This window comes from Ambystoma mexicanum, chromosome 6q (genome assembly GCF_040938575.1).
Source record: "Ambystoma mexicanum isolate Mex_15411 chromosome 6q, UKY_AmexF1_1, whole genome shotgun sequence".
In the NCBI taxonomy this organism is placed as follows: domain Eukaryota; kingdom Metazoa; phylum Chordata; class Amphibia; order Caudata; family Ambystomatidae; genus Ambystoma; species Ambystoma mexicanum.
In genome coordinates, this window is record NC_090937.1 from 69,558,619 (window position 1) to 69,702,797 (window position 144,179).

Consider the following 144,179-nt stretch of genomic DNA (forward strand, 5'->3'; position numbering starts at 1 on the left):
ACAATTACTATAATGAATTGGAATGACGGTTTGGGTTTGTTGGAAAGGTTGGGATCGTAGCTGTAAAATGACAGTTAAATTTCACTTCTAGGACGTCCGGTTCAAAAGCTACAGAGGTTTTTGTGAAGGTACATTTTCAGAAATAAAGTAAAGATTTCTAAATGACAGATGCGCTTTACAGATTTACCAACAACAGGATCGACACAAGATTCTATAATGCAGTTCTGAACAGGCTAAAATGGATGGAAGAGGATTAGTTTAAACTAAGAGATTGGTTAAGGACAGTTCTAGACTAGATACTCACTCCTAGGCTTTGGAATGGAATGGGCCTCGTCAAAGATCTGGTCAAGGGGTTTGGCTTCACTCTCGCCACCGGACGGTCTCAGGCCCTCTGGGTTCTGCGTTCAGCACTGCACAGTGGTCTGCAGCCTCTTCAACTGGATCTGACGGGTCTTGTATTACAGCACTGCTTTCTGGGTATGGACCTTGGTTCTAGCACAGGGTTCTTGGCTAGAATAAAACAGCTCAGCCCGGCTGTTGAATGTGAGAATCAGATTGATAGATTCTACAGGCCTGCTGGGAAGAGTTCAGCTTTTGGTTTAGGCCTCTCTGCTTCAAGGTTCTAGAGTTTGGGTTCTAGAGTCCTGGGGCCTCATTACGAGTCCAGCGGTAACCACAGCGGTAAAACCGCCTCGTTACCACTGGACTCGTATTACCATTCCGCCTCCGTGATTCCCGGAATTACCGGGGCATTACAACCCCGGTTTTCCGGGAATCACGGAGGCGGAATGGTGTTAATCCCCATTCCCATCGAGTCCTATGGGACTCGATGGGAATGGGGATCATGGAAACACGGCAGCATCTCGTAATGCTGCCGGTGTTTCCTCTGCCGCCTTCAGGCGGGCAGTGTTAAACCCGCCAGGTCAGACCTGGCGGGAACATCACCTCCCTCCTGCAGGAGTCTGGATCAGGCGGTCCGGAAACAACAGTGGCGGCGGGTTTACCGCCACTATTATTTCTGGACCACCTGAGTTATAATGAGGGCCCTAGATATCTGGAGTCTGGAGTCTCTGTCTGGATATTGTCTGGATCTGGTCTGGCAGAGTGCTTCGCAGGAATCGGTGAGTAGTGGAAAAAAGAGTGTTCCTTATCTGTCCTAAACAGTCTCTTTTTATGTGTTTCCAAAGTGGGTGGGTAGGCTAATTCTCTATGCCCAACCCTCTAAGATTTGATAGGTTAGAGGATTCTCTGTCCCCTGACTGGAGAAAGAATCAGCGTGTCACTCGGTGTCATGTTTATGGCTTAACTGAAATCCCTCCCCTTTGCTTTTACAGAGAAAATCAATTTTACCCAAAAACATATTCTCCAGATACACAAGTTGTTCATAATACATATACACTTCACAAATTACTTAAGGTACATTCTTGTGCAACTCTGATCTTCCTAAGAGCTCTAGTTCAGAAATGACAACTTATTTGCGCTTTTGGTGGGTTTCCCAATATTGTTTCTGCACCAAATTTTACACAAACACAAACATACATATCCTCTCTGGGCACATTCCTGTAAATTCTTATGTTCATAGCAAAAACACTGCAGCTGCAATAATAATAATTCCGGGGGTTTGGTCTCTGAACATCACACGGCGTCCAGCTTAGTCTTAAATTGTGGGTGAATTTTTCATTTTAAGAATCCCAAAGTTTCATATTTTTGTCAGCTTGGTCAAATTTGTTATACGCAACTTTATAAAACATATATTTGCTGGGTTACCTGAATCCACAGTGGTTCAGAGCTGGCTGACTCAGAGGGTCACATGTCTTGTTTCTCCCAGAGCAGTTGTTGACCAGTCACACCCAAATCAACATATTCTATTCATCCCAAAGCCCCCATTGTCTTGACTGAGAGCAACATGCCAGGGTGCCTTGGCTAGTTCCTGTTCACACCAGTCTGTCAATCTCTTGGCCAAGAGCAGAAGAAAGCTTCTTTGTCTAGGGATAAGGTGTGAAGGGTTCCCATGAACAGAAGGCCTCTTGAAGTTTTAACTAAATCAGATTACCTTCTAGTCAATTGCAACATAGTTCCTTATAAAAGAAATACATTTATAAACTCACAATAAGCAACATATCTTTAAATCAAGTCTTTTTCAACAATGAAATCACCGTGTGGCACTCTATATGGCATTTTGATGGAATTCTCTTCTTTGGCATAGTTAACTTCTGAAACACAGCTCTCCTGTCAGAATTATAAATTGGCAGTACTTGACAGAGGTGAGTAACGGTACTACACCCATTTTGACAGCTGTCTTTCCATCAGTATCCTTAAAAGGGGATAATAAAAGGGGATGTTGCTCCAATAGCATATGATTCTTTGCTGATATTGTATTGATGTGGATTCTTGCAGTAGAGTAATGTGGAACACCCAACAAGAAGGTTGGATCTTTTTGGTGGTTTTGTGAGCCATGATTTTAGCAATTTTTGACAATCAAGAACACGGATTCCCAAACAGCTCTGTATTTCTGTAGCAATCAGCATTGCTATTTCCAAGTGGTTTCAGGCTGCTTTGTGGGTAGCCCAATGGTGGTTTTGGCCAGTGATCTCCTGTGCTCACTAAGATAGGCAAAAGTGGATGGCAGCCTATTTTTCAGGTTTTCACTGTGCATTTTCTGGTGATTTCTAGCGAGCAGCATGCTTTGCAGTGGCCATTATGATGTTTCTGCTGCCAGCAATGCCTAGTGATGTTGCAGGGCTTGGATGAGTGGGTTGATGCATCCCACAACATTATGTCTTGGGACATTATTACCTGATACCCTTGTCTTCTGGTTCATCCTTTGCGTCAACCATAATCTTCATTCCCACTGCTTTCTTTGCCATTTTCTTACATTGTCCAATTATTATCATTAACATACAGAATCCAAATATTATTATCACCAATATTTCTCCAAGGAACTTGAATAGGTTGACCATCACTTAAGGAATCCAGGAAAACAGCAGTGCAAATCAACTGTCATCTCAAACGGCCTCTGTCTCATCCACCATTTTTATGTGTAGATTTGTCAAGATTGAAATAGCCTTCATCAAGTTCCTGTTCTCCCCATCATGAGATAGTTGAATATGCAACATGATGGCCCGATCTTGGCACAAACACCTCCTTGCATTGCTGTAATCATGTTGAGGACATATCTGTTCTGGTGGGTCATCAATGTTATGGCCCTCAGTTCTTCTTTTATGGCGTTAAATCATTTTATAGTGGCATTGATTGTTTGCAGTAGCTCCCATCTGGTGCTCTGTAGCCATTTGGCATTCACTGCTGTTTGGATTCCAGACATGAACATAGATGTGAGCATCACTGCAGTTCTGCTGAACAGTTTGTGCTTGTCAGGAATGTCTTCATAAGCCATTAGTGATTTTTGTGAGAAATAATTTGATCTCTTCATCTGCAGAAGTTCTAATGACCTCCTTTTTCTCAGGTGATCATCCAATTTTGGGAATTCTTCAATCTTTAGGTCACTTTGGGGAATCAAGAATGCTGGAACATGGATATACACCACAAGGAACACACTCCACCTCAATTCCTGAGCAGTTTCATATATGCTCTAGATCCACAGGCCCAATATCGATCCATTAAAATAGCCATCCCTCTCCTCATTCCTGGAACCTTCATTATGCTTTTGCACCCCTTTTTATATCCAACGTGGGTTTTCCTGTTGTTCCACAGTTGCATTGATCAGTGGGATTAAAGACGACGGGCCTGCTTAATCTTCCAACCATGTCATCAGTTTAGAGTACTTGGCCCAAGACTTCAGACACTCATCATTTACTATCTGTACTCCTTGCACTGCTTCCTTTCTCTGCAGGTGAGCTGTACAGGACATCATTCCATTTCCCATCCTTTCTATTCATTCGTCCATAGATCAGCAGTTGTGAATGCTATCAGCATCCATGCATTCCAGTCTTTTCCGTCATGTCAGAACAGTTAATTCTTTTAATTTCTTCAACAATCACCATGTCTTGTCCTGCAGCAGGAAACACAAGCATCCTGTCTGTCCATCGAGGCTCTTTTCCCATTTGTATTGTCTTGACAAAATCATCCTGGTATGGAAACAACTGTCTTAATCTACATCGCAAGGTTGTCCAGTTCCCTTGAATCTATTCTCTAGTAGTGCATGCTGCTAGATGACCGAGGCACTTTGCAGTGTGTGCTGGCATCTCTTTTGAAATGAAGGTTTTCACTGTATTCATGGCATAGGCGGAACAGAGATCAGACATAGCAATTCTCATCAGATGCACTCTCCCCCACCTTTTTCATGTGCTGGTACCACATATTATTCCCCAGGTGAGTGACATTATTAAGATAGGTATTTATCCCCTGGTTATCTTCTTCTGTATCCCTCTTATGTCACTTGACATTCCAATAGAGTTTAAAGAAATTATCATTGTGTGTTCTAATACTAGAAAAACATCATAGGATTTCTAAATATATATATATATATATATATATATATATATATATATATATATATATATATATATATATATATATATTACATGGCCACATTTAAGTTGCTGTTTCCATAGGAAGAGCACTTTTTGGGCGGCTCATAAGCTTATAAGTTCGCTCCCCCTGGACGAATCCTCACCGAACATTGCATAAAAAAAGTATATAGCCCACTCTGAATTTGTTTGCAAATTTTGGTGAGGATTCGTACGGGGGGGCAAAGTTATAAGGGGGGTCTCAAAACTTTTTTTTTCCCCATAGACTGAATGGGGAACAGCCCAAACCGCCGGACGAATTTTCACCAAATCTGGACCAGGAGTAGCGGCTTGGTCCAGAAAGCGTGCTTTTGCAAATTTGGTGAAAATCCGTCCAGTAGTCTTTTTTAAAATGACCAAAAAGTAGGTTAAAAAAATTAGTGATATCTGTGTTTTGTCCACGGACACACTTCCCTGTTCGCTCCGCGGACAGTGTTCTGATTGGTCAATCGGCTTACATCATGTCCGCGGAAATTGCGGTACCGTACTTATCATAAAGGTCCCTTTGCGGGTCCCTACTTTAACGGCTGGTGTAGACCAGCCGTTAAGGTCGGGTCCCACAAAGGGACCTCGTAATCAGGCGCTAATGGGTTAATGGCGCCGCAGCTTTTTACGGCTCCGTTAACCCATTAGTGCCAGGGTCGTAATGAGGCCCCTAATGTTTTAAAAAATAGGCTCACCTTTTACTGGTGTCAATTGAAGAAGATCTCAGAAAACAATAATGTTTTCCTGCAAAGAGCTCTTTGTAGTTTGTTTTGAGTAATTCTTGTAATCTGAGGTGAATCAAAGCCAACATTAGGTTGGACACCATGCTCACTTCATCTATTAGTAGCATTTTCATTTGTTTTAATACTCTGCGTAATTCCATTCAGCTTCTGTAGAAAGTTTGTAATAGTCTAATTTGTTTTGGTATTCTAATGGCAGGAGTAGTAATCGGTGTAAAGTGACACCACCTATGTTGTAGGCAGCTAAACCTGTGGGGGCAGTGACAACAGCTGACAGTTTGTTGTTTGTCAATTGTTGAAGGAACTTACTGATGATTTTGATTAGGAATGTTTTGCCAGAACCAGCTTCACCACTGACGTACAGTAGTATAGGTTTGTAATTTTGGCAGCTGCATTCTTTGTTTTCATGTTGTACACCATGTGCAATTTCTTTTGTTACTTCTTGAAAAATGCTATGTTGCTCATTGTTTAGTTTTGATTGTAGTATAGTTAAGTCTTCTTTATCTTCATACTGACACGTGGTGTTTTCTACTTCTGTCATAGCTAATTCTGCCTCATTTGTTATTAGTGGTTCTCCCAGTGGTTCTTTGCTTCCTGTTACAGAATGTTGACTACTGTCAGGAGTGTCCTTATCTAGTTGGGCCTGCAGTTCTTCTTCGTGTTGCTGTTCATTGTGCAACATTGTTTTGTACTGTGTAAAATGTACATCAGTTATAGTGCTTTCATTTGCTTTGAAAGCCTCTTCATATGAGTCATAGTTATCTAGTAGTTCTTCTTCTTTTCTCCATGGTTTAAAGAGTTGTAGCAGGGACATGTAATATAGTTCTTTATGTTGAGGATCTTTAATGACAATTTGATATGATTAATTCAATTTGGTTTGGTGAGTTTTTATTAAGCTGCCTTCACAGTTTGTCACTCTGTATTTACCTTTTTTTCATCAGGTTTAATATCATTTTTGTATGTGAAGTTTTGGGCTATGTGGTATAGACACCTGGTTTCCAAGGCATTACTTCTGTTTGGGTAGTATCTGTCCAATACATTGTTTTTTAAAATGTCTTGGCTGTTGGGATCATGTTTGTCTATTGTTTCTATATCTTCGTATGATTTTCGAAATCATTTTCTAGATTTAGCAGGACCAAGACTTAGCCATACTATATTTTCAGATTTACCATACAATGCAGTACCAGTTAAACGATCTGCTGCTTCATAGGATCCACATTCTCTATGGGAGAGCATTTTTATGCCCAAGCTGTATAATTTCTGAGACACTGTTTTACCTGATGACAGGTCATTCCAGAGGTCTTGGAGCTCAGTTTTTTTCTGCTTTGGTTAAGTATACTGTAACATATCGTGCAACTGCAGTGGAATTGTCTGCAATGTACTGCACATCTATGTTTGCATTCCATAAGTGGGCAATGATTGCATTATAATCATTGATATATTTTTCTTCGTCTGTTCTTTTTATGTAATATATATTTTTAGGTGACTTACCTTTAACACTATGTCTAACTGAAGACATGAGGTTGTTCACTTGACCTGTATTTGTAACCGGGCTAGGGAAAACAAAGCGGCATTTGGTGTAGTATTTCCCTTTGTTTTTGTATATGCGACGACAATATTTGCCTTTGAAATTGTAAAATTTGTGCATGAAGATCACTATTTGTGGCTTCTGATGGAATTTCACAAGTGACATATTTTTCAATAAACTGTAAAACAGTGGCATCAATGCCTTGACCAAATTTAGGAGCATCTTTAATCCATAAAAGCATGTGGATATGTGGTGCTCCTCTGGCTTGGTATTCTTTTCTCCAAAAGAAGTGTTGCACTTCTCCAAGGGGAGGAACAGTTTTATTACAAATAAAGTGTAGCATAGCAATGAAGCGATGGTGAAAATATCTTGAAACATTAACAGGATCCAGAGAACAAAGTTCTCCAGGTGTTAGTATATCTATGTTTGTTTTGTTTTTGTTTGATATGCATAGGGAATCATGTAAATCTTCCCATGCATATTCTGCACAACTTAATGTAACAAACCAAGTGGGTGGGCCAAGGTTTCTGATCATACAATGTACATCTCCATGACGTCGAAACCAGTACTCTTTAGTACCACGCATATTTTCTAATAGATTTGTAATATTTGATTGTAAAACCTCATCTTTTACTTGAACTTTTTGTAATAATTGTGTAGCTGACATATTTTGAAAGTGGGATCCTGATTTCAATGTGTGTGCAACTCCGTAAAATAAAGTTGCTAGTTCACTTTCAAAGAGTAGGTGGAATATGTATTACACATTTTGTCTAAATCTGGGATCTTCAGAATACATCCGTAATGAGCGGTATTCTGATGCTGATATTTGAATAGGTCTATCATCGTACCTTCCTCCTTTGCCAGTAGGAAAGAGTAGAGGAAAAGCACATGCTTCTATACTTTTTTCCCATATGCTGATTGGTGATCCTTTTGTTTGACGCATTTGGTATGTTTCTAGTGCATCTTCTATGGTGTCATTAGAGTGCAATGGATGAATTGTATAATGCTCTAAAGTATTTGATATTGCATCAGGATCTAGGAGCTCAAATTGACCAGCTTCTTGTGTCTCTTGAATTATTTCAGTTGTATCCTTCAAGTTTTTTTCAATATTAATGTCTTTGTAGTATTCATTATTTTCTTTAAGATATTGCAAGGGTTGTCTAACTTTATGTAAATCTACCAGCTGTTGTTATATTTTTTTGTCTTTTGTAGGTACTCCATTTACTAAAGATTGCTGCATTGGACGTTGCACTCCTAGAGTGTGCACATTTTCTTTTAGATCTAATGGTAAATACACTACTTTTCCACAAATACTTTTCACTAATTCAGAGGGAGGTACTTTTGCTGTTTTTGGTTGAAGGCGTATTATTGCTTGAAATGGGTTTACTGTTTGAACTATGATGCTCTCATATAAATTAAGTTGTTGTAGGGGTTTTGGCAGTGGATATAATTCCAAATTATTTGTGATAGCACGTGAAGGAGTTTGGTTTTTGTCAAGTTTTGTAGTGCAGTAACTGCAAAGTATTAAGAGGTCAGTTATTTCATATTGTTTTCTGCTATAAGGTAGAGAGCTAATTCAAACCATTTAGAATCTTCATTGTCTTCTATTTTGTATGCTAGGTCTACAGTTTTTGTGTTACTTTTATAAAATGTTCTGCAGCAACACACACACACATGATTTGGTACTTCAGCTGAAGTACTTTTAAATTTTAGTATTTCTTTTTTGTATGTGTGTAGTAAAAGGTTGCCATGCGTAGAATTGTTGCTAATTTGGTTTAAAGCTATTTCATTTTGTAAGTGGCTTACACTTCCAAAATATTTTTTCTGGATACAGTCGATTTCTTCAAGTCGGTCTTTTGCTGTACCATGTAGAAGAATGTTATTTAAATTGGTTAGTGCTAAAGCAGGACTTTTAGCATAGTACAGTTTATAGACTAAATTTCTTATAGTTGAATGATGTGTTGATATACTTTTGATATCATGAAAGGTGGTTTTGCAAATAGGTCCTGTAATGCAGGCCAATTAATGTCCTTGTAGTCCTGTGTACTTGCGCACTCGACAGGTATCCATATTTTGCAGTAGTTTAATTTTGATTTTGTCTTTGCCTTTCACATATTGATTGAGGACTTGGCGTAAAGACTTGAAAACATTTTTGGGAATGGTACACATTGACGTGCATGGCCATTTGAACACTAGACGTTCTGATTCAGTTGAATGGAGAGGTAATTCTAAGTTTTCAGGGCATATTCTTTTAAGCAGTACGTCTTGTTCCATTATGGTATTATTAACTTTTTCATAACCTCGACCACTGCTATGTATGGCAATTGTATTTGTTTGCTTTTGTTTGTATGATTCTTCATTAAAGTATGGTTCTGTGCTTGTAGTGTGACTCCATTCACCTACGCAGAGATTTAAAAAGTTCTTTCTGTTGACATTTCGTTTATTGAGAAGTCTTTTTTGTAATTTAGTCATTAGTTTTGTTAGTGGCTTCATTTTGTTTAACACTAAAATAAATAACTTTCTTTTGAGAAGTATTGCACTGTCTATCAACGCTTCTAAGATTAATTTCCTACGATAGGTTTTAAGGGTTGAACCTGGTTTCTCTCCTGTTTTTATAAGATTTTGAAGGACTCTGTGATGGAACATTTTGGCTAAAATACTTTTCTTGGTATGCTTACTTTGCACTATATCAAGATTTATAGAAGCAGTTTTATCTGTAGTGATAGCTGATTTTTTGTTAATTGTTTTCTGGTTTGTTTTACATTTTGATAGAGGAGGCAAAGTTTCTGTACTTGAAACTTCTTTTGTTTCACTAAATGACTGTATTAGCTGTTTTGTTTCAACTTTTCTTACAAATTCTGCTAGAGATGGATGCTTATGTTGGACACTTCTATTTTCATTTGCTCTGCATCTGCGATGCTTTCTACAGATTTTTGGTAGGCATTCTTCAGGGTCTGTTGAAAAAAATAAAGAAGGTATGGGTTGGGGTGTTCTGCAATGTATGTGTGCTGTGTGCATGAGTGTTTGAGTAAGATGATTAAGATGTATGTAATGGTGTGTGATTGTGCATTGGGCAACTACAACTAGTAGGGATAGGTATTCTTGAATTAATGTGTTACTAAACTGGAGTTCACATGACAGAAAAAAGTAAGCTAGTGGTGTGGAGAAGTACAAATAGTAAATCTAATGCTATACAATTAAAACAGTTGTTTGTTCTATAACATCAAAATTCTAGCGGCTGAGTTGGGTAATTTGTGTGTCGAAAAATAGGAATTTGTGGGCCATTCTGGCTGTAAATCGCTGTTTAAGAAATGGGGATTTTTGGACAGAATGGTGCACAATCTCTATTTTTAGGCACAGAAATAGCATGAATTAACCTTACAGTGTGTTTGAGTAATAATACAAATATTATGCTGGTATTCCACTTACTTTGTTTCTAAAATGAGCAGGTTACTTCTTAGTTGTTCTTTGTACTTCAAATTCGGCTGCTTCTTTTCAGGAGAATGGTCTTCACTGCAATTGTAAAAGAAACAAATTAGTAATTTTGTTTGTATATAGCACTGTTTTTCATTTAGATATTGATTTTTTTAATTGACATCCTCAGCGCCTTCCTCAAAACCATTAAAACTATCTTATTCACATAAGATATGTCGCACCAGTTGAATACATATCATATGTTCTTAATGAATGAACTGTATTGCAATGACTAACTGTAACAAACAAAATATCTTTACTATGCCTTGTGAAATTCATAATGTACCAGTGAATACCACTATTCCTGTAACTAAGCTCTTGCAAGTAAATATAAGCAAGTAAATAAATAAATAAATAAATAAATAAATAAATAAATAAATGTTTATGTTATTGTACATGTATAGTGTTTGAGATTTGAACATAGTGTGTGCATGCAATTTTGTTTGACTATATGCAGTCTATATATTTTATTTAAAAAATGTTACTTCAACATGATTTGAATATGTGTGTGTAAAAAGAAATTAAATAGTATAAAGGTTTATAAGTGACAGTTGATTTTAGGAGATGGAAAAAAGACAGTAAGTTCATTTTACAGATTATACAAGGTAAAAGTCAGTTAATCTGTTTATATGAAACTAGAAGAATTGTTCATGTACTTTACAGAAAATATGCATACCTGTAGTTTGTTTTCATGCATATTGATATGCATGGAGCTGCAAGTAGAAATCTTGGAGACTTGTACAGTATTTCTTGTAGAAGGTGCTTTCCAATGACATGACACTTGTACTCAAGAGAGATTCACAGTACATTTGCAGTGCTGATCTATGATGATGCAGTTAGATGTAGAGGTCTTCTATGTGATTGGTAGATGGTCATGTGACTTCTTAGCTACATCCAATGAGGGAATGGCACAGAGAGTGAAGTGGAAATGGTAGAAGGGCTGTCCATGTTACGATATGTCCGCGGACATGGCGGTAGTTCGCGGACATCGGGTGTTACATCCAGGGATTTTTGGGTTGGCAAGCCATGCGAATTAGAATGAGCATAGAAAGGGATTGGTCAGAAAAGTTTAGTGGGTGTGTTGTGCCAGTAGACAGTTTCTCAGATACTCTTTTTGCTAAGAGAAGAACAGATAGCTATGGCTGTGTGTTTCAAAAAAACAATTGTTTGGATTTTGGGAGATTCGTGGATACATTGGTTGAAGATGCATGCAGAAAGCTGTGGAGTAGCTGTAGATCTTGGATTTCCACATGTGGGAGTACACTGGCATGGAGTACGTGGAATGAAGTGGTTGGACTTGCTACCACTCTGTGCTACTTTGGAGACAGAGCAACATCCAGATATAATTATAATTCATTGTGGAGGGAACAGTTTAGGACATGTGTCTGGAATTTCTTTGCAGTTTGCAATGAAAGAAGGACTTGGGAAGGTCATGGACATGTTTCCAAATTCTCAAGTAATTTTTTCACGGATTGCGCAGAGACAAATTTGGCTTTGTTCTTCTTCATTTGGTCCACAAATGGAGAAAGGAAGGTGAAATGTCAATAAGGCTGTTTGTGCCTTTCTAAGAGATTTTGGCATGTCCTCTTTTCACAATGAAAATATTATGTTTCGTAGTACATACATTTTTCGCAGAGATGGAGTCCATCTAACTTATGCTGGCTATCAGATTTTTCTGAGAAATATACAAAATGCATTGCAACCTTTTTTAGAATTACATCATCCATTTTGTAGTAGGTGTTGAGTATTTATAATTTTTCAAACACAAACACCACCACCACCAAAAGGCTCTTTTAAGAGCCACCACTTCCTCCCAGAGAAAATTGCAATGGTTATGATAGGGTAGCACTCCATAATTTGAGATGTCCGCGGACTGTCCGCGGACATCTAAAAAATACAAAGGGCCCTGCTTCATTTATTTTCACTTCTATTTTTTAACTGTGAAAGGTGGCTCTTAAAAGAGCCTTATTTTTTTTGATTTATGTTGTTTTATATGTTTTTGTTTTTTTATACAAGACACACTAGCAGAGGAGGGGAAAGGAGGGTAAAGGGGGGGGGCACCAACCACGGGGATAAGAAAAGGCGCGCTGAGAGAGGAAGATCTAGAGTGGGTTTTATTTGGGTAGTTAGCAGATCTTCTCGTGCTCTGAGACAATAGTCTCAAAAGCACTGCGAAGTCGCTCCTGCAGAGTACTGCATCACAGTACATACACACAACCGTTACCCTCGAAAGGTAAGGGTCATCAGCATTGTGTATGGCCTGTGAGGCAGCTTGAGGAATACGCTGTCCCACAGGAGTGTTCCTTGTGGTGACAGGATCAGAAACGGAGGATGAAGTAGAGGAAGTGAACCTGCTACGCTCCTCGCAAGGTACAACCCTGCGAATGGCCCCAGTGTGAAATGACCTTAGGTGTCGCTTCATGGTAGTGGTCCCAAATCTGTACGAACCAAGCCTCCCGCGACTGAGTACCATTTTGCACTCGTTGCAGGTGACTTGGTTCGCACAAGCCTTAGGACCATTCCCACAAATGGTAAATAACCGCCACACCCAAGACTCACGCCGAGTGCGGGTAGTAGGGAGTTCAACTACCTCATCCTCATCATCCTCTTCTTCCTCCTCTGTATCCTCACTCCTGTTCCCCTCTTCAGGCCCTTGGGGAGGTGGTGGTGGTGGAGGGGGTGGGGGTGGTGCTGAGGCAGATGCAGCACCAGGTGGCAGCAGTTCAGCCATGGATGCCATCAGGTTCAAAATGGAAATCTGCAGGTGGCAGTAAAATTTGCTGTGCTCTGTAGAATAGCCAGAAACACAATGAAAGCTCTAGGGCGTGGTCTTTTATAGGGGTGCTTGTACGCGGTTCGCGGACATGCGCGCTGTCCGTGGACAGATCAAACACAAAAAAAAGGTTCAAAAAGTTTCAAAAAGTATGTAGAAACTCAGGATTAGTATGTGGGACTTGTGCTATGGTGAGTTTTTATTGAAAAATATTGTGGATTACTTGAAAATGTACTTTTAAATTGTTCGGGGACACGAACAGTGTCCGCATTCAGAACACACGATCAGCGTGGGCGCGGTCACATGATCGCTTCGCGAACATGTCCGCGAAGGGAGCGGCTGTCTGCAGAACACCAAAGGCACCGACATTGGTTTGCGCATGCGCGTTGATGTTCTACGGACACTGTTCGGGTGCTGAAGTAATTAAAAGTGCATCACACGTCAAACAAACAATTACGGACAGGCGTTTGTTCTTAGAACAGTTTCAACTTGCTTGCGAACAATATGGACAGACATAGCGTTCTAAGGACACCTCCATTTTGTTTATTTACGCACATTTGAGGACACCACATGTGTTCTTAGAACAGTTTCAACCTGGTTGCGAACAATACGGACGGGCATAGCGTCCTCAGGACACCCCTATTTTGTTTATTTATGAACATTTCAGGACACCGCGTTTGTTCTTAGAACAGTTTCAACTTGCATGCAAATATTACGGAGAGGTATAGTGTTCTAAGGACACCCCTATGTCGTTTATTTACGAACATTATAGGGCACATGATGTGTTCTTAGAACAGTTTCAACCTGCCTACGAACAAAACGGACAGCCATACCGTTATCAGGACACCCCCATTTATTTTATTGACGAACATTTCAGAACACTGCGAGTGTTCTTAGAACAGTTTCAACTTGCTAGCGAACAGTACAGACAGGTATAGTGTTCTTCAGGACACCTCCATTTTTGTTTCTTCACGGACATTCCGGACACCCGCGCTGTCCGTGGACACCTAAATTGCTTTAAAAAAAAAAAACATTAAATGAATTAGAACACAATATAAAACTTTAACTTTATTTAACATGTATGATTAATTTATGACAGAGAAGGTGAGGCAGAAACTGAAACAAAAATAGGAGAATTAGGGGTTTCAACAGGATTTGTATGAGGTGAAGTAGGGATGGAAGTCTCATCAAAACGTTTTGGTTCATGGAGAGGGTTTGGGGATAATTGACTGGGATATGGTGAGGGGGGACAGGTACATGTGGGACAATGGTATGTGGTCTTTTGTTTAAAATGATCTTCCACAAAGTTTTTTAAATTATTAAAATTAGCCAACAGTAGATCCATTTTTTCTTGTATGCTGTGAAGAGTTTTATCCATAACATCTTTTTCTGTAGTACTTTCTATTTTGGTATGCTCTGTACAAAAAAATATATATATGTTAAATTTATATAACATAATAATAATTAAATGGTATATATGGTATATATTGTAAAGTGTCTACCAATAGATTCACTATCTTCTGACATTTCCTCATGTGGGAAATGCTCCTCTAGCCACTCCAGAGTACTAGACATTTCTGTGAGAAAAAAAACATAATATCATTTTATTTTAATCTAATACAGAAAGTTTATAAATATATGAGTAAAATGCAGTACACTTACTATTTCAGGTAAGGTATGTTGTAAGTGGTCTGTAGATCTGCTGTTGTTCTTGGTTGTGGAGTGTCTGTGAGGTAATTATGTTGGAAGCCTATCTTTGATGTCATCAATGACATTTGTGATGTCATCTTTGATGCCGTGGGTGTAAGTCTTAGCAGTGCACGTTGGTGGCGCGAGTTATGGTTGCTTAGCTTACCATAACTGGAGAATTTCAGGGGTTTTTCGGTTTTACTTGGAACCATAACGTCCCTTTAACAAAGTTTTTTCACTGAATTTCATAGGTTTTTAGTAGCGCAACTTAACCATAACGTCCCTTTAACAAAGTGGTTTCACTGAATATATACATATATATATATCAGGTATAGAAGTGTGGAAAAACATTTGGTGTGCCATTCCAATAATTGTGCTCTCTCTATGATCAAATGATCCTCTTCATGAATAATGTTTAATACATTTTTTCAATTTTGCCTTCCCAGTTGTACAATCTGCACAATAATCAAAATAAGTGTCTTCTTATCACTGAACCATTTCTAGGGTCATGTAGAAAGGTGTGAATATTAGCATCTCTTCTAACAAGAGCAGGGTAGGACTGAAGTATAATCACAAAAATAGCAACTACAAGTGGATGTGTGTCACTGTCGACGGGTATCATATAGTAACATTGAAACAGATATTTTCCTAAAAATGATTCTGGGTATTGATCTTCCAATTTCTAATCAGAAACTGATGTTTAGGCATAGTACTGTTTTTACTCCTTCAAATAATTTCTAGAAAGTACGTTTTTAGGGGGTAATTCATAGAATTCAGCGCACAAGTGGCGCACGCGGCTGGCGCACAGTGTGCGCGTGCGAATCCCTGCGCCAGCCGCGTGCGCCAAAACCCATTTCTGCGCACAGCGTATTCATGGATTCCAGCCACCAAAATCAGCCGTGGCGCACAGTGGCGCAGCGACCTTGCAGCAGCGCCAGTTACGCCCCCAAGAACGCCTTCCGCGCAGGGAAAAGCCATCAAAATCCCCAATCCAGCGCAAAGGGCTGCGCTAACCCTGTACCAGCAAGGCAAGCGGGCTACGTGTATTTCAGGGGTTCGCGTGAAGTTTCTCACGCGATCGGGCCTGGGGGAGCGTGCTACGTGTATTTCAGGGGTTCGCGTGAACTTTTTCACGCGATCGGGCCTGGGGGAGCGTGCTACGTGTATTTCAGGGGTTCGCGTGAAGTTTCTCACGCGATCGGGCCTGGGGGAGCGGGCTACGTGTATTTCAGGGGTTCGCGTGAAGTTTCTCACGCGATCGGGCCTGGGGGAGCGGGCTACGTGTATTTCAGGGGTTCGCATGAAGTTTCTCACGCGATCGGGCCTGGGGGAGCGGGCTACGTGTATTTCAGGGGTGCGTGAGAAGTTCCACACGTGATTGGCCTGGGCGCGTGTATTTCAGGGGTGCGCGGGAAGTTCCACACGCGATTGGCCTGGGCGCGTGTATTTCAGGGGTGCGCGGGAAGTTCCACACGCGATTGGGCTGGGCGCGTGTATTCCAGGGGTGCGCGGGAAGTTCCACACGCGATTGGGCTGCGTGCGGGTATTAGGGGTGCGCGCACATTTTCACACGCGATTGGGCTGCGTGCGGGTATTAAAGGGGTGCGCGCGAAGTTTTACACGCGATTGGGCTGCGTGCGGGTATTACAAGGGTGTGCACGAAGTTTTACACGCGATTTCAGCAGGGTACGTGTATTTCAGGGGTGCCGGGGAGTCCTACATGTGATTTGCCAGTGTGGGTCCTCCCAGGTGTTCCCTGTACACCCTCCACGGCCCCTGCAGGCAGCCCACACCACAGGGGACTACCCTGCATCCCTGGTCATGTCCCGCAGGCAGCCCACCCAACATGGGCATGCCCCCCAGCAAAGGCACATGTCTCCTTGCACCAATGATCACCAACTCATGTCCCCTTGCACCCCCACCCCCAGCATTGCGGGGCACCTGCCAGCAGGCCCCCACCCATGTCTCCCAGCACCCCCACCCCCCCAGTCACCAGGGGCAGCCTCCACCAGGCCCCCACCCATGTCTCCCAGCACCCCCACCCCCCCAGTCACCAGGGGCAGCCTCCACCAGGCCCCCACCCATGTCTCCCACCACCCCCACCCCCCAGCAGTGCAGGGGCACCCACCACCAGGCCCCCACCCATGTCTCCCAGCACCCCCACCCCCCCAGTCACCAGGGGCAGCCTCCACCAGGCCCCCACCCATGTCTCCCACCACCCCCACCCCCCCCAGTCACCAGGGGCAGCCTCCACCAGGCCCCCACCCATGTCTCCCACCACCCCCACCCCCCAGCAGTGCAGGGGCACCCACCACCAGGCCCCCACCCATGTCTCCCACCACCCCCACCCCCCCAGTCACCAGGGGCAGCCTCCACCAGGCCCCCACCCATGTCTCCCACCACCCCCACCCCCCAGCAGTGCAGGGGCACCCACCACCAGGCCCCCACCCATGTCTCCCACCACCCCCACCCCCCAGTCACCAGGGGCAGCCTCCACCAGGCCCCCACCCATGTCTCCCACCACCCCCATCCCCCAGCAGTGCAGGGGCACACACCACCAGGCCCCCACCCATGTCTCCCACCACCCCCACCCCCCCAGTCACCAGGGGCAGCCTCCACCAGGCCCCCACCCATGTCTCCCACCACCCCCACCCCCCAGCAGTGCAGGGGCACCCACCACCAGGCCCCCACCCATGTCTCCCACCACCCCCACCCCCCAGCACTGTGGGGCACCTGCCAGCAGGCCCCCACCCATGTCCAACTCATGTCTCCCACCACCCCCACCCCCCAGCACTGTGGGGCACCTGCCAGCAGGCCCCCACCCATGTCCAACTCATGTTCCCCACCACCCCCACCCCCCAGCACTGTGGGGCACCTGCCAGCAGGCCCCCACTCATGTCCCACTCATGTCCCCTTGCACCCCCACCCCCCAGCACTGTGGGGCACCTGCCAGCAGGCCCCCACCCATTTCCAACTCATGTCTCCCACCACCCCCACCCCCCAGTCACCAGGGGCAGCCTCCACCAGGCCCCCACCCATGTCTCCCACCACCCCCACCCCCCAGCAGTGCAGGGGCACCCACCACCAGGCCCCCACCCATGTCTCCCACCCCCCCACCCCCCAGCACTGTGGGGCACCTGTCAGCAGGCCCCCACCCATGTCCAACTCATGTTCCCCACCACCCCCACCCCCCAGCACTGTGGGGCACCTGCCAGCAGGCCCCCACTCATGTCCCACTCATGTCCCCTTGCACCCCCACCCCCCAGCACTGTGGGGCACCTGCTAGCAGGCCCCCAACCATGTCCCCCTGCCCCCAGGTCCTGACGATACACAATCATGGCAGTAATGGGCAGCATACCCAGCACAAACACCCAGCCAAGGATTGCATCCACCCACATAGCAAATGCAATTACATGATACAACCCCAATGGCAAGTATGTAAATGAACACATGTCCGTCACACACACATACACAATGGGTGCAAGTGAATGTCAAAACCCATATCATGACATGCATGAAACCAATGAGAAAATACCACAAAAGAAAGTTATAAAAACATGTATTCTCGAAGAAAATGAAGTAAACTAATCAAACATACAACAATGGGGATAACAAAATAAATTGTCCATGTCCGATAAGTAATGTAAAAATCCAAAAAACAAAGGAATCCAAAAACTAATGTTGTCCAAAGCAAAATCATGGTGAAAAAAAATAAGGAAAAACCATTGCCTCATGGTGAACACAAATATGAATCAAAAAAATGTATTTTAAAAAATCCAACTATACACAAGAATATTCCAGGGTCCATGAGCCCAACACTATAAATGAAACCTACTACTACCTAATAAAAAAACTATATACAGAAAAGTGGCCATTGTCCGAGCGGTCCAAAAAAATCTCAAAAAATAAAGGAAACCTAACACTAACTAACTAAAGAACTATATACAATGGCAGCGGGCAAGTCCTGCGGCTCACTCTGTGATGTTGCCGGCCAGGGCATCATCGAACTCCATGTCGATGTCCTGGAGGCGGGACTCTGTCCTGGCCCCGAGGTCTCGCAGGGATAACCCCATGTTCACCTCAAACTCCCTGCGAGCTTCCTCTAGGCACTCAGCCCGCCTCAACGCCCGACGCATGGAGAACTCCGCCCTGACCATGGTGAGCCGCTCCTCTTCCGCCCGCTGCCGCTCCGCACCTATCCGCTGGACCAACTGCTCCCACACGGAAGACACTACCATCCCAGGGTTCTCCTGCCCTCCGGCCGATGCCTGCCCCTCTGATCTTGATGGCCCCGAGCCATGATGCCTCCCACGTCGAGCCTGCTGCTGCCTCCGACGCCACTGCCTCTGCCAGCACGACGGCATCCAGGATGATGGAAACCACCGACGCCGTCGTGCACGTGCCCTGCCCGATGATGCCGTCACATCCTCCATCTGCTGGGGTCCAGTTGCTGTGTTGTCCACCCCTGCTGGACCTCTGACTCCCGACTGTGGCAGGGATGGGATCCCCACCGAGCTGGCTGCATTGGTCAGGGCAGGTCCACAGGGGGCCCTGGTGGCATCTGGGCCGGAAGACGGCAAGGAGAACGACTGGCGTATTGTCTCCACAGAGGAGGAGAGGGCCGCCAGATTGGCCGACACATGCAGGAAACCCCCGAACATGGCCGATCCCAATTGGGCCACGTCGGCACGGTGCTCTTCGTGATGACTTGCGTGCTCCTCCTGGGAAGCACGCACGGCATCACGAATCACAGCCGTGCGCATCGCGACCCCAATCAGGACCTTCTCCACACAGCCAGGGGTCCCCTCGTCCGCAGGTGGAGGGGAGTCAGATGACATGGACATCCCCTCTGCCTGCGGACGGGCCTGGGACGGGGCATCCCTGCTGGTGCAAGGTGGTGCACCCACAGGTTCAGGGACAGCGACATGCACAGGCCCCTCCACGGTGACCTGTGCTGCCTCCTGCCCCTGCCCCTGGACTGCACCACTTGCACCAGCAGGGATGCCCCCACCAGGCCCCATGTGCGCCTCAGTGGCGGCCTCCTCCTCCTCTGTGGAAACCACCAACCTGGATGGCTCCTCGCCGTCTACCGCCGTAGCAGGCCCCTGTGGGGACTCACCCACCCCTTCCGCTGCAGCCGTGGGGGCATCCCCGCCGCCTTGCTCCACAGCGCCGTCTCCGCCCTCTCCTTCACTAGCCGCTGCGTAGAGGGAGACATAGAGCACAAGCATCAGGGTACTGTACAATGGTCCCCTAGACAGGAAGCAATAGCAGATGAGTGCCACTGTCAAAGTACACTTCCATCATGTCACACCACAACACATGTGTCAGTCCAGGCAAAACACACACAGTGACAGTCATGGTGCGTGCCATGGACATTTCAATGCATGTCCAATGGACTCTCGAATCATACAATGTAATTGGACTCACATGCATCATGGGTCATGCCTATCACATGCACACACTTCACCTCAGTCACATCCATCTGGCCCCGTACACCCCAATCACAGTGCATACAAGGATGACTAGGCTGCATCAGTGAATCTGTACATTGTCACAGACATGTGTCATGCATCCATGGCACTCACAAGTCACAGACACGCAGGTCAGGCACACAGACATGGATACCACATATGTATCTGGCATCAGCACCCATCCCTCGCCCCCACCCATGTCCAGGAACAGAGACTGCCATGCTCTCATGTGTGCAATCTGCACAGGGCTCCCCATGTCGCATTCAAACACATGCAACAACCGTGCGGTTCACACATTACAGGTCGCACATGCATTCCCATGATGTCCCTGCACACATACATGCGTACATGGCCTATGTCACACATGCAGGCAAGTATTAGACAACCAGCACACTGCAACATGCCCTGTCTCACACAGCAATGCTTGGCCACTTACCGCTCAACTCCAGATGGGTCTCCCTCTCAAGGACCTGGGCGTGGAGCGCTAGGTGTGCGCGTTCCAGGACCCTCAACTGGATGGAACTCATGCGGCCCCGGCCCCCCTCCACGAGGCGCCGGGCCTTCATGAGGGTCCTGGACCTCAAGTCCTCCCAGCGCTTCTTGACCTTCTGGATGGTGCGGGTTGCCACCCCCTCTGCGTTGATGGCAACCACACAGTCGGCCCAGATCCTCTCCCGTCCTTCCCTGTTGGCGCGGGACGATCCGAAGAGGGCATCATACTGCCCCAGGACTTGCTCCACCAGGACACCAACTTCGGTGGAAGTGAAGCTGGTGCCCCTCTGCCCCTCTGGCCGGGGGTTGCCACTGGTGCCAGATGTTGATGTGCCCGACATGGCAACCCCAGGGGCAGGAGTGGGTGGGCAACTGGGTCCTGGGCCTGGGCTGTGGAGCGATGTTATCTGAGTCGGGAGTCTTCTGTTCCAGCAGGGGTGGACACAGCAACTGGACACCTGCAGATGGCTGATGTGCAGGCACCAAATGGCAGGGCACGGTGGCAGCAGGCAGGCAGGCAGGCAGGCAGGCAGCAGCAGATGGCACGTGGGAGGCTGCTCGGGGCACTGGGGGGCAGTAATTCGGCCTTCTGGGCAGGAGCGTGGTCTTCCGTGTGTTTTCGCGTGGCCAGCTTGATACGGAGTGATTTGGCACGTGAAAATCCTGCACGTCAGCGTGAAAATCGAGGAAAGGCCCTTAGCGCGTAAGCGCGTCAGCACGCGCACGCGATTTCATTGGACCAAAGGCTCTTACAGCGTAAGCGCGTCTGTGACGTTTTGCGCACGGGCGTTGCCCTGGCAGGGCTTGGAGATCCCGCGTGCCTTTATGTTCTGTACGTGCTTTTCGTGCGGTGCGTGTGTTTTCCATCCGTTGGGGTTCACACGCTATTACTTCACAGCGGGTGTTGGCTACGCGTTCTTCTACACGCAAGGCAGACGGTGAGTGGTACCCCGCTCCCCCAGGCCCGATCGCGTGAAAAAGTTCATGCGAACCCCTGAAATACATGTAGCACGCTTGCGTGAAAAAGTTCACGCGAACCCCTGAAATACACGTAGCACGCTCCCCCAGGCCTGATCGCGTGAGAAACTTCACGCGAACCCCTGAAATACACGTAGCCCGCTCCCCCAGGCCCGATCGCGTGAGAAACTTCACGCGAACCCCTGAAATACACGTAGCCCGCTCCCCCATGCCCGATCGCGTGAGAAACTTCACGCGAACCCCTGGAATACACGTAGCCCGCTCCCCCAGGCCCGATCGCGTGAAAAAGTTCACGCGAACCCCTGAAATACACGTAGCACGCTCCCCCAGGCCCGATCGCGTGAGAAACTCCACGCGAACCCCTGAAATACACGTAGCCCGCTCCCCCAGGCCCGATCGCGTGAAAAAGTTCACGCGAACCCCTGAAATACACGTAGCCCGCTCGCCCAGGCCCGATCGCGTGAAAAAGTTCACGCGAACCCCTGAAATACACGTAGCCCGCTCCCCCAGGCCCGATCGCGTGAGAAACTTCACGCGAACCCCTGAAATACACGTAGCCCGCTCCCCCAGGCCCGATCGCGTGTGTAACTTCCCGCGCAACCCCAAAATACACGTGCCCCGCTCGCACAGGCACTATTGCTGTATGTTGCCACTTTTGTAATGCGCAGGGACGCTACCGCCTGCCTTCGTGTGGCGGACGTGTTTGGGCTTGTGCGTGTCTTTCGCTGTGCGTGGCTTTGCCCTATTCGATTCCATGAATACGTGTGGTTCGGGTGCGTGTGGGCGTTCCGTCTGCTTCCCTGCAGTACATCCCCAGTTACGCCCTTGTTTTCGCGAGTTGTTCCCCATTCCGCATGTTACGCCCCGTGTTCCGCCCACTTTCTAGTGTATGCGCAGAGGTTGTGCGCTTTCACTGTGCGCGTCGCGCACGTCTTTCGGGATGTTGCAGTGACGTGTGCGCCATGCACGGGTTTGGCGCACATCCCGAGGAAGACACGCGCAGGGACTTCCATGAATCGCTCGCGTGCGCGTGCGCCTCTTTTTTTCCGCTTGCGCCTGCTTGCGCCTACTTGCTCCTGCTTGCGCGTAGATTTTCGGCGCACGTTTGTTCCATGAATCGGCCCCTTAGCCTCTTAAATTCCATACACTTCCTTCTAAAATGGTTAAGGAATGTCCAATTAATTCCAGTCCAAAAGAAATATGTGCTAACTACGCGCTGTTTTATCATCCTTCTTCCTGGTCATTGATTGAGTCTGCACACACTGAAATTCTTCTTCTTGTCTTGCTTCTTGGTCTATGAGTGCTGAAGGGAGGGTCTCGCCTTTTTAGATCTTTACATCTCCTAATTGCAACCAAGTTTTTCTTCCCGATACCTTGATATGATATGATATGATAGGTTATTTTTAACGCGCTTAATACCCAGAGGTTTCTAAGCGCGGACCCAGGGATCGAACCTGTGGTGCTCCGTATCGTCTTGCTTTCAAGGCGAGCACGTTGCCTACTGAGCTATCCTCCCGATATCCTCCCTATCCTGCAGAAGGGGGATACTTCCTCATCACAAAAGGGACCACTGATCCTAGAATTGTTCCATTTACGGGTGAAGTTCTTTATAAGAATCTGGTCGCAAACATACAACTTTGGTGGTGGCAATAGTTCACTTGGATTGGTTACTGGACTGTCCTCTTCCGTGTTCCTTGACCCCTCCATCTGATGCTTGACTTTATCTGCTATGAAAAAAGCACTGGTAGTCATACATGTCAAATAAATGTGCATTTCATTAGATATAGCCTTTGCTACACTGTGGGCATCACTCTTGACTCTAGATGGAGGTATAAGAGGTGTCCTCATGTGACGCCCTGTCAGTAACTTGTGGGGCGTAAGATGGTGATCTGAACCTGGCTGATTTTGAAGGGCATATAAGACTAGGGGTAGGCAATATAGCCATCCCTTTTTCAATGTTAATTTAATCTTGGCTATCCTCTCTTTGAGGAGGCTGTTGAGTCTTGCACATATCCTGTTTGCTTGTGGATGATACGCACAAGAAAACATATACTTCATGCTCAATGGAAGTCCTCCTTGTTCAAATAGCTCGCACACACCCCATCTTGGAAATACTTTGTGCACTAGAAATGTCACTGCACAAGTGGCATCAAAGGACCGGCATTGATCCACCTGGAGAAGAGAAACATCACCACTAATAGATACCTGTATCCATTGCATGTCTGCAGCATAGCATCGTAATTGATATGCAAATGTTGAAATGGACCATTCGGTTGAGGTCATACTCCTCTGATTGTTCTTAGTGTATGCCCAGCAATAAACCTTTGACAAATGATGCAGTTCTCAATGAACTGTGCAAAGTGTTTCAATAGATTGTGAACAAACCAGTTTTCTGCAATTGTGGCAGCAAGATTTTCTCTAGTTATATGAGCGGGGTAATGCAGTTACTGAAGTGCGACCTTCAGCAATGCTGTTGGCATTGCTGGCTTTCCAGTGCTTTCCTATCTCCATATTGATTCTGTGGGGGATAAAGAACACCTATATGTTTCCAAAGCTCTTGCTCTTATTGTGGGGTTCAACCCTAAATCTCTATTAGTTGTATATTTTACAACATTTCAAATCCCTCTCAGTATCAAAACTTGAAATTTCTGAAAAACATGCAACTCTTTTGTCGTCTATGTCTGCGGCTTCATGTCTAAACGAGATAAAATCTGTTTGTTTAGTATCCGCTGTACATTTTATGACTGCTATTGCTACTGGGTGTTGTAGTGCCTTAATAAGCCTGTCCAATAGAAATGCATGTTGCAGTGGAGTGCAGTCTGTGCGGAGATAACCCAGTCTTTTCCAGCGTGACAGCCCTGCATGTACAGTTGAGGTCACATAGGCGGAGTCATTGTAGACCGTCACTTCCTGCCCTTTGTTTTTCTTGAGCTCAACAATAAGTGCTACCAATTCTGCTACTTGAGCTGAAAAGTGAGATGGTAGTCTTGCACTCGCCACTACCTCAAATTCACCCTTTAATCTGTGCCTTACAACTGCAGAGCGTGAATGCCTTTCCCCACTAGTTTGGTCAATTTTTGAAGAACCATCAATGAAGAGAATCTCCCCTCTCACTAGAGCATTTTCTTTCACACGTTTTATGTCATCATAGAATTTTCCATAATTTGAACAATCATGCACATGATCACCTTTTCTAGAGGTTCAGCTACAAACATGGCTTGGTTCACTATTTTACACCTCACTACCTTATTTGCTGGAATAAAAAGCATTACCCCATAAGATGAAGCTCTTTGTGACATCAATGTACCCTATGGTTTCTCTAAAATGGCAAACAAGGTGTGCTCCATGTAGAGAGTCATGGAACAGCCCAGGGTAATACTTGTGGATTTCTCAATATCAAATGCGGCAGCAGCCAAAGATTGTTTGCAATGAAAATGTCCTCTAATAACTAGATCTAGAATCTCACAGTTTTATGCCAAAGGATTATACCCTAATGTTGTCATTTGTGTGAGTACTGCTGTCATTAGTGACCCATTGGTGTGTGAAAACAAATAAAATCCTTCCCTATGATTGGGGATATACAAAACTGGAGCTGTACAAATTGCTCTTTTTAATTCCTCAAATCTTTCCTTCATTTCTTTAGTCCATTAAATGTTTTCCTTACCAACCTGTGCTTTCTTCAGTGCTTGCAAAAGTGTCTTGGTATATGTTCTGTAGTCGAACACCCAGGCCCTGCAATAATTGCATAAGCACAGAAACTGCTGCGTTAGCCTCACATTTTTGGTTTTGGGGTTTCCATGATGATCTCAGCTCTTTCAGGTGTCACTTTCTTATATGAAAGTAACTGGCCTATGTACAACATCTCTTCCTGGCAATACTGTGATTTCTCCTTGTCTACTTTGTATCCCTTGTCTGCCAATCTAGTCATTAACTGAACAGAGTCTTGTCTACATTCATCCTCTGATTCACTGCAGATCAATATGTCATCTACGTACTGAATTACCACACTCTTGAGTTCAATGTTACCAAGATCCATCTGTAGGACCCTGTTAAAGATTGATGTGGACTCACAATACCCTTGAGGTAAACAAGTATGTTTTAGTTTCTTTTGTCTGAACATAAAGGAAGTAAGGTCTTGTGAGTCTTTGTGCAACGGGATCCTGAAAAATAATTTTTCAAATCCATCACCGTGAAATGCTTAGCTTCAACTGGAATGCTACATAATATTGTCACAGCATTAGGAACTAATGGAAACTCAACTGTGCGCAAGTCCTGGATGAATCTCCATACCCCTCCATAGCCCCCCTTTAGTTTTTTTATTGGATACACTGCAGTATTGCATAGGATTCCCTGATTTATCAGTGCTGAAATAGGCTTCATCAGCTTCTAGAGACATAGGGTACAATTTAGCTTGTGTTTTTTTTTAACCTCTCCTATTCCCTTCAATAGGCCTACATCATATGGGCCCGTATTCCAAAGGACACTTGGCAGTTTTTCTAGGTCTTCCTGAAAGAATGCTGGTCATTGTTGCATTATCGCCATACACTGTAGGACATCCCTTTTCTCAATCTTTATCCAGTACTTAATGTTTACAAAAAACACTACCTCGTCATCTATACGTTAATCTCTGAACATATCTTCATCTGTTATGTCACTCAATATGCATCCCTCCTCAAGAACTATCACTGTCCTACATGCTCTGCCTTCGTCATCTACTCCTTCAAGCATTGCTATTCCTCCGCGTACGGTAGCTGCTTCCGTTTCTATAGGGATAAACTGGTCTTCTTCCTCATCCATAGATACATGTGGTCTGAATAAGAACTAATCAAGTATCCTCACAACCTTCCCTACTATTCCAGGTAGCCATGTTAATAAAGTGCTCACCCCATACATGAAGACTTCTGGATCTACCGGGAGTTCTCATTGAGTCACTTGCCATGAAAATGTCAATATAAACTCTCCTAAGTTGAAATAGTGTATTCCAGGAGTGGAGCACACTATTCCTTGATCAGTGAATGTAATCGTCATGTTAGGTTTCGTCATTACATTTCTTTCCAAGTTGTTAACTGGCATCTGTCATGAATATAGCAAGGGGACAGACATGTCACATTCTCCTATAGAAACAGGTAACTTTTCAGTAAATGGAACTAAATTCATAGCTCAAGAGATCCCTTGAGTATTCATGGCAATACCTGACTTTGGATAGTTTCCCTCCCTTATACAAGAGCGGGTCTCTCCAGTGTCTACAAGAAAAGAAAAGGAATTTGCCTTCTATTGTCACATCGACCGTTGGTTCCTCTTGGGGATGTGTTGTTACTAATAGTACGAAACACATCAAGTCATTGTGTGAGCTGGCCTATTAGGGGTACAAATTCATCCATATCCCTGTGAACGGGTTTTCTCTCACCACAGTGACACCCCTTATGCTAGGCATTAGGATTTGTCCTGTGTTCACATTCTGTTGTGTTTGCATAGGTGCTTGTTGTTATTGTCTTTGCGGTGGGTGCATTTACACCAACCCCTGTTGCTGTGCCTGCTGTGCTTGCAGCGCCTCTGTCTGGTTGGATGTGTGTTCCTGGGCAAAACCCTCTCGTGTTTGTGTGCTGCATGATGTGGATACGCTTTCCTCCCTCTTAAAGATTGCCCATTTTGTTGTGTGCTTCCTCGACTTCTACATTTGCATGAAATATGCCCTGTCATCCCACAATTACAACATACTGGGGGTGGCTCTCTGGCAAACCCTCCTTGAGAATTCTGACTTCCATTGTGGCCATTTTGAAATCCACCTTTGGTGTTCAGAAAACTGCCTTCTCTCCCTCTGAAGCCTACAACTCTACCTCATGGCCAAAACCCATACCCACTTTAATCCATTGGGTGTGCATTATTCACCTGTGACATACCCATCACCTTTGCGTTCCTACTCCTTCTCCACTTATGAATAGAGCCCGTGATATAGCAAACTTTGACAATTTCTTCTAAACCAACCTGGCTCTCTCAGACCTTCTGTTCTCATCTTTCATTTTGTTCTTCTCTTATAATAACTGACAATGATGCACAATAGTTAACTGTATCTGAGCCCATGGCTTTGCTTCCTTCCCCACTTGTTTTTTTATTTGTCTCTGTACCGGTTCTGGCAGTCCCTGACACAAAATATGATGAAATAGTGCCACTGTTTTTTCCCATGGTGCATGCGTTTCAAGCTGCCATTTCTCTTGACTATCCTGAATATAAGCAATTGGGTCTTCATCTTCCTTCATTTTACATGTCATAATTGCACCCATATCAGAGGTATCAGGATACTGTACCCATAGAGCCCTCCAAACATCTGCCCTGCAATTATTAAATGGCGCTCCATCATGCGCTGTGTTTTCTGCTGTCACACCCGCATATCCCACTCGTCTCCAAATGTCACCAGCTCTCTCACCAAGAATAGCTGCCATTAGATCTTCTATGTCTTCTATGGTCAGCGTGTTTCCCCCTGTCATTTTCTCTAATTCATATATCCATTTCCCAGCCCCCAAAGTCAAACCAGGGAACTTGCATTTGAAGTTATTCTTATCGATCTGAGGCCATGGGATATATTGTGGTCTTGCTCTGCCTTCTCTAGCAAGGGAACTGTGAGAACCCTATTCCATAGTCGGACCCCACTATTTATTTACTTAATGCAGGGGTAATCGTCTTTGTGCTGGTAACAACCTTAGCCTACTCACATAAGGTGGAGACTCTCTTCTCTCACTACTCGATCATCTTCGGAGAAGCTCAGGATATGCTATAGGATCAGGTGTCCTTTTCTTAGGGTGTTCCAGATCTGACCATCTTACCTCTTTATCCATCTGTTGACTTCCCAGGGTGATGCACATACCCTCCCCCTCTGTCTCACGACCTGACTCTGTCCTCGTCTGACATTGCTTGACTCCAACTAGTGTGACTACCATCCTCCTCTTCTCTCTCTTAATATTATCTGCTCAAAGACAGTAGTTGATGGTCATCACTAAACATGTTTTCCTCCTCATGCTGTGGTTTAGGTATCAGGGATCGGCTACCGCTCCCTCGAGTCCCATACTGACTGTCCTGCCTTATTTGCTGATATATCTTATCAATCCTTTCTCCAATACTTTCTGCATCAATTCTTTCCTCTTCCTCTGCTTCTGTAGGTATGTCTTGACTCTTTTCTCTCATCAGGGAACTTCAATTATCTTGTCCCATTGCCCCTGTATTTCATCACTTGATTTATTTGCTCTTTCAGAATAAGACTGGCATCAAGACCTTGCTGCCTTGTATTCTGTTTTATCTCTTCGTCCACTTCACTTCACTTTCTCGCATCCCTTCTTGCCCTTTCTCCCTCTTGCCCTTTCTTCCTCTTGCCTTCGTTCTTCCATTCTCACTGTCTATCTTCGTTCTTCTTCTTCTCTCCTTCTCTGTAATCTATTTTTTGCTTGACTTTTTGTGCTTCTTCTTCCTCTCTCTTCATATCCTATCTCTTTCTTTTTAGTGATGTACTTCCTTTGTTCCTCTGCCTGTTTTTCTTCTTTTTTTTGTTTTCCTCTATATATCTGTTCATGTCGATCCCTACTTATTCCTTCCTTGCTCATCCTCCCTCAATCTCTTATCTCGTCCTGTGTCCTTCTTTTCTTGGTCGTCTTTGTCTTCTCTTTGCCTAACCTCCTCAATGCTTTTCCCATCCAACTTGAGTTATATATGTCCTCACATCCTTTTGTTCTGTAAGAGCATTACCTCCTCAGCCCTATCCTTTTCTCCTTTCCATCTCTTGATTTCTCGGTCTATGTCTGTCGATATATCCAATCTCTCGCATCTTTCTTCCTAATTTCGTATGAATTTACAGGTATCTTCCTTCCATTTGCTCTCTTCTGGACTGTCAACACTACTGTAAGCGGGGGGGGGGTTCTTATCTTGGGTTACTATAGCCTGCCGCTGCTTTCAATTCCTTTATAAGATAAACTCCTATCGTGTCTTCATATGCGCTTTTAATTTCTGGCAAAGTAAGAGGAGCTGGGGGCTCAATGCCCTCCCCTTCACGCTGATTAAGCATCCACTCCTCAGGTAGCAGGTCTGAGGCCCTCTTTCTCCTCTTGGTACATTTTCCAAAGTTATAAAACTGCCAGTCTTTTCTCTAATTTCTTTGATGTGTACGTAGCATGCACATATCTCATCATGTGTTTTAATACTGTTTTTGACAATGATCCTCCTTGTGGCCATGGCTTGAACATTTTATCAGCTGTGCCCATTACCCATTTGGCACTGTACTGTTTGAGATTTGGCACATGCCTTGGTAGTGTTTTACAAAGGTCTAGGAGAGGAGTGCCCTCCATAATGACAATTCGCAATTGACTGTTGATAATAACCAGATCATTGAAAAAATCTCTGCCTATCCCAAAGCTTATTTCTCATCACTTGTAATCTCAAAACAACAAATATGAGCAAGCACCATCAATCACTGCTCAATCCTCTTTTGTTTCAACAACCTAACCGACTTCTGATTGACGCCTATTGTTTACTATACCTTAACTCAAGACAACGTCAATTTCAACTTTAACAACTTATTACCTCTCAAGACTTCACACAAGAAATAACACTTAGGGCCTCATTACGAGTTTGGAGGTTGCCATGCCTGTAATACAGGCAGGCTACCTCCAAAATTGCAAAAAATCCAGCATCCACGAATGGGCAATTACTGGGGTATTCGGGCCCCACCATACCCGGTAATTGTCCTTTTGCAGGTGCCAGAATCGGGTGTTCCCCATTCCCAGTTGAGCCGGGATGCCTGTAGCACCGGCATCAATTATTACGGTGCCTGTGCTACTGGCATGCTGTGCTCGCGGGTGCCTTTCAATCTGCCAGGACAGACCTGGTGGAATGAAAGGCATCCGCGAGCACAACTGGTACCATTGTATCCAGACCGGCAAACTCGTAATGAGGCCCAATACCTTCAAGAACAGCATTATTTTCTCTGAGTAAGTACATGCAGAGCAAGAATTCTGTTTCAGTCAACACAGCTATGATTTCCTTTTGAAACAGACCAGTGCACTCAAATTACTGCAAAGGAAAGCAATAGCACATATTTTTCTCTTGTCCCATGTCAATTCCAAGGAAATGCTTGGCAGTATATCTCTCTGTCTCCAGAAACTGACCGTATCTGTAAAAGCCCTCCAGAAGGTTAATTAACAAGAAACTGTGTGCGGCAGAAACCGCATTTGTAAATTTGACATAAAAGAAAAATGAACCCATGTGTAAAATAGTGCTTTTAAAATTAGGAGAATGCTCTTTAAAAGTGAAATACAATTACAGCATGTGCTCACACAGAAATGGGATTAAATAGTTGTGGATGGGAGTCTTGCTATAAAATGTGTATGATATTTATTCCCAAAAAGACTTGTTTCTGCTGAAAGAAAGTGAAGAAATAAAATTGAAACCAGCAGAACAGCTTTGGCCCAGGTATTAACTTCAAAGGTGCCCTGCCTCCCATGGGAAAAGAATTACCTTCACAAGTGAACCAGCCCCCATGGGCATATGAAAGGACCAAAGTGTGGAAGTTCACGGCCTCATCAGACTGGCCGGCATCCCTACAGAAAGGAACAAAGGACCCAAGGAGAACTAGCACATTCACCAAGAGGCGCGATTTCTTTTGACACCCCTCCCCAGCCCCAACTGCATGGCTTCAAAGGGTGTCATGGAAACCCTTTGTTCAGACTGGGGAAGACAATTTGGCTGTGGGGGTTTGCCACACCTGTGACTAATCTGGCCCATTGACTTTAAAGAACTTTTTATATTAAGACATTTCTCCCAATGCCCTGAATAAGCAGTAATGTTATATTATGCCAGTATTTCATGGGAGTTTTGTACCAGCATAAAGAGACCGAGTTCATGTTCCTGGTACTTGGTGAACTAGAATGGAAGTTTAAAATGCATTTCAGGGTGAATTATAAATGGCTAGAGACATGAAACTTGGTGAACATATGCCACATACTAGTGGGCAGGTGTGTAGCTATTTGCAGAATTTTAAATAGTATGCTCTTCTAGAAAATTACAAAATTGTGCCAAAGGGCGGGGCAATATCACACAGAGTTGGCGATCAGACTGTCCAGTTCACTGCGGCATATGGAATCTGCATATCTGCTTTTAATGATGGTGACTAGTACAGATTTGAAGTTTTGCTCCATAACTCATTTTGTCAAGAAATAGGCTTTGTGAGAAAAAGGAAGTCATAAATGCGCAAACATTAATGTAATTTCCCCTGAACCAATCAACTCGGGGGGAGGAGGGAGCACCAGTAGCCTGACCTTTCACAGCAGAGGGGTAATTCCAGAGTACTTCCCCCAGATTGTACAATTCTATGATGTCACCTTGGCTATATATGCAGGACACAGAGAAACACAAGGGATATTCAAAGGTATTCAGAAACTAAAAAAATAGATCCAGAGGCAGCCGATTCCACGCATGCAGGACCATCCAGAGCCAGACAGAACAACCCCTCCAGATCAAGCAATACCCAATAATCCAGAGAGAAAGGAGGGAAGGCAGCTGATCCCATCTAGGAGAGCCCAGTGAACAGACCTTACCCAGTTGATCCCACCCAGGAGAGCCCAGATGTCCCAGTGACCAGATATCTTGAACCCGCTGTCCCAGTGGACAGATCCTTGGCCCTGCTGCCCAGAGACCTCGCTGGCTGTCTGAATTCCCAAACTCAAGCTTATCTTGTACGTATCATATCACCCACTACCCAAAAAATTGCATATCTTGCTTTTTTACCCTTGCATCCTATTCAAATCCTATTCAAATCCCATACAAAATCCCAAATTGCCAGTATCATCTATTCACCTTTCCTTAGAACAGGCTTGTCCAACCTTTTTGAATGTGGGGCCGAAGCATTAACTTTTTGTGCCCGGTGGGCCGGCGCGCCAAAAGTGAACACCCTCACCCAAAGCAGTATATTCAAAAGCGATGGTATGTGACCTTTGACACAATAGCATCACAGGCATAGCCATGCAGTCCCAAAGATAGCTTTTGGTGTCGGGGGCAATGATCAAAGGTTAGTTTCTTGTGATTTATTCCAATGTGTATGTGTTGATATTTCTCTGAAATAGTGGGGGCGACCGAGCATAGCGAGGGAGCTATAACGATCTAGGGAGGGTTTGGGTCCCCTCCCCAAGATTTCTTTTCCAAATATAGGGCTGAAATTGTACATTTTAAAGCAGGAAAAGTGACAAAAAAAGCCATAAATTCACAATCAATTCTAAAGGGGAACATGTACATTCTATGTCACCAACAGCAGACAAGAACATTGTAGAACACAGCACATTTTAATGATCAATGTGTCCACAGTGTAAGACAGCACTGTCACTGATGTAACACATTGGCATGCCGGTTGTGCCCAAAATATGCCTCTGTAGCAACATGTCTATGCTGGCTGTTCCCAATTTAGGCCAGCATTGTCCTCTACAAAGCATGATTGATGCTGCCTGAGCATGTGCAGTGTGCCCAATACATATGCCAGCTTATCTCTGTAATACACATTCATTACTTCTGTGGTAATGAAAGAAGCATAATCCAATTCCAGGGGGCACCTGAGGCAGTAAAAGTCCTCCCCCACGGCCCGGTTTATTGGTTGGACCCAACATTGCATAAATAAATAAATTAATCATGTCCACGGACCCGACAAACATTGAACAAATAAATAAATCGGGCAGGAGAGTCGACTTATGAATTTCCCGGGGTGTGCCCAAATATGGGAAGTGACATCACCAGCAGTTATATGACCGCATTTGCACGTAGTCGCCAACTTGGTGCGAGGGTGCGGGGGGTGCAGAACAGTGGAAACATTGGCTAGCATGTACTGCATATACTAAAGTCAAGTAAGAAGGAGGTTTAAGCCTTCCAGTTGCACTCCAGTAGGCCAACACTGCCCCTCCTCCACCCCTCTATAATCATCCAGGTTGTAGTAGCCCTCAAAAGGCAGAGCAACACAACTAGGATGGGAGAACGAAATGCCATCCCATCCTGTGAGTGCGTCAAACCTCAGAGCAAAGACTCTGTGTGTGCCTCCTACATTGGAGCACAATCTCACTAATTTGGTGTAAATCTCGCAAGTGGGTGCATGGGAATCCCATGCGTTTGTGTGGGCTGCAGACCCCGGATCACTTGCTCACTTCTTCAGTGTGAAACTCTGGCCAAGGCAGTACTGTCCCAATGGTGAGAAGTGCCATATGTTCACATTAACTATGCTTATTGCACTTAGGATTATTGAATAGTGCTGCTACATTCTGAGTAATTCCATCCCTTTAAATATATTAGCTCTTGTATAACCACAACAATGTTGATTTATTCTGATGATGATGAAGATGATGTTAGACTTCCTCAATAGTTCTGGTTCTGTATCATTAAATGTACTTCAGATCTTCAGAATCTCGGGAGGATAGCTCAGGGGCAACGTGCTCGCCTTGGAAGCAAGACGACATGGAGCAACAGAGGTTCGATCCCTCTGGGCATATTATGCATATTATAAATAACCAATAAAAATAAATAAATCTGCTGAGAAGTGCTAGGGCCTTGTCAATAAGAGTGTAGCAGCTCAACTGAGAAGTGCTGATGTTGTCCCATCAAAAGTATTGCAGCCCCACTAAGATGAACTAACATTGCCTGAACAAAAGCATAGTATTACAATTATAGAATCCCTGTTTAACAAGCTAACTGAGGAGTACCAGCAGGGCCCCATTTCAAATATGGCAGCTCTAGTAGAAAATAGATTACGCAGCCCTGCTGAGAGTGCTGTTACTGTCTCTTTAAAAATATTGAAGCCCGTTAGCTTTGCACCATTAGGCCCTGCAAGTACTGTCCCATTGAATGCTATTACACTGAACAAGGTCAACAGTATGGCAAGGTCCATACTGGGTTCTATGCGATAATTCTGAATTTTGAAGAACAAATACAAAAAAGACCGATTTATTTCCATTTGTGTGGTCAAAAGGACGAATTATCATATTCTACTGCCCAGCTAAACCCCCCAAGAAGGTGATCCCACCTCACCCCACACTCCTACCCTCTCCCACACTGTTACCTTCCTTAGAATTCAGGGGAGTTACCTCCCTCAACGCCTCCGTTCCCCACCCATAGCATACCAGCCACCCTCACAACGTACACACTGAGAAAACAGTCTCATTTCCCCTCACCCTGCCACCTCCCACCGCAGATGCAATGCAAGAGGGGTGCACAAATTGAGGAACAGACTTGCTTTGCATCTGTGTCTCCATTTCTAAAAATCGTTTTGGGTTGGGTGTACCTCTACATCTGTGCACCCCTCTTCCCAGTTTATTTATTTATTTGTTCAATGTTTTCTGTACAGCCTCACGGGTCACATGAAATGGCTTGGAGGGCCGCATTGTGGCCCGCGGGCCGTATGTTGGACAACCTTGCCTTAGAAGAATCTGTGTTAGTCCACATTTGTTAGCATATTCCTTTTATAATTATTTCAGTTATCTGTGTAAGTCATTAGTACCATTTTGAAATAAATGAAATAATTCCCCTATAAGGAGGTATGTAGTACGAGCTGGTCAAAATTCGAAATTAACCGCTTTGCACGCAATGTCTTTCATATAGTCATTAAAATATAGCCTCAGTAGAACCTGTCATTGTGCAACAAAAAAAATAATTTGCCGATGTATTGTGGTTTTCTCTAAATTCCGATTTGCCTTTTTCTCATAAAAAAACCCAAACATAATCCCATTAAGAATATTCCCTTTCCCTCAGAATCAGTTCTATGTGCCTTTGCTTCATATTCAAAAAACGATTTCCAATTTTGACAGCTAAGCCCCTTTTCTTAGCTGCTTGTCATTTTGAAGCCTGTGTAAAATAAGAGTTGCAATTCTGCCACGTGTATTTTCTTCTGCATTCCTTTCCTCCCGAAATCGATTTTCTTACCAGTGTCACGTTGCCTTGGTGCCCTGCTCAGTAGTCTGGAAGCTTCCTTGTCTCTTAAGTGCAGCCACACAAATTTCTGTCATAGCTATCCTACCGCAATTATAAACTAAGATACAAGTAACAAGTAAAATTCTAGTATGTCAATTTGCTCCTTTTGAAGGTTTTCATTTTCCTTTTTGCCCTCCCTTCTTGGGTTGGTGGGCTGAAGTTTCAATCTGATTTTTCCCTCTTCTGTCTGACTCCTTGCCACTGCTTTCCATCCACAAAGAATTTAGGCAGCTGGTGTTTGGGGGAAGCGTTTCAGGGGGAGTGCTTAACCTGTGTGCTCTCTGTATTTTGAAAAAAAGTGATCTTGTTTCCGCTCTATCATAGGTTATGTATTGTATGTTAGGAGTGTGAAGTAACTGTATTGGGGGATATTTGCATGTATACTGCCACACAGAGATGGCTGCTTCCCAATTTTCGATTTGCTTGATTTTCTGTGAATTCCAAAAATGTATAAATATTTCATTGTTACCCACCGGCCTGGTTCATAGTCCATTGCGACACGGGATATTTGTTAAGGTGGATGTGAGACGGGTTGGGTGCCTACTCAAACCAAGAACCAAAGGTTCAAATAAAAATAAAGTGTTTTTATTGTGCACCGCATTCTTTGTCAGTGGAAAGAGTCCCTGGCTAGAGTGTACCGTGTCATAAATCTGTTACATCAGGTGCTTAGTTCTTTCTCATATTCCTTCAGGGAGTTCCTCCTGTAGGTTTTCATCACTTTGGGTGTACATTTGATAGGGTTGTCTCAATGAGTATCTTCTTCCAAATACTCGCTGCGGTATCGGTATGATAGCTGGTGTCATGCGAGGGATGGTCTCAAGTCTCCAATACAGGGAGCAAGGGGGGTCGGGATCTCCTGCAGATCTATACAGCTGCTCCTCTACATTTCATTTGATTCATCTACCCCTGTCTTGCTTCTAGGCCACCTGGTGAGTTCCTTGTGCACTGTGCAGTCCCTTGTCTGTTCTTACCCTCCTACATCAATGATGCTCTTCATCTCCACTATCTACTCTAACTGCTACTCTTTCACCTATCCTACCACTCTGCCAAAGCCTTTAAGGAAAACGTTCAAGAAAGCACTCCTGGTCACCAACCCAGGCCTGCCCATTGCCGACATTGATGTCAATCTGTCACTGACATCCTCTTTGTCTCCCCCTCTCTGGACCTCAGGACACCCCATATGGTCTCTATCATCTCCCCTTTGACTCTTGCCATACTTCCCATCCTCTACATGTATCAATATTGTCCATCGGAATGGCACTGTCATGGCCCAGGGCTCTCACCCTTACTGCCTCCTTCTTGATAGGCATCTTCTGTCTCTCATCAACTTACTTCCTTCTCCTGCCATTCCTCCTTCTGCCACTCCCTTGCCTCTTTGCCACCACCGATGGGTGTACCACATTCCTGTACCCCTCCCCATAAAAATGTCATAGGGGGCAATCAGCTTCACTTAGCTACACTCAATGCTTGTTCTGCCACAAAACGCTCTTCTGACTTATGTCTCCTTCTTGAAGACTTTGACCTTGACATTCTCACCCTCACTGAGACATGTTTCAATGCCAGCTCTGTCACTGCTCTTGACACTCTTCTTCCTGGAGGCTACAAGATTCAGTCCAAGCCCAAGCCCAACCAGTCTGGAGGCGGAAGGGCCCTGATCTTCCTTGAATGAGTTCCTGCTACCATCATACCCACACAATCCTATTCTTCCTTCGAATGCCTTGTCTGCAGACTTGGTGTTTCTTTCACCCTCTCACTTATTTTTGCCACCATCTACAGGGCCCCTGGTCCAGCCACCCTCTTCCTCTCTGAATGGGCCGACCTCACCTCTTCTCTGTTGACCTCTTCCTCCAAACCTCTCCTCCTCTGTGACTTCAACATTCATCTTGATTATTCTGATACAGCCGCTTTACTTTTCCATTACCTCTTTGACTCTCTTTCCCCCACTATTGTTCCTTCTGGTACGACTCACACAGCAGGACACACCTTGAATGCACTCACCTCGGCAAACATCCCTATCTCTACCCATCTGACCATACCTCTCTCCTGGTCAATGCCCTTCTCTCCTCTCACCTGGAGCTCTTGGGCTCCCTAGCAGAGCTTCTTCCTGCACTGCCTGTCTCCTTCGCCATCATTCCACCAATGAAGCAAGTGTCAGTTGCTGCTTTTGCCTCCATTTTCACACCCCCACCAGCCCCTGCTATTGACTCTCCCAATGACTCAGCCCTCGCTAACATTCACCTCTCCATCTCCAACACTCTTGGCACCCTTACCCCGGTAATGAGGATCCGTATGAAGCCTGCCTCCAAGCACAAAAGCAGGTATGATTCCGACCTAGCCTCTCTGAAACGCAAGTGCTGTGTTGCTGAATGGAAGTAGCAGGCTTCAAGCACATTCACTGACAAATTGGCCAGTTGCCTGCTCCAAAGACAATACCGCCTCACCATTCGCTCCAAGAAGAGGGCTAACATCAAAGCTCGCATCTCTTGGGCCACCAAGAATATGGGTAAATTGTTCAAAATCTGTAAGAAACACGCCAATCCTATAGCAGCTTCCACCTCTTCTCTTCCATCCCAGGTCCCCTACTCAGCTCTAGCCTCCCATGTCACAACCAAAACCCAGGACATCCTGTCCTCACTCACCTCTATCCCCCTCCCCACTCTCTCTCCTGCTCTCAGGACTCCCTTGACCCCTCTCTCCCTCCCCCATACTCTCCTCATTCTCACCCATAGAACCAGATGAGGTTGTTAAAGTTGTCTGCTGTAGGAAATTTTCCTCCAAGCAGGTCCTCCCCTGCTCCTCCAAAACTATTAAGGACAACATCTCCTCACTTGATTTTGCCTTGGCTGAATTCTGTAACCATTCCATTGCCACCGGCTACTTCCCACTATCCCTCAAGCACTCCTGTTTTAATCCTCTCCTAAAGAATCTGTCTGTTGACCACTCCAGCCCGGCTAACAACTGCCTTATCTCCACTAACCCTTTCCTGGGCAAACTCTTGGAGAGGTTGGCCATATATCAACTGCCCCCCACCACACTGAAACTGTTGTGAAGTGGGAGAATGGAAAACCAGGCTCCCGTCCTTCACCTCTCGCGCTTGGCCTAGAGGGTCACGACCCAAACACCCGCCACGAGAAGAGTTTGCCCATTTACCAGACGACCAGGTACCCTGGTACAGGAACATACGGATGTGTCCATCTGCTTGCCCAGCAGCCCGCACTGGCCATGCCGACACCTGCGGCACGAATCAACTAGACTAAAATCTACACGTCGTTAGAGATGCCATGACGACCTAGACAACGGGAAGCACATCTGTACAAATATACACACTGGACATTCCCACACCAACCTACACGAAGAATATACTCAGTGCTATGACGTAGGCGACAGGCATATTCACGGACGTGCATCTTTATTATTTTTATATAGGCTTTCAGAATGCAGAAACGCAAGACGCGTCATGAACTTTTATTAGCTTGCTCACGCTTCTCTTTGAAACCAGGTACAACGATGAGAAATATAATAAAGACAATACCGATTATGGAATTATGTGCTCCTATAACCTAAAGCACCTGTGCACCAAACGAACAACTTATGCACCGGGCCAAAGTAGGCCTCAAACAAGAGCTCCCGTGGACATCAACAAGACAAAAGTCAGTTGCTGATCCTACAGAATGAGCTTGGCAAAGCAACCAGCCAAGGTCGCAATGTTGCAAACCCACGTTCCAAGAGCAAATCATCAAAGGCACGATGTTGCAATCTCGCACTCCGCGCACCAACGTTAAAGTCACACCGACAAATTAAACCAGACGCACAGTAGAAAAACAATATTAATTGTGCAGAATTATGCCTCTTTCACGGTCCCTCCCCACGTGATCAAGCCGAACCTGACGAGATGCCAAACCCTGGAGAACAGAGGCGTCTGGATCCCTCGCTACGAGACACTGGCAGATACACTTGAAAGGCTCAATGGACATCTGCAACAGTGGGAACGGTACCCCGTCTAGCTATGAATAAGTCCTCACATTGTCTGCATGTACCCATAGTGAAACATTGTTGCAACTTACAGGTACACCGAGAGCTGGGAACGACGGTGGTCCCAGGCTGGGAAGCTCACGGGTGCACCAATCAGAACTTGGGGCTCTTATCACTGACGCCAGCACATTTAGCCAATCCTCAGGAGCCTTCATGTAACAATTTTCATGTATCTTATTGTAGGGACAACCCAGATATACCACCTGACTACACCTTATCCACTAATATCTTTCTCTATATGTGTGCTATACTAACCCTACCACTCGAACATCCAATTAAGAGTGGCGATAGGTTTTTTGTTAACTTTCTGAAGTGACGCAAGTAGCGCGTCATAATACAGTAAAAAGGGCCTGCGAGCCCCACAATTGTGTGTGTGTCAGGACGAACGCGTGCGCTCCTTGACCCATCCCTGCCGTTTTGTCTAATAAACAGCAGAGTCACCTTGCTCCTTGTGTGCGTCTCATACTCTATCTCATCTTATCTGGGATACACACGGGAGGAGTTGGGGCCTCCCTGCCTGGAGGTCTGCGGACGGCCCGGCCGACCCCGGCAGAATTTCCCCCCGACAAGTTGGAGGCACTGCTGAGATCTGTTTAAGATCGACTTTTATTTTTACTTTTTCCAGGCACTCCCGTTGCGAGGAGGCCCGGCGGCGCGGCCCCCTCTGCCGTTGCCCCCTTCTGAGGACTACAGGACCATCGCGGAGCTGCGAGAAGACCGGACAGCGCAATCCGGATATTGGCCCTCGGGAGCCGGTTGAGAAGTATCCCGCCCGCGGTTGGCGAGTGTCCAGACGTGGTCCAGACGAGGGGAGGTGGCGAGCCGCTTGGAGGGGTGCACGCAGTCGAGCGGCCCTGCATCGAGAGAACTTGGTGAGCATGGCACACACAACGAGCAATGCGAAATTGTGAGGGAGGGGGGAGGAATTGAATAAGGGAGGAGGGAGGTGTTGCACAGGTGCGCGGCGAAGGGTTGACAATATAGTGTTGGCAATGTAATGAAAGGGAGTGAAAAGAGTGCGAGAGCAGTGACGTGAAAGAGGGGGGCGGAGCACGAAAACATCACGTGTGGTCGCTCGTAGACACTGATTGGCCTAAATCGCGACTAACGTGTAGGGGTGGGCGTGTGTGGTTTCCTACGATTTGGCATTTATTGATCAATGAGTAGATGAGGTTCCCTATTGTTCGAGCAAGAAACTCGATAGGTAGATGAGGTTTCCTATTGATCGAGCAAGAACTCGATAGGTAGATGAGGTTTCCTATTGTTCGAGCAAGAAACTCGATAGGTAGATGACGTTTCCCTGTAGGGGGTAGCTAGTTGCATAGTTGCCAAATACGGAAGATAATTGGCTGGTTAAGCCCTCCTGTTGAGGGGCGTATCACACGCGAGGCGACGCAGCGTGTGCAGTCCAATTATATTATTGATGAGATTACCTTGTTCCAGGAGAGACAGGAAGACAGCTGTAGGGTTAGCGGGGATAAATTGCAAGTGTATTTTGAAACTAATAATGAGACTGTACTAGTAGCGTAGAGACATCGGTGACGTCACCAGTAGGGATTTTATAGGATATCACGAGCACAAGGAACATTGAGTTTTGAAGGCGGTGGGGAAGAGAAAAATGATGAGGGAGCGGATAAGAAGATAAACAATAAACGAGTGGATTGGAAGAGGAGAAGGGGAGAGGGGCGTGGCTGAGCACGGAGAACGCCAGCCACGGCAAATGTAAAAGGGGGAGGAGAACGAGGAATAAGGACGACTGTATAAGATCGTCGTAAGGGGTACGCAGCCACAGGGGGCTGCGTGCGCTTCGGCCGCAGGGGGCTCTAGGGGAAGGAATATACAATACAAAATGATGCATATATATATATATTTGTGTTTTATTATTTCTTGTTTTTTTTTATTATTATTGCATACTTTGTAAAGGATTGTCGTAAGTCCCCACACTTACGGGGCCAGGTAAACAATATAAGGTTGTAAATTGTAAACTGATAACGAAGGGAGGAGTAACAAGTAGGGCACAAATATGTCATCTGGGAAAGGGTCAGGAGGGTGGGGGAACACCCTCACTACCCCACTACAACACATATGCACAACACTGCCACCCCATAGGGAGAAATTAATTAAGTACAGCATAGAGTGGACCCAGGGGACGGATAACAAAATGTTAACACCATGGCCGCCTAATGGTAGTTTCGATCCATATGCCCAACATTCATTGCTAAACCATCTGCATAATACATACAAGGGGAAGAAGTTGGCGAGCCATATGGAGGTGTTTAACTTATGGAGGATGTTCCAGGGATCCCGACCAGGACCAAATGGAATGTTCTCTGTGGGAGAAACACCGGAAGTAAAGGAGATTATAAAGGAGGGAACGGATGGGGGAAAGGGGTGTGAAAGGAAAAAGAATGCGGAAAATGAAGGAGAGGGAAGAGAAAAGATTGACACTTTAAAAGACATAAAAAAGGAACCGAGCAACGAGATACCCATAACACCGGGAGTGAAAACTGAGAGAGAAGGGTTGTACCCTTTAAGAGAACTAGGAGAAATGGAAGGACAGTTAAGGGCGGCTGAAGGATACTCGAACCCGGCTTACAGCCCTCCACCATATGTGGCTCACAGGAAGATAGTGGGGGAGGGGAGGATTGGAGAAGAACAGATTGTAGAGATAGGACATGATGAGTGGGTAGCTGCACAGATATTATTAAAATTACGGGGTTCACTAACGGGAGAAGAAAGGGAGGCTGTAAAGAGAACAGGCGAAGATAGTAGAAGGGAGAGTGAGATGAAGGGGGAGGAGCTACTAACACAAAGAGAAGAGATTTTGGAGGAAAAATTGGCAAAACTAAGGGATGAGCAGAATGAATTACTAACACAGCTTGAGAAGGGGGAAAAAGAGAGAGTGAGGAAAAGGAAAGAGGGTAAAAACGAATTGGACAAATTAAGGGAACAAAATGAGGAGCAAAGGATAGAAGATGGAAGGGTAAGAGCAGCAGCAGAAAGGGTGTCAAGAGTAGTATTGAGAGAAAAAAAGAAGGAAGAAGAGGAAAAGGAAAGGGAATTGGAAATATGGAGGAGGAGGGTAGTATCAGAGGCAGCTAAGAAATATGAAGAAGAGAAAGCAATAGAAAGAGAAAGGGTGAAATGGGAAAGAAAGAAAGAAGATGAAAGAATATTGGAACAGATGAGCAACGAAGTGATGGAGGAATTAAAAAGGAAAAGGGAGGAAAATAGTAGGGAAATGGAGGAGAGGAGTGATGGGGAAAGAGGAGGGAGAAATAAGGAGAGTGAAAAATGGGGGGATGTATATAGAAGTAGAGAAGTAGCGACAACATCAACACCCGGGGGAACAGTTGATAACAAAGGAAGAGGAGAAATGGAGCGAATAGACTTAGAAACAGTAACAGTAAAAGGGAAAAGAACAGAGTGGGGGATAACATCTATGAATGATTTTTGCAGTGAGGAGGAAGAAGGAGTAGAAAGGGTAGGAAGAAAGAGTGAAAGGGAAAGCTTAGATAAGCTGTACCTCACTAGAACCAATATAGACTCGCCATGGATCCGTAAGAGAAGGGAGGAGCTGGAACAAAGTGAGGAGAGGGTGCAACAACTAGTGGAAAAACAAACCCATGAAACCACACCATCGCCATCTCCATCACGCCCTCCCCCATCGCACCCTACATGTTCAACAACCACACGCACGCTGCGCAAAATAAAGCTTGCGCCATTCATGGACGAAGTGACTCCCTATGCGTGCCGGCTTAGAGACCTCCCTAGCCGCAGGCAAGACAGACAGATAAGCATACCCATATTAAGCACAGAGGATGACGAAAAAAGGGGAAGGGAAGGAGAGGTAGGTAGGAGGAGGGGTAGCAAGGAAGAATTTGATGTGGTAAGGGAAATAGGGGAGGAGGAGGGGTGTGAGGACTCAATATTATGGAACATAAAGGGTGATACAGGACACAACTTAATGCCACTGTTGGAGAGAGGAGGGGTTAGACCGCAGTATGTACCATGGAAGCATACGGATAAAGAAAATATAAAATGTAGGCTCCCATCACTAAGTGGAGGTGCGGGTAAGTGGATATATGAAATGGAAAAACACACCGCAGGGCAGAAACTAGCAGTAGGAGATGTGAAAGGCCTGTTAATATCAATATTAGGAGATAGAGCGGACGACATTTGGAAGAGAGCGGGATTCCATGGGATAACAATAACAAACACATCGCATGATGGGGCGCCATTTGCAAACTGCAGACATGCGCTATGGCAGGCACTGAGAGTACAGTACCCAGACACATCAGATATAGGAGCAATCACTTCCCGTAAGATGCGTGAGAATGAAGATCCCGTTGATTATATACAGGATATTCAAGAAAAGTGGCGCATGGAAACGAGAGAACAATGGGATAAAACACCAGCCATATTTTATCATATACTAGTACAAGGGCTCCCAGAAGGAGTACAGAAACAACTAAAGAAAGTAGTGGGAATGGAAGTAAAACCATGGCCTGAAATACAGCTGACAATAGTACATCACTGCAGGATATGGCAAGGAAAAATGAAACAAAAGGAAGAGGACAGGAAAACGGAAGAGGCCAAACTAGTACAGAAAAAATGAACTAAATATACAATGGAGGGGGCACTAATAACTGCGCCCACAACAGTGGCCCAAAGCCCCACGCAAATAGTGGCTGCACAAGACCCAGCTCTAATAGCACCTCGACAAAGTATAATACAGCAAATGCCGCCACTACAATTACACGCACAAAACGTGGGAGGAGGGTACCAGATGCAAGGAGCTGGGTATTATGGGTATAACAGAGGGAGAGGTGGATTTATGAGAGGGAGAGGATACGGATATAATACCCAACAGCAGGTGGGGGGAGTTGGAAGTTCATACCCCACAGGGCAACAGGTATACCAGGACAACACAGGGAGCTTTCCATGGCAAAACAGAGAACCACCCGTGTGTTGGAGTTGTGGACTACTAGGACACATGTCACGCACGTGTAGGGTCAGGCCAGGGACACCAGCATGGAATGAGCAGGCACAACCTAGGCCATCGCAAGAACAGCAGGGCATGCAGCAACAGCAATTAACACAACAGCAGGGCATGCAGCAACAGCAATTAACACAACAACAGCCACTGCAGCAACAGCAATTAACACAACAACAGCCACTGCAACAACAGCAATTAACACAACAACAGCCACTGCCACAACAACAAATAGTGACAACACAACAACCCCAAAATGAACAAACACAATTGGGTAGGGTGACGGTATTGGGACACAACCCTTACACAGGAAATGGCCAATCATTGTACCCCCAATAGGACAGCCCACAGACGGCCTTGGTGTGTCCCATCCTGTCAGTAACACCTAATAGTGCGGAGGAGCCACGCATAGAGGTAACGATAGGTGACAAAAAATTATCTTTCCTTGTTGACACCGGGGCAACCCGGTCTTGCATAAGGGAAGGTAAATTTAAGATGTCAGGCGAAGCCATGAACACCCAAGGATTTTCTGGGGCTAAAGGATTGGTTCCTTTTACTGATAACGTTCCCTTATCTATCGGAGATTACGATCTGTCAGTTCCACTATTGTATTATAGTGCCTCACCAGTAAATATACTGGGGAGGGACATAATGAATAGGTTAAATATGACAATCTCCTTTACAGAGGATGGTATAATTTGCTCTACTCCAGGGATTAACATGCTAGCAGCACGACAGATTATGCAAGCATACTGTGGGCAGACAGCGATTAGGGCGGAACCAATAGATGGCGCGATATTCCAGTATGGGACAGACATGGCAATTGCATGGATGCCAGGGATAGAAGGTAAAATATGGAGGAGGCCAGCAGCTTACCTGTTCCGACCAGAAACACCTGTTAATGAACAGGAAGGAAAAGTGTTTGCAATAGACATTGAAAGCATTATTACAACAGCTGAGTATATTGCTGTGCACGCCCAAGACAAAGAAGGAAGAGCATGGAGGGCAGTGATTGCACTAGCAGAAGGATGTAGGTTGACCCAGGTGTCAGATGAGGAACTGTTTTCAGAAGAAAAAGAGGAGGGGGAAATGGTGTTCATGATGAGTGTAGAAATATGGTTACGAGTGGCTCACAAACATATAGCGCAGAAAATTGCTATGGCACTTGAGGCACCTGCATGCACCCCAGTCCCCTTCTTTAAGGAGGATATGGCAAAGGTGCCCAAATCATTATGGACCATTAGCCCTTATGACGTAGGATGCATTAAAAGCATAGGGGGTGTACGGATAAAATTGAAAAAAGGTGCAATACTACCAAGAGTAAAACAGTACCCATTGTCAAAAGAGGCAGATGAGGGCATATATGAAACTATAACGGCCCTTATAAACAATGGCATATTGGTCCCCTCAGAATCACCATGTAACACGGCTGTGTACCCAGTGCGCAAGGCTAAAGGGGGGTCTTGGCGCTTCATACAGGACCTAAGGCCCTTGAACAACATAGTGGAAGCAGAATATCCAGTAACAGCAAACCCGGCCACAATATTGTGTGGCATTCCAGCAGAGGCATCACGATTTACAGTAATAGATCTTAAAAATGCTTTTTTCTCAATACCACTACACCCCGACTCACAAGATCTAACAAGTTTCACTTACCGAAATACTAAATGGAAACATACCAGGTTACCACAAGGGTATTGTGAATCACCCTCAATTTTCAATAGAGTTATACAGATGGATTTGGGTAACGTTGAGGTGGAAAGCACAGTGTTACAATATGTGGATGACATAATAATTTGCAGTACAAATGAAAGTAAATGCAGAGAGGATTCTTTAAAAATGTTGACTATATTGGCTGAAAAAGGGTATAAAGTAGACATGGAAAAAATACAATACTGTCAGGAACAGGTACTGTACATTGGCCAACTGATATCCCAATATGGAAGAAATATTGCACCACAAAGAGCACAGGCCATATCAAGCACTCCCATGCCACAGACTGTGAGAGAACTGCAGCAATTTTTGGGGCTATGCAATTACTGTAGAGCATGGGTGTTTGATTACAGCTCATACATAGGACCCCTGCTTGAGGGGTTGAAGGAAGCAAATAAAGGGGAGAAAAGGTTGGGGTGGACTATGGAAATGAGGGAGGCATTTGACGAATTAAAGGACGCGATATCAACAGCTCCAGTACTGGCATCCCCAGACTATGAGCGACGATTTTTTATATTTTCACATTGCGACTCAGCAGTAATGAAAGCAGTATTGGCCCAAAAAACAAGCATGGGCTATAAACCAGTAGCATTTTATAGCGGTCACTTAGATCCCGTGATGTTAGGCCACTTCCCTTGCGAACAAGGCCTCGCTGCAGCTGCTTTTGCAGTAGAAAAGGCATCAGCAATAACCATGGGGTGTCCAACTACACTGTTTGTGGAACATGCATTATTTGCAATATTGAATAAACCCAAGTCCACACTAACGACACAAAGGGCATCAGGTTATGAGATCATTTTGTCTAGGGCTGAACTAGCGATTGTTAGATGTAGCACTGTTAACCCTGCAAGATTCCTAGCAGAAATAATTGAGGAGGGAGATTACGCCCACGACTGCACCCAACTAAATGAAATGTATTCATGTACTAGAAAAGTTGAAGAGAATGCACTAGAGGGAGGTGAGCTTTTGTTTATTGATGGGTCATCAACTATTGATCAAGGAGATGGGATAAGGAGAACTGGGGCAGCAGTGGTAAAAATGATGGAGGCTCCGGTGTGTGTGGCTATGAAATGTGTACAGTTACCACAGCATTACTCTGCTCAAGCCGCTGAACTAGTTGCACTAATATTGGCATTGAAAGAAAGTTTTAACAAACGTGTAACAATATATTCCGACAGTGCATATGTTACATCCACTGTCCACTCAGGGCTAACAAAATGGAGGAGAAGAGGGTTTAGGAGAGCTGACGGCACTCCAGTGCAACATGCCCTCTTGTTGGCTGAATTAATTGAAGTAATAAACGACCCCCAAGAGCTAGCCCTAGTAAAATGCACCGCACACACCAATGGTGAAGACCATGTCTCAAAAGGGAATGCAGCAGCAGACGCACATGCGAAATATGCTGCATACTTTGGTGAGATATGGGACCCCACAGACTCACAGAGAGGGAGAGGGAGGGGAATGGCTAGGGAGATGTTAATAAGAGAAGGGTATACCCATCTCCCAGCCACACAGATTATGGAATTACAAGCAGCAGCACCAATGGCCGAAAAGGAAATATGGGTAAAAAGAGGATGTACAATGTCACCAACCGACGCACTATGGCGCCAGAGTGGTACTGGGAAAGTTGTAATACCATTGGCACTTTTAAATACCGCCCTGAGCCAATTACATCACCCAGCCCATACAGGCAAGGAAATAATTGCAGCACGAATTAGAGATGATTGGTTCTGTCCCGAGTTAAATTCTCATGTTTCAAATTTTATCAGCAATTGTCTCACATGCCAACAGTTTACGGCCGGTCACACCCTAAAAGTGATAAGAGGTACCATACCCCGGCCAGAAGGACCCTTTCGGCACCTCCACATTGACTATGTTGATATGATCAACATATGTCAAGGTAATAGATACATGATTGTAGTAGTATGCCCATTTTCTAGGTGGATTGAAGCAGGGCCCTGTTCACACCCAGATGCATTTAGAGCAGCCAAATTCATAGTAAGAGAGGTCTTCCCCAGGTGGGGAGTGTGCGAAGTATTAAGATCAGATAATGGCCCACATTTCGCAAACGAAATGTTCCAACATATCACAGCCCTGCTGAGCATAAAGCACACATTTGCATGTGCATATCACCCACAGGCTAATGGCGTATGTGAACGCCTAAATGGCTTATTGAAGGAGGCAATTGCAAAGATACAACAAACAACAAAGAAAAGTTGGTTGTATTGCCTTCCGTTAGCATTGTTTGAGCTGAGGAACAGGCCAGGGTCCGACCACCACCTCACCCCACATGAGGTGGTTACTGGACGTCAAATGCGCCTTCCTCTAACGCCAACGTCAAGGGCATTCACTGACCACGAAAGTTCAGCGAATATACTAGGTGATGAAATGTATCAATATGTGTCATCTTTGATTACTAGTGTTGTGTTTGTGTCTCAACAGCTCGAGCGCACACGGGGCGGGTCCACCAGAGATAAAGAAGAAGGCGCCAGAACAGAATTAGAAAAAGAGAACTTGTGCAAAATTGCCAAAGGTGACCACGTGCTACTTCGCAATTTCAATAGAAGATGGAACGATAAAAGGTTCACCGGTCCACATCTGGTAGAAGACGTATCAACAAGAGCAGTAAAACTAAAGGATAAGCGTGCTTGGAACCACCTACATGATGTAAAGATATACAAACTGCAGACCTGCCCCAGCGCCAACGACAGGTCCATTGGAACAACAGCAACAACATCCCTGACAGCGGAAGGAAGTTCTACCACAGATAACGACCCAATTGTTCCCTTACCTTCCCACTACCCAGACACCCCAGAGACGATAACTGACGAAGAAAGGGGTGATCACTGCACTGCCCACCCCATGGTCACACGTTCAAAGAATAAAAATAATTACGCCATCCCCCCCCCAGGACAGTTGTAACATAAACTAAAAGAACTTGGTCGCACAAATACACATGTAAACACGTGAATGTTCTCTTTCTCTCTCGCACATACAGGAACTGCGTATTATTGTATTTTTAAGTAGAAAGATAACTAACAAAGTCCACTGTCCAGGCGTAGATGGTACTCCCAGACGATAACTACCCAGAAGAATTGTCACACCAATTTGTATACGAAATAAAAAGGCCAACATACCTAAAAAGAAGAAGGGTACGTGTTTACTACACAGCCTTCCTCCTGGCCATAGAATATTACATGCCCCACCTCCGCCCATACTTGCCGGTCTTAAGAGACCAATCACTTAGAGTAGCGTGGGAGCAGCTCTTCGCCTGGGCACTGAATGACTATTTGATAGGGAGAGCTTAAACAAAACAAAACTAACATTTAAAACGAGCATTTCTGAGAATTTTTAGGCGGGCAACTTTAACGTCGCAAGAATAAGCTGCCAGGACTGCAGCAAGGTAAGAGCAAAATGCCGGTGAGATTAGCAATTGTAATAAAAATAATAGGGATTTTGATAATCACCGGATTTTTGGCTGCTTCTGTATGGCAGTATAGCTGTGCTATCAATTTTGTTGCTGCACCCAAACCTAATGTACCCCCGTTCCTTGCTGCAACAGGTGTTACGTCAGGTGGTAGTAGTAACATTACACCAAAGAAAAATAGAGTTAAACGCAGCACATACTCAGACAATAAAGGTATTGATAATTATGTACAAGATTCAGCACACGTCACAAACAATATATGGTACCAACACATGACCCGCATTGGTAAGCAGACAACTGAGGATAGCTGCTACGTCTGCTCATTAATACCATACGCCATGAGTGCGTCACGAACATTTGTTGCTACAGAAATAAATGAGAAGGTAGCACAGTGCATAATATACTTGGCACTGTTCCAGACGAAAGGAAGATTTCAAGGAACTGTAGTGCACATGACATGGAAAACACGAGACTCATACCCATATGAAAACAACTTCCTCAAGACCTACTTGAGTTATCACAAGACCAGTTTACATGCTGAAGCATTCAAATATATAACAAGTGGCCCTGCAAAAGGAGAAACACAGAAAGTAACACTGAAGTATCTACCATGTGATTGGTACGCCACTGAAATTCCGGGTAAACAAGGATGCTGGGAGAGGCCGCTACTGACGATAACGGGAAAGGTGTATCTGGATAACAGCTGGGAGATAGGAGTGATTGGCAGCAACATGGTAACAAAAGAAACTATCTCAACCATCGAGACACACAATCACCGATGTTGGACGACGTGGATCAAGTATGTACCAATGCTCACATGGGTAGAAGAAGATGAAGACCCAATAACGATACTACCGTTGACTGCGCCCAAGGTATGTTACCAACATAAAGGAGAGGTGGACGTAGGATATAACACCAATTGCGCAAGTGTGACGGAGTTACCTGAGGGGGGAGCAGGAACAGCAGTAATAATGGATCATTATTGGGCCTGTGGAGAAAAGGCATACCATACACTGCCTCCCCTGTGGAATGGTGTGTGCACAATGGTACACGTCAATGTACCATCACTAGTGGTACCTAAGAAGCACGTCGATGTGGCGAAATTTCCCAGAATGAATGAGGGGGATAAGAGAAGAAAGAGATCTGCACCACTCCAGGAGGAGCAAAGGAACAGGACCAACAGCAATGACACTGTCCTAAATAGAAGAAAAAGACAAGGAGAGCCGCTGACAGGAAATTACCTATGGGGAAGGTCGGAAACGGCACTAACATCAATACCGCCAGAACACAGACTATTCAGCAGAGCAGCAATGTTCTTCTCCTCAATAATACACCCGGGATTACAGGCTTACGCAAACGCAAAATGGCTCCAAATAACTAGATGGGAACTAATGATGACCATCAATTCTACAGTAAATGGGTTCAACGCAATAAAAGAAGAGCTGCGAGCTGTAAGGATGGTAGCACTACAGAACAGATATGTATTGGACCTTCTCACAGCAATGGAAGGAGGAGTTTGTGCAAAGATAGGACAATCATGCTGCACGTTCATACCTGCCAATGATGCTGACAATGGTACACTGACAGAAGCAGTTTCACAATTAGCCCAAATGCACTCTAAAATGACGGATGAAAGCAATGGTGTGAACAAGGATGAGAGCTGGTTTTCACTATTATGGTCATGGATGCCATCTTGGCTGTCAGATGGACTGAAAATAATAGTGGGCTGCACCATATTGGCTGGAGCTACCCTGATCATAATTAGATTTTGGAAGGCACGAAAGGCACGCAATACTGACGAATTGCTGGAAATGGTGGGAATGCACCCCTTGATGCCAGCAGATGACGGCCAGCATACAGGTGTAATTATACAGGAAAGGGAGAAGCTGCGCACCCAAATAATTACCAACCATCTAGACCCACCGTCAGTAAAGACCGAGAACCCAAGAAACCCCAGGAGCTACATAGGAAGATGGGTATATTGTACTCCTGGGGGTACCTGTGAATATATGTATTGGTCATTTGAAGATCATGTAAACCACTATGGACATCTCGGAGGAATAACCAAGATATGGCGAGTAAGAGGAGATAACGAGAAGGATATGTTTGTGGTCGACAAGTCGACCAGAGGGGGGACTGAAGTGGGAGAATGGAAAACCAGGCTCCCGTCCTTCACCTCTCGCGCTTGGCCTAGAGGGTCACGACCCAAACACCCGCCACGAGAAGAGTTTGCCCATTTACCAGACGACCAGGTACCCTGGTACAGGAACATACGGATGTGTCCATCTGCTTGCCCAGCAGCCCGCACTGGCCATGCCGACACCTGCGGCACGAATCAACTAGACTAAAATCTACACGTCGTTAGAGATGCCATGACGACCTAGACAACGGGAAGCACATCTGTACAAATATACACACTGGACATTCCCACACCAACCTACACGAAGAATATACTCAGTGCTATGACGTAGGCGACAGGCATATTCACGGACGTGCATCTTTATTATTTTTATATAGGCTTTCAGAATGCAGAAACGCAAGACGCGTCATGAACTTTTATTAGCTTGCTCACGCTTCTCTTTGAAACCAGGTACAATGATGAGAAATATAATAAAGACAATACCGATTATGGAATTATGTGCTCCTATAACCTAAAGCACCTGTGCACCAAACGAACAACTTATGCACCGGGCCAAAGTAGGCCTCAAACAAGAGCTCCCGTGGACATCAACAAGACAAAAGTCAGTTGCTGATCCTACAGAATGAGCTTGGCAAAGCAACCAGCCAAGGTCGCAATGTTGCAAACCCACGTTCCAAGAGCAAATCATCAAAGGCACGATGTTGCAATCTCGCACTCCGCGCACCAACGTTAAAGTCACACCGACAAATTAAACCAGACGCACAGTAGAAAAACAATATTAATTGTGCAGAATTATGCCTCTTTCACGGTCCCTCCCCACGTGATCAAGCCGAACCTGACGAGATGCCAAACCCTGGAGAACAGAGGCGTCTGGATCCCTCGCTACGAGACACTGGCAGATACACTTGAAAGGCTCAATGGACATCTGCAACAGTGGGAACGGTACCCCGTCTAGCTATGAATAAGTCCTCACATTGTCTGCATGTACCCATAGTGAAACATTGTTGCAACTTACAGGTACACCGAGAGCTGGGAACGACGGTGGTCCCAGGGTGGGAAGCTCACGGGTGCACCAATCAGAACTTGGGGCTCTTATCACTGACGCCAGCACATTTAGCCAATCCTCAGGAGCCTTCATGTAACAATTTTCATGTATCTTATTGTAGGGACAACCCAGATATACCACCTGACTACACCTTATCCACTAATATCTTTCTCTATATGTGTGCTATACTAACCCTACCACTCGAACATCCAATTAAGAGTGGCGATAGGTTTTTTGTTAACTTTCTGAAGTGACGCAAGTAGCGCGTCATAATACAGTAAAAAGGGCCTGCGAGCCCCACAATTGTGTGTGTGTCAGGACGAACGCGTGCGCTCCTTGACCCATCCCTGCCGTTTTGTCTAATAAACAGCAGAGTCACCTTGCTCCTTGTGTGCGTCTCATACTCTATCTCATCTTATCTGGGATACACACGGGAGGAGTTGGGGCCTCCCTGCCTGGAGGTCTGCGGACGGCCCGGCCGACCCCGGCAGAATTTCCCCCCGACAGTTGGTTGCCTCCACGACCACCAGTCTGGCTTCAGAACATCTAGAGGCACAGAAACTGTTCTCCTGAACATCCGTGAAGATCTACTCTCAAACCTTGAATCCGACTCTGCTTCTGTTCTCATCCTCCTTGATCTGTCCTCCGCCTTTGACACAGTGAATCATGCCACCCTGTCAAAGCAGCTGCATGCAACCCTTGGTATCACGGACCTGGCACTTGATTGGTTGACCTCCTTCCTTTCTAATCAACATTCCAAGGTGCAACTGGGCCCTTTCCCCTCCTCCAGCATCCCTCAGGCCTCTTACCTATCGCTGTGGATCTTCAACAAAGACCTCGCATTTCTGGCCCACCTGATTTCCTCCTTCTCTTCTCATTTCCAGTGTTATGCTGATGACACTCAGCTCTCCTTAAAGCTTCCATCCACTACCTCTGCTTCCTCCTCTCTCATTCCTGACTGTCTGATTTCTATTCAGGATTGTGCCGGCTAATTATCTCTGTTTTAATGCCAGTACAATTGAGATCAGGACTCCTGCTCTCTGCTTCCCTCCCACTCTCGGCCTGCCTTCTTTGGCGCCCCTCCCATCACCATTTTATGAGGCAAAAACCTTGGCGTCATCTTTGACTTTTCTCGCACATTCTCCCCTCATAACACGGACCTTACCAAGAAGGCCACTTTCAGCTTCATCTCCTCCAGAAACTCAATGTCTCCAGAGCTCTGGCCCTCTGTAGGCTTGACTACTGCAATAGCCTCTTCCTCAATCTTCCGCTTTCCTCTCTAAGCACCCTTCAACTAATGCAGAATAGGACTACAAGACTTATCCTTGGCCTCAAGTCTAGGGATCACACCTTTCCAGCCCTTAAATCTCTTCACTAGCTCCCATTGGCTGCAAGAATCAATTTCAAGACCCATTACATCATCCAAAAGGGATTCTGGGGCCTGGGACTCAGCTACATCCAACTGTCTCTCCCTAAATACATCCCCGCTATAGCTTTTCGGTCCTGTAGCTCCAACTCCATGCAGACCAAATGATTTGCCAAGCAGAGAGTAGGGGGAAAATCTCTCTCTTCGGCAGATGCCTCCCCCTGGAATGGCCCCCCTGCCCCAAACTTGAGCTGAACCTCCTTAAGTTTCGGAAACTTCTAAAGACGCTGCTCTTCCTACCTCCTTCCCTCTCTCCCTCCCTTACTAACGCCCCGCACCTGCTCCTATGACTGGCAGCCTGGTCACCTATGAGACTCACAGAGCACCAGGCCCTCTCTGACCAGTCTTTACCACCACACCCCTAACCGGCACTGCCCTTCCGGGCCTCCTTCTGTGACTCGCCTGGTGGGAACTGCTTCCCTCCTGAGGCTGACTAGCCCCCTGTCCTAACGGTTAGACGGTAGTCCACCTCCAGCATCCCCTGGCACTTGCCCAACCCGGGATCCACCCAGCACTTGCCTGCCCTTGGGCCCTTTCCTCCTTCTCCCCCCATGGCATTTATGCCCCTGCATTTGAAGGCCCCTCCCTCACCGTTCACTACCCCCTTTCCCCTCCATCCACCAATCCGCTCCTCCTCTACACTTCTGGTTACTGCACTTCCATAATCCGAATTTCACCACGCCTAGTAGGACCATTATTGTTTATATCCCCCACCCCCTCCCCTTTTTGCCTTGTTGCGCCTGGAAACACTTTTTGCTGTATAGTGCACATTATAAATATTCAATAAATAAAATAAAATAAACATTGAAGAAGCGGCCTCCATTTCCACTCTCGGGCCTCAGCTCAGGTTAGCTTTATGCCCCACTCACGGGCTACCTTTGTCAGCCCTGTTGCTAACTCCAATCAGGTGTGTAAACCCCTATGTGGAATGACAGTCACAGAAACAATTAGTCTGGCCATCAAATCCAAAGTGAAAGATATAAAGTAAAGGTGTGGTCACCCCTTGCAATCACCCTCGATTTACTGAGTTGCATGGGTTTCACAGCTGACAACTGAATAAATAAAAAAGGAATAAAGTAAGAGGTAGTTGAGGCTGCTGCTGATTAACCTCTGTATGCCAAACAGCAGTAGTGCATTGCAGACAATGAATCCCGTCCACAACGAATAGTAACAGCGCGTCGTTCAGCCCATAACAGGGGTCATCTGGACAGCCAGGAAGTGTCACTGTGGAAATTAGTTGGGTAGTTGAAGCTTTGGGAAACCGGAAGGAGGGGCTACAACTAATGAAGTCATAAAGAGTCTCTGCAACCTTGGTCAGCTGGTCGCTTGTAGTGGAATAAATGTTAAAATAGTGTTTTTACACTGTTGTAAACTTAAAATAAACCTGCAGCCTTTTTTCTCGTTCTTGAGGCCATGTACTAACTACACGTGGCGAAGTGTCAGGTTATGAAAATACACAAACAGGACAGCTGAGCTACTTACACCATCTGTGGTCTGCAACTTCAGAGGAAAACCCGAAATTGTGGTAAATGTCAGGAGTCCCAAAGGAAAGACCAGCCTGCTACCAATGGAATTCACCAATGAAGGCACACGTTTCTAATCCTGAGGAACCTGATATCTTAAATATTCAGAACATTAATCCAAGGATACGTCTCATGCACAATTCACTCACATTATCAATATTGTTATCTAATGAGACTTAGTGGCCGCGATGCTATGCAGGAACCCAGGCAATATAATGTCACACCGACAGAAGCCCTTAAAAGGTTATAACTGTCCACTAAATGATAATATGTTTCTTACTAAAACTACCAATACATTAAGTAATTTAAGTGAATGGTGCATGGACAGAATCCTTGGGTAATGTTCTGAAATGTTGGGTACCCTGGATCGGAACGTTTTATCATCATACTGATTATGTCCCCAAATGTTCACCTGGCCAGGACCTGGAACAAGTGAAGTGAGAAAAACCAAGGCGAGCAGCCCTCTCAGATTAACAAGTTACCCTCTAACCCCAGCAACATCTTCTAGCTGTTGGAGCACATATGAGGCCCCAGACCTTTCTCAACATAGCAGTGAATCGGTCCCTAGCCAGTCGGATGGCATCCCCCCTCTCCACATTTCTCTTCGAACGATGGCCACGATGGGGAGGCAAACAAGTTTGCTAAGGGTTATACTGGTTTAGGTATTTGCCTGACTTGCACTCTTTGCCTCCACAAAACGTACACCATATTCTGTTGCTGGAGGAGAGAGCTGCTTTTCCTGAAAGAACGTTCATTTGTTGAAACATTTTTCTTGGCACTGCGAGCCACGGAGGGCTCTTGCCGAGGCACGCTCGCTTCCGGGATGAGGCGGAGCCAACCGGCGATCACGTGGGCATTCACGTGACTTTGTGCAGCCTCATAGAGCAGCCCAAACCGCCTGAGCGGTGTATTCTGTTGCTGGAGGAGAGAGCTGCTTTTCCTGAAAGAACGTTCATTTGTTGAAACATTTTCCTTGGCACTGCGAGCCACGGAGGGCTCTTGCCGAGGCACGCTTGCTTCCGGGAGGAGGCGGAGCCAACCGGTGATCACGTGGGCAATCACGTGACTTTGTGCAGCCTCATAGAGCAGCCCAAACCGCCTGAGCGGTGTATTCTGTTGCTGGAGGAGAGAGCTGCTTTTCCTGAAAGAACGTTCATTTGTTGAAACATTTTCCTTGGCACTGCGAGCCACGGAGGGCTCTTGCCGAGGCACGCTCGCTTCCGGGAGGAGGCGGAGCCAACCGGCGATCACGTGGGCAATCACGTGACTTTGTGCAGCCTCATAGAGCAGCCCAAACCACCCTTGCGGCGTTAAGCCCGTCTGCGGAGTAAAGGGCGGTGCAGTCCATCTTTAGCTGCACTGTTTTGCTGCTGTTCGGCTCTGGGTGGCGCAGGAAGTCCTGCTGGGTCTTGCTCACTAAGGAGAAACAACAGGGGTCAACTGTTGCTCTTAGCTGGACACTGGGGAGGAGAGACGGACTCTGGCTGCTCCTCAAGCCATCGGGCGTTCCCAAGGTGATGCTATTATACTACATATAAATTCATTTAAAAAAAAAAAAAAAAAAAAAAAAAATAAATATATGTGACAGTGATTTTAAAAACAATTGATTAGCACTATATACTCTTCTAACCGCATATCTTTTGTTCCCAGCTATTATTTTCATTGATTTTGCTAATAGCCATTTCGGAGACATTATCATTAATACCTAGAGGCTGCAAGCTGTTCTCCCCTCTGTAAGTAACATAATATCTGTGCTTTTACTTTTAACATGCCCGCACTTAGAAGTGGGTTTGAAACTGTTGAGAATCAAGCACCTATAATACTAGAGGTTCAACCTGGCTCCGGGATGCAGAGTGAGGCACCTGTGTACACAAATTCTACTGGAAATATGCCTAGCCCTATTTTAGCTGTGGGTAAGACTAAAGAAAATTCCATTTTTAGTGCTGAAGGGGGTCAGAGGGGTTCCTCTTTTACCGACCCCGTAGTGTCCGATGTTGTAGCTCCTTGCAATGGGGATATGGAGTTAGCAGATTCTGAATCTAATGGGGTTCATAGGGATATTCCAAACTTTAGACAGGACCTTACAGATGAAGAATGCCTCCAACAAAGTTTTATTGGTACTAAAAGGGTAGTTCGCTACCACGCTTCCACCCCTCTTCAGAGGAGGATCTTGAATGGTAAAATACAAGCTGGAGAAGGTTTAGAATCGTTAACTTGGAAGGGAATAAACCCATCCGGATTCATGCAATTTTCGCATATTTCGCCAGCTGCATTCAGTTTTGGAAAGGAGAATAAGGATAATGTGCAGTCTTCCCTAGATTCTCCAAGGTTAGAAACCCTTAAGCAAAATGATGGGGGGGGGTTCATTCTAAAGGGACTTCTAGTCGCCCTAAGTACAACCCCAATCAACCTATTGGGGAAAGCGATTTAGATGACTCTTTTTTTACTATGGCAGATGCTACGGGTGTTTTGCTTAAAGAAATTGTGGATTTAGAGATACCAGCATGTAGATCTGTGCGTAATGGAAAGGGGGCAAGGAGTCTATCAGAGGGTGCGCCTTCTAACTTACACCCATGTGATGAAAACAACTGCATAACTGGGAATCAACTAGTGGGTATGCAACAATCTCTGGTTAAACTGATTATAGAAACAGACAACTCGTCTACACATAATAAGATAGCCTCTACTCAAACTGACAAATGGGAGGATTATATAGTGGAAATGGAGGACAAAGTAACGGATCCTCAGCAATTTCTACGAGAAAACCATGTAGTAGAGGAAGATAAACAAGAAACATCTGGTTTAAGTAGGAAGGAGAGAGGTGATTATTTGTTACCACTCCTATCCAACTTACATATTAGTCTAAATTTGGCCTTGAAAACTCTGGGGGAGTCTCAAGAGACTATTGTTGGCTCTATGATAGGGCAACAAGCGGCTTTCAATCAGCTGGTGACTCGTCTGGCATTTTTGGAGGGAATAGTAGAGGGCAAGACCATGAATGAACAGATTATTAAAGAACAGAGTCGATGTGACAAATTTAGAAAGGATCAAGATATAAGGTTAACTACCATGGATGCAAAAATTACCACTTTGTTGGAAGTTATGCTTACAGGAGACCGTCCTACTTCATCTAAGAGAGAGCTAGCGGAACTTGATTCCCAGGGCCAAAGAGATAATGAGGACAACAATAATAATTACGGAAAGAAAATGGTTTCTCCCGATAGTCCTTCTACCCTCTTAGATGTCATAATGATGGCAACTGAAGGGTGCTCCGAAGAACAGGAGTTGGATAACCTCAGTGCACAGACACACGCAAGTGTATCTCTTAATGACGAAGAACCCTTGAACGTCAGTAGTGAAGATACAAGATCTCCTCAACACACTACATCAATAAAAGTGCTAAAATGTAAACATAAGACCAAACATAGAGAGAAAAAATCAGTAAATCAAGATCTGGAATTAGAGGCAAAGAGTAAAAATGATGGAATAGTCCCTGTGAATATTTCCGACCATAATATAAATGAGGTGCTCCAATCCCCAGTTGGTAGACGCAAAAAATCAAAAAAGCAGGGTAGGATTCTTAAAAAAAGTAAAAACATGCCCAACACAAAAATTAAAGGTAGAAATGCCAACCTTAAAGGAATTAGAAACATCCCGCTCCAGGAAGAGCGGGAAGTTAGGGGGGGTCCCAAGGATGCTCATAAGGAAGAGAGTCCAGTCCAGGGCGAGTTGAATAATAAAGGCCTTGTGGCTAGTGGGGAAACTACTATAGACTCAAATAAGGAAAAGAATAACTTGCTGAAATGTGGCCTTGAGCTCACTCAAACCAAACAAACAAAGATGACAGCTTTTGGCACAATAATTAGTACCAAACACGCCAGAACATCCGTAGACACACAACAAGTCAAATTCCCTACGGTTTCCCAAGAAACACTGCCAGCTATAAGTAATACTACCCATCCCGTTAAGGGGCCAATTGAATTGTTTGGGAGGGATAGTGGTTCTACCATCAATATTATGGGAAGAAATCCCCAAAATATACAACCTTCCAAACTACAAGATCCGGAAGGTAATGTTATGATCACTTCTGGAGTAGATCACACAAAGAAGCAATCTACTGTGATTCAGGCCCCTACTAAGCTCTGTACAGGGAAAATCGTGGGTTGGATTAACAATAATATAACAGACTCACAGGTTAGCTTGAACAGAACTCATCTCTTAAATCTGATTAAGAAGATCCCCGTGTTACGAGCTATAACAACAGACGATATAGATGCCATATCTCTTCCTAACTGTAATAATCACAGAATGGTAAATTGTTTTCATTCGGTGATGGTAGCAGATATGGTGCGTGCCCAAGAAAAAAACCTTAATTCTTTGGGCTACGATCTATTCTCATTAGTAGATAATAAAGAGGCCAACAACTTTCTTGAATATAAGGAACCGAATAATATTCAAAATAAACAAACTACTCAATTTGATAATAATAAATTAGAAAATTTGGGTCCAGGATTGGCACTTATTTCAAGCCTCCTGAATAACAATCAGGATTGGTCATGGCTACAACCGGCACTCAAAACCTTGGAAACATTTAGACAGGATAAGGGGTGTTCCTAACTATATAGAGATTGAGGTGATCTCTTGTAATTCTTGTGGGGGAACCCATCTCAACACGTTTCTGAATAAAAGGGAAAATTATGTACGCCCCCGTATCTATTTCTTACAGGAAACTATGATGCTCTCGGATATGCACATAGAAGGCTTCTATACTTTCTCTTCAGTAGCTATTAGGGGTCAGTTGGGCAGACCTAGTGAAGGTCTGATTATTGCCATTGATCGTAACTTGGGGTTCCTAGGTGAGGTGATCTTTAGGAGTAACTGGCTTCTGGCTATTATGCTCTCAATGGAGAATAATGTAGAGCCGATACTCCTCTTGAATCTCTATTAGAATCCGCTAAAAGTAGACATTGAGGAAGTGGAGGACTCTCTAGATATGATCCTGGGAAGTTGGTTTGAGAAAGGGTTTGGAAATCGCATTATCTTGGGAGGGGATTTTAATTCAGCTTTTGCCGACGGTGCGGTGCTCAACGAAAGAGGGGTATTACCTAGACTTCTCAGTACGACTATTAAAAGAGGTATAAGGTGGGATAATTATTTGGACAATTGGGATTTGGGTCTTTTAGACCATGCCTTAGATTGGAATCTTCCTAAAAATACTTGGAAAAGAGGAAGTAATAGCTCTAGAATTGACTTCTTCTATGTATCTAATGACTGGAAGCAAGCTTGTGGAAAACTGTCACTTATGGAGGTCGAGTTCAGTGATCATGTTCCCTTATGTTTTTCTCTCTCCATCCCCGACATGGGTATTCATATCAATCCCATGTTGCAGGGTTTAGAGGTGGGAAACAATGGGAGAAGGGTTACTTGGAATAAGAAAATAATTAAGAAATTTAATACCTTGGTGTTGGAAAATTTGTCCAAGGTGCAGCTTCAAATTATTAGGGGAGATGACATTGAGTTGGGAGGTTCCTACTATAATATTATATTGTCATGTGTCTATAAAATTAGTATGGCCAGAGATCTGGGGGTGCCGAAACCTAGGGTGCGGGCGGCTGATCCCAGAATTCAAAACGCCAAGCGTACTAAATATAGGGAAATCAAAGCCTTGAACAAAGTGTCCATTCCTTTCTCGGAACTTAGGCTGAGAAAGAAAAAAATAATTCAGAAACATAAAAACTTTATCAAGTCTCTGAGAATGGATCATTATCACGAAACACACCAACTGATGATGTATAATCTATGCAAGGGCAGAGATGTCAAATTTTGGTCTACCATTAACTCTATACTCACGCCTGCTAAAGATAAATTAGACTGCCCCATTCAAGCGGATGTGTGGACTCTCTTCTATAAGGAAAAGTTCGCTCTACCCTCTAATCTCTCCAGGGAACAGGATGTGAACTTAGGCCCTCCGGTTGTAGGTGAGTGTCTGTGGGATATAGAGGATATTAAATGGGCCATCAACAAGCTTAAATCTTCTAGAGCACCGGGCCCTGATGGCATTCCCCCTTTCGTTATAAAGTCGGCCCCGGAAATGTGGGCTAAGTTACTCAAACCCATATTCGATGATGTATTTAAATATCATACCATCCCTAAAACCTGGTCGCAGAGCATCATAATCCCTATCTATAAAAAAGGGGACGCCCTTAATCCACAGAATTACAGGCCTATAGCACTGTTAGATGCAGCGAGCAAAGTCTTTGGTATTTTGCTTTTGAGGGACCTTAACAAGGTTATTAGAGGGAAGGCTTGCTATAGTAAATTCCAGGTTGGTTTCAGAGAGGGCTTGGGAACCGACCTGAATGGGATGATTTTGGCTCATTTAAGAGATACAGTTCATCAAACTAAAATGGGAGATGTATATATGGCTTCCCTGGACCTCTCTAATGCCTTTGATGGGGTTATTAGAGCAAGATTGTGGACAAAAATGTTAGCTATGAATGTTCCACGCAAGATTGTCCAAATCTTGGCTCTTTTACATAGGAATACCTCCTTCAGGGTACGTTTATCACAAGAAGGTTCCCTATCCGATGCTGTTGATACTGAGGTCGGGGTCAAGCAGGGCTGCTCCCTTGCACCCACGCTCTTTAACCTGTACGTTAGTGATGTGGAGGACATGTGGCAGGGCCCTTCCATTGCTCCGGTCAGGTTGGGTAGCTTGGCTATCGAGTGGATGGCCTTTGCAGATGACTTTATCCTTTTTGATCGTACCCCGAGAGGCCTTCGCAGAAGGATGGATATTTTTTACCAATATGCACTGGCGAATAATCTTTCCCCCAACGCTTCGAAATCCCGAACGATTCTAGGAAGAGAGTTGTCAAACCATGTATCTGGAAGATGGGAGATAATTCAGTGGAACAGGTTCAGGCCATAACCTATCTAGGTTATAATTTTTCCAACCAATCAAGCCTAAAGATGTGGAAATTGAATCTTGGGGATAAAGCAGCTAAACTAAAGATTCAGATGAAATTTCTGAGGGCAAAAGTATGTAAATTCTCGCTCCTGCCTATTAGACGTTTCTATCTTGCGAAATGTGAACCGGTTCTTTTGTACGGTTTGGACATTTGTACAAAGGACTTGAGTTCCTATCTAAATGTGATCTAGGGGAAACTGTGGAAGGAAGTAATGGGCCTTTCTAGGGCAGTCCCCAATTCCATTATTCGGCACAAGTTATGTCTCATATCACTTAAAGCCAGATACTTGTGGAGGCAACTCTCTTCTTTTAGAAAAATACATGATCCTCCGATAAACACCTTATATGAGCTGGTGAATAAGGTAGTCAAATCGGGGGCTGTACTATCTATCAAGAGTTTTAGCGATAGAATGTTTTCTCTGTTGGAATCACTGGGACTTTGCTTAGATGATCTGATTCAACGACCGGGATTAGTTAAAAAAAATTTATTTAGGTCAGACTGGGTAGACACAGTAAATGATATAGAGTCCCATGTAACCTACAAGGAGTATGCTAAATTTTTGCATGCAAGGGAATCGATTCCTCTATATATTCAAAAATGTCCTTGCCAGAGGGTGAGAACCACATTTATGCGTTTCAGACTTAACCAGATGCCCACCCTAGAAAGAATTTACCATTGGACCCATAAAGAAAAAGGGTCGAATGAAAATTCTAAAAGTCTCTCATGTCGATTTTGTGGAGCGACTGACATGACAGAAACACTTAGGCACCTTCTCCTTACATGCAACCATTTTGGGACTAAACAATCTCTCTACTTTACAGATAGATTTGATGGGGATTGGGAAACGTCGAAGAATCTGTTCTGGAGTCGCTGCATGTGGGGTGTAAATATCTCCCTAATCCTCGCATTGAATTCACTCCTACTTAATATACAGGAGGAACTGGAAGTAAAAAATAAGGAATTCAATGCGTAGAGACTAGAGTGGATCTATGGTATATGAAATGATCTACGGTATATGAAATGTAAACTGTATATAATACGTATGGAATTTGATTTTATGTCTGGGAACGATTTTAAAGGCTGATAAATGCGTTGAAATCTTTGTATATATAGATATTTGTATATTTGTATATCTGTTCATAAAATGAAATGTATTTTTCTTATTTGTTTGTAATGCACTTTATGTTGTATAAGGTTTTATGTAAACTAATCATACAACAATAAAAAAAAAATAAAAAAAATGTACACCATATCCTTTCAGGTATTCTAATGTTCATAATCATATCTTCAATCCCTAACCATAACCACCCATCTCTCTAAATGAAACATGTGTTGGTGACAACCAGACTATCATTTAATTGAGTTGTCACTGCATGCATATTATTAAATTGTGTTCACTGCTACAATCCTATCACTATGTTGTGTTGATCACTATAGTCTTTTTGGTTAGTTTGTCTGGCAGCAGTAGTTCGAATACTTAATTGTGTTGGTTTCTACCGGCCTATTGATGAATTTTATTTGTCACGACTGGCATATTATTTTATTGTCTTGGAAGCTACTAGCCTATTTTTTTTTACCTTTGTTAATCGCGACCTGGCAATTATGTAATTATGTTTTTTGCTACTGCCCTATTATTTAATTGCAATGGTCGCTTCCGTCTCATCATTTAAATGTGGTCCAAATTGGTCTATTACATTAACTGCTGGGCCAACTGATCCCTATTCATGAAATCACTGTCCCAAAACACATTACTCAAATTCTAAACCTGCTCCACACCTCACTCTTCGTCCTCTTTTCGTGGGGATTCCAAACGTTTTCCAATGTTGTTCTGACAGTTCTTATCTGCTACCAGTCCCACCACTATTTTTGTCCTTCAAAGCACTCACAACAGGATCCCAGCAACTTGGGTCACCCTATCATGTCAATCCCTGGCTCCCTTTTGAAGTCTCTGTTCCCTCCTCACTCTTGGGCTCTGCAATGCCAAATCACGCTGCAAAACGTCATCTTTAATCACAAACTACTTTGGGGCTCATCTCCTCAGTGCTCAGTAATGCTATAGCTGGAGTATTTGATTATTCATCATGAAACTGCCTGTCTGGCTGCACATCACACTGAATATGTTTTTTTCCACACACCCCTAAACTAACCAAACAATGTGGATGGAATGGCCCCATTGTCAGCAAGATGTTCCCCTCTCATCCGTCATCCAACTTTCTTGCATCCTGCATTGAACACAGCCGTCAAACGCCTTGCTCCTACCACTTTCAATATTTTCTTTATCTGACCCCCAGTTTCTCAACTTTTTTTTCCCTGAACATGATCTCACCCTAGACTCTTTTCCTCCTGAACTCCTTATTGCACAAATGGAAGACTTCAATGTTCAAAGCATTTCCAATGTCTATCGATTTGATCCAAGCTATAATCTCTTTGACCCCTCTTCATTTGCTCTCCACTAACCATCGACACCACTGAGTCAACTCCCTGACTTCATCTACATTAACTCCACCCTCTCATTCACAGACCTCACAATCAAGCTCCTCCCTATGACCAGTGTGTATAGGAGTAGGTGGATGCATTATCCCTAACTCCGACCACCTCACAGCCGTCATAGTGGAACAGTAGGAGAAGAGCCTTAAATGGGACTCCATGTGTTATGCCTCTACCGCATCGAGTGTACGAAAGACAATATGCAGCCACACACCCATATCTATTGTTTCCTCACACAGAGAGAGTAGAAGGATATTGTGTGGTAGGATGTCAGCACGCACAATTGGACAACATGTAGCGTTGAGTGAAACCTGACGAGTTCAGAGTGATGCAATAAAGAAGATATACTGAAACAATATGAAAATACTTACGAGTGACGATGTAACTGAAGAGAAACATGAATAAAATGATAAAGTAACCATGTATGCAAAAGAAGATAAAGTAACTTGCTGACCAATAAATGTAAATACGCAACAACGCAAGGTACATGAGATATACAGAAGCTTGCTATAGAGGAAAAGTTAGGGTGGCAAGGACAGCCATGATAGCAAAATGAACGGTGGCTTGTGTAAAGTTTCAACTCGGCTATCTCAGAAACAAACCAGGGGTGCAGAGTCAGGAGGCATAATTAGCTTTGTGTGAAAAATGAAGAGGAGTCTATGTTGGCCTGGGATCAAGAATGCTATTTGAGGAATAGCTGCAAAGCACAAAGGGAGGCAGACAGAAACGTCATGGGCGTGAGACACATTTCTTTTAGATTAAAGAAGAAGAAAAATATTTGCAAGAGCCAAGTATTGGACAATTGACAATGGATAAGGGTCCTACAAGTTGAAGTGTGCAAGTCTCTAGAGGCCAAGAGGAGCCATGACACCCAGCATAATTGAATCAAATAGCTGTAAATAAAGGGTGAAATGGACGCATTTGTGGTCTCTTCACATGTGATTCAGAAGTCGAAAACAAGGGCTATTCATTAAGCTGTGGATGAAGATAGTAATGTGCTTACACTCCCTTGAATGTCCCAGAACACAGAGTGAGCTACAAGGTCAACTACAGATCAGAAACCTTGGCTCATGGTCAGACTAATGAGAGATGATGGACAAATTGGGAAAAAGTGGGGAGTAATCTGACGTGACTCAAGCACCTGGGTTTCGTTTTGCTTATGTGCTGCTATCCGAGGCGAAAGTTCAAGGTTGGGTGGGAATGCCAAGCAATCAGTGGGTCTATGGGGCAACCTGATATACTATGTTGCAGAGACCAATCAGATGCCATTTTGTCCGCTATAATAAGTATTATATGTATTTATGGTAGTTTGAGGCGCACCTTACAGATAAGAGACAGCCGATGGTGTACTAATCCATATGTGTTCTATAAGTAGAGATGTTCCCCTAACCAATCCCTCCTGTTGATAGGTTTTACAGTTTGCCACATAGGATGATGTCATAGATGACGTATATTGGGATATTAAACCTTGAGTAATCAAGTGTGTGTGTGAGTGTGCAAGCATCAGTCTGATGTCTCCCAGTTTGCCCTGCTTTATTAAATTGAGAATAAAGTAGTACGTTGCCATATTCTTTGAGTCTGGCTGCTCATTCAGTCTGTGATCTTTATTGGTAATCCCATTTAGCACAAGAGACTCTACAAGGTGCTAGTGGACAAGTCCTTGAGCATCATCATCCATCCTCCACTCTCCTTTTCTGTTTTCTTCTAATCACAAACCACATACTTGTGCCTGACTCTCCTGTGCCATATGTAGCTGAATTCAGGTCTACTTTCTTTGCTTTATCTACACTGCAGCTCCTCTGTTTAGAAATGGCATTCTTCCACTTCAACTCTATCCTGGCTTATCCCTTTCACCACCACTTACCACCTTTTACCTACTCTCACTCGTATTCCCGCCCACAGCCTTCTAAAACCATCATCATCCAACAGCTGATGACAAATGTGTGGTGGCTACATCTCAAATTATGACAAGTCTTGCCCTCCTAATTTCCATATCCCTATCAAGAAGCACCTATGTCCCCTGACTATGCCAAGTCTACTTACCACAGATACTTCTTTAGAGGAGCAGCTGTATGCCTCTGCCGGAAATCCCACCCCCCCTACCTCTTGTATGTTGGAAGCCTGAAATGGTTCCATGCTTCACAAAAGCAGTTGTGACCATACCACAGTGAATGTTCAAAAGAAGATATTCTCTGAGAAAACCCTATCAAACGTATTCCCGAAGTGATAAAAATCTGAGGGAGGAACTCCCTGAAGGAATATGAAAAAGAGTGAAAGAGTAGCTGGTGACGTCAGAAGAAATGATGGGTACACCTCAAGAATACCGGCTGAAGAAAATGCATGGATCTTATACAAACTGATGACGAAGTTAAGAATCGAGTAAACTTTCATATGCAGAAAAGAAGATTGCACGTGTGTTAAGCACTGCAGAAAATGCAAGCCGTTCAATAACTGTACAGATGCTGTAACGCAAGTAGACTAAGTGATCATATAAACTGGCTATATGTCGTGAATAGACTGCAGGCGAAGCCGCCATTGTATAGGAGCTGGACATCGGTGCCATGAATTAGCCCAAACCCATGAAGAGGAAAGGCCGAGAACTGTGTTGCCGCAAGAATTAGCTGAGGCTGTCTGGCCTGATACCAAAGCTGAAGCAAGCCAAGGACGGTTATCTATTCTTGAAGGCGGAAAACATAAGAAGCAGAATCATCCATTGATAAGGTGCAAAGAAAGAACATCAAGCATGCCACGTTTTCTTCATTTGAGAAATTTAAATGCTGCAAAATGGACCAAATCGTGGTCTCCTGTCAATTTGGGCCAAAGATGGAGATCGAGTTGAATTTGGAGTCCTAGAACAACGATAGTGCATGCCCGCACTCCCTTATATTCCAGGAGACAAGAATACTCGGCCAAGTTCAAAGACAATCTTCATGGCAGAAGGCATGGGTGATGAGACACCTTGGGCTAATTGGGTGGGAAGCTAAAGTCAAATCCACCTCCTGGCACCTGGGTCTGAGCTTACTTGCTGCTAAGTGAACCAAATGTTCCAGACATGACACGAGCTTGCCAACCAGTTATAGAGGTCTGTATAATGAAGGGCCTTATGGTTTGAAGACCAATTATATACCATGTACTTAATTGTGTTGAAGATGACATGTTTTAGAGGTAGGCATAATTGTCCACCTGACAGTAGATATCCAATCACAATTCCACCACTTATATAAAGTATACTTAGTATACATGTCCCCTTGAAAGTATCAGAATCCCTCGTAGGTTTTTGTCATTTGCCACATAGTATGACGTCACCTATGATGAATTCTTATTATATAAATTTGTTTTTATTTGAAATGAACTGAGAGCTCGAGTGAACATCTGTTGATATCCGTTGTAACTCCCTGTTTTAGATACTTGATATTAAAACAGCAACCTTTGCCATCGTCCTGAGTTGGTTCGATTATTTGGTGTCAGAGTTATTCTGCATCCCCATCCATTGCATGCACTCTATCCAAAGGGCTCTATGGTCACGTGGTAGTGGTGCAAATGGTTAAAAGACCCAAACTAGTTAGTCCCTAGTCTTTCGGGCGATTGAGTATCCTCTGCCATTAACCGGAAGATTGCAGGGTTTTTTGTGGAGAGCAGCTGATAGAAATAAACTTGCAAGAAGAACCGAAATAGTGGGCAGGTCCTGCTTTGATGAAATCCCTACCCAATTTCCAAGAGCGCTCTGTGGCCAGAAGGCGAAGTGATCAGATTGTAGGAGGAGTTGATACCAAAGCCCTTGAGTTGATTAAGGAATGAATGGTGAGTAGACTAAGGGGAATGGCAAGTGAAGAGGATGGGATTGTGATAAGTTTTGAATAACAGGAAATATTGTGTGAGAAAGAAATGGCGCCTAGAGGCCTGGCTCAAGGGAGTTTCAGAAGGAGACATTTTAAATACCAATGGGGGTAGAACAGAAATATTTAACGCGTAAACAGGTTTAAGTAAGGTGACGTCTCAAACCCAGTATAGGGTATAATAATAAAGGCAAGAGAGAAAAAGGTGATCACAGTGTTTATTAATGTATAAAGTCGACTAGTATATATGTTGTTTGTTGAGGAAAAATAGCAAAAGGCGATAGAAGTTGTGACATAATCAAAAATGTTGAGGAGCTATAGTGACTACCATAGCAAAGAGATTGGTATCAATCAAAAGGTAGAGATTGCTAATTGAGAAATTAGAGGCTTGAGTGGTGATTGATGGTGCACGCTGGTTTTAAAGGGTGTCGAAGGTGGTGATTTAAGCAAAAGTATAAAGGTTTTTTCACAAGTCTGGTAAGTATTGACAGTCAATTGAGACTTGTCACCATGGGAGACACTCCTCCTATGAACTTATGTAAGACACTACCAAAGCACATGCCCAAACTCAAACAATATAGCGCAAAATGGGTGAAAGGCACAGCAGATAAGATGTTCATGCCGTGGCCGCAAGGGGGATCATTGTCAAAAGTGGTATTGCAACACATGAACACATACTTACACGCTGCGTATACGGGGAAGAAATTAGAGAAAAGATTAGCAAAGAGTTTGGGAAAATGTACCAGGAAGAGAGGGAAGATCTGCCACCTGAGGAGCGGCAGCTTAGTCAAAATAAGGAGGAAGGTATTGAACACTCAGCTCCCCTCACCTCGCCTGAAGTAAAAGGCACTAACATGGAAGAAATAGGATTGTACCCTTTAAAGGAGTTGAAAGCAGCAACAGGGTATAGTATGCGAAACTCCTGCTTATAGTAGTTATGATAGTCCAGAGGAGAATAAGATAAAAGAAGAGATGTATAAGGTCATACAAGACAAAGAAGAAAAGAGTAAGCAGTCGAATTTGTGGACAGAATAGACAGGGAGATTAAGAGGTGGAAAGGATAGAAGGATACAGCTGACAAGATAGCGCTCGTGCAGAACGAATGGATGGGAGGACAGATATCACTGAAAATAAATAGGAAAAGCATTGAGAAAGTTAGACAAAGAGAAGATAAGGACGAACAAGAAAGAAGAGACAATGTACAAGAGAAGAGATTGAAAGAAGACAAGTAGAAATGGAAGAGCAGGGAGCAACAAGAACAGATGTATCTGGAGGAAGCGCAAAAATTAACGGATAAAAGAATACAGAGACAAATTGAAGAAGAGGAAAGAAGGGAAGGAGTAAGGAGAGAGGAACTAAGGCAAGAGGAAGAAAGAATCAGAAGAGAGGTGAGAAAGTGAAGAGAACTAGATGAAGAAATAGAACGAACAAGGAGACAGAGGGGTCTTGATACCAGTCTCATTCATAAGGAACCAGTAGGGCCAAACCCAGAAATACAATGGGATAGAACAGAAGAGTTCCTTCTGATAAAGGAAGTAACATCAGGGGACTCTAGAGTTGTGATAGATGAGGAAAAATGTGATGCAGAAATCATCGGAGAGAGGATCGATAAGGCCTATCAACAGTTAAGGTGAAATAGCGAGCATGAAACTCGAGGGAATGATGATCGATCCCTAATACCTTGATCACGAAGAGAGGAGTGAAGTCTATTTATTCACTGATGAACGTCGAGCACTGTCCTTAAGCAGACTGAACCTAGACAAAGGTGAGGGGAAAGATAGTCACATTAGTTGGGGACAAGACATGTCAGATGCGGAAAGAGAATCAACCCTCGAGGTAGGAGGAGGAAGCACATGCGCCCCCGAAGGAAGCCTGCAATTGGACAAAGAAGTCAGAGGGTCGCATCTGGAACAACCTAAGGATAGGACATCAGATCCTATATCATATCCAGAGTGTCCCCGAGGACGATCGTATTGTGAAAAGGAAGAATCACCACCATATGTGAGCAGGTTAAGGTCATTACCTACAAGAAGACAGAGAGGGATGATTGTGCCTGTCATGGATAGACTAACAATGGGAGCTGACTGTGGGTTGGGGTTTACACAGTGTCCCTTATTTAAAAAAGGGGGGGGGGCAAGACCACAGTATATCCCATGGCCGCAGATGGATATGGATAATTTAAGGTGTAAGCTCCCCAGTTTGACTTTGGGTGCTGGGAAATGGATATGTAAATTACAGAAAATGACAAGAGGAAACACGCTGGCCATAGGGGACATAAAAGATCACCTGGAAGCTATTATTGGGGAAAATGCTGATGACATATGGAGGAGAGCAGGATATTCAAGTGTGATAGCACAGAACACAGTGCATGACGGAGTGTTGTTTAATAATTTTAGAACAGACGTGTGTAGGGCTCTCAGAGTGCAGTATCCCAATACATCAGATATGGGTGCAATTAGAACAGGTGATGCATCCCAAGAGATATGTGTTTCAGATCAACAAGCCACACCAAACCACTATGCTCCACTCTTTGAAGTATGATTTATAGACTACATTAAGTCTTCAATGTAGTACTGGTTTGTGTCAATCCAATTTAAATGTTCAATATGTCAATGCAGTTCTGGATCATGTAAATCAATGTTAATTGTTCAACATGGAGCACTGTTATGCTTCTCCCCCAGGCAGAAACAATAGCTCAGGCAGTGGTATAGACCTCTTCAGTACACACACTGTCAGGGAGGCAAAATAGGGATGCTTTGGCATCTTTCAAAGTGGTGCTGGTCAGACAGACAGCCCACTGAACCCTTACTATTCTGAGCTTCTGGATGTCTTATGTATCTCATTTCAGATCCAACCAAATTAATGATTTATGAATGAGAGGGGAGTCTACCCCTCATCCTCTCAATCTGCAAGCCTATATTTAAACGTAGTGTTCATAAAAAATGGGGTAGGTGGCATAGTCAACAAGTGCTATGACAAAGGATATAATGGATCTCATTACAAGGTCAGCGGTAACCCACTGGTGCTATCGGCGGGTTGCGGCCAACCTCGTAACACTGTTTCTGCCATCTGATATCTCAGTTCCACAGGCATATTACAAGTGCAGGTGGCCCGGGATGTCAGGCGGCGGGTACTGCAATTCCCCATTCTCATCAAGTCCCATTGGACTCCACAGGAATAGGGACATGGAAGCACTGACACTGTTGCTAACAGTGCTTGTGCTTCTGTGAAACCCATGTCTGCAAGAGCAGTGCTCCTGGCAATAAGACCTGCCAGGAGCACCAGCACCTGCAGGCATTCTCGTTGTCTGGCAGTGCAGAAAGGGTGCTGGTACGTTGCTACCGGCACCCTTATTTCCGGACTGCCAGACTTGTAATGAAGCCAATGTTCCTGACATTTCTGGTGGTGGTGGTGTGTTGTGCACAGATTGTTGCATTTCTTAATGTCTCTGTTCGTCATACAATTTCAGTTTCACCTGCCGACCTTTGTCTTGGACTGCTTGATTCTCAGAGTTCTCATGCAGATGGAAAGCAGTCACTTTGATCCTAAACCATGTTTCAGTGTTACTTTTCATTGAGGCTATGCCTGGATCCAAAGTCAAGGTTGGGTGAAAATCTCTCAGTGTGCTATATCCACCACACCAACCAAGTCAAGAGCCATTGCCATGCCAGTGAGGTTGAGTTCTAGCAGGTACACCAGTGGCAGGACCTTGCTGAGTAATTCATTGTGCTCACTGAGATGCTCCTTGAAAAATTTGTGTATAGGCACATTATACATGCCATATCATATCATATCATTATCATATTTCAGTGGCCTCCTCAAATATAATAAAACAAAACAGACATCCAGCAGCAGTTGCCACTGTCTTGGCCAAATGAATGTCACTTGTGGTTGTAAATGTTCCACTAATTAGTCTTGCATTTCTTTTTTTACTTTGCCAGTCCAACAAGTATAACGTAGAATTTAAGTGGTTGGCAACGTTGGTCTTCAAGTGGTGCTGTGGCATTTGTAGCACACCCAAAATGTATGCAGCACATTTCAGCTGCGGTGTCAGCTGATCTTCTAGACAACCGCAATCATGTCCTTCACAAGCTTACTGGCGCACGGCCAGCCCACCAACTCCCTACCTCTGCCTAATGTGCACACGCATTCTATTCTTTCTGTCAATTTCCCATACATTGAACTCTGGTTCTCCAAGGGCGTACAACTCCACACAGGTGTTGAGGCCATACTAATGGGATAAAGGCACTATATAAATGACAAACTACTACTGCTACTACAAGCTTGCAATTTCTGATTAAAGCTATCACCACAAGCATGCACAAGGCAAGGAACATGCAATGTTTTACCAATTTGTAGGGCAGCAAGAATATTCAACCCATGCTCAACAGCAACAAAACACAGATGAAGGTGTTGTGGTCTAAGCCACTGCACTACCAACTCATCTATGTCGTCCTTTATGTTAACTCTCCGGGGCTTCTACCCTCATTTCTTTGCATACACAGAGTGACATGGTGCTGGAATGTGTGCACTTGTTTTCCTCAGGGATTGCCTAGGGATATAGAGTCCTCTCTTCTGGCAACGGAAGGGAATGGACTCCAATGTGTGGGGAAAACCATGTAGCCAATGCTCTGGTCCATATGTCCATGGTTAAGTGGAATTTCTGCACACTGCATAAAGTTGTCCATGGTTAAGTGGATTTTTTACGGCACACTGCATAAAGTACTTTGTGATACTGCTCTGTACAGCCTTACTTGAAAGGGTATTTCTGCCTGGGGACCACACACTGGTGAGGATTCTAGTCATGAACTAATGGAACATTGGAAAATGGGGTTTTCAACAAAATAATATGGCATGAGGTCAATAGACAACATTACCACCAAGTCAGTAGTGTACAAGCTCATTCTTTCATCTGCTCAGATGTCCATGCTTAGATACCTTCACCACACTGACCTGAAGCTTTGGCGAAGTGTCACTTTATGTAGAACAGACGGGGCTCTGTGTCAAAAATAGTGTAGGTATCAGCAATGTTTTCTTCAGTGACGCTACATGCTACGGGTGAATGGACATTCATTGACAGTGGGCTGCAGTTGAGATCCTGTGTGGTGATCTCATGCCTGTGCCTGGCGCACCATCATTTGTGATCGAAAAGATGTGGTATGCAAGTTGGGTTTCAAGATTTCTCTGGCAAATGATTTCCTTACGCAGAATGCAGGTTACAAGATTTTGTTGATCTTTGCCCTAGTTGAAAAAATCACACACTTTTTGTGGTGCGATATACCATGTCATACAAAGAACATCTAACTGGGAAGGTGGTTGTGATGGTTGTGTTGGTGGTATTTGTGGCATGGCTACCACAATTTGAGGTTTTACACTGCCAGTTCTTACAGATTATGGGGGTCATTACGAGTTCAGCAGTAATATGGTGGTAATTCCGCCCAGCATAATTACTATTGCTGCCGTGATGTACGGCAGCATTATTGCTGCATTACAACCTGTCGGGAGAATGCACACACCATCAACAGTAACAGTAAGTATGTCTGGTGGGAATTACTGCCGAAACAGGCCTCCCTGATGGTAAATCCACAGGCATTCGGCGGAATCACTGTTACTGCCATGCATTTGGTGCTAATTCCACCAGCGAAATTACCGCCGGTGGAAATAGCATCATCGACGGAATGGGAAGCGTGGCAGCGGCCATCTTTGAAGACTCATTCCATCTAAATCCAACACTTTCTGAAGCCATTGACAGCAACAAGACACAGGAGCCATGCCCCAGGGAAAATCTAAAGGCAATGGGCCTGAACATAAGCTGCAAAAGCCCAAATTCAGTGAGAAAGAGCTCCAGGTCCTCAATGATGAGGTGGTTAGCCATTGTAAAGAACTATATGGCACCCACCAAAGAACAACATCTGCACAGCGCAAGCCATTCATCTGGTCATCCATCAGCCAGAAGGTGCCAGCTGTAGGCATGGTCCCCAAGGATGGGGAGGACTGTCACAAGTGATGGAATGACCTCAGGGTGCACAGCCTCCTCTCACAACGATGACAGGAGGCACTGGCCACAGGAGGCGGTACCACAAAGCTCCTTGCCCTGACCCGGTGGGAGGAGAGGGCGAGCTCCATCCTCAACATGGAGGAGATCAAGGGAGCCAGTGGAGTGAAGGCTGGTGTCAGCAGCCATGAACAAGAAGGTGAGTTTGTTTCCATCCGACCTGCGGCCAATGCACAGGGCAAATGACCAACCAAATAATGTGCCCCTTAGCTGAGATGGGGCCAATGGACAGGGATTGATGCTAGCACATGGCCTTAAGTATACGCCACCCAATTAATGTCCATTCAGAACAAATTGCAGGCATGGGCGATACAGCCAGTTGCTCGGGTGCCATATCAGCTGCACAAACACGCCAATGGGTGCAGAATATCATCATAACATTCCCTTATGTGCTGCCAGGTCAACACTGTGACTGCATGCATGGGTGGTGTGTAAACTGTGCACATAACGATGCACAGCAGTATAAATCCGTAATTGCAGCACCGATTTGTGCTAAAAATGGCCAAGTGCCAAAGTGGGCCTCCAGATCAACTGTATAGGCAGGCTGCCTTGGCAGCACAAGGGGCAAAGAGCACCTGCCCATGGGGTGGACATTCCAGGGTTTCTCTGGCAGCAGGACAGTCTTGTCCATGCTCCAGATCTTCTCACAGATATTGAACTTGGCCCAGCCACCATGTCATCTGCCAAAGGGAGTGCTCATCTCCTACCTTTCTAAGGGTTTGATCAGCTGGCTTCAGTGCCTCAGGCCATATAACCTCACCACTGACAGGGACAACAGAAACAGCCGTGTTTATAAGGTGAGAAAATCATATGTTCAATATCTGACAAAGGATTCATCTATCTGGGTCCCACTTTTGTGTGTTAGTGATGTGAGCAGATTAATGTGAAACCAACAAATTGTAAATGGGATGTCTGTCTGGCCTTGGCCATTAAGACATTCTCATCTGTACTAATCTCTACTTTATGCAGATTAGTGAATGCATCCTTCAGAGACAGTTGTGTACCGAGATGTATTAAAAACTTGTGGATTACCCCTTTACTAAAGAAGCCAGGGCTCTGCCCAAGAGATCCTTTCAACTACCCCCATCTCAAACTCCCCTTTTCTCCTTAAAATCTTAGATCCATTGGCATACTCTCAAGTTCTTATCCATCTTAGAACTCATTATATATTGAACCAGTGGCAATCTGGGTTTAGAGAGAATCACAGAACAGAGACAGCTCTGCTTGATCTCAAGTCTAGGCTACTCTGTCATATGGATCAGGAAGAAACATCTATGCTCATGCTCCTGGACCTTCCGCCACCTTCGACCGGTTTGACCATACATTATTAGCCACCAGGTTGGAGGAGGTGGCTGGTTTTGCACCATAAGCAGCACAGTGGGCTAAATCATTTTTTAGTGAACACGAGTACAGGGTGAGCAGTGCACTAGCGTATGCAAGATCTAACAAACTGACCCTAGGAGTGCCGCAGGGGGCATTCCTGTCTCCAATGTTTTATAACATTTTCACAGTTCCGTTCTTGGACTTTTTGGAAGACAATAATATCGAGTTTACCAATTACGCTGACGACACGAAATGTGTCATTTCCATGACAAGCAATTTTGAAGAAGATGAGTTGAAAATTAACATGATTTACGGCCTAATACAAAGGTGGATGTGCCTTAGTGGCCTCTCGCTTAACACTAGCAAAACGGATCTGATGCTGGTTGGGACTGAAGCCAAGACCCACACAATAGAGATGGAATATGGTCAGATCCGAATTGACGACTGTTTAATTAATATCAAAAATAAAGTGAAGACTCTCAGAGTTTATCTAGATCGAAACTTGAATATGAAAGCCCAAGTGAGTAGCCTGGCTTCTTCAGCTTCTTATTATATCAAGCTATTCACCCACGGATCGCCGTTCATCTCAACAGAAAGTCGGGAAACATTAACAAGGACCTTGATGGGATCAAGAGTCTCCTCACTGCTCTGCCCAAAACTGAGATTAACAGATTACAAATGATTCAGAATAATGCGGTCAGAGTCATAATGGATCGCAAGAAAAAGGACCACATATCCAATGTAATAAGAGGCCTACATTGGCTGCCGATTAAGGAGGGAATTTGTTTTCAGCTCTTGCTGATTATGTACAAATGGCTAAGAATTACAACGCCAGCCTATCTCAAGGATGAATTGGTTGTCAAATCCAACAGGCACAACTTGATTTCTAATAACTCCTCTCAATTGAAAACTCCAGTTTGTAGATTGGCCCAAGTGACGAAAGGAGCATTCTACGCAGCAGCACCTGCAGCCTGGAACAGCCTCCCATTGAGTCTGAGAGAGGAAATGTCAATTACGATCTTCAGGAAGAGATTTAAGACCTTTTTATTTAACTAATGTGACCCTCTATTTCTGAATCTTGGAACAGACCCAGATCTTAATGTTTTCTATCTGTGAGCCATCTGTGTTCAGTGCCCTTAAGCCTCTGGGTCAGCGTATGCGCTATATAAATAAATAAAACTAAAAATAAATAAATACTCAGAGTAACAGGCTAAAATTGTGAGATTACCACTGCCACACAGCAGCACCCAGTGCAAAAGAAATTAACATTGCATAAATTGGCATTCTATAATGCTTCAAAATGTTCTCCTATATCATGCAGTCATCCCTTTAAAAGTTAAAGCTTCTTTGATTTGAATTTCTGACAAAAAACTCAAACAAGGAAACCAAGATACGAAATGAAACATACTGCTTGTGACATTTTTAACTTTTAAAAGGCGACATACAACCAAGTATAAAGTGAATATCATTAACCGCTGTGTTCCACATATCTTTATTCAAGAGCACATCTTTGACAGGTTGCTAATTTGAAGCATTAGAAGGGGTCAATGAGATGCAAATGGCCTACTTGCATATGACCAATCTGTCCATCTTCATCTTGAGGTGAGGGGACACAAAAGGCCTTTTTGTGATTTAGTTAAAAAAATAACCTTTCACAAAGCCTTATTAAAAAAAAGACTCTGATTAAAACAGCAAAGTTTGTTTCTCAAAGGACGCTAAGGCATTTGATTTATTCATTGTGTTTTTCCAGCCTGTCGTCACTTCCCCATGGACAACCAAAAATACACATTTCAAAGGTGTCAGGAGGACCTCACCACATCTCCTTAACTGACAGAGTGGATCCTGCACACTACAGAGCTCTAGACATCACAACAGGATGCATAAGCATGCCCCTGAGAGCATTCAATATGCATTGCTATTACCTTGGCCGTTGAATAGTATCGCTCCATAGGTCTCCATCTAGTTCATCCGGACTATCAGTAGGAAGACCTTGTACACTACAACACGCACTATAAGGAACCCTTCCCCATGGGAACCAGGTATTCAGACAATCTGTCACAATTAATCCTAGTATCTCCAACTCGCGGGAGGTACTGGGTCTTTACCATGAACCACTAACCGCCTCTCCAGGAAGTGTGTGCTAAAATATTGGCAACTGTGCACCAAGTGGATACACAGTAACCCTGGAACACGCGCTTTCTAATTTCCCCATTGGAATGTTTAGACACATCGAGCAGGCTGGATTTCCGGTGCCCTGCACCCATGGTCCTGAAGACTGCACCAGCAGAACTCCTCACATATCTCCCTCTGAGTTTCAAGGGTAAGTTTCTTGCTGAGGCATAGCTATTTTTTATAATAATGGGGGTATCCCAAACAAGTACACACTCACGTTTCCTTATTGGATGTATTGTCTGCTTCCACCTAGAGTCTTCTTCATATAGCCCTGAGGAAGGCTACACAAAACACTGAAACATGTTAAATGAGCTCTACTGATATGCAGGGTCACCTTTGTGAAGCAAGGATGTGTACATACATGTAGGCAGACACACACGTGGATTTTTTCTATGCCCAATAGAGGGCATACAAAATAATATTGGATGTTAGCATGTATTGATGACTGAAACCAACACTTGTTTATATTTCTCTTATTGATATATAGGTTTGGCTTCTGTTTTAGTGATATTAAGATACATTTTCTTTCTCTAGGACATTTGGATTGTTTTCTTGTCGCCTATCCTCAGTTTCAACGATTACACTTTTTAAAATTGTTTTTATGATTTGAAAGCATGGATTGTGTTCTGTTTTCTGTACATGATTTTATTTGTTAGCTCTTGAATTCAAGATTCCGGTTTTGAGAATCTACGTGATGGTGTGCTGTTTGATGTGGGATACCCAAGCGTGATATTACGATGGATGCACGTATTCCATAAAAAGAAATAAAACTCATTAAGGATTCCCTCTATTTGCAGCGTGGACGATATGCATTTTTTTTTCTTCTTGAGTCTCAAAGGAAACAAAACACATCTTTCTGCTAAACTTTTTATTTCAGGGATCAAGCGAGCAGCCTTCTGCAATCATGCTTCCACATTAGTGGTCAAAGTGTACAAAAAGAAGTAGTGGAACTATTTTCCCTGCTGGCCTGCCCCATCTCCCTGCAAACCCCATCACCATGCCCCCTCTCACGCGCAATCCAAACCCCAAACAAACACACCTGCTGCTTAAGAGAATATTCAGTGCAGTGCATTGAACTGCAAGTTTCAACTTCTTCCTAACTCTTTAATTTTAAAATGAAACCATTTCGGAACGGGTTCTTTTTCGGAAAAAAATATAGGAACTGTAAAACATTATTTTTAAAAAGCAGAGGGAAACTGCTCCCAACCGCTCCCACCCACTTCGGCCACTGTTCCGCATATATGTGAAACTTAAACCCAAACCCTCATACCCAGCAGCAGGCTCCTTATTCCATCCTTCAGATTCAAGTTGTACAGACCCAAAGAGACGTTGTCAAGAAGCTGTATTTTAAATCTTCTCCTTTGCAGCCGTCTTTTGCAACAGTGCTTCTCGTCATTGTTACTTCCGCCCACAGTTATTTCTCTAACCTTCTGTTAGCTTGAAGCAAATAAATGTAGGACTCATAAACCACACAAACTCAGGATGGATTTGGAACAGGGACTAGCCCTTTATTTTGTGCCACCTATCGGTCTACTGTGTATCGTGGAACTGCCCCTTTATCACTCACTTCCCTTCCTCTAGTTACCCAGGTGTTCCTTCAATTGTGGTCTGCCTGTGGGGACCACTGTGCTGCATTCAAGGGGAAAGGCTGGTCACCCATGACACCACCCCCTCAGAAATGTCCTTGTGTTGCATCAGCACTACTCCACCAGTCGCTGAGGTCTCCTGATGAACATTTGCAGCCAGCTTCTTGTCTCTGGCTGCGCCGCTTCACCTTGGGATGACTGTTCTTGCCGCTCTAGCTCCCTCGCTCCTTCTTCCTCGGTGGATGATCATTGAGGGGGATCGTCTCTTTCTGTCTTGTTCCCGGAAAGATCTATCTCCTCCATGTCAGGTCAGAGGAGGTCCTTGAAATGTGAGGCATTCATGGTTATTTGTTGGTTTTGACCATTTGTGGTGCCTTGTGGAGTCCTTCACAACATCTATGACCTCAAAAGGCATGGGAGAGTATCAGGACTCGGTTTCCCTCACAGTTCTCTGTCGTGTAAGGACTTCTTCTCCCGGCTTGAACTCTCTCGGTCGGGCAACTTTCTTGTGGTCAGTTTCTTCTCTCAGTTGGTGCTTTCTGGCAGCAGTCTTCTCCTTTACTTCCTCATTCTTGTCTCTTCTGTCTGCTGGTACTGCAACTAGTCGTGTGTTAACTTGGTAGGCCATCATAATTTCTGTTGGTGTTGTTTCTGTGGACTAATGAGGCCTGTTCCGGTAGTCGCTGAGCATCCTACTGAGGGCCTGATGACTTGAAACGCCTTCCACCTGCACTCTTTGAATTATTTACTTCATGGACAACATAAACTTCTCAGCCATCCCATTGGCATGGGGCCATAGTGGGATCATTTTCTGATGGACAAAACCCATGTGTTTAGCATATTTTACAAAATCGTGCCCGTTGAATGGGGTTCTTTTATCAGATTTGATGTGTGTGGAATCCATCATTCACTTAATACTTTATCCATTTTGGCTGCCACCTGTGGGAAAGCTGTCGTCAATGTTCTCTTGATGAAGGGAAATATGGAAAACTCTTGTATCAGCACTAGTAGGTGTTCCCCAGATTCAATTGGTCCATAAAAGTCAGCTGCAATCCTGTGCTAATGTTTCTCAGGAATCTCTGTGTGCTTCAATGGCGAGGGTGGTTCTGCTCTGGCTGTGCAGTGACAAGGTACGCAGTGTTGTATCATGTGGGTTACCAGGGTGTCCATGTCTGGGAACCATACATCATGGCTCATCCTTTTCTTTGTGCCCCTGTGGCCTTCATTCACTGGTTCAATGATTGCCCTTCTGAGTGTTGGTGGTACCACAAGCCTGCAGCTTCTCAGTAGGATTGTTTGGTCCATGATTGCTAATTCAGTGTGTACATTGGCCAGATTGCTTTATTTCAGTCTTTTTTGCCCTTGGGTACCACTGGAATTATCTGTGGTAGTCCTTCCACTTGTTGGTGTTAGTTAGGTGAATGGCCATTTCTATTGATGAGTCTCTTAGTGACTCCTGTGCCACCTCGTCTAGCATGAGGGCCGGTGGCATAGCATCTGCCACAACATATCTGATGTATTCAGTGGCAACACTCTGTGTGGTTGACTATTGGTCATTGTTAGGAAAGATTTCCTTTTATGAGTAAGTTTCCCTCCAGTTGTGTATCCCCCAACGTTTTTGCTGCTGTTTAAACACCATAGACTGACATTGCCAGTGAAGCAAAGCCTTCAGCTGCATTTCACTCGGCCTTTCACTCACATTGTTATGGGGAACCTGACATGCCATTAAAGACAGTCAGTACTGGGAGACTTTGTTTCCCTTAGTCCTTTCCAATGTTGCAACTTTTCTGCAACATGTTACAAGTGCACAATGTCCCTTACAGGACAGTGCGTGTGGGCCTTCCTTTCGTTTCCAAAGGTCCTAGACTACCTCAAAGGATTGTTTAGGAGAAGTCTTGAACAGGGCTAGTGGCAGGTTATCTTTTTGCATATCTTTAACCCTTTCACGCCATGCAAACGGTGCTTACCGCATTTGGCATAGGAAGGTGGCCTGGCTCCAAAATGACCATGCCACAAGGTTCTTTGTCCTGTCCTTTGGCCATCTTGCCCCTTTACCTTCCCCAGGTCGAGCCGACCCGGGTCAGTCCTTATTCTGGCATGCATTCTCCCACGAAACACCAAGCTTTCGCAGGCTTCTGCATGCCTTGTGTGTGTGCTTCCAGGATGTGGGTTGGACTGTCTAGTCCAATACACATCCTGGCTGCCAGAGAGTCTGGTGTGCTGGGAACGACTGGGACCACTGTGGTTCCTGATTGGTCCATGCCTGGTGTGCCTGTATGTGAGCAGATCTCCCATTGGCTCCTCTTCATTTTGGCACGAAGGAGATTCTAGATAAGAGAGGCCCACAAACACCCATGCCAGGTCGATCTCTTGAGTTCTCACTGAACCTAGGATAGTATCCAAGTATCCTGAAACTAAGAAGGTGAGTCAAGGAACCGCTGGTGACCTGCTGGAAGGTTTGGCACCCTGAGCCTGCTGTCGTCCCGCTGGACCCCTCTGCATCTGATCGAAATAAAAGGTCTGAGAAAACGCTTAGTCCCATTAGAATAATGGGACCAACTATTCTTGGCACCTTCATCAAACCCTGCAAGTAATCCAGCTCAGAAGTGTCCCTGGGCCAACTAATGAGATGACCCGATTGTGCAGGACCTTTGCTCTGACACCGCCGCCGTTTGGAGGAGACCCTTGAAATTTGGTACATCACAAGTTATGTGTTCAAGGCACTCGCACATGGTATTTCGTACACTTGACATTCCAGGTCTGGAACAAAGAGAGAGCTCCCGTACCGGAGTACACGCAGTAACTATGCCGCCCAGCTGTGGTGATGAACTTTGGAGGTGCCTTGCGGCTGTGCCCCTCTGTTCCCTGAAGCCTGCTACAGTGAAACTAGCCTGATCCATCCACCAGGAGGAGAAATCGCCACTGTCCCATGTGGGAATCAATGCTGTAACTTTGCCACTGAAAGGCGCAGAGGCGCACAACTGTTGCATTTGAACCTGCAATTGAAGTGGACTTGACTGCCGAAGTTTGGTCGGGAGTGCACCAGGGGTCATTGAGTACTTGAAACCCTTACCGGTGACCCCTAGCTCATCCGTACATTTTTACTCACGAGGGTCCCCTGAGCGCCACTCTCCTTTCCACAGATAGCCTGAGCAGCTCAAACCATTTCCAACTCCTGGAACTTGTTCTGCCCTCTTGGGGAGACCCTCCACGAATAGTGGGAACCTATTCTTCATTGTGTCAACCACCTTCCTGAGCTGCTACAGCCCCTGCAAGAGAGCCTGTTTTTGCTCTTCTGCACTATCGCGTGCACGAGCATTTGAAAGTACATTGAGCGATAGGCTGCTCTCTTCGTAGGGACTAGACTGCTTCTCAGTTAGGGTTAACTTCATGAAGAATTTCCTAAAGACTATTTGCACTGCTTGTTTCCTTCCCTTTTAGGTTGTGGGCCCATTCTGTGCTTATTAACCTTTAGGACACTTGGTATTGTATACATGAGTTGTAGTAGGATTGAATTGGTTTAAAGGTATTACTGTTGATAATTACTGTGTGTTGAAACTCAAAGGCCTGGAATACAAGTACTTATATTTTTAATATATATATACTTGACTGGGAATGATTTGTAAGTGTCCTTTACTCTGTATGCTCATTGAGGTCTTCAGTCACCCTCACCCCTCCTGGGAGCTAGTCTTCACTGCCCCCAATGCTACCTTGATTGGTCTGGCTTGTCCAGAAGTTTACCCTGTTCCAAGAAACTAGGCTGGACTTCTGAACCTCTGCCCAAGAGGTCAGAGTTCAGAAATCCATCTTAATAGTCTGGATATATAGTTTGCAGCATTTCGATCTGCTCGGGCTGTGCACAATCTTATAGTTGTATTTCTGTATGCGGATCCCCCATCTTTTTCGATTCATGGAGGCATCTTGGTATAAGGATTTCTGAACAATGACACTAAGGCTTTATAGTAGGTCACCAGAGTGAACCGTTTCCCAATAATGAAGTCGTGGAAGTGTTCACAGGCCCAGACATCGACAAGGCTTTCTTTCTCCACTTGAGAGTACGTCCGTTCCATGGGTGAGAGGGCCTTGCTGGCATAGGCAACAATGTGGGTAGGCTGTTAGTGTTTGTCCTTGGCCTGCGTGAGTATCACCCTCAACCCCACCGGGCTTGCATCAACTGTGATCTCTGTATGCCAAGAAGGATAAAAGCACGCTAGTCTCCGGGATTCCGACAGCAAGTTATTTACGTTATTGAATGCCCTCTGGCATTCCGGTGTCCATTGGAACATGGAATCTTTTACTATGAGTCATTGGAGGGGCTCTGTCTGCATATCATAGTGCTGAAGATATCTGACACAGTATCATGCCATACCAGGAAATGAACAGACATCAGCCACTTGCGTAGGAGGTGGCAGGTTGAGTATCGTGCACACTTTGTCAGGATCTGGGGCTATGCCAGCACCTGAGAATACGTGCCCAAAGAACATGAACTTCTGTTTTTTGATGTTGCACTTTTCTCGCTTCAGTGTAATCCCTGATGCCTGTAGCGCAGCACAGACTTGCAGCAACATATCATCATGTTCCTCTTTTGATGCCCCATAGACCATAATGTCATCAATGTAGTTGAAAGCAGATTTGACGGGAAGGATTACTTAACCGATGGCCTCCTGGAAAATTTCGGCCACAGATGACATTCTGAAATGTAGGTGTTTTTATCACAGGAGCCTTTTGTGTGTGGAGAAGGTGGTGATAACCCTGAAGTCAGCGTTGTAGCTCCATCTGGTGATACCCTGATTCAGGTCTAGTTTGAAGAAGGTGGTCACCCTATTAAGTTGCACAATAATGGCCTTGTTATTGGGACCTGGATGTCATTCCCTCTGGATGGCAGTATTGGCCACCCTCATATCGATGCAAAGCTGTATGTGGCCGCCTTCTTTAGGGACTATCACCAGTGAGAAAATCTCTGGTTTGGGGCTTTCGGCTCTTTCCTTGATATCATTTGCCAAGAGTTGATGAAGTTCCTGGGAGACTGCTGGGTGCAAGTGCAACCTCACCCTGCAAGGGTACTTGCGGACTGGATGGATGAATTAGTCGATGTGCAGCTTGATGACGACCCCCTTGAGTTTGCCCAGGCTTTGGAACAGTTGAGGGAATCTTGGGTTTTATGGCCTCCTTAGATAGGCACACGCGTACCACATTGCAGATGCTGTCTTTGTGCTTGTGTGGGTAGGTGCTACTCCACACAATGTCAGTGGCACCTTAGTGTAGTTCAATGTTGCCCAGTATATTTGCCGTTTTTTAGCTAAGGAGGCACTGTTCTTTGGGGTGGGTGTGCGCCTCATGTATGGTGACAATGACAAACCGATTGCTGTGTGTCAGTGTTCGTTGAAACTGGCCTACCGCCTCAAGCGGCTCACTTTCACCCAAGTGGAAGATTCTTGCCTTGAACTTGGAGCAGATGTGTTGGTCGGTCATCTGCAGGAATTCTTCCTCACCCACGACGTTCAAGGTGGCACAGGTATCTATGAGGAAGCATTGGTCTTTGTTCCCTATGTTCTTGAGGACTCACAGTGCTTCTTCTGCCACCTGACTCTCATGGATTAAGTAGATATATTCGTCTGGGTATTCCAAGTATTCCTGGTCATATGCATGCAGGTCGCCGTGGTACTGATTCGAGGGTGGAGAAGGCGCGTAAGTGGTGGTTGATCATATTCATCCTTGGATTGCGGGTGAGGGTAGATCTGTTTCTCATCCTACCAATAAGCCTCATCAGGCTTGTCTTCCACAGCTCGTACAAATTGGGGTGGTCTGCCAAAATATCCAGGGGGGCCCGATTTCTGGCTCGCAGAATCGGAGTGACTTGGTGCACTGGCATTATGATACCATGGGGCTTTCCCTTGTTGTTTGGAATGGTTGTACATCCATGCAGACAGTTTGAAAATGCCCCACCTTTCCGCAATTGGAACACCTCTGGGTGAGGGCGGGACATGCACCTGTGTGAGGGTATGCCAAACCACATATGTAGCAGGATATTTGGGATCAGAGTGTTTGTCACCCTGGTGGCAATGGGCGAGTAGGTGGTCAAGGTCCACCTTGTGGCCGGCCTCCTGGTGATTGGGCTTCAAGTGCTGCCACAACATCTTGTTTGTCAATCTTTTTGGCAGGCTGGTTCTCCATGGAACCCGCCTGGACGTCGACCCCTTCATAAATTCTGGCAAGCTCCATAATTTCGTCCATGGGATTCGGCTTCTTGAGGAGCTGCTTGCAGAAAGTTGAGGAGCCTTCGATAATGAGCATTCTGATGGCCTCATCGTCCAAATTTTTGTGAATTGATAATGTACTTGTTTTTTCCAGAGGCGGGTAACAAACTCATCGATGGTCTCCTGTGCCTGCTGCATGCACTGATAAAAAATGTAGCGTTTGTAGTCTCTGACGGGCTGGATTAACTTCCTGTTGAGTCCATCTACCAGCGTGTCATATGTTGTTCTCTCCCCTTTTGGGATCGTTTTGATGATGGCTTTACTTTCTTTCCTGTCCAGATTGGTGAACATGTCGGCTAGTGCCAGGGACTTCTCTTCCCCTACTCACTTGACAAAATCATTGAAGTGACCCTTCCATTCAGCCTACCTGGGTCCCTTATCTTGGTGTGGCACAAGCATAAACGGGAGTGTCTGCCTGAGAAAGGCTGCCCTGGAAGTGGTACATCATCAGGTGCTCCCTGCTCCAGGGTGTGGAGGGGGGAGGCAGAGGAACGGTGTCTGCTCCTTAAGCGGTGCGTCTCACCTGGCCACTGCTTCATGGATCCTGTCTTTGGCAGCCTGGGAGATGCAGGATGGTGTAGATGCTGCCACCAAGACCTGTGGGCCGCTTATGGCGGGCCTTTTTAGCAGAAATATGTATATGGATTCCAGCGCTGTGGTATGCACAGCGAGTCTATATGACTGCCCCTGCAGCTGAAGCATAGTGTGCTCTCATGGACGCTGAGGGCAGTGGATTGCAGGACGGGTTGGTGCAGGACTGGAGCAGGCAGGATGTGTAGTCCATGTCCAAGTTCATGTGGTGCTCAGTGCCAGAACAGCAACGCAAGGGCCTCGTCAGGCCCCTGCGGTGAGCCGTGTTGGATGCTGGGGGACACAGCTATGATTACCAGGTGCAGTATATTTGAATAGTGAGTCGCAGATGTCCTGCCATTTGTCGGGTCTTGTTGAGAGACCAATTCCTGGAGGCTTGACTGTGGATTGCGGGATCGCCTTGGAGCTGGAGCTAGCAGGATCGCTATAGGACCATCATGGAGTTGGAGCTAGCAGGATCGCTATAGGACCATCATGGAGTTGGAGCTAGCAGGATCGCTAGAGGACTGCATGCTGTCATGGACGTGTCACCTCTCAGCGGAGGTGCAGGAGGACCAGCCGGATCACCGGGTTGGTTGTGGGTGATTCGGGAATTCTTCACCAGTTAGCTTGAAACAAATAAATATAGGACTCATAAACCACATGTACTCAGAATGGATTTGGAACAGGGACGTGCCCTTTATTTTTTGCAGCCTACCGGTCTACTGTGTATCCTGGAATTGCCCCTTTCTCTTTCACTTCCTTCAGTCACCCACCTGTTCCTTCAGACGTGGTCTGACTGTAGGAACCACCGTGCTGCATTAAAGGGGAAAGGCTGTCAACCCATAACATCTTCCTCACAAGATGCTAAGTCACTGCCTCACCATATTGATGCTGCACAGGTGCCCTTTAAGGCCCAGACCTCCCTCAACGTTGTGCTGATTGGACCCCCAGTCGATCATGCGGCTGGGACCTAGAACAAGAGAAGGCCTGATAGCCAGAAAGGTTCCACGCAATGTTATGATGGAAACCTCTCGCAACTGAGTGGTCACATTGCCAGTGCTTACTCAAACATTTCTCCTTAATAATATGACCACAATGCATATTCCTTTTAAACCAACTGCAAGTGGCCTACTGTACTGGATAAAGATTCCCGATGACATCATATTGACTAACGCTATTAACCAGACTCAGACACTCCTTTGCAGATATGTGGCTGTGGGGATGGTCCTGCGTGCTGCCCCTTCCCATCCGCAAACTGCCACATATTGTGAATCCAGCCCATTATGACCCAAACATGTCCTGTTGCCAATCCACTGCTTACTTAATATCTTAACATCATATGAACCCTGCTGCATAGTGTTAACAATATTGTGAGTGCATCTTTGCTCAATGCAGCGCTGAACGTTTGTGTTTTAAATTCCTACTGTATCCACGTCTTTGCTTTAATGCCCCGCTCAAGTGTCATTTTTCATCTACCCCTTCATGTTTAATTCCTGGCTACTTCTTATGCACCTCACATGCCTATGTTTCAATATCCCTCAGGTTAGTTGCTTTCATACTCTGCATTTTATGCCTACCCATGGTGGTCCTAACCTATTTCAAGAGCGCGTACATACCTCATGCACCAGCTGGTACACCATTTTACTAAACGTTGCCCATGTTTAATGGCACCCCTCATAACACAACATACTTAGCTAGTATTGCCCATGCAGCACTCCTGCAGTGCCTCACAGCTCAGTCGCTGCTCACCGGTCACTTCTCTTCAAATGGGCCTTGGCACCCCTACGTCTTACTGGCTGCTGAGGGAGCCTCATATCAGGGGATTGGGTGCAGGCCTCTCGGGGGATGTTGCTCCTGTGTTCCCAGCCACACGAGTGATGCTGGTCTTTAACTCTGGGACTAAAAACTGTGATTCTCACAGCAATGTTGGACATTCTCATTTTAATGCACCTTCCCCGGGTGCCTTTTTGTCATAAACGGGACGTATGAATGATCCACTCTGTGTTTTCGACCTCCCTTTGTTAAAGCACCCAACCATAACCAGTTTCGATCACTGTGGTTGGCCAGATGCATGGGGATCGCCTTGCCACCGCCCAAACTCAAAGCATGTTGGTGGTTCCAGGATTCGAATCATGAGCCCTGTGCATCCCAGGCCTGTAATTACCATGCTGGGCATTATTGCCAGCTTCCACACAACAACTTTTCCAAAAAGATCCTCCTACCAGCCAGCTCCCTCCATTCATGCCCAAGCAGTTTATCAGGCAGATCCTTGGATGTTAATGGGCTTTCTGTCCGGGAACTACATTTCTTGCAAGCTGGCACCATGAAACAGAGTGACACTTGAATTGTGGGGCCCAATTCTGTCTATCCTGACCTGCCACCCCTTGATTGACCCAAATCAATTTTTAAAATAATTCTGTCCAATCACTAGCCCACTCCTGTTCATGCATCCATTGTTAACTTTTCTTGGTGCCACTGTACTCTCTAGCCATGTTCCCTCTGGCCCATTGCCAGCCCCTTAATATTCAGGAAGCGGCCTCCATTTCCACTCTCGGGCCTCAGCTCAGGTTAGCTTTATGCCCCACTCACGGGCTACCTTTGTCAGCCCTGTTGCTAACTCCAATCAGGTGTGTAAACCCCTATGTGGAATGACAGTCACACAAACAATCAGTCTGGCCATCAATCCAAAGTGAAGGACATAAAGTAAAGGTGTGGTCACCCCCTTGCAATCACCCTCTATTTACCGAATTGCATGGGTTTCACAGCAGACAACTGAATAAACAAAAAAAAGGAATAAAGTAAGAGGTGGTTGAGGCTGCTTCTGATTAACCTCTGTATGCCAAACAGCAGGAGTGCATTGCAGAACATAAATCCCGCCAGCGCGTCGTTCAATCCATAACAGGGCTCATCTGGACAGCCAGGCAGTGGAAAACCATTGGGGAGTTGAAGCTTTGGAAAAAGAGAACGAGGGGATACAACAATGGAGGGCATAAAAGAGTCTCTCCAACCTTGGTCAGCTGGTCGCTTCTAGTGAAATACATGTTTATATAGTGTGTGTACACGGTTGTATACTTCAAATAAACCTGCAGCCTTTTTTCTCGTTCTTGAGGGTATGTACTAACTACACTGATGTGGTGAAGTGTCAGGTTATGAAAATACACAAACAGTAGAGCTGAGCTGCTTACACCATCTGTGGTCTGAAAGTTCAGAGGAAAACCCGAAATTGTGGTAAATGTCAGGAGTCCCAAAGGAAAGACCAGCCTGCTACCAATGGAATTCACCAATGAAGGCACACGTTTCTAATCCTGAGGAACCTGATATCTTAAATATTCAGAACATTAATCCAAGGATACGTCTCATGCACAATTCACTCACATAATCAATATTGTTATCTAATGAGACTTAGTAGCCGCGATGCCATGCAGGAACCCAGGCAATATAATGTCACACCCACAGAAGTCCTTAAAAGGCACAAGGTTTGAGGTCATAACTGTCAACTGGACAACAATTTGTTTCTTACTAGAACTACCAATACATTCAAATCCACAGGAACTAACTAAGTCAAATTTAAGTGAATGGTGCATGGACAGAATCCTTGGGTAGTGTTCTGAACTGTTGTGTACCCTGGATCAGAACGTTTTATCATCATACTGATTATGTCCCCAATTGATTACCTGGCCAGGACCTGGAGCAAGTGAAGTGAGAAAAACTAAGGCGAGCAGCACTCTCGGATTCACACGTTACCCTCTAACCCCAGCAACATCTTCTAGCTGTTGGAGCACATATGAGGCCCCAGACCTTTCTCAACATAGTAGTGAATTGGTCCCTAGCCAGTCGAATGGCATCCCCCTCTCCGACGATGTCCAGCAGAAGTTTACTAAGTGTAATACTCGGTTGCATATATGCCTGGTTTCCCCGCTTTACCTGCACAAAATAAACACCATATCCATATAGGTACTTTAATCTTCATAATCATATCTTCAAGCCCTAACCATCACCCCTCAGCCCTCTAAATAAAACATGTGTTGGTGACAACCAGACTGTCATTTAATTGAGTTGATCACTGCATGCCTATTATGTAATTGTGTTGGCTGCTACAATCCTATTACTTAATTGTGTTTGTTTCTACCGGCCTATTATAGAATGTTGCTGGTCACAACGGGCCTATTATTCGTTTGTGTTGGTAGCTACTAGTCTATCTTTCACCTTTATTGATCGCTACCTGACAATTATTTAATTTAGTTGGTTGCTACTGCCATATTATTTAATTGAAATGTTCGCCTCTGGCTCATTATTTAAATGTAGTCCAAATTGGTCTATTAAGTGAACTGCTGGGCCTACTGGTCCATAGTCATTAAATCACTGCCCCAAAACACATGCCTCACATCCTAAACTTCCTCCTCACTTCACTCTTCCTTCTCCTTTCTTGGGAATTCCAAATGTTGTTCTGACAATTCTTATCTGCTACCAGTCCCACCACTATTCTTGTCCTTCACAGAACACAAAACAGGATCCCAGCCACTCACTTGGCTCACCCTAAAATATCAATCCCTGGTTCCCTTTGGAAGCCTCGGTTCCATTTATCTTCCACTGCCCCCACACTAACGTTACTCTTTGGCTCTGGAATGCCAAATCCCTCAGCAAAAGTTTTCTTTTATCGCAAACTACATTGAGTCTCATCTCCTCGGTGCTCAGTCATTGCTATCACTGAAGTATTTAATAATTAATCACGAAACCTTGTCTGGCTGCACACCACAGTGATTATGCTTTTCCCCTCACTCCCCATAACTAACGAAACACGGTGGACAGAATGGCCCCATTTTCAGCAATATCTTCCCCTCTTATCCGTTATCCAACCGTCTTGCCTCTTCTGTTGAACACAGAGCCATCTAACGCCTTGCTCCTACCACTTTCAATATATCCTTTATCAAAGCCCCACCCGGCCTCCTCAACTCTTCTTTTCCTGACTATGATCTGACCCTAGACTCTTCACCTACTGAAGCCTTTATTGTACGAATGGAAGACTTCAACGTTCAAAACATCTCAAATGTCTATCGATTCGATCAGAACTATAAACTCTTTGACCCATCTTTATTTGCTCTCCACTAACCATCCATGCATTACTCAGGCAACTCCCAGACCTCATCTTCATCTAATCAACCCTCTCAATCACGGACCTCACAATCAAGCTCCTCCTTCTGGCCTGTCCTTCACCATTGTCATCCATGCTCCACTATCCTTTCCTGTTTTCTTCTAATTACTAAACCCATATTTAACTTGACTCTCCTTCTCCCTATTTAGCTGAATTTAGGTCTGCTTTCTTTTCTTTCTCTACACTGCATCCACTCTGAATAGAAATGGCATTCTTTCACTTCTGCTCTGTCCTGGCATCTCCCTTTTACCACCACTATCCTGTGTTTACCTTCCCTCGCTCTTATCCCCGCCCACAGCCTCGGAACACCATCATAATACAACAGCTGATGACAACTGTGTGGTGGCTACAGCTCAAATGGTGACAAGTCTTGCCCTCCTGATTTATTTATCCCTTACAAGGAGCGCCTATGTACCCTCACCACAGTCCTTGACTATGCCACATTTTGATAATACAGATACTTCATCCCATACTGGCACTACCCACCCTCACTGAATCTCAATCTCTCTCTCTCTCTGTCAATGACTCTGCACTGTACTTCTCTTCCAAACTATCTAGAAATATGGCCACTATGACTGTTTGCATAATCACTCCATCTCCTTCTTGCTTTTTTACATACTATCTTTCTCCGACACCATCTTTATTTGGGTTCCTCCCCTGACTCTACTTCCTCAACCGGCTCCCATATTCCAGGCAGCCAAGTAATCCCATGATCTAATAGACCCCTTTGTGCAAAAGATGATCATCAACCTTTCACCCACTATCTGCCAATGCATACACTCTCTCTTCAACATTCACAACAAACCTTATCTGCCTATTACAAAGTTACATCAGTGCAACATTGCCTGAAGTGGTCATCCCTCTGCTGACCCCAAGAACACCACCAGCTATCAGCATGTCTCTTTCCACACCCACAACTCCAAAAGCTAAGAGCATCTCATGTACATTCAAATCACGGATAAAGTGGGCAACGACAGCACAGAGAGACCTCTATGTCTTCCTCACTACAGCCCACCCGTCATCTCCTCCATTCCCTGGTTGTGTGGGCTAATAAAGGATCCAGCTCAGGTTCTGAGACTCCCTTGGTTATGCCTGGCTGGTAGAGGGCTGATATGCACAGGAACAAAGAAGGACAGCTGTTGTTGTAGTCCCCGAGATCATTTTGTGTGTGTCCTTTTGACATGCCCTTCGCTGCTTGGGATATTTCATTGTTTATTTTCCTTGTTTTGAGAATTCCTCAAAGTCTCACTCCCTCTTTAACAAATGCTTTGTTAAGCCTTTTCTAATTGTTGATTTTCTTACTCTCTTTTCCTCCCCATGCATCCTTTCAGCCCCCAGAAAGAATGATGATGATGATGAAGGGCAGTAGAAGGTGGAAAAGAGGTAAGAGGAGGAGATGAGGAGAAGGAAGTGGAAGCTAAGCAGAAAAAAGAGGCATGGCAGAGAGAGGAGAGACTGGAGGTGGAGGCTAACAGAGCTGGTTACTTCTGTCCTGTGAGGGGGAGGAGGGTGGTTGGGTGGTCTGTCAGGTAAAGTAGATGAGAACAAATTGGTATTCCCCCAACAGCTCCTAGTTTGGGCTCATCCTGCATGTGTGATAGTACTCCGCCCTGTCTGAGGTGAAGGTACATGCCGAGGCATGTGCAGTTGTGTGCAAGTTCTGTAATAAGGGACTGTAGCAAGGCAGAAATACTGCTAATTTCACATTGGGCTCAACAGTAATGCATAATCACATTTTGTGGTGGCATAAACATACATTTTACATGCATGTACCACCTGCTGTTTCTACTTCCATGGTAACCTCCTCTACAGTAAAGGAAGCATCTGCCAGTATTTCCCGAGAAGGAATGCACAGGGCACAGCAGAATGAGAACAATGCCCAGTTACAGCCTACCATATAGGCTGCATCTATCATGGCTGTTTTGACTTGGTTATCTTCCCACTCCACTGTGCCACCCAACTGTGGTGTAAAGGTTTTCTGTGCCTACACAGATGAGCATCAAATGTGATCATTTGTTTTGTCTTGCACGCCCACATTTCCTTTTTTGATGTGTGGTGGTTATATTGATGGAGCTGGAGGACTTTGCCATTCAATAGTTCAAAATTGTAAACCACATGCAGATTACCAAAATGTCCCCCTCTAAACTAAGCAAAGGAAAAAGACTGACAAGTGTTTCATATGTGTATATGAACTGGCACTCCCATCTGGCTGCTCCTATCTCTGGTCGGACTCATGGCCTCCTATTATCTAGCATGTTCCTCAATCATTCAATCCCTCGCCCACCCTTCCATTCCTTTTACTTCCTTGTCCCCTCCCCACCATTAGAAATGTTCACCCATGAACATCAAGGAGTTCATCTTAAGAACAGAATAGTAGTAGCACACATTCTAAAATAATCTAATCATAATATGACAGTGACACCTCACCCACCAGCAATAAATCATATGAGATATGTGATTCGAATCCACAAGGCCGGCTAAACCACTCTGCTCCACTCTTTGATGCTTGAAGACAACATCAAGTCTTCATCATCAGAGCTGCTGTAATGTCCCTGGCTAGGTGACGTTCTATAGTTTTCCTCAATGCGGTACTGGTTCATGTCAATGAATGTTAATTGTTCAACATGGTATACTGCTATGCTTCTCCTCCATGCAGATACAATAGCTCATGCAGTAGCACAGACCTGATCAGAACACACACTGTCAGGGAGGCAGAATAGGGATTCATTGGCATCTTTCAGAGTGGGGCTGGCTAGACAGACAGCTTACTGAACCCTTACTATTTTGAATCATCATCCCTACTCATGTGAGATGTGTAAAGTAGGAATGCATCAACTGTCTAAGCTTCTGGATATCTGCTGTATCTTCTTTTAGACTCAGTCAAATTGATGCTTTACAAATGAGGGAGGAGTTTACCCCTCATGCTCCCCATCGCCGTCCTATCATCAGACATAGTGTTCACATAAAATGAGTTAGGTGGTTTAGGCAACAAGAGCCATGTACTCTGCGAAGACAAAAAAGACAATGTTCCTGACATCACTGGTTGTGGTGTGTTGTGCACAGATTGTCACATTTCTTAATGTCTCTGTTCTTCGTGCATTTTCAATTTCACCTGCTGACTTTTGTCTTGGACTGCTAGATTCTCAGAGTTCTCCTGCAGCTGAAAAGTAGCCACTTTGATCCTGAACCATGTTTCAAGAAACAAGGGCAGGGATATTCAGTTTTAATTTTCATTGAGGCTATGCCTGGATCCAGACTCAAGGTTGGGAGCAGATCCCTGAGTGAGCAATATCCACCACACCAACCAAGTCATGAACCCTTACCATGCCAGTGAGGTTGGGTTCTAGCAGGTACACCAGTGGCAGGACCTTGCGGAGGAATTCACTGCACTCGCTGAGATCCTGGGTGGCCTCCTCAAATGCAATAACATAAAACAGCCATCCGACAGCAGCTGCCACTGTCTTGGCCAAATGAATGTCACTTTTAAAGTGTGGTCGTAAATGTTGCACTATCAGTCTTGGCATTCAACTTTTTACTTCGCCAGTCCAACCTGTACAAAGTAGAATTTAAGTGGTTGGCAATTTCAGTCTTCAAGTGGTGCTGTGGCCTCTGTGCCCCAGCCAGCTGCAAATGGAAGCTGAGTTGTCAGCCTGATCTTCTAGGCAATTGGAATAATGTCATTCGCAAGCTTACTGGGGCACGGCCATCCCACCAATTCCCTACCCCGGCCAGGTGTGCTCCTCTATGTTGTCGTTGACGTCAGCTCTCCAGAGACTTCTACCTTCAATTCCTTGCATAAACAGGGTGTCTTGGTGCTGGAATGCATGCACTTGTTTCCCTTAGGGATTACCTATGTATATACAGCCCTCTCTTCTGGCAAAGGAAGGGAAGGGACCCCAATGTGTGGAGAAGGCCATGTAGACAACGTTCTGTCTGCTGGCCCGTATGCACATGGTTAAGTGGAATTTCGACAAGTGCATAAATAACTTTGTGATACAACTCTGTTTCCTGGCAACCTCACATTGGTGACAAATTTAGTCATGAACTAATGGAACATTGGAAAATGGGGTTTCAACAAAGGAATAGGGCATGAGGTTAATAAACAACATTACCACCAAGTCAGCAGTGTACAAGCACACTTTTTCATCCGCTCAGATGTCCACGCTTAGATCCCTCCACCATAGACCTGAAGCTTTGGCAAAGTATCACTTCAGGTAGAAGAGAAGGGCTTGTGTCAAGAACAATGTAGGCATCAGCAATGTTTTCTTCAGTGATGCTACATGCTATGGATGAATGGGCATTCATTGACCGTGGGCTGCAGGTGAGATCTTGTGTGTTGGTCCCATGCCTGTGTGTGCTGCACCATCATTTGTGATTGAAACAATGTGGTATCCAAGTTGGACCCAAGATTCCTCTGGCACATGATTTTCTTACACAGAGTGCAGGTTACGAGATTTTGTTGATCTTTTCCCTAGTTCAAAAGATCACATACTTCCATCTTTGTGCTGGGATAAACCATGGAATATCTAATTTGGAATGTGGCTATGGTGGTTGCGTTAGTGGTGTTTGTGGCCTGGCTACCACAATTTGAGGTTTTCCACTGCCATGTATTACAGATTGTGAGTTTAAAAGATAATGTGAGCAGGTTGGCAAATAACTTTTTTCTTTCCCTCCTATTAATGTGACAGCAACTTTGTCCTCCTCTTCTTTCTCCTCCTCTTTCCCCTTCTATTCCACCTCCCTCTACGTATCAGAGGCTCCCAGAATCATGTGTTACTGTAGTTTCTGCTTGGACAGGTTGTAACCTTTATGAAGTTCACCATCAAGATCACTCAACTCAAAGGATGTGACTGGTGGAGGCCAGAATGTTTACCGCAGCATATTCCCTACACTAAGTGTTGCTTCTCCTGCATCTTCAAGCCCCATTAGATGGCATATTGCCTGTCCTGGATCATCATGCTCCTTTGCTCTATTTGCTCTGTCTCCTGGATCATCATGCTCTACTACTCTGTGAGTTGTGTCTCCTGACTCATTATGCTTCTCTCGACCCTCAGAAGCAATCTGTATCAATCCTCCTTCTACCCTAGAGAAAATAGATTCAACCTCCCCTTTCTTCATCTGCAACACCTGAGCACTCTTGTGCCGAAGGTGCTGCTAAATGCAACATTCATGCCAAATTCACCATATGAAGTGCTGATGTAAAACATTCTCTAATCACATTACTCTCCCTTGAATGTTTTAAGGCATCAGACATATTAGCGCTTAAGATGTTTATTCACTAATCTTCTCTTCACGCCAAACAATTCTAATACATTTTTTCACAAGCAACATACATTTGGACTGACCACAAAAGGTAGACACCATCAGTTACAGCCACTGAATACATTCTCTTGCCTACAAAGAATTCCAAGGCTTTTCATTTCCAAACATATTTCCAAAACATTGTATTTGCAAAGTAATATTCCAAATACTTTTCTACTCGAGCAGCAAGTATGTGGATTTATGGCGAAAAGACCCCATTTTTAGTTACATACACTGATTGCACTCTAATGGCAGAAAGATTTGTAAGACATTTTATTGGGAAATAGATTTCTAAGGTGTTTCATTTGTGAACAGATTTCTAAATCTATTCATTGGAAAAATGATTTTGGAGATTTTTCAATAGCAAGCATGTGGACCAGCCAATCAAAGACAGCACACTTAGTTACAGACACTGAATGTAATTTCCTGCCTGCCATTGACAAGCAATGGCACAAACATTTGTGACATGCAAGGTAAGTAGTAGTCACAAAAATAAACAAATGGTGTCCAGTCATTTGGTCGAAAATAAAAGATCGAATGACCATTTGGTCGAATACCAATTGGTCGGAAAAAAAAAGGTCGAATTGTTTTATTTATTTATTTATATATTTTTTTCGTTTTGGTTGGTAAAAAAAAAAAAAAAAGAAAAGAAAAAGGGGGCTTGGGGGGAAACCCCCATAAAAATAAAAAAATTAAAAAAATTAAAAAATTAGACCATTTTTTCGACCATTTGGCATTTGACCAAATGGCATTCGATCATTTGGTTTTTGACCAAATGACTGGTAACCTAAACAAACCTATTCAAATGTTCAACTTCTCCCTTGACTGTTCTGTTTTATTTTCCTATTTAGCCCTCATCTAAAGGCTTTATTAATGTTCTACCGCTCCCTCAATAGAATCTTACCTATTTCCTGCCCTCCTTTCTTCTAAAATCTACCACTTTTGTAATTATCCTTCAAATAAAGGTAACGGCTGTGCAACCTCCTTGCAGTGCCTCTTCCTGCTCAACACTGATTCCGAAATAGAAGTTTAAATATTTCTAAGTCTTTTCATTTTCAAAAAGATTTCTAAGACCTTTCTTTCACAAAAATGTTCTAATATTTGATTTATGCGAGTTACTAACCAATGAAAAGACAATGAATGTGATCTCAAACTGACTCCAAGGATTCCCAATATCTTTCTACACAAGCAGGAAGTATTTGGTCTGGGCACAACAAGATGACACACTCAGTTACAGCCACTGAATACACTCTTACCTCAAAAGATTTTCAAATCAATTCAGTCCCAAGAATTTTTCCAAGCTTTTTCATTTGCAAAGAATAAAGTTTTTAAATGACACTTCACATGCAACACGTGTTTGGACTAGCCACTGAAAGATGGGCATTGCCCTACAAGCCAACAGTACCAGCTGGCTACTGAGCACTCCAGCTGAGCAAGGTAGATTGCAATTTGAAGTGACTCCCCACCTGCCAACCAATACACAAAGACAGGTGAAATGAATGCCTTGGATCCTCACATTTCAAGCAGGCATTTTTCTGAAGCAAAAGTGCTTGCCTCCCATAAACCTTTGCGCTCTGAAACACTTGTGTATGAGCGCGATAGAAATAACATTTCATATCATATCATGTTGCTTACGTACTGAGTGGAGTTACCACACTCCCCATCCCATCATATGCAAATTCACAGATCTGTGTTACTCCTGGTAACATTGGTCCATTTTCTAATGATGCAGGTGTAAAAGGAAAGCGTAGAAGCGGTTTATGCTTTCATTTTTCTCTCCACCTAATTTTACAGATGTACTAAACGGAAGGGGCAAAGTGGAGACAGCATCTTTGCTTTGCTTTCCTCTCTGTCCATGGGGAGCATTTGGTTATATGTCTGCATCTGATTTTCACTACATTCCAATGGAATACGCCAGACACGGTAAATAGCAGTCGGATTCTATTGGAATCCATTACGAAATGCTGCTTGCAAAGCATATTTGCAGGCGGTGTTTATTTCTCTCAAAGCAGAGAATAAAAGTAAAGACTAAAGGTGATTTTGCCCTGCTTTACTCTTAACCTTTGCACTCCGCTCTGAGAGTGTTAACAATTGCATGCAGGGGACCATGAACACATAAGTGTAAAGGCAGTTCGTCCCTTGCATGCAATTACCATTTTGAACAAAATTACCCTCCAATGTATCTATTTGAGAGATTGAGAGAGAAAGACATAGAGAGAGAGAAAGGGCAAATGTGCGCGTATGTATGTGTGTAGTGTGTGAGAGACAGATCTATATTGGCTTGGAGCAGTACCAGACGGTTTCCAGAAATGTACGAAATGTACGAAATGTAAAGCGTGCAAATTTGCCAAGAATACAAAAAACTACCTTCATCCAATATTAAACAAAAACGTGATTATTAAATCTCATATCACCTGTGAAACTGAGTATGTTGTGTACTTACTCACTTGCCTTTGTGACAAGTGGTACATTGGTAGTACCATTGGCAAACTGAAATTGAGAATACTGCAACACCTAAGAGCCATCAAGAATATCGATTCTACTTATCCGATGGCCCTTCATTTTCAGGAAAAACATGGAGGCAACCTACAAGGCTTTGCCTACTTTGGGATACATGCTATTCCAAAGGCACCTAGAGGAGGAAACCGTGAATTGCTCCTTAGACAAACTAAGACGAAATATATATTGGATCTAGAAACTAAGAAACCCAAGGGACACAATCTGGATGAGGAACTTTATACTTTTCTTGGGACTTAAATTTACTATCTGTATTTGTCGCATATATCTTGAATTCTATCTGTTCTGAGTTTTTACTTTGAGACCCCCCTGTGTCAACTCTTTGCAGTTTACTGTAACTCTCTGGGACGCGTTTCACATAATTTGCAGTTCCATTAGTTGGACTGACATATATGGGATCATTGTGTTATTTATCATAGTTGCACACAGATCTTTATGCTACATGGTTTGTTGACACCACTGTCATTTCTCACATTAGCTTGTAGGTTTTAGAGTCTATCAATTCAATATTCCAAAGACAGTAATTGAATGAATTTTAGATCTCTTCTCACTCTCAGCTATCTAATTTTAATGTTTTCTTTCTTAGTTTTATATGTAGGGTGAGCAATTTTATTGCTATGTTATTCAGGAACTCCATTTTAAACCCGCAGTTATATTCCATTTTAGTGATTTTTAAAGTGTTCCTCCTTTTAAAATGCACATTAGACTAGTCACGATTATTGCTCAGGTATGATTGATTTTCTAATTAGGGTTTTATCCTTTGTCGCAATCTTGTGTTTCAATTGTATTATCATCTGTATAGTTGTGTGTATATAATTTGTTGCTCCTACATCAAGGCTATGAATGCACTAATCACTTTATATATCCCTGTATAGGATTTCTATGCTGCTATATTGCTATTTGCACATTACCCATTGGGGTCAGTTATTGCGATGTTGCACATGCACTTGCACTTTATGCATCCCTATATGCGGTTTATGCAAAAAGCAGCCCGTGATGCATTATGGCACTTGCACTTTCATCACATAGCCTATCAACAATATGATGTATGATAATTTCGAATATATGTTACTAGCTACATTGACACATAGCTTTTCGCAATTCATTTACGAATTGCAGGAATAATATTTTGTAAATTATCCAGGATTGCGACTAGTGAACAGTAAGTAACACATTGGTATTTTGTATGCATGTTTTTTGACATTAGACAAACGTGTTTTAGACTAATAAATAAACACGATACACACAGCATTACACATACGTATAGACCTAACTTAATACACACCTAAAATCATACATTCGCTTTAAAAAAATAATACATCTATAAACGTAACATGTGCAATAGGAGGACACTTACTGAAGTTTAAAATGTGTGGTTTACATGTTGAGAAAAGCGATATATCGCCAGCCAACTGGATCTGCCTAACAAATGTATTGCATGCAATTCAATGTTTTTTAAGGTAACTCACTGTGGGTTTAAACACTTTCAAACATGGCGGATTTTGTAGGAGAAAGAAATGGCTACCATGGTTCTGGAAAATCTATCCATGTACACCATAGAGAATACACGGGTTTAAATGGACTTCTTTTGTTTCTGCACCCTCATCGTGATCAAGCGGCTAGCTTTGCCGCGAAACGTGTCGTTGTCCGCATTTTTCTCTTGTCCATGGCATTTCATTAAAGAACATTTTGGACGTTTGGATGACTGCTGGTCTCTTTGCTACTCTGAGTCCAGCGTGGAATCACCACATGGGTTCATTTTCTGGAGTGCACTCCGACAGCCTTATACTGTGGTACAAGGCTATTCTACAGATATATATATATATATATATACATATATATATATATATTTTTTTTTATTTTTTTATTTTAAATGATTTAGTTTATATATATATATATGTCTTGGGAGGATAGCTCAGGGGCAATGTGCTCGCCTTGGAAGCAAGACGACACGGAGCAACACAGGTTCGTTCCCCAGGTCTGCGCTTCGAAACCTCTGGGTATTAAGCGTGTTATAAATAACCAATCATATCATATATAGACTGAGAGAAAGAGAGAGAGAAAGTGGGTCAGGTCTTGAAGTGGCAATGTGAGATAGTGAAATAGGACTTGTCTGCAAGAAGCCAATGATAGGAGTGCCGGAGGGTACCATGTGATAAAGTCCCCGCAAAAATGGTGCCGTTTTTTTGGCAGAGACATTATCACTAGGAACATGCGGGGGACATCCCTGCAACACCTGACATTTTTTTAAAAAAGGGACAGGAGGACACCCCCACAACCCGCTACCATTTACCCCATATATTGTCCCCATATACAATGTTGCCTATGCCGTTTCCCGGCAACTATATGTATGGTGACATTATATACGGGGGCAATACTACCTGATACCGCCTGGAGGACATGAGTATATGTTGTTTTGCCTGCAAGGGTCTACTCGCCTCCCCCCAACTAAATGACTCCCCTCTAAGATATTTTACCACCTTACACTTCACACACAAATCTCCCAGAAATTGCTACCATATGCCTAGCCGATAGCACATCAACACTAATGGAGCTACTACTCCACATCAACGGCTAAGCATCCCCAAAGCACTGCAGCCTATCAGATATCAGGCTCTCCTTTTTCAATGCCAGATTCCAAAAAGTTTCAATCAAAGTCATGGAAACGAGATCGGCACTCAGGACATAGGCACTTCTGACCTGCATCCATCAATACTACAGATTTTGCATCTGCTTCTCCTGCTAGCCCAATAATGACCACCACCCTCTTTTCATACAGTGCCACTAATAAAGATGCCAGAAGGGCACTATAGGAGAACACATTATATTAAATGACATGGCACCTTGAGTTACAGTGACGGAACATAACCTCCTTCTGCCTCCAAAGAATTCGAAGACGGTGTCATGCAAGCATCACGTGTTAGGGGGCAAAAAAAGAGGACACATTTACAGACAAAGAACACACTATCTTGTCTAAAAAGATTTGTAAGACTTTTCAATCACATAAAACCTTCAGTCTTTTTATTCTGCATAAAAATAAAAATAAATGCAAGAAGTTAGCACACTCAGTTTCAGACGCTGATTGTATTAAGCTGCCTGCCCCAAATATTTCTCTAATGCTCTTCTCCTCAATTGATTGTACGTGTGGCCCCTACAGTAATATCTTGTATTGTAGATTAAACTACATGAATATTTTATAGACTGCACTCTGGTCATCACAGTTGAAGAAAATGACTTATGCTTAGCTTACATGTTAATCAGTGCATTACATTGCATGCATATTCGGTAGACTGTAGTCTGGTAATTACATTTGCAGGAAATTGATTTGCAAAGATGGCTAGTATTCTAAAGTTAGCTTGATCCGTTCCATGTGTTCGCTGTGGACTACTGCATACTGTGCTTTGTCAGTGATTAAGTCACTGATGGCCTGAGACCTATGTTTGGGCATGGGACTCGGAGGAGCCTATGGTGTGCATGATGAAATGCATCTTTTAGGTTAGAGATCCATGCTATGGCTTGGACTTGTATTTGGATGGTATGTGTTTCACTAGCATCCACTTGGAACATGATTTAATGATGCTTCCTCCACAATAGTTCCATAAGCGCCTTCAGGCCTTCGGGCGAGTGGCGCTATATAAAAATCCTTTAGATACATAGCTCATCCGCTCCTTCCATAAGTAGCAGAATGCCGGCTGCTACAAAATACTGACCATTGCCATAATCGATTGGTAGAGGTACATTGCAAAAAAATGCAGGACACAACTTTTGATGCAGGACAACGCGTGATGGAGCTGGTGAGGGACACAACATCATTTTTGTATTGTTTTTTTTATATGCATCATGGTGTGCATGCCCAGGTGTCAAATGATTGATTCATATTCGGTGTGCAGGCAGGTTTTCAGACATGACACTGTGCACCGATTCAATCCTTTGGTCCTTATCTGATATTTCAATGCAATCTGAAATTGCAGATTGTGTTTTAAATGCGTTAATCATTGTATGGCGTGACCTATAAAGTCTCCTGCTGTTTCATGGGGGGCATCTAGTCGTGACTAAAGGGGATAGGTACTTACCTGCACTAGTGGATAATGAGCCCAGGAGGTTATGCAGTGGGTCCCCTTTTCACCCTGAGGTAGACTGCACCACTGGCCTGGGGAAAGCCACATGTTTAACCAAAACAATACTGGTCTTTTAGGAAACGTGAAATTGTCTGGGAAGGGTCAGTAGGCTCACACCACAGTATACCAGCGTCCTATGAGGTAACTCCAAAAGGTGGAGAATGCCAAGTTTCATGAAAACACCCTTCTTTTAGATAGGGAAGCATCAAAGTCTCCCCTTCAGGAGCCGAACACCCATAAGCCTGTGAAAAAAGGCACTCTATCCCTTTTCAATATGTCTAGCTCCTACTGTTAATGAAGGAGATCTCGTACACATCTGGTCCATTTGAATCAGTTACCATAACTACAGAAAGGCAATCTGAGTCCACGTACAATCAGGCCACACAGCTGCATACCCTTGGTGCAAGCCCAAACCAGGAGGGCGCATGGCAGCGTATTTGATCCATGGCCCATTAAAGAGGACCCTGGGTGTTTGGAGAAGTCCAGGGCTGGAGTTTGGAAAGAGGTGGCAAACAGGTAAGGAAATGCTAGGGGTACTGGAAAGGGAGATAAAATAATGGTGGGCAGTGGAGACAAGAAGCAGATAACACATATCAGAAGGAGGAAGCACGGAGAGAAGAGGGGATGGTAGGGTGAGAGTATCAGGTGGTGGCAGAGGGAGATATGAGGAAGTGGCAGTGAGAGAATTTGAAGAGGTGGCAGGAGGAATAAATCAGGGGTTGCCAGGGGTTTAACATCAGGAGGTGGCAGGAATAAATCAAATGGGGAAGATTAGGAAGCAGAAGGGAACACCCACCGCCAACGAAGAACTGACTAGTGCACACACAAAGGGACAAGGGGGCATGATATCCCAAGGCATGGTGTGGGGTTAGCCTCTGATCAGAAGGGCTTTAACTCATGGTGCAAAGAAAAAAAAGCTCATTGTATGGCTTAGAGAAGGGTCAGGAGCAGAAGCGGAGCAGAGGGGAGATGCAGAGGGTAGAGATCAGGACTATTAGAAAAGGAGTCCATAAGGCCATAGTGAGATCATCTGTGGAAACCCAGTTGACTGAAGATGTTGCTGCTTCAAAGAGACGTTGAAGTGATTCAGTGACACCTACAGAGCATCCGTGAAAGATCAGAGGTGGTTGCATTCCACCATCAATAGGGCAAATCTAGGGTAGCTATGGAGAAAAAAAACAAAGACTGTGGGCCTCATTACGAGTATGGAGGTAGCCATGCCGCTTTTAGTGCCATGGCTACCCCCAAACCAGGTACCGAGTCCGGGTTCCAGGAATAAGGAATTACTGGGCAACTTCAACCTTGGAGGGCCCGGTAATTCCCTTTCCTGGGACCCGGACCCGGTACATCCCCATTCCCATTTAAGCCCCCATCGGACTCAATGGGAATGGGGAGGATGCTAACAACGGGCCCGTTAAGAACAGGCCCGTTGTTAGCATCCTGGTCTGCTAGTGGGTCCCGCTAAGGACGCCTGGTCTCGCCAGGCGTCCAGAGCGGGACCCGTTGCAGACCTCGTAATTAGGTGGCCCGGAATGAACAGTGCCGGTCTCTTACCGGCATCGTTCATTCCATGGCCGCCTACATTGTAAAGAGGCCCTATGAGTGCCCGTGAGGTACCTCAAAATCTTACTAAATTTAAAAGGACTTTTTCTGTACACCCTGCTCAACTGTATGGCACCTTCCCTGCTAAAAGGTGACATTCAAGTGCATACCTGATGAGGCCTAGGAATGGATGCGTTTCTTATCAATTGATAAGGATTTGATTTTAACCTCTCTGCTTTCATTCAGTGGACATATTTCAGATTGTATGCATTGTAGATTGGCTCATATTTGCGACTGCTGCTAACTGCTCATTGCTCACTGCCCCTGCTAGGCTGAAACATGGTCAGGATCCAGTGTTCATTGTGCATTGCCAAAAGCAGAAGGTGCTGACATTATCACCAGCGATACTGCTTGTACTATGTGTGCTAGCTATATGCCTTATGCACCCACATATAAATATTGTGTTGACTGGTTATCAGGGTATTTTGCATTACCTTTAGCGTTATGCAATGACACCACTGTCCAAGAAATCCTGCGACATCATAAAGAGGTCTCCAAGAATGTAGGCTGGGAGAATATAGGAAACTGAAGAAAGCTTTGGAGAACAAAATCCCAGAAGATAGCAAGGGATGGCACAACTGGTTAAGAGACTACAAGTCAGAAGACCACCTGGCCTCTAAGGAGTACAAAACATTGGAAGGGTACAAAGAACCTAATAAAGAATTACTGGAGAAATGGTCTGCCACATTGGGCAAAGAGATGTCAGACAATAGGTGGAGGAACCTGTGTAAGAACGTGGCTCTTACCTCTATAAATCTTGGTGAAAGGGGCCGCCAGATTAAAATATTGAACAGAGTATTCTGGAGGCCGGAAAGATTACAAGCTAAGGGATTACTTGACTCAGAGGCCTGCTGGAGATGTAGGCATGTCAAGGGAACCCTTGAACACATGATTTGGGACTTTTATGAATTAAGGAGCTTCTGTAGGAGGTCACTTTGAGAATGAATAGGGTTCTTATGTCGAATGAAGACTTTCATTTTGAGAGTATAATTATGGGTGAGGAAGACCTAGTGGAGGACCTATCATACCCACAAAGATGTTGGATTTTCAGGGCATGTAATTCTGCAGAAAAGAATTTGAGAGGAAGTGGAAAAATGAGGAAAGGAGGAAAGGCAGACTGTCTCTGAGTGGATGACTGATCTAAAGCAGCTGTCTAAAATGGAGAAAGTTATTCTTTTCAGGGACAAGAAAATGAAGTTATTTGATCAAATCTGGGAAATCTTCCTGGAACTATAAGAAAACCATATACTTTCATCTCCATGAAATCAATTATATAATGCTCTTTTGTTTCATGATTTTTGTAAATTCTATGGTTAGTGAATATGTTGGGTACTCTACTGTGATGAACCTAGCTTTAGGTTTGTTTTGGTTAATATGATTGTTAATGTTTCTCTTATTTAAATATGTTGAAATGCACAATACAAATGATAATACAAAAAAACAAAAGAAATGCTGCTGGCCCTTTCCATGTTTCTCTTCCCTATTTTAACTAAAATACCACATGTTAATTTAGAATCTTCCTAGAATTAGAAAACAGGGTTTACACCCCCCCTCGCTGCTTTCATTGCATCACAAATGTAATACACCAAGACAATGGGAAAGGTTACAACAACAACATTTTAGTACAAGACAGAGGTCATGATCGCTGGTACTGCAGGCAGACCATGGGCATTCATGCTCAGGTAAACAGCCTTGCGTCCAGATCAGCTTACTTTATTAAATTGCTGTCTTCGCCCATTTTTGTCAAACCAGAACTGCAGTATTGTGGCGGGGGCCATTAAAAGCTCAACAATAGATTACTGCAGCAGTCTGCTTGTGGGTATCAGTAACGGAGACTATAACAAACTGTAATTCAAAACAGTGCAGTGAGGGTGGTGGAGGGAGGGTCTGAAGAGAAATGATCATGTATCCCAAGCTAGAAAAAACCTGCATTGTTACCTATTGAGTCTAGGATTTCTTTTCGGTTATTGATGATTGCTCATAAATGTCTGGCCGGAAAGAATCCTGAATGTTTATCAGAAAGGCTGGTGAAGAGGTCTAACCAGAGAACATTAAGATCGATTAACCTGAACTTGTTATGTGTTCCAAGAACTACCCATTTTTTGCAGATGCCCCTGTCGCTTGGAACGCTTTGCCGCCTGATCTAAGAGGCATCCAATGCAAGGAAGAGTTTAAGCGGAAATAATTGAAAACGCACCTTTTTGAATGACAATTGCTTTTCGCATAATCATATGCACACGGGTTATCCTTTCTGGATTTCTTGATCTAATTGCCTGGGGTGTCTGCTGCTATAGCGTCCTTATGCCTTTGGGCCAGCATATGTGCTTTATAAATAAATAAATACATTTAAAAAAAACAACATAAGGGGCATCTTAGAAAAAATGATTTCTGGCATTAAGTCCACGAATTTGAGATGTGAGTTATTTTTTTCCCCCAAGGAGTTTAATCTCATTTTTCGGTCAATCGAGCCTCCTTCTCCACCGTTTCTATTTCCGATCAACAGGGAACCGTTTCGGAATTTTCTTCGCCCCTCAAGGGCGAGTTTTTTGTTCAGTTAAGCTTCTTGGAGGATTCCAGAAGACCTTGTGGCCTACCCCGTAGACATGGCCCAGGACAAAGGAAGATCGACGCCCAGATCCAAGCTGTTCAAGGACTGCCCTGGATGCGGATTGCAGAATGTGTTGCAGGACGAGCATTCTAGATGCCTCTACTGCCTTCACAAAGACAAAACGCATGTGGAGAAGGACTGTGCGTTTTGCATGAACATGTCGGAGCAGACCATGAAGGATCGGCGGATCCGCCTCACCAACTGACTGGAAGCCAAGAGCCCAGCGGCAGGTGAGAAGAGGTCCAAGCGGTATTAAGTCCTTTGAGGGCACTCTGGCGACGGGAGCACAACAAAAGGCTAAGCACCGCATCCGCGGGCACCGGGAGCGCCGAACGGTCGGGCTCCTCGGCTGCCAGGCAGGGCGCGCTTTCACTGATGCCATCAACCATGAGCCAACGCTCTGGCTCAGGGGAAGAGAAAATCAGAAAAACCCGGGTAAGATTCTGGAGAATCCCCGGTCGATTCTGACAGGAGCAGCCGAGGGGGAGCGAGGCGGTGACCCCCCCAAGGTGAAGGCCTCAAGCGCGCCTAAAGTCGTGAAGGCCTTGATTCACCCGGCTAAGGCCTCTATCGAGGGAGTCATGATGGCCCTGGCAAAGCCTATGGAGGCTCCCCCAGTGGAGATGACTTCAGTGCCCAGAGTTTCCCTGCCACCGCGGAGGGAATCCTCTTTTCAGCCCATCAAAACTACCTTTCCCATGACATGCTATGCTCTGCTGTGCATCTGAAAGACCATTGTTTTGAAGGTTGAGAGGAGGGCTATGTTCAGGCATGACAGAGACATTTATTGGTGCTGGATAAACAGAGGATGCTATTAAATGAGCTGAACCTCTTGGACCCTCCCTGGACTGATAGGGGGTGGCCTGGTATCAAGATTGTTACAAGATTGTTACGGGTTATTACAGGAGGCCCTCGAGCCAACTGGACAGCGAGATACAATCTCATCAGCATCCATTAGCCCTAAGAGAACAAAGTGAAATAAAGTTACTACTCGGCCCATTAAGCTAGGTTAGCAATGCATTAGAGATAGATGGAGGATATAGAGTTTAATTCAATAATAGAAACAACTTGTGTAGTTGGCAAAAGATACTGTTTTAATCACAATTATCTAAAACAGGGAGTACAACGGACATCAACAGACAGCCCTCATGATCTTTCTCGAGACTTCTCAAAGCAATTCATAAAAAATTACATTCTTATAGTAAAAAATCATCATAGGTGACGTTTAACCTACGGATCACTAACGTCATCCTACGTGACAAACTACAAAAACCTAATGGTGAGTGTGATAGGTTCTACAAGGATCATCTAGGTATACGATACATACTTGTCTAGGGCAGTGGCATTATGTGATAGGTCTCTTAACATCAGGTGGGGCAACTAAGCCCATCCCTAAAATGTGTCACTACAAACGTCACTAAATATACAACATCTAATTGGTTACACAACTATAGGACCCTTGATCATGCAGTCCTCTATCATTGGTTACATTCTATCCTCCGTCAGTGCCCTCTCAACCTACATTGGCAGTACACAGGTTGAACACCCAGGTGCAAATGAGCAGGTTTTAACCATAGCTTCCCACTATTCTTTAATAGACCTTTGATGTCTTCTTTTTTTTGTCCATGCCTTCTGAACAGAAGCTTTGTTCTTTCACACGATTGACAGCTGACCCAAGTCTGATATGGCCTTGGCTTCTTGGCTCATCCAATTTTGCCTTTCTGAGTTTAACTTCTGTAATTCACTTTTTTTCTGACTGCGCCATGCTTGGAAAATTGGAAAAACAATTTCCCTTCTCTTGGTCTGTGCTGCCATTGTTCGTAGTGGGATCATCCATCCTTTACTGTCTCTAATATATAAATATATTTATATATATATATATGTATGTACATGTTGGTGCATGCCGCAATCTATTCACTATAAAGCGTGCCTTATACGCATACTTTGTCTGCTTGCGTTTCTTTGCATGTATACACGTATAAAATAGCTTGATCTCTCCCTATGACTGCAGCATAAGTTTCTTCATCTTGATCCCAAGATGTTTTCAGGCTCGATACTTTCTTGATGCCTTATAGACCTGTCTGCATTCTTTAGCCTCTGCATCTCTTCTCTATTCATCAGCATTACTTTATTATGATGTCACTGGTGATGCCGACATCACCATTCTTCTTCATCATTCATTTTCTCTGCTTCTTCAGGGATTTTATTCAGACGACCATCATATTGTCTCATATGCAGGTATAGTTTCCTCAATGGGTACCTTGCCTCCCAGTTTTCCTAGGTATCGGTACCTTTACTTGAACTGCACATGTTTTCCACTCTGGGACCCAACATACAGGTGCTGTGGGCGAGATGGTTAAGGGGAGCGTACTTAGCTCCTTCTCTACACTCCCCCCTCTCGGCGATTCATTGACCACTCTCCCCTCAGTCTTCATATCTAGACACCTTTTCCAGAAGAACTGTTTCTTTGGGACCCATATTTTTATGACTCCCTTCAGGAATCCAGCCGATTTCACATGCTCATCCTTGTTCCACTTTATGAGCATGCACTGTCCATTTGGACTGCGATAGATTCATCTTCCCACATACTTCTTATGGTTCTTTGGGTACAGGAATTTCGTTCCCCAAAGTCTCCGATTTCTTCATCGGTCAAATCCTTGGCTTTCCATCCTGCTTTGACATCAATCATGATTTTCATCCCTAGGGCTTTCTTCGCTGTCTTCTTGCATTGTGTGATTATTATCTTGATCACACAGAATCCTGGCAACACCAACACGATCAGGGCTCCAAGGAACTTGAACATGCCTGCCATCCATTGTGGAACCCAAGAGAACAGTGCTCCAAACCAGCTATCATCAGCAGTATCTTATACTTTGTCTACCATCTGTACACGTAGCTTCATCAGCATCTCTATGGGTTATGTCAAAGTGCTATTTTCATCATCGTGAGAAGGTATGCATGTGCAACATGATTCTCCGATTTTTGCACAAACACCTCCATCCATAGCTGTGATCATGGCCAAGACATATCTGTTCTGGAGAGTCATTAGTCTTATGACTCTCAGCTCTTCCTTGATAGCATTGAATCCTTTTATGGTTGTATTAATATTAATCGTCTGCAACAATTCCCATCTGGTTATCTGTAACCATTTAGTATTTGCTCAAACCTGGATTCTCGCCATGAAGATCAATGTAAATACGGAAGAAGTCTGGCTGGACAGTCTGTGTTCATTCGGGATAGAGGTAAAGGCCCCTATCGATTTGGCAGAGAAATAGGTCTCCCTCTTTATTCGTTTTATTTGCTCCAGAGATCTCTTCATCCTCAGATGAGCATCTGCTTTCGCGAAACTGCCAATGTTCAAATCACTTTTAGGAATCACCAACGCTGGAATATGATCATTCACCAAAGTGCATATTCCTCCCCAGTCTTTAGTCAATTTCATATATGCTCTGGATCCACACGCCCAATAGTGATCCATTATCACTGCTGTTCCAATGTTCATTCCTGGAACATCAAAGATTCACCCACAATTGTGATTTTCTCTGACTTTTATTGTGCCATTATTTCTGAAGCACAGCTTTGAACTTTCCAAAGGCAATATCTGCAAGGGTCCTCCTTTATCTTCAACCCAAGTCAGTAGCCTAGCAAGTCTTGGCCAGAATGGTTTGCATCCATTCTGCACTATGTCAATGGTTGGTTGATAACAACCAATGACCACCCAGGCTCTGCAGATCATCACTACTTCTTCCCATCCATCTGGAGATAATACTGATCCCCAAATCTGCATCTGGCCTCTGTTCTTCGATCTACAATTTTCTTCTGCATAGTTCCCTGAACCCTCGAGTTTTCTGTTTGTTTCTCGTCTGAATTCTGTCCTTTCACTCCAAATTTTTCATATCTGATCACAATGTTCTTCATCTGTGCTTTATCTCTAGTCTTTGAGTCTTGCACATGCTCCTCTTCATCTGGATCTGTCCATTCTGTAGCCCATTTGAGATAGGCATCTCGAGCAATTAACTGACCTCTTGTTCTGCAGAGTGCTACATGCGACAGACAGTGTGCTGCCTGGACGTATATTTCGATAGCTATGAAAATCTTAGACTTTGCCATGCTGTAAGGCAGAAGTGCACATACAAAGCATTCCTCCTTTGACGTTCTTTTCTTCCCACTTCTTTCATATGCTGGTACTAAAGATTATTCCCCAAATGTGCTGTACTGTCCAAATAATCGTTTAACTCAGGATCATTTTCTCCAGCATTTCTTTTGGGCCTCATCTTTCTTTTACGAGCCTCTGTAACCATATCATTGAGTGTGTCAGCATAGGTACTTCCTACTGAATCAATCATAGACACATTCATCAGTGGACTACATGTATTCACATGTGCTACCTGTGTAGGAGAAAGTTCCAGGGACCTTATCCTATCCTGATGCTTTTTTCTAGCAGCAACATGAGAGGGCCATATGGAGTCTTCTATAATCTCCATACGTGACCTCTCTTCAACATATAACTCAGGTTTATCTATCACAGAAATAGGTGCTTTTGCATGTACCTTTATTGTAGGGAAAATAACCTTGGGTCTCAGCTGCCTAGTAGTTGCGATGTTTGATCCCTTCTCTTGCATAGGAGAATACACAGGAATTTGTACATTGTGTCTGTACAAAAATTGCAGTATGTATTGTGAATGAAAGCAATACCACTATGAATATTATGCAAACATAGATGATACACATGTATGAAACCTTACACCATGAACTTCGTGCACAACGTGCACGTCTCCCATGGTCAGCCACGATGAAGTTGTTATTGGTACTTCCCATGTTATATTTTTAATGGAAGGAAAAATAAACCTTTTTTAATGGGGCAACATCATACAGTACTCGGGTAATATTTTAATTTTCTAAATCAGTTCTTCAAGCAGCGGGTTGATCCCAGAATGATTAACAGGGTTCCTGATGTACAGAAAAGAATCGTCTTTTCTCTAGACGAAATGTGGATGCTTGTCCAACAGAAATCGAAGACTACAGCAAGAAGGCTCTGGATCTTCTCCTCGGAAAGTCTCATTCAGTATGTCTTTAGTTTACTTCAGTTGTCTAGGATCAGTTCAATAACATACACCAGTTCCCAGTCGATGCCTCGAATCTGTCTTAGACCAGATGGCATGATGAATTCTTTTTCAGCATGAATAAAAAGTTTCTCGATTGGTCAACTTCTCTTCTCCATCAATTCTCAATCAGTCCTCAGGGTTCTCTCAGAGTACTCATTTACTTGATGTATAATGTCTCTCAATTTTCGATTGAGCTCTGCATTATTTCTCGGGTCCCTCAGAAAGGTGCTGACATCTGTTTGTCTCCCTACCAGATGTGGACATTCTTTGATCAAGTAATAAAAACAAGTCTATGTGCATTAACTGGTGACAGGGGCATCTGTGTTGTCCACACTGTATTCAGGAAGTTGAAGGATTTGTTCAGAAATATCTCTAAGCAATCTTCTCACTACTGGGCTATTCTTAGGATCTTGCAGAAAAATAGGAATGCTAGTATTTCTCTCCACAATCGCAGGGTATCCGCGCAATATGAACTTAAGAAATGCAAGAATGACCTTTGACACATTGTCATTGGACACCACCATAGGTACCTCCAAAGAGAAAGTCAGTAAGAAAGGAATCAGGATACTGCTCTCTTTTCCAACTGTGAAACAAGAATTCCAAATCTGGCATAATCTTCTGTTTACTCGAGGCTTAAGTGTGACTCAGTTCAATGTGAGCAAACTCTTGTGGCTCAAGAATCAATCATTTTCTTTCAGCCCTTTTCAGTTACTTAAAGGAGTGTCTTTGAAACAAGCCACAGTTCAAATGAACTCTTTACTCAACAGCTTCTGAGTCCTTCTTCCTTGTCATATACCTAGTCTGCACATGCTGTGGTTCTTCCCCGATGCTTTTCTCTGATGCTTGCTTCCGATAGTTGCTTCTGATGCTTGCTTCCGATACTTGCTTCTGATGCTTGCTTCCGATAGGGTGTGGGTGCTGTGGATTCCCCAGCCTGGATCTTTTCATTTATCAAGGAATGTCTAAGCACGTCTGCCTAACACCGTGACTGCAGGCGGTATAATGTCCTTCACTTTAAAGGGGCTCCTGGAACAATCGTGCCACCTTTCTTCTTTCTGACAAAGTTTGTGAGTCTAATGATCTGATTCCCGGGAAGAAATTTGGAAACACAAAGCTCCAAATCTCGGGTTGTTGTAACATCTCCTTCTGCGTTCTGCTCTGCCCCACACTCTTGTTGCTTGAGTGGAACTGAAATGACAGAGGTACTTGAAGTAATATACATAAAAAGACACACGTAGCAAAAGGTAGAATTGCTAGGAAAGCCTAGCAAGTCTACCTTTTGCTGGGCATCACTTCTAATTCTATATGGAGGTGAGAGAATTATCCTCATTCGCCGCCTTGTCAACTCTTGTGTACAACAAGATAATCTTCTTAAATTTCTCCATTTTGCTAAAGCATGTAAAACCAGTGACAGGTCATGCAATCATCCTTTCGTCAGGATCTGTTCACTTTCTCTATTCTACACTTTAAACAAGCTATCAAACCTTCTTATAGACCTCACTAGTCTGTTGATAATCTGTCTATAAACCTTGTGCCTTTTCTTTAAGCAACAATCTCATATGTCCACAGACTTTTTTCTTGGCACAAAATAAGGGTAAACTATGATCCCTTCTTAGTTCTCATATTCTCCATCTAGGGAACACTTTCGTGCTACAGTTCCTTTACTATGGTATAAAAAAGGAAAAAGATATGTCCTTATGATTATATATCCAAATATGTATAAAAGTGCTTCAAGGGATCATCAAGTCTCGGTAGAACCCCTTAATCGTGCATAACGTGTGCCCAATAATCATCTTTTTACTCACAAAACATTTTACTATACAAAATGTGACATATTCTGCTATATGCAAAACCAAACCACTTCTTCACGTTCATTTTGGTAAGGCTTTTTCCTAATGACGTGCACAGGGTAGTGTAGCTATTCCAATGCCATCCTTCATAAGGTTACAGGAATCACTCATTTACCACTACTATTTTGTTTCTACAATGTCTTAGAGGTGTTTAAAGAACACCAACTCTGCGTCCACAAGTCTTTCTCATGTTGAGGCGCTTCCCTTTAAACTTTTATTCATTAAAACCTAAGCATATTTATCACAATACTTTATACATACTCGTCATCATCATACTTCCATCCACCTTTAACCATTTACAACTAACAAATACACCTCAATCGCATACAACACATGTCTATTTTCTTATCTTATTTTAATTTCCATGTGAATTAAAATGTACCGTATAACATAAGCTGTATATTTTACAACCGCAATGGCTACTGGGAGTCGTAGTGCTCCTAGCTGTCTGTTCGATAAGACTGTGTGCCGCACTAGAGAGCCACCCTCTTGAGGTGGCCCTTCCCAATGTGCTATACTTGCGTGCACTGTTGACATCAGAAAGGTGGAGTCATCGTACACAGTTACTTCCTGGTCTGCCTAATTCTCGAGTGCAACAATCAACGCCACTGATTCTGCAGCCTGGGTCGAAAAGTGAGACAATAGTCATACACTTGTTATTACTTCAAAACTCTTCATTGACTGTTTGCTGTATCACAGCGGATCCTCTATATCCTTACTCATTGCTTGATTCTAAAAGCTGTTCAATTATAGGGATTTCCTCGGGTATCAGTGCATTTCCCTTCACCCTTGGGAGATCATCATAGAACTCATCATAGTTCAAACAATCATGCGCGTGTTCACCCTCTGCCAGTGGTTTCAATACAAACAAGGCATGGTTCATTACTCTACACCTGAACCTTACAATAGCTAAATTAAATGGGATTACCCCATAGCCGAAGCTTTCTGGGTTGCCAACATTCGTTATGGCTCTTCCTTTATGGTGGATAATACCTATTTGTCAATTAACATCATAGAACATCCTATATGCTGTACTAGCAGCCTTCCTTAATAACGGAGGCAAATGTCGTTAATGCCTAACATAACATAACAATAAACCTTTTTAATTCTACCAATGCTCCTCATGTGATTATCCTCTTTTACAAATACCATAATGCATTCATTCTCGTTTAACCAATACATTCATAATACAAACATTCCGTTGCTTTATTCACTAAAAATAAAATCATCACTTGATTCTGTCTAATTAATCTTACCCCAGTATGTGAACCTATATCTATTTAAAATTCAACAAAATGACCCAGACATATCTCTTTTTTATACACAGGCATGTTAAACCTGTGTTTTATGCTCTTTTATGTTTTCACAAGTGGCTACTGCATCTAAGGTTTTACTACATTCTTGGTGCTTGTCTGCTGCACCTTCTGATTCTGAACAACTCATTGTTGTCCTACTGATAACATGCAGGCGAGTTTCTCCAATCCCTTTTTCTTAAAAGCTGGCTATTCTGTATGAATATATTAAGTTTCCATAATCATTCTGAAAGTTCGGACCTCGAAAGTCTTCTTTCTTTAACAAAAAGACTGTAAAAATCCCAAAGCTCACATTTGTCACCTATCGTTTTCTGCTCATGGTAGTGACAATAGTCCTGCATTTCCTTTTACCTGGCAATGGCCTTAACCTGCTTACAAACAATGGCACGTCCCCCCTCTCACCGTAGGACTGCCTATTATAAAGTTGATTTAGCAGCGTCACCAAGGTTGACTACCGAGATACAGGCAGGTCAAAAGCTGACAATTTTTACTTTTTCTTTCGCCTTTAAAGCTTTCTATAAGGCTACATATTTTTACATATCTCATCATAAATGTGTTCTCTCTTCCCTGTTTGCCATATTCTATTTCCATTATGCACAACCCTTCATTTCATCATTTCGATTCAGAGTCAGTCTATTTAAAAGACAACTCCTTGGGTCCTATACTGCACAAGGTTTTCCTCATGCCGTGTAACCATGTACTGTTGACTCAATCATTTTTTCCCTTCCCCTGTGGGACTTACTTCTGTATTGTATCATAATAAACTCCAATCATTCTTGTTCAATGCTTTTCAAGTCTTTCTCGTCCTCCAAATCCATTCTAAATAGATCTATTATCAACTCAAGTGTGGAGAAGAGTTTCTTCTAAACCTTCTCTTTCGTCACTGCTGGATTTTAAGTTTTTCATTACTTCTTTTTCCAGACAATCAGTGCCATGTACTCTTGTGTCCTCAATGCTCTTACCATTGAGCCTGTGCAAACTCCAACCGCCCCTTCATTAGTTCTATATGTGTGCTAACCCATCAGTTATTGCTTCTTCCCTTGTTGCGTCTCTCCTTGTCCCTTGGGACTTTAGAGATTACATCTCTCTCAATATATTTCTCTGGACACTCGTCGCTGCTTTGCACAGACAACTCATGTGCCGGGTGCTATATCCTAGTACTGCCTTGAGCTCCCATAATGGGTACAGCCCTTTGCCTGTGTTACTTATCGCTGTCTGCTCCAGATGCGGTGGGTGGAGCTAAAGGCTCCTCACCCCCCCTCTTTTGCATACATTTAACGGTGTGATCACTACGAGGCGACTCATCTTTCTCCTTTTGATCTATATTTTTTAACGAGCGCTGGCTCAATAGCTGCTCGTCTAACTTTTTTTCTTGCATGTGCACCATGCAAATATGTCGTCATACACTGCGCAACTGCCTTTAATGGCGATCCCTCTTGCAGCTGTGATAAGCATTGTTTGTCTTTAATTATTTCACTTTATTCCTTATTATCTTCTCCAAGCTTAGGTATTTGTGCTTGCAGACAATGAATAAGCATAGTAATATCCTCAAATTTTGACATGTCACTCTTTGACTGTCTATGCTCACTGTTTACTCTTTGCAAAATTCAACATTACTTATTCAATGAAAAACAACATAATATTAGTGTGCACCATCGTCGCAGGCTCTAAACCCTCTATTAACCAAATGTTTTACTTTAATCTGCTATAAAACATCCTTAACATAATTTATTTTCAAATATACGCTTAGTTCCTTGAACTCTTGCATTTTCCTCTTTGGTTTTATCAACATTATTCACTGTTTCGTCATCTTTGCACAATCACATAAAACAAACAGACAAACAGATATACTCGGCCGGCCAGGTGTATTCTGTCTTCTCCTCATAAGACTTACATCTCACCCCTAAAATACCCCATACGGAGTGTGAACAGACCTCCTTAAGTTTATCTTTAATCAAACTCATTTCTTACGGCTTCCTCTATGGGATATTAGGTTCTGTACCTTCTGTTGCACACTTTAAAGCACAGGAACTGGGTATACTTTTATCGTGGCTCCTCTGTTACATATTTTCCCCTTATCATTGTCTTTAAACACTGCCCATTCATTCTTTGGCCACCTGTCTCAATTTTCACTCACCATTTCTGTTTTTTTGACTACCGACGCTCAGGATCGCACGCCTCCTCAGCAGACTCTTCCAACCTTCCGTCCTTTCAGCTTCCTGTAGACGTCGGGAGGGGTTTTTGTGGAAACCGATGAACCTGTCTTACCCTTGCTTGTACAAGTTTGACTTTACTTTAAAAAAACGCTATCTACAGGTAGCTTCACTTCCTTTCAGCCGAAAGGCAGAGGTTGTGTGATATTTCTGGGACCTCAAAAGCTTACTTATCTCGATGGGTATATCTAACCATCAATCTCTGCTACCATGTGAACTGAGGTTCCTACTCAGCCCTTTAAGATAGTAATGCATAAGAGATAGATGGAGGATGTAGAGTTTACTCAGACATCAATAATAAACGCAACTCAGGTAGTTGGCAAAAGATACTGTTTTAATCACAATTATCTAAAACAGGGAGTACAACGGGAATCAACAGACATCCCTCATGATCTCTCTCGAGACTTCTCAAAGCAATTCATAAAAAATTACATTCTTATAGTAAAAAATCATCATAGGTGATGTTTAACCCACATATCACTAACGTCATCTCATGTGGCAAACTACAAAAACCTAATGGTGGGTGTGATAGGTTCTACAAGGATCATCTAGGTATACAATCCATACTCATCTAGGGCAGTGGAATTATGTGATAGGTCTCTTAACATCAGGTGGGGCAACTAAGCCCTTCCCTAAAATGTGTCACTACAAATGTCACTAAATATACAACGTCTAATTGGTTCCACAACTATAGGACCCTTGATCATGCAGTCCTCTATCATTGGTTACATTATAACCTCTGTCAGTGCCCTCTCAACCTACATTAGCAGAACTGTTACACTCACCTGGCCTCTGCGGGGATGTTGGGGCACGGTTGCAGCCCTCCCAGGAAACAGGAACACCCGATCTGCTTCCTCCCACTGCAAATAGGCTGTGGGCTGCTGCGATGAATTGGAACCCTGCTCCTGCGTAGATATGAGAGGACGTAAGTTTACTGGCCTGCAAGTTAATTCCCTCTCAAACCCTTCCTCCCATAGCGTGGTTTGCATACATCATCCCATTAAGGCTCACCTGTAGATTATTAAGGATGAACTCTCTGTCCTGCTACTTCTGGCAGGGGGGCATGTAGAATGAGGACCTAGTTCCTTCACGCATCCTTTATACGTGGTGTTCAGTCCCGCTGCGACGATTCCACACCTTTCTGTAAGTGTCTTTCTGTTTTCTGTTGTCTTGAAGTATTGGTATTGTCTTGTTCACAGCCTGGTGTCAGCTATGTAACAATGTCTATCTTTTTCCCCAAATAGGTGAGATTGCGGTCCAGCAGAGCAACAGAGCCCGAGGTGGCTCCAGATGAGGAGCGGAGTATCCCGCTGCGATCCAGCAGCAGGTAAGTGAGCCTTTCAGGACAAGCGTGAAGAGTTTTGCAAGCGCAACCTTAAACTGCAGGTTCATATGTCTAACCTTGCCTTTTGTCATTTTACAGGGTCCGCCTTTATGGGAGAAGAAGATGTTGTGCTGCGGAGCCCTGAGCCGAAGTCCCGCATGTCGGAGATGAAGAAGATGTCGTGCTATGGTACTGGGAGCTGAAGTTCTGCGTGCCGGAGATGAAGAAGATGTCGTGCTGCGGTGCCGGGAGCTGGAGTTCTGCATGCAGAGTTGAAGAAGATGTCATACCGCGGTGCCGGGAGCTGGAGTTCTGCGTGCCGGGGATGAAGAAGATGTCGTGCCCAGAGCTGAAGACCTGCGATCCCGAAGAGGAAGAATGAATGCCAGGGTCAGCGGTGAAGAATACAGGTGTAAACTAACTCCAGGATGTAAGCGTATGGACAGGAGACAGGATTCCCAAGGTTAATGCTACTTAACCTAGGCGGCGGTGAGCGTTACGCTGCATGTGGATGCAGTTTAACGTGAAGCGTGCACCTTGGGGTTGGGCTGGCTTTTATAGCTGAGCTCTTAAGGGCACGCCCACTAGCTCAGTTCTGCTTGCCGCACCCTGCCACTCCTTGAAGTTGCACGTGCAGCTGAAGATGAAAAGCCACACCGGGCTGATTGCACACAAGTGGAAAGTTCTTGAAAGCACTCCTGTCTATAATAAAAGAATCTTGCTTAGGTTCAAAGCACTCCTGCCCATGATAAAAGCATCTTGCTTATGTTTCTCCATGAGCCTGGCGCCGAATCCCCCCAGTGTATAAATGTCCCAAAGGGACGTGCGTGAACCATGGTGCCCCTTGCTCCCGCCACCTGATGATGCAGCTCCTGTGATCCTGGCCAAGAGGCCATGACAAATACGCAGGCTGAACATCCAGGTGCAGATGAGCTAGTCTTAACCATAGCTTCCCACCAATTAACATATCCATCCATCATCACCTCAGTGGTCTACTGTCAATTAGGTCTTTTGAACTCGGCCTTGAACATGTTCTTTGCTCCGGGAAATTCAGGGGAGTAAAGGCACGCTCTGCCCTCGTGCGTAGGTGTGACCATCATGTTATTCCAACTGCTACTCCCCATGTGACTAAAGACCACGAAATCAAACGTTTCAGTGTATTAGAATATAATGCTTGAATAGACCTCGGACGTCTTCTTGTTTTTGTCCATGCCTTCTGAACAGAAGCTTCGTACCTTCACACAAGTTTTATCCAATGTCAGCTTACCCCAGTCTGATATGGCCTTGGCTTCTTAGCTCATCCAATTTTGCCTTTCCAATTTTCACTCCTGTAATTCACTTGTTTTCTGACTGTGCCATGCTTGGAAAATGGAAAAAACAACTTCCTTTCTCTTGCTCAGGACTGCCATTGTTCGTAGTGGGAGCATCCATCCTTTACTGGCTCCAATATATACCTGAATGTCATTGTCATTTTGGACAGTACAGGTATTCACACGGCGGTCCACAAGAAACCCACCAATACTGGTCTGCCCCTTCATGCCAACAGTTGTCACCCTTTATCATGCAAAAAATCTATTCCATAAGGTGAATTCATCCGGTATCGCCGTAACTGTACCAATATTGCCTGGTTTGATCATCATTGTGCTCTGACCACTATGGATTTTCTGAAACAAGGGTACAACAAGAGAACCATTGAAATGGCTTATATTCGGGCACGTGGAATGTCCAGAGACAAACTCTTGTATGATATTAATCCCAAAACCATCACCAACGATGAACCCAGACTGATTATCTCGTTCGATACTGCCTCCAATAATATTTGGAAAATTGTTGAAAAACACTGGCGTGTCCTTATCTTAGACAATGATCTCAGGCCTATTTTGGCCAACCGTCCTACCATGACATACAAATGTGTGCCCTCCTTAAGAGACAAACCTGTGTCCAGCTTTTTATCTCCAGGTAGCAAAAATCTGTCTTCTACACCTGGCTCCCAGCCTCTCCCATGGGGTTTACAAAATGCATGAAGTGCAAAGCTTGTGCACATGCCACTGTGCAGAAATCATTTGTACATCCAGTCACGAAAACTCAGCAGAAGATAACATTTTCTATCAACTGTGACACTACCTTTGTCGTGTATGTTCTCTCATGCCCATGCATGAGATGGTAAATTGGGAGTACCACATGTAAATTGAAGCTGAGAATTTTACAACATCTGAGAGCTATTAAGAACTAGGATCCAGCGTACCCAATGGCCAAACATTTTAAACAAGAACATGACAATGATCTGAAACTGCTAACTTTCTTTGCAGTGGCTCATGTGCCTACTCACTCAAGGGGTGGTGACCGTGTCTTGAAATTGAGACAACTCGAAACCAGATTTATTCTGGATTTCGATACAAAGCATCCGAAGGGTCACAATGTAGATGAGGAGTTGTACACTTTCCTGGGCACTTCATTTTCTGGCCTTCATGTACATATATTTTTTTTGCCACTTTGGTCTTGTTTTCTTTCTCTATTGTTTTTCGTTCCTTGATTCGCATGTCCATTTGGACTTCTACCTTGTGTTCCTGTACAGTCTCTTTAGTCCTGGGATGATTATTTTATCTCTCATCCTTTTATCTATCTTTGTCATATTTTTGATTTAGCTGCGTACCTTGCAATCTATGGGGAGTGGTATGCTCATAATTATTTTCCCACGTTGGGGTTTAATTGTGGTCCTTTTACTTCTGTGGCTTCTACTTATTGTTCTCTCTCTCTGCCTTTCGGTAGTTGGTCCTGCTAGTTCTAGCATTTGATTTATTTATGCTGAGCCACTTTGGGCCTTTACTGTTATGTGTTTACTTTTATTGCCAACTGTGGCATTTGATAGCTAGGTATGTTCCTGCTGATCATGCACTCGCACTTTAGTATGGCCTTGCCATCATGAGGCACGATAGACACATTATTGTCTTGCTGCCACTGACGCACTTTATCTAGGAACATTACCTACATTATAACACATAATACATGCCCTTTTTCACCATTATAGCTGCGACCACTGACTGTTTCAGCAGCTCAGGTTGGTTTTCCAAAGTTGGATTAATGGGTGTATTATTATTATCTTTTGTACATAATGAGGTGTGCCTGAGCTTTACCATTACTTTTGCGGTTTTACTGTTCATTCTTGTTACAACTGTTGAAATCATATGTGCTGATTTTAGCTATGTTATATATAGGACCCGCTATTTTTTGCAATTTGGGATTCATTTTAGATTACCCCCTTTTGCATGATGACTTCATCTTCATTCTTGCACTAGCACTTTAGTCCTGTGTCCTTTTTATATTCTATAGTTTATTTGTAATTATTACATCTATTTGTCGCACATTTGCGTTCTTTGTTGTCAGTATCTGCATTTTGTCTTGTGTATATTTTTTATGGCTTCGGTCATGCCTCCTTTCAGCTTTGATGGTTTTAATATTGTATGATTGTCATCTTTTTACTAACTGATTGCCAACATGGGGTATTGTTTTTTACTATGCGCATGTATATTGCAATCTATGAACTCTTTGTTATGTTTGGTTGTACATTTGCCCTCTTCAATGACTGTATATATTTCATTGTACATATGGTATCTTGTTGAGGCTGTTGATTTCAACTCTATATAGATTTAACTCTATATAGATTTTGCTTTATCATAAAATGTTGCCGCACTGTTACACATTGCAGACATTTATGTGCACTACGCACTTAGTCTGTGGCTTTATCCTTCATTTTTAATCTTAATGGGGGTGTGTTTCAGTGCCTTGACTATTCTAGTAATATCTTTTCATGCTTGCTTACCCCTTTCCATCATGGCCGCCTGCATTTCCATCCACAGCAATGGCTCATTGAAGTGACTGACATAGTGATAGGACTGCTTTTACTATGTGTATTTTTACCAGTTAATTCTTTCTCCCCTCACGTGATCAAGTGCTCAGTGTAGCGCGAAATGCGTTGTCTGCAGGTCGTGCACCATGGCGTCCTGCCTCTGTCTGTCTTTTTGTTGCTGCTCATTGTACTACATACTATTTTGTACAATATCATTTTTCCTTTTAAAACATTAAAAGCATCCGTATCTTTAACACAGTGTTTTTTTTGTGTTTGTCCTTGATCTTGGAGTCTGCTACTTATGCCTGGCCCGCAGGAGTGCGGTTCGCCATTTCCTCCCTTTGTTCGATATATATATATATATATATACATATATATTACATAGACGCATTAGCGTCCATGTAGTTATGGTTAAGTTGGTGTTTCCATAGGAAGAGCATTGGGTTGCAAAGTTTGGAGAGGTTTGGTCCAGGGGGGGCAAAGTTATATGGGGGTCCCAAAACTTTTGTCTTTTCCCATAGACATAATGGGAAAAAACTTTGCGCATGCCTACAGCCCAAACCGCTGGATGGATTTACACCAAATTTGCAGCAGGAGTGGGGGCTTGGTCCCGAAAGCGTGCTTTTGCAAATTTGGTGTAAATCCGTCCAGTAGTTTTTTGTTAAATGACCAAAATGTAAGGCAAATAAATTAGTGATATTTCCGTTCGCTCCGCCGACGGACTTCCCTGTTCGCTCAGCGGACAGCGCCCCGATTGGCCATGCGGCTTGCGTGATGTCCGTGGACATGCGACGTGTTCACTGATTGGACGGCATGGTGCGTGAAGCGCGTCAGATTTTTTGTGGCACCCGCCATCTTGCATTCGCCGACAACAGCGGACAGCGCGGTGAAACTTGGATTAAAAATTGTATTTAGTGCAGTGTGTTGGTGTGTAAGAGTGTTTGGGGAGGGTGGGGGAGTATGAGATAGGTTCAATGTTCTGTTTTTTTATGTGCTAGACGCTTTTGTTGTGTTCGATTTGTCTGCGGACAACACGGCTGTTCTGAAATTTTCTAGATAAACTAAATGGTGGGGTGTTCTCAGGACGGAGTATGTGTCCGTTTTGTTCACAAGCAAGCTAAGATTGAGCTAAGAAAACTCGCGGTGTCCTTAAATGTTCGTACATAAACAAAATGGGGGTGTCCTGAGGATGCTGTCCGTATTGTACTCTGGCAAGTTGAATGTGTTCTAAGAACACTCACGGTGTCCTGAAATGTTTGCAATTAAACAAAATGGGGGTGTTCTGAGAATGCTGTTCGTATTGTTCATTGTCAGGTTGAAAGTGTTCTAAGAACCCTCCTTATGTCCGCTTACATTATAATTTCCTATGGGCCTTACCCGACTTTTTGTCCACTAAACAAACGATAAATCAGGCTGCTGTGCGCCGACATTATGTGATAACCCTATCACTTGCCCCATCGACCTGGCTGACCTGCTTTTGCGACACTAAATCATATCTCCCGCCCCTAAGCCTGACATTATCAAAGCATTCATATTCCCCGTCTCTCTCAGTGACCTTACAGGGTGCATAGCCAAACACGCCCAGTCGTCTCCAGTCCTACGCGACTTTACACAGAACCCGGAAAACAACACACATCATCTCACAACACAGCGCGCCACAATTCGGAATATGAAACTGCGATTTAAAAGCAAACAGCAACATTGTACATTTCGTAAAGTACATTTATTTGATATCAAATGTTTAGAGAATATTCAGCGATTTGCATTTGTCTTTGCTGTCGATCAGCAAAAGTTCATCTTGAGTTACGCGCTGTTCCTTTGCGCTACACAGGGTGTTGGTTTATGATAAAAGAAGCACTATGTTCGCACTGATAATCGGAAGGCTGTTCCAACAACAAGGCATTATGGATTATAAAATATTAGCATATTAAAAATGGCAGTACACGTTTAAGAAGCGACAACAGAACAACCTAATCATTGTGGGGTTTATTTAAATACTACTGCATTTGCATGTGAATATATGCATATGGATGTAATGAGTTTGCATCTGTGCATTCGCGACTTTCATTACAAAAAAGGGGTGAGCTCAATGAGAGGCTATAACAACGATGCCCTCGGCAATCACCCATCATGCACCTGGTGAATTATGCAAATTAGGTTATAACTTCAGTTAGCTACTTCTAGCTACTTTTTTGACGGCCAATAGCTACTTTTCTTACTAAGGAGTTGCCAACACTGCTCCTACGCGACTTCATACAGAATCCGGAAAACAACACAGATCATCTCACAACACAGCGCGCCACAATTCGGAATATGAAACTGTGATTTAAAAGGAAACAGCAAGTACATTTATTTGACATCAAATGTTTAGAGAATATTCAGCGATTTGCATTTGTCTTTGCTGTCGATCCGCAAAAGTTCATCTTGAGTCACACGCTGTTCCTTTGCGCTACACAGGGTGTTGGTTTATGATAAAAGAAGGACTGTGGTCGCACTGATAATCGGAAGGCTGTTCCAACAATGAGGCATTAGACCACCATAACGGTTGGTATGTTGCTTCTAGCCGCTAGTACCGCGTAAGGGCATATTGGTCCTTGGCGATTGTCCCATAAAATGGTGAGGGTCATGAAGTTGTTTACTAGGAGCTGCTCCTGGCAATTAAAAAATCAGTCGGCCGGGGTCTGAAAATCATGGCATTGACAGTAGGGAAGGATGTACCTGTTTTAAAAACATAAATTAGTCTCACCAGCCGATCTTCATTAAAAATATTCATTTTATTTATTAGGGCGTGAAACTATTTGCTAGCGAGGATAGTGCAACGGAGTATGTTAACTTATTCCCACTAACCCACCTTCTCTCCTCTGCCTTTTTCAGAGCCGTCTGAGCGCCAGGGGACCACTTCGGCGGTGATAGTGCGCGGTACAAAACAATATGCCACATTGAACGTACAAGTACAACTTTATCGGGCTTTAACGCCACGCTATTGTTATTATATTCCGGTATAAAATAATCTAAAGGGTTACTTAGATTATATTGACATTTTCCATTGTCTATGCGTAATGCAGTCCCTAAATTACGACTCCGTCTGTGCCAACAATCTTTCTCATAGTGATATAATATATAAAAGAGGTTTTGTTTCAGGAATTTCATCCTTATCGTCTCTTACGTTACTGCACCCCTACTTCAAAAGAAGTCTTTTGGCACGATCCCTGTCTGTCAAGGTCAAAAAACAATAGAACCTTATAGTGCGAGTCGTGGGCCACTCCGGCCCGCGAGCAGAAAATGGAAGCAGCTGACCTTCACTGTGAACGAGCATAAATTCTTACTTTGCAACATTCTGTGCAAAGCCATCCCTGAGAAGTTGCTTTTAGCACTCCATCTTTGTATATTGTCTGCGTGCTAATGAAAAAAGTTTGTTAAAGCGAGGTTATGGTTAAGTTGCGCAACTAAAAACCTATGAAATTCAGTAAAAAAACTTTGTTAAAGGGACGTTATGGTTAAGTTGCGCTACTAAAAACCTATGAAATTCAGTGAAAAAACTTTGTTAAAGGGACATTATGGTTCCAAGTAAAACCAAAAACATATCAACATTATGAATATTATACCTTCATCATGTATGCTGCACACAATGCTATGTTTCTGCATGAGTAGCTTAGCATAATAGATAGAACCTCATAATAGAATGCTATTTATATCAATGCATTATTTAATGCACTAATTAGCTTATGATATTTATTGCAATGACCCTTGACACTTTTTTCTCAACATTATATTAAGAATCCCTTGTTCAGAAATTTCATGAAAAGTAAATACTCATGTGATGTCATCAGTTATGTCATCAATGACATTTGTGATGTCATCTTTGATGTCCTGGGTGTTAGTCTTAGCAGTGCACGGTGGTGGCGCCAGTTATGGTTGCTTAGCTTACCATAACTGGCGAAATTCAGGGGTTTTTCGGTTTTACTTGGAACCATAACGTACCTTTAACAAAGTTTTTTCACTGACTATATATATATACATGCATGTACATATTGGCACATGCCACAATCTATTCACTATAAAGCTAGCCTTCCTCTGCTTGTGTTTATCTTGATCCTAAGAAGTCTTTAGGCTCGATACTTTCTTGATGCCTTATAAACCTGTCTGCATTCTTTAGTCTCTGCATCTCTTCTCTATTCGTCAGCATTACTTTATTATGATGTCACTGTTGATGGCGACATCACCATTCTTCTTCATCATTCATTTTCTCTGCTTCTTCAGGGATTTCATTCAGACAACCAACATATTGTCTTGTATGCAGGAATGGTTTCCTCAATGGGAACCTTGCCTCCCAGATTTTCCTAGGTATCGGTACCTTTACTGGAACTGCACATGTTTCCCACTCTGGGATCCAACATACAGGTGCTGTGGGCAAGATGGTTGAGGTGGGAGTACTTACCTGCTTCTCTACAAAAGGCTAATGAATTTACCCCAGGTTTATGTCAACATTAAGCAGCGAAGTCTGCAGCAAATGGCCAAAGCTGATGGTGTGATGGGAAATGAAAACTGAAACCTAGTTTTCTGTTGATGGTCCGAAGAAAATCTATGTATAAATATGTGGCCATAGGCTTACATTAGAAATAGCATTTTACACAGTAACATTTGAACCATGATACTCACAAAAATGGGACACACGTCATTTTAAAGCTTGTCCCGAGTACCTGCTATCCAAAGGTTCTGGATCTGTTGGCATATTAAATTAGTTATCTGTGTAGAAAATATCACATTCATAACTGTTGTATGTACAATACCCTGCTGAAATGGGAGACAATTTGATAGATTTGTCATGATTAGGGGAACATAAATATATGGATACTATGATGTTTATTTGTAAATTGCACATTTTTGTCATGTTTTGACTTTTGGTGTGAAAAATCTGAAAGGTTATAATGGTAAATACTAGTAGGTGCATACGTCTGTCCCTTCAATTCAACTTCAGAACTCTTAGAGCCTATCAGCAGGAGAGGGGTTGGATCTTGTGGGAGGAACAGGGGATAAACCTCAAATAAAAAGTCAGAACCAATTAACTTTCACCTTCTAAATGTAATATTTGGAGGTGTGGGTTATAGGCTAAAAAGCCCTTGTTCTATGGAGAAGGGGAGAGCTGCCTACAAATCCTGAAGGAGACTTGCCTATAATCCATCGGGGTGAATCCTGACACATCTGCCTGACATTATCTGGGTTGGAAAGGACTGAAGTTTTCTGGCAGACTGCAACTGGGAAAGCCTAAATGCTGACTTGGCCCTATGATTAAATAGAGCCAAATGAGGGATGGATGTTGGTAACTATCTTTGACTGAAGTGCCTGACCAGACCCCTGTTCTTTCCCAAAAGAGAAGCCCTGCTAACTTCCATGTGCACCCAAAACAGAGAAATCCAATGTAAGTAGATTAAACCAAAACAAAAAAGTGAGTGGGGCTTCTGCCTGCCTAAATATTTCCCTTAATAGTGAGTGGGGGGCAACTGTGTAGACCCTTACAATATTCTACTGAATATTAATTAACTCCCAAATAGATTGACACAGGAGGTGGTCAGGAGTCAAAAACCTCTGCCCTCTTTCCTAGCAGGAAGTTACGTTATAGTCATATAAAGTAATTGGGTACATATATTTTTCGGTTCATAGACATAATTTCGAATACAAAATATTCGAAAGTCAAAAAGTCGAAAAAAAAATGTCGAAAAAAAAAATGTCGAATTTTTTTTTAATGACGTTTTTTTTTCGAAATGGGGGGTTCCCCCCCAACCCCCCTTTTTTATTTTTACCTATTTTTTTCACAGAAACTAGAGCCAAAAAAAAAATATCGAAAAAAAAAACAATTCGACATTTTTTTTTTCGACATTTTTGATTCGACTTTTTTTACTTTCGAAATTATGTTTTTGAAATTATGACTGGACACCATATTTTTCCTATCAACCCCAGGTTTCTCTAAAGAAAAGGGGTGTCCTTGTCACAAAATGAAATTCCTAACTGCCCCCACTCCCTAGTCCCTGCCTTTAAATAAAGGGGTGCTGAATATAACTGAAGCCTGGATTTTTGGTGCTGGAGAGAGAAGTGCTTTGTCGAAGTGAATTCAAGTGTAATTCTTCATTAAAAAAAATGCATATTCTTTCCTGAGAGTGGGTAAGTCACCTTGATAGCAGAAAGATGTTGAATTGCTTTGAGGTGTAGAAAGAAGAAGGGTTCTATCAATTTAAAAGGATTCTCAAAAGTCAATGGGATTTTAAAACTGCAAGCATTTTCTTAATTGCACAGGGAAACTCAATCTACCAAGCAGTATATGTGTGAATTTGCTCTTGAACAAATAAACTGTTAAAGTTGTTTTAAATATAAACCTTATCAAGAAATTCTAAGGCTCTTGTGTTTGTGACGATAGTCTACAAATTTGTAATCTCGCCACACATACTCTCAGGATTTCTGAAAGAGACCTGCTAGCGGAGGGTTTCTCTTTTGTTCCATTCACTGAAGCGGATCCCTTCATATGCACTCTCGAACTATGAAACTCCTTCCACTATATGAGGCTTTAATATTTTATTTAAATATATCTACCGAAACAATGGGACGATGCTGTACCCTGTGAGTTAGTTGAACCTGTAATAGATAATGTTACAGGTTTTAGAAACAGATCTAGATCTGCCTGTGATAAAATGTAACTGTATATGGGTATCCTGAAACTCAATTGATGTTGGGCTATGTTAGTATATGTGGCTTTATATGGCTGTTTATGGATTATATGTATCTCTAGAGTTAGTCTTGTGTTTGTAAAGTGATTTGATGAGGTCATTGTCATGAGTCTTGTTTACTGTGGGAACATTTCTGTTTAATCAATTGTTTAATCATTTTGTACATATCATACAGGAAAATAATTAAAACGTTTATATTTTTGGTAATTTGAAGTCTTTGGGCCTCATTACACGGATGGCGGAGAACCATGGCGCTATTAGCGCCATGGTTCATGCCGGTAAAATAACGGCACCGCCTTGGCGGAAAGGGGAATTACCGCCCCATTCCAAGGTTGGCGGGGCGGTAATTCCCCCTTCCACCATTGCCCTTCCCCATTCCCATTTTTGGCCCATAGGGCTCAATGGGAATGGGGAAGGCGCTAATTACGGTACTGCAAATTGCGGTACCGTAATTAGCTCCCTGGGTCCCTTTGCGGGTTGGTTTTTAACGCCTGCAAAAACCAGGCGTTAAATCCCCCAACCCGCAAAGGGACCTCGTAGTAAGGCGGTAAGGATTTACCGGTACCGGTATTTTACCGGTAAATCCTTACCGCCATCCGTGTAATGAGGCCCTTTGACTGAAGATTTTGTGCAGGCTCTCTGTTCAACATCATTTGTCTTGATCCTCTCTCTTTTTTGTATAGTTATAGACTTTTGGGCCTCATCATGATTTGGACGGTATCCCAGTGGTAAATGTGCAGGGATACCGGCCAACACTATTAGCATTACCGCAACTTGGTCTGGTCAATTTGTGCCAGATCCTGAATCGCGGTGGTGCTGTTAATCCCATTTATTCTGAGTCCATAAGACTCTATGGGGCTTTTCGGCACTGTTACTGCCAGCAGTAATAGTACAGCTGGCGGTAATAGTGGCAAAAATGGGCAGACAAGGGAGGTTTTTACCTCTGGCAAGATTGGGCAGAGCCGTAATGCAGCAGTAATAGCATAACCACCACATTTGTACTGTTCTGCTGCACCCCTGAGGAGGCCCTGTGTTATATCATGTGCCTACAAGTGACAACAAGGAAAGTGACCCTGACCATTTAGGGCAGCCCAGGTGAGGGGAGACCAGATCCTATAAATCTGGGATGTATTCCCAAACTCACAGAGATAATGAGCACCTTGAGGACAGAGAATGGGGTCCAAATAGCAGCTCTGAGTCAGAAAGTGAATGGACTCATGGTGCAGAGAAAAAAAGACAGCAAAACAGAGAACAGGTTTTTCTAAAGACCCAATCAAACAAATTAAGGCCATAAAGAGCTTCCTGACCCCATTCCATAAGAATGCCAAGTATTCAGTGTGGAGCACTTGGAACTTTATGAGCAAATGATGTTGCCATTTGAGATTAGAAATGATGTAAATTGTATACATTTGCCAAATGGACATTCTTTCCAGAGTACTCAATTTTCTTGGTGGGACTAGAAGACCAGGATCATGATAAATGGTCCACGTAAAAGGCAGCCATTTTAAAACAATTTTCCATGCATAGGAACTCATAAAAAGCACATAAGGCTGCATATAATTTGCAATGTGGGTAAGATCAGGCACCTAGGGAGTTTGTGCACGAATTAAAAAGTGCAGTTGCACAGACTTCTAGCTGGGTGAACACAAATAGCAGGAAATTTGTGACCACCTATTTCCATGCGCTCCTCAAATACATCATTAATCAATTGTTGCATGATATTCATGAGTGCAGGACCCTGGATTGAGTAATTGAGCAAACCACCAGGATCTATGAGGTCCAGAAGCCCACTGAAAGTAAAACCACCCCAAAACCCCCAAACCATATAACACACCTGCCACTGTGAAGGTGGTCGAAGCTGATAACTACCCCTCCTTTGGACTTGGACTTGGGGCAGGGGACTAAAAATACCCCTCCTGCCATAAGCATAATGAAAGGCAGAGAGAACCTCCCACACTGGCCCAATCAAACGGTAGTCAGACAGGAGTCCAGATCAATGATCCCTCTGACCCGGCCATTTTTGTAAGCTCTAGGTATAAGGGGACCAATCTATTCCTGGGGTATGTGTACAATCCCCCGGCACAAAGGGGGGGTGCATCAAGTAAGTACTTCCCTCCAATCTTCCTGCAGGAAAGAAGTACCACTACACCTACTAACCTGAACTTCATCAACTGGTACCCTCAGAATCAAAACTTGCTGAACAACCCTCCTCTTTCTCCCCGATTCCAAGACTATATATCACTAAACCAGGGAAAAGGGAGAATCAGGATGGAAAACTATGGGGACATTTCCCATACGTGAGCTACTCTGCGAGAAGGGACAGTTACCCTTTTCAGGAGCAGCAAAGGTATGAATCGATATCTACCTACAATCCAGAGAAGGTCTCACAGCTGGACCGACAAGTCCAACAACTGACTGTTGACCTGGGGTGCATTAGGAGGGCTCAGTCAACCCTCAACCTAACCCTGCTTCCCAGAATTCCGCAACACCCAGGTCTGATGCCCCACCATGAAAATGATGGGAGGGAACGTTTGACAAGCTACAGCTTCCTGAGGAGGAGGCCAGAGTGGAGCAGGGATACCAAAGAGGAAGCTTCCTTTTTCAGTCGGTCAGAGCTCCTAGACACCTCTCAGCCTAACAGTGGCTCTCACCAAGAAGCTAGAACCCAAAGTACAGATGGTAATTAGGAGAAGTCAAAGAAAACCCTGACTTGTGGAAGAACACAAGATATTCCCATTTGAAAGAGATGAATCCCTGAAGGGTTCAGGTAAGAAAATCTTAACCTTCAGGAAGTAATTGTAATTGTACCAAGAGGTTTCTAAGCGCGGACCAGCGGATCGAACCTTTTTTGCTCCGCGCCATCTTGCTTCCAAGGTGAGCACATTGCCCCTGAGCTATCCTCCCGGCTCTGAGGTTGCTCCCATAGATAAATGGGTCCCAAAAGACCCTGAGTTTGACAGGGTTGGTATGGAGACCGACACAGATCAATAAATTCTTAAACCCCAACAATGTGAGCCATATAATATCGAACATTAAGAGGTTTCTAGCAACTGTCTGCATGTAAAGGGGGACAGCAAAGAATCAGGGGAGAAAGAGGTTCCCCCAATGACACAAATTGCCCATGGTATAATCGGCCAAGGTCACACAGTGTTGTAGATCAATATCAAGAAAATTACCACCTAGATGGCAAATAACTCACATATTCCACCCTTGAAGAGAAGGAAGGCAGGTTTTATACCCTGGTCAAGATGCAGGGTTAGGGTAAATGATCAGCTTTGGTGGATACTGGATCCCAAGCCACCCTTCTACCCAAAAAGGCCTTGACCAACTAAACTCAAGTAGGTGGAGGGTCACCAAATTCCCCTCACACCTCTTCCTGGACAACTCCAAAATGTTTATGGGAATGATATTCCCGTCTAAGGGACTGCAGATCTGGAAATAAAAATTGGGCAGCATTGGTTAAAACATCAGGTGACAGTTGTGACTCCACAAGACACACCTTGTTTACTGGGGAACGATCTCCTTCAGAGGTTATCACCTCTGATCGACTGCGTAAATGAGGTCCTGTGAGCACAGACTAACCAGCCTATAAAACTAAAAATGAGTACCAATTATATCAGCTTGAATGGTACCTGCCATTTAATCGAACGACGGTCCGAGAAAGAGGAATTCCATTTCCAGAAAATTCAGGTCCCAGACATCACTGTCTTCTTGGTAGGAGATCAAAATGGTGATAGGAAACCTTCTCCATTTTGAAAATTACCCTTCCTCCCAGTATTAAGCGGCATTCCACAATGGAATGGAACACCATGACATTTTACTCTAGTCCAAAGTCAGAAGAAACACTGAGCCCCATGTAAAAAGACGATGAAGAGCCAGCTCAAAGTCTGATGGATATTCAGGAAAAGGGCAAACTGTTGATTTTTCCTATTCAGATAAATGAGGGAGTGGAGCCTGTGCTCGTCAGAGTATGCCTGAATAATATAAAATGCTCCGTCAGCGAAGGACTATTCAGGAATCTCCCACAAGATCAGACCATTCCCACATTTAAATTGATTGATAAATGGAAAGTGGGTCTAGAAACCCCAAATTCCAAGCATAGTGTATGCTAAAAATGTCCATTGGCAACAAAATCATATACAATAGTTGTTTGGTCATGAGGGATGTCCCTTGTGTCTTTTATTTGGGTAATGACATTCTCAACTGATTTGCAATAAATATAAATCTAATTAATAATTAAGTCTGGTCATGACTGGGGGGTAACCCCAATGGCTTTGATAACACTGAAAAAGCATTCAGGTGAGTTCAATTGCTGCCTTATGCGATTGAAGTTCAAGTGCGAGAAGAGGTTACCATCCCAGGACAGGTGCAACAATTTATGATTCCGCTCAAGGACAGAATCTCAAACCTCAGGACGCCTACATAAATTTGAATTCCCATCTCCAACAATAACATTTGTATTTACATACAACCCCTCTAGTAGATCTAGAACACAACACCATTCGAATATTGGTGGATAACAGTGACCCTCAAAGTAGCACAATAGTTAGGTAATGAAATCATCGGCCCAATTCCTAACAACTGTTTCGACACCAGCAACGGTATTCCTCTAGAAAAGAATTTTACCAAGCATGGGGTCAATTTCCTGGTGCACTCTTCCTGCCCCTATGGGGGGGAAGAGGTGACCTGTGACATCAGGAGGGATGGGGTAGTATTCAGAGTCAATAACAACTATCTCAAATCCATGGAACCTCCTGTCAAGGTTAACACCATAAAAATAGATCTCTCCACACAACTGGTGCATAGCGCTGAAATGTGATGCCCAGGCTCTTTCCTAGATTCAAGCTGATGGTTGAAGAACAGATCAATCTTGCTGATGCCTGTGAGACGGAGGAGCAAAGACAAAAGCTGAAACAGGTATTTCTGGACTTCCGGGATATCTTTTCTGTGGACTCATGTGACTGCGGACGCACACCTTTTTCAACCAACATACCCACAGACCCAGAGATGGCTCCAGTATTTGTTAAGCAATACCGGTTACATCTTGCGTCCATGGAGTCACTCACAGAGAATATTAAAAACGTAGAATCCTGTGGGATAAAATTGTTCCACAATACCTTTAACAATCTGGCACTGGGGTTACTGAAACCAAATGGCCAATGGAAACTACGTACAGACCTGAGGGAGTTGAAAAAACGGGTCCACATGTCAAGATGGCCACTTCCCTACATCGATCAAGGGCTTGCACAGATCCAAGTGTCAAATGTGTAGAAAGCCATTGACTTGACCAACAGTTATTTAGTAGGGAAGACCAATACAAGGTTACCTTTACATTTGGGGGCCGAAATCAACATGGATCCGAAAGCCCTTTGGATACATGAACTCTGGCAATGAGTTCAACATCTTTCTGCATAAGGCCATGCCCGATTTGGGCAAAAGGGAAAAACCTGGCATATGTAGATTATTTTCTGATCAAGAGCTCTACTGTGGAGGAACATATATCAGAAATCTGCTATGTTCTTACCCAGTTGCAAAAAGCCAGAACCACGCAGTAATTTCAAAAGGCACAGTGGTGTAAGAGCTGAGAGAACTTCTTAGGGAACTAAACACCCTTGTACTACTAAAATACTGTACTACTCTGCAAGAATTAAGAAGCCTTCTGGAACTCACTAATTACAGTTGAAAATTCATTGATGAGTATAGTATGCAGAGGCCATTTGACCAGTGGACCACTTATCAAAGGTAGGAGTCAAGTGGGAGTGGGAACTAGAACAATCTGAGGCAGTTAAACAACTGAAACAAAGCCTTTCCCAAGCTCCTTGTTGGGCTTACCACATCAAGAATAAAGAGTTCTTCTTGGAGTTAGGGTTTTTAGATACTTGTCTAACACCGGTAATGTTCCAAAAGCATGACAAGGTCAACAAAGTCATTTTATACACATGCAAAACTTTGTCCTCTTTGGAGTAAAAATTAAATGATTGTGAAAACGCGTTCCTGGCAATGGTGTGGACATTGAAAAACTACCACCCATTCATCCATCATCGCAAGGACTCCTCACCAACCCTTCCAATACTTACAAAGTGACAGAATACAGGTCGGGAATGTAAGCAATTCCAGGATTACTTCCTGGATTATGTCCATGCAAGGCTTTCCTTTAGGGTCAGATATGGCCAAAACAAGAAGAGTCCTCTAGCGCAAGGATTGGCTGGCTTGTATGAGTGTGCTCAAGAAAACTGTCTTGAGAATGAAAGTCTAATGACCAAAAGCAATATGGAGGTGTATCTAACATCCCCACACAAGGTATATGAAGAAGACACATGTCAGGGGATACACACAGTTTATGTGGATGGATGCTCATACCATGTTGGTAATAATGGGGAAAATAATTAGTGGCTTGCATTTGGAATACCTGGGTGAATTATACCCCAGAAACACCTGTAATTTACAAAAAAGGACCCTGAAGCAGTCAGATGGCAGTGTTGATGGCCGTTTATCAAGCCATCCTCACTGGAGTACACCACCAACTCAAAGAACTGGTCATAATTACCTACTCTGATTATGTCAGGAATGGGTTTGTGGAACGCCTGATTAACTGGAAAAATCAAGGCATGCTTTGTGCCAACAACAAACCGTTAAAGCATGGGAATCTGATCCAGTTGATTTATGGTCTTGTGACCTCGAATGTCATGACCAATTGGAAGAAGATAAGAGGTCATCCCATAATAGAGGGCCTATAACACTGGGAATGACCTGGCTGAACAGCTGGCTGAAACCAGAGCTCTGCAGGGGGGTTTCATAGACACTGAATCCCTGCTTTTGAAATACAAGTAACTGCTGTCACTAGGTCACAAACTCTGGCCAACCATGACTCTTGACTGTCCAGTAAATATACCCCTGATGCAGATTTGATCACTGCACAGAAAGAGGACCCAATTATTGGGAAATTCTCTCAACACATTGAGGACCCTGTGAGAATCAGATTATGTCAGTAAAGAGGATCTCTGGGTATTGATTACATTTTCCAAGATGTTCTGGATCCAAGACAGTTTTTTGTTATGGAGATCCCTATCTGGATGCAACCCTGGGATGGTACCTAGCTCATTCCAGAGCATGATGTTAAATCATGACCATGACCATGATGCAGCCAGTGCCGGCCATTGGGGGTTCCATACAACATTGGAAATCTTGCACAAGGTTGCTTACTGGCCACACATGGGCTAGCACCTCAATCTTTATTTAAAGGGCTATCTTGTGTGTGATCGGTTTCAACCCAGTTCACTTAAACAGGGAGCTCCCCTACAGAAAAGGGGAATGACACTGCCTTGGTCTGATTTGCAAGTCGATTTCATTGGGCCAGTGATTCGCTCCTCTAGAGGAAACAAGTACATGTTGACTGTAGAATACTTGTTTACAAAGTGGGTAGAATGGCTTCCTACCCCGAATTGTAAGATGGAGAGAGCTGCTGTGCTAGTGATCAACCACATCTACTTTTGTTTTGGCCTCCCGCAAAGGATTGAGTTGGACTGAGTAAGCCATTTTACCAGTTAAGTGTTGGTGAAGATATGGGAGATTCTAAAGGTAAAAAGTAAACTCTACATTGCCTACTGCCTGGCCTTGAGCAGGGGGGGAGGGTTGAAAGATACAACATGACAATTGTGAGCATCCTGAAGAGCATCATGGCAGACTCTGGACCCAGTTGGGACATCTGATTACTGCTTGTCCTTAGGGCTATTAGGTCTACACCATCTTCTGCAACTAAAATGTCTCAATTTGAGCTTATGACCGGACAAATAATAGTGTTAAATCAGCATTTACTCTATAGAACTCAGGAGTAGACCCTGATTAATGCATCCACCACTCCTGAGTACAATGAAACTTGAAGGAAGCACCTCAAACATGCCTTAGCTTATTCCCATCGCAATTTAGAGAAGTTCGCTGAAGGAATTAAATTCTGCTATGATCTGACGACCACAATGAAGGAGTACAAAGTAGGTAACAAAGTTTACCTGTCCCATTTTCAGAGGAATAAGACAAAGGAATGAAAATGGTTTCTGTTTGGCATGGGAGGTTTGAAATTGTCGACAAAATATCACCTTTTGCCTATAAGATTTGCATACAAAAAGGAGAACAGATGAAAGAAAAATTGATTCATATCAATCAGTTGAAAAGCTGACATGCCAGACAAGATTTATGACTGATTGAGGAGCCTGATGATGTCTGAGCTGAGACAGGGAGTCATGTAATAAAGTTTGGTACAAAATACAGAACCATTCTTTTTACTCCTAGAATGATTAACCTCCTTCTCTTCCAGCCTGGGGAATGTGCAGCTTGGAGTCCAAAGAGGATGTCAGGAACTCAGGGTTAAAAACCAAGAAACCAAAGAGAGCAAGGGATTCCATAACCATTCCCTGGAATGCAAAACAAGGAGGTGGAGGCCTTAGCGTCCACTCCCTAAGGAAGGAAAGCCACTCCTTAAGGAAGTAAATGAGTAAGACGTTATCCATCAAAAAGACCACTCTCCTCTGCTACTTCCCATGAATAATCATAGAAAAGAGCCTGGGGGGTATTTGTGGGGTTTAATGGCAGCCCCAGGAAAATAGACAGAAAGGCCAGGGTGGGCCTCTAATGCAAAAATGCATACATTTTATGGAAAGGCACATCAGCAGAGTGACACGCCAGCCTTAACACTTCAACACTGCAACTGTGCCTAGCCTAGCAAATTCAAATACATGTACTTCTGCAGTTGAAACAAGGATTATGTAAAAGCTGAAGCCTGATTGCAGAGAGGCATTGGAAAGGCACATTGTGGTTGCCAAAATGAACTGCAGCATTTAACTTTCAGTGTCACAAAAAAGGCTGTTTGTAAACAAAAATAAATATACTTTCTGCTGGGGCCTTGCATGTAATGAAGCTGAAATAATAACAAGTGGGAAAATGTTGTTAATAATGAACATATCATGATGATGAAATTAATAGTGATGAGCAAACATGTTACAAATAATTGTACGGCGTTGTGTCTAAAGAAAGATAATGTGACATGCAAAGTACATGATTTTGGTCATTGGAGCTAACTTCTACACTGAGATTCAAAGCCACCATCCCCATTACATGCTATGCTCTGCTGTCTCTCTGAAAGACAATTGGTTTGAACCTTTCAGGCCTGAGCAGAAGGGTTTGGCTCCTGCGTGACAGGAATGTATTGGTGTGTTGGATAAACAGAGAGACTGCTATTAAGTGGAATGAACTTTGAAAAAATAAACACATTCAAAAAATTGTGTGGACTGTCCCTGGCTTGACTGAGGGATGGCCTGCCATTAAGAGTGTCATAGGACGTCAGAGACCCATCTGGCTTGAGAAATAAAATCTCTTCAGCATCCATTAACTCTGCCTTTTTGACCTCACAGGAATGATTAAGGGCTTGATTCACAGAGCGGTTTCAGATTGCACCATTATAAAACACTTCTGTGAATCAGGCCCTATGTGTTTAACTCCAGGCTAAATTAACATTGCAGTACACAGGTCTGGGCCACGTTTTTCTAGAGAAATTAATCCTCCATGGTGCAATGGAAGTGAGGATTTGCATATTTGTTTGAACATTTCCATTAGTTTAAATGGAATATGAAAACTGGTCATTTTCTCAGCAAGGATAAGTCGCACCAAGTCCAACACGGTGTCATTTGAAAGCTTGTTAGATGCCTGTAATTTTGATGTCATTTCTATCTAAGTTTGATTTTCTAAAACCCCTTAACAATCTAAAATGTGTTTTAGGTTCTCCGAAAATGTGCTGAATCTGAAATTAGGGAGCTGGTATTAAATTAGATATCAGGGTTGACATTTTCATTCATAACTATTATATTTTTTGTGTAAAGGGCAAAAAACTACAGGTCATATGTGCAGCATCCTGCCGAAACGGAAAAAATATTCATGAGTATGCCAGGAGTAGATGCGTCTAAAAATAGTATTATGTTTATGTGTAAATTAAAGAAAGTTGTCACTTTGAACTTTTTCAGTGTAAAAAAAAGTAATGCACATTGGTGGATCCATCACTCGCATCCTTTCCATCATAGAACTCGAAGGGCCTATCTTCAGAGGGGGTTGAACACTGGAGTGGGAGAGGACAGTTAAGGTCCAATAAAAAATCTGTGCTAATAAGTTAACACCCCCTGATCTTAAAGGATAGTTCCGGGACTTTTTTTTTATTGTCCCTACGGGTCGGCCATGTGTTTGTAAGCATAAATCGGTAGATCGTAGGAAACTTTCCTATGGACCTTACCCGACTTTTCGCCCATTATCGCACTCGAAATCAGCCTCCATTTTGTGATAATCCTATCATTCCGCCGCATCGACCTGGCTCACCTGCCTTTGCGGCACTAAATCAAATCCCCCGCCCCTGAAACAGACTTTATCAAAACATTCATATTCCCCGCCTCTATCCGTGACGTGACTGTGCTGCGTAGGCAAACGCGCCCAGGCGTCTTCTACGCGACTCCACACAGACCCCGGAAATCAACACAGATCAGCTCACAATACAGCGCACCACAATTCGGAATATGAAACTGTACTTTGAAATCAAACCGCAAGATTGTAAATGTGGTAAAGTACATTTATTTGACATCAAATGTTTAGAGAATATTCAGCGATTTGCATTTTTATTTGCTCATGTTCCAAAAAGTTCGTATTGAGGAACGCGATGGTCCTTTGCTGTACACAGGGTCTTAGAGCATCTCACAATACAGCACCACAATTCGGAATGTGAAACCGTGGTTTAAAAGCAAACGGCAAGATTGTACATTTGGCAAAGTACGTTTATTGGACATCAAATGTTTAGAGAATATTCAGCGATTTGCATTTTTATTTGCTCATGTTCCAAAAAGTTCGTATTGAGGAACGCGATGGTCCTTTGCTGTACACAGGGTCTTAGAGCATCTCACAATACAGCACAACAATTCGGAATGTGAAACCGTGGTTTAAAAGCAAACGGCAAGATTGTACATTTGGCAAAGTACGTTTATTGGACATCAAATGTTTAGAGAATATTCAGCGATTTGCATTTTTCTTTGCTCTCGATCCAAATTAGTTCGTCTTGAGGGAAGCGATGTTCGTGTGCAGTACACAGGGTGTTGGTTTACGATAAAAATAAGCTCTTCTGTCGCACTGATAATCGCATGGCTGTTCCAACAACGAGGCACTAGGCCACCACAACGGTAGGTATGTTGCATCTAACCGTTAGTACCGCGTAAGGGCATACTTGTACTTGGCGATCGTCCCATAAAATGGTCAGGGTGGTAACGTTGTTCACGCGGAGAAGCAACTGGCGGCTGTAGAAGCCGTCCGCCGGTGTCTGGTACTCGTGACACAGACAGTAGTGAATGATGTACCTAAAAACATAAAAAATGAAATTAGTCTCACCATCAGATCCTTATTAAAATTATTCATTTCATAGCGAGGACAGCGCTACTGGGTGTACACAAGTGTTTAAAGGCGTGGCGAGGCATGGAGGGGGGGGAGTGGAGTACAAGGTAAGTAGCATAAAATAATAAATAAATAGGGCCAGCTGGTGGCAAGTGCAAGGTAAGTGCAGAACAAGTGCTGGGAAGGGGGGGCTGTCAACGGCTCATCTAAATAGACCTGCACAAATGATCAGTTGTCTAAAATAAATAATGGATATCCAAATATGATTCGATTTGCTCCATCGTTGGAAGTGTCACCACCCAGAGATCTGCATCAACTACTAGGGGTGATGTTCTTGTTGAAGAAGCTCCGTCAGCTCCCTGAAACATAGTACTTGCGTTAATAAAGAAGGAAGTATAGCGGATGTAATCACGTCATTTGATCTCGCATGATTGATCTGTCAGTATCCATACCTCGAAATGCATAAGAACATCAAGGGATGCTGTAACTGCGGTGCACACTTCTGCAAGCTGTTGCGCCGACCCGTAACTGCATGCTCCCCCTTCCTCTTGGACTAATGCTCCATCGACTCCCTGAAACATAGGACTTTCATTAGTAATGAACACAATATTGAAAAAAGAAGACACATAGGAGGGCGACGACAGAAGGACATACCAATGGCTAAAAACGAAAGAAACATTGTGTGTAACAATCACGCTACAAGAATGCAAGATCTGATGATCTCCATCGATGGAACTGTCCGGAAACGTACCTCGAGCATCTGAGTGACATCTACGGTTGTCGTCAATGCGTTGGACTCCTCAGCATCTCCCTGAAAGACAGTACTTGCATTATTTTGGATAACAATAATTATAACTGAAAACAAAGACTAGAGGACGAGTACTGTGGTGTACCATTAGGTAAAATAATTACACGATCAATTAAAACTATTGATTTACATGCCTAAAACAAGTCAGTGTCAGAATAGCTAAGTAAGATTACCCGATAGGCGCTTGAAGTGGCTGATGACTGCAATAACGACACGGATGGAGAATCTTCAGCCTTCATATTGAGTGGATACATAAATGGGGAAATTATTGTTAGCTAATGCTACACACTACCGCAATGCCGAGAGATAAATACGTAAACTTGACTCACCAGTGGAGGGATGTGGACGAATAGAGTGGGAATAGCGGTTGAGAGCAATTTTCGCCTCGCTCGCGGTGTTTTCGTCCTTATTAGCAATGATGTGGAGTACATGTCTGGGCTAAAGTGCCTGCTGCAGATGCGGTATCGATCACCCCTCTTGTCCGCAAAGACTTCTAGGACTCTACTTTCTATCTCAGAGGCTGGATATCCGCAATATCGGACCCATTCTCTTATCTGATCTATTGTCTTAGGGAAAACATGCATTATAGTACCTTCAGATTTGTTATGGGTCTTCGAAGGGCAACCGCCAATGGAACAGGCAGGCATTATGGAAAGTTCTGAAAAGTAAAGATCAACAATTCTCTATGAATACCAATGTGTTAAAACATTAAATGACACATAAAAGGTTCAATGCAAGGTCCGTTTTGGTTCTTGGAACTATACATGTTATTCACATGCGGATAAGTATTTCAATAACTTTCAAAAAATAGAAAAAGTAATTTGACTAAACTCAGAACATGTGACTAGTTCCTTGCATGTACTGTCGTGAACGAAAAGAAAACATGGATGCAATTTGATGACTACTAGCAAATAGATATAAATTAAAAAATTGGACGCAAAATGATTATGGTACATGGACTTACCTTGACGAACAAACAGTTAGATGCAGGGATCAGAGTAGTTTCTTGTCGTAGAACAGGGAGCAGTTCACAGGTTGCAAACTGACGAGTTTGCTCAAAGTGGTCACGGAAGTTCACAGAGACGAAGA